Source organism: Toxotes jaculatrix, chromosome 22 (assembly GCF_017976425.1).
Source record: "Toxotes jaculatrix isolate fToxJac2 chromosome 22, fToxJac2.pri, whole genome shotgun sequence".
Classification (NCBI taxonomy): Eukaryota; Metazoa; Chordata; class Actinopteri; family Toxotidae; genus Toxotes; species Toxotes jaculatrix.
Genome location: NC_054415.1, coordinates 9,199,682 through 9,342,477, shown reverse-complemented (window position 1 = coordinate 9,342,477; position 142,796 = coordinate 9,199,682). Strand labels below are relative to the sequence as shown.

The 142,796-nt window shown below is 40.4% G+C and overlaps 8 protein-coding genes and 1 non-coding gene across 12 annotated transcripts in view; 3 read left to right on the top strand and 6 right to left on the bottom strand.

Moving 5' to 3' along the window:
- Positions 1–3,269, bottom strand: part of pus7l (pseudouridine synthase 7 like) — a 4,930-nt gene extending 1,661 nt beyond the window's left edge. Inside the window, exons 1-8 of one of the 2 annotated variants that reach the window (XM_041029790.1) lie at positions 3,196–3,269; positions 1,902–2,723; positions 1,609–1,768; positions 1,270–1,489; positions 928–1,026; positions 746–827; positions 291–456; positions 57–183 (exon numbers count right to left, since the gene is read on the bottom strand). In XM_041029790.1, the coding sequence (XP_040885724.1) occupies positions 57–183; positions 291–456; positions 746–827; positions 928–1,026; positions 1,270–1,489; positions 1,609–1,768; positions 1,902–2,691 (1,644 nt within the window). In that variant the 5' untranslated portion in view covers positions 2,692–2,723; positions 3,196–3,269. Of the gene's footprint in view, positions 1–56; positions 184–290; positions 457–745; positions 828–927; positions 1,027–1,269; positions 1,490–1,608; positions 1,769–1,901; positions 2,724–2,955; positions 3,152–3,195 lie in introns of those variants that run through there. The other variant, XM_041029789.1, reaches the window with a different exon arrangement.
- A 3,663-nt stretch (positions 3,270–6,932) lies between these two features.
- On the top strand, positions 6,933–12,142 carry LOC121175914 (tetraspanin-8-like). Its single transcript, XM_041029792.1, has 9 exons — positions 6,933–7,115; positions 8,445–8,510; positions 8,913–9,020; positions 9,151–9,225; positions 10,093–10,188; positions 10,705–10,797; positions 10,917–10,967; positions 11,139–11,222; positions 11,532–12,142. The coding sequence occupies exons 1-9, from the start codon at positions 7,056–7,058 to the stop codon at positions 11,664–11,666; spliced, it is 768 nt and encodes a 255-aa protein (XP_040885726.1). The 5' UTR covers positions 6,933–7,055; the 3' UTR covers positions 11,667–12,142.
- Positions 12,143–15,808: 3,666 nt separating this feature from the next.
- Positions 15,809–19,957, bottom strand: LOC121175915 (tetraspanin-8-like). The gene is made up of 9 exons (XM_041029793.1): positions 19,833–19,957; positions 18,984–19,049; positions 18,314–18,427; positions 18,056–18,130; positions 17,812–17,910; positions 16,568–16,654; positions 16,249–16,308; positions 16,041–16,124; positions 15,809–15,913 (listed from the first exon to the last, which is right to left on the bottom strand). Exons 1-9 carry the CDS (start codon positions 19,911–19,913, stop codon positions 15,809–15,811), a joined length of 771 nt encoding a protein of 256 aa, XP_040885727.1. The 5' UTR covers positions 19,914–19,957.
- Positions 19,958–20,730: 773 nt separating this feature from the next.
- LOC121175916 (ras-related protein Rab-19-like) lies at positions 20,731–27,043 on the top strand. Its single transcript, XM_041029794.1, has 4 exons — positions 20,731–21,648; positions 24,017–24,200; positions 24,740–24,843; positions 24,942–27,043. The coding sequence occupies exons 1-4, from the start codon at positions 21,454–21,456 to the stop codon at positions 25,122–25,124; spliced, it is 666 nt and encodes a 221-aa protein (XP_040885728.1). The 5' UTR covers positions 20,731–21,453; the 3' UTR covers positions 25,125–27,043.
- trnas-uga lies at positions 24,518–24,599 on the bottom strand. Its single transcript has one exon. It is a non-coding gene; the product is annotated as a tRNA-Ser (tRNA).
- lrrc17 (leucine rich repeat containing 17) lies at positions 26,997–49,827 on the bottom strand. The gene is made up of 5 exons (XM_041029791.1): positions 49,554–49,827; positions 39,155–39,533; positions 37,954–38,452; positions 30,434–30,589; positions 26,997–28,003 (listed from the first exon to the last, which is right to left on the bottom strand). The coding sequence occupies exons 2-5, from the start codon at positions 39,425–39,427 to the stop codon at positions 27,561–27,563; spliced, it is 1,371 nt and encodes a 456-aa protein (XP_040885725.1). The 5' UTR covers positions 39,428–39,533; positions 49,554–49,827; the 3' UTR covers positions 26,997–27,560.
- A 19,771-nt stretch (positions 49,828–69,598) lies between these two features.
- On the top strand, positions 69,599–112,275 carry ccdc146 (coiled-coil domain containing 146). The gene is made up of 23 exons (XM_041030229.1): positions 69,599–69,730; positions 70,723–70,907; positions 85,492–85,574; positions 86,614–86,829; positions 89,345–89,402; positions 91,235–91,317; positions 91,525–91,618; positions 91,744–91,817; positions 92,825–93,052; positions 93,212–93,301; positions 93,674–93,770; positions 95,100–95,192; positions 95,733–95,900; positions 96,401–96,489; positions 97,277–97,441; positions 97,642–97,717; positions 98,130–98,278; positions 98,536–98,764; positions 107,392–107,502; positions 107,643–107,780; positions 108,369–108,494; positions 110,109–110,231; positions 111,710–112,275. Coding segments are annotated over exons 1-23 (2,877 nt in total). The 5' UTR covers positions 69,599–69,729; the 3' UTR covers positions 111,911–112,275.
- Positions 71,110–81,350, bottom strand: fgl2a (fibrinogen-like 2a). The gene is made up of 5 exons (XM_041030230.1): positions 80,555–81,350; positions 79,644–79,848; positions 74,807–75,026; positions 73,239–73,409; positions 71,110–73,147 (listed from the first exon to the last, which is right to left on the bottom strand). Exons 1-5 carry the CDS (start codon positions 81,146–81,148, stop codon positions 72,832–72,834), a joined length of 1,506 nt encoding a protein of 501 aa, XP_040886164.1. The 5' UTR covers positions 81,149–81,350; the 3' UTR covers positions 71,110–72,831.
- Positions 112,276–114,135: 1,860 nt separating the features above from the next.
- On the bottom strand, positions 114,136–142,302 carry LOC121176069 (gamma-secretase activating protein). 3 transcript variants are annotated; one of them, XM_041030033.1, is made up of 34 exons: positions 141,992–142,302; positions 140,618–140,688; positions 139,649–139,705; positions 139,446–139,515; positions 139,122–139,169; positions 138,901–138,989; positions 138,362–138,431; positions 138,138–138,187; positions 137,758–137,868; positions 137,621–137,677; positions 137,470–137,516; positions 137,270–137,355; positions 137,143–137,145; positions 136,649–136,726; positions 136,424–136,510; positions 136,096–136,188; positions 135,688–135,856; positions 135,308–135,398; positions 134,182–134,251; positions 133,436–133,515; positions 132,547–132,627; positions 132,074–132,181; positions 131,751–131,806; positions 129,730–129,761; positions 127,527–127,588; positions 125,780–125,875; positions 122,132–122,202; positions 121,772–121,866; positions 120,967–121,086; positions 119,571–119,632; positions 116,950–117,054; positions 116,410–116,506; positions 116,130–116,169; positions 114,136–115,214 (listed from the first exon to the last, which is right to left on the bottom strand). In XM_041030033.1, exons 1-34 carry the CDS (start codon positions 142,077–142,079, stop codon positions 115,163–115,165), a joined length of 2,592 nt encoding a protein of 863 aa, XP_040885967.1. In that variant the 5' UTR covers positions 142,080–142,302; the 3' UTR covers positions 114,136–115,162. The 3 variants fall into 3 exon arrangements, with proteins under 3 accessions (XP_040885967.1, XP_040885964.1, XP_040885965.1); XM_041030030.1 differs by having other exon boundaries at positions 114,136–116,169; XM_041030031.1 differs by lacking the exon at positions 137,143–137,145 and having other exon boundaries at positions 114,136–116,169.
- Between the last annotated feature and the right edge of the window lie 494 nt (positions 142,303–142,796).

Here is a 142,796-nt window from a genome sequence, read left to right as displayed (position 1 = left end):
ATTACTTTTGTACATCCTGATGCAAATCTCCTTTTGCATTCTCGATCCTCTCTTACCTGTGCAGAGCTGCTTTCTCCACTGTCCTCCAGTTTGTTTTGCCCTTCCTGCATCCACACCAGGTCTCCTCGCCTGGCACTGTGGCCCAGAGTAGCCAGCCTGTGAGCAACCGCCTCGTTCCACACCCTGACAACCACAAACAGACCGATCAGTGAAATTAATATAATATATAAGTTAAACCTTGGAACTGCCAAACCAGTTACTGCAAATCAGTTATTTTTCCTGCAGCTGACCTGCTACAATAGGCGTGTGGGTAGAAGACTCTCATGCTGTGGGGCAGGCTGAGCCAGGCTTGGGCACAACCATTCGGACCTGTACCGTAGCGGTTCAGGGCCCGCAGCATCAGTCGCTCCCTGGCCTTGGACAATGGCATCAAAGCCAAAGACTCCTTAGCGTTATCTGATGTGGAGAAGCAGGAAATACAAAAAGTGAAACCTGTCATTAATTTGCTACTTTAGCAACACAACACAAATATGTTGGGGTTTTTTTTTAACGGAATCTGATGAATTTCAGCATATTCTTTAAAATGAATACAGGAACTGGGGTATTACTGTCATATTAACAGATGCTCATAGTTCCTACCAACTCACTATAAAAAGAAAAAGTTCTTTAACTTTCATATCATCTTTGGTCATTCTGGGGAAAAACAAAACCAAAAAAGTCAGCAAGTTTTTAACCCAGTTCTCACCAGTCTGGAGGAAGTGTCTCTTTGCCTGGCTCTGAGGATCATCACCTTCCTCTGGAGTGAAGAAGAGGCGCACGGCACTCACCTGACACACACAAGAACACACAGCGTGTCAGCAGCACGGGAACATGCAGTCTGAAAGGATACGATCATTTAATATCCAGCCCTGTATATGTAACACTCACCATGTCTTCTTTAAGTAAAGCCAGTCCCACTCTGTCAGACTGAACACTCTGTCCACTCCCAAACCTTTGTGGTCCATAGTAGTTGACAAAACCTGTGGCCTGTAACAACAATGAAGGTGAACGTGGCAGTATCTATACTGATACTGTTGATACTGTGGCCAGTTTAAATTGAGCAGCAGGAGTGAGACAAAAACAATAGTTCTGCACTGATATGTGTTTTACATTGAGACGATATTTATCCATTTTTTCAGGACAAGAGCAACAACATGCATGTGGTAACATGCCGTGTCGTAAGCATACACTGTGCTGAAAAATACAACAAAGAACAAAACTGAATAATACCTTGATATTCTCCACTGCTTCCTTTACAAGCGCTACCAGACGAGTGTTCCTGTCTGCACCAGAGGAGTGTGCGTCATTGGCCCCGTGTGGTCTCAGGTCGCGAACCACCAGGTCAAAGTGGTTCCCCTGCAGTTGTCCAAGCCTGAGAGGCTCATGGACAGAGCGGACGTGAGACAGACGCATCCCTCTCTTCTCAAACTCTGCTGTCTTCTCTTTAAGCCTGACAATACATGACATCAAATAAAAACGTTCAGATTTCTGGCATTAATTCCGATGCTTTAAAGAGGGAATACAAACAACACAAACACAACCAAATCCATGAAAGAAACGCAAAACTACCGTTGAGGTGAGACCTTCTTGACTACCATGGACTGGTAGGTGATGGCTCTCTTATCCTTGATCCCAGCGTAGGTGAAATCTGACGGCAGGACCCCAAGAGTCGCTGCCATGTAGCTGATGGCCTCCAGAGTCTCCAGGTTCTCCTTACGAAGGGTGAACGCTGAAACAGAGGGCACACACGCTTTTCTTGTGTTCTTTAAAAATATTTCAAGATATCAAGTGGTGTGTGACTTTGATGACGCATGTGTCAACTTGTGGGAGTCTTGAGAGAGGAAGTTTGTCCTACACCTTACCAGTGTAAACGTCTTCTTCCTTACGTTCCTCTGCGCTTCTCTTCTTCGGCCTCCCTCGCTCTCTCAACCTCACAGAGATCGCTGTTCTCCCCTGATCGCTGAAGCTTTTCGTCTCTACTAGTTTCCCAAACCTGCGGCTCAGGAAGTGGTGAACCGCCGCCCTGTGCTCCTTACTGTCATCAGGTCCAAATGTATAAGATGAGCCCCGCACTTTGGCATCTATGAACCTGAAGAAGTCCTCTGCTTCGTCCTCTGTGACCAGCTGGGAGAGCTCTCTGTAGTCTGGGTCCTCCCTCACCCTGATCTCAGGCTGGATGGTCACAGTCATGAGGAAAGGGAAGCGGTGTCTGACGGCCCGGTGGACGTTAGCTCTGTGGTGTTTGTCAGCGAAGGATCCCAAAGATAACTCCTGCTTTGTTGGCTTTTCATCTTTGAGAGTCAACACAAACTGCTCAAGCTCATCACTGACTGACTGACCTAAAATCACACCTAAATCAAAACTGCCTGGACTGGGCAGGGCAACATCTACCCCCCAGTAAGCTGAGGCATCTGTGTCAGGTGAGACAGAGGAGTGATTATTCTGCTTACATCGTGCAGAAGTCTCATTGTTTTTATCTGAGGAGGCACAGCCTGAGGTCTGTGGTGCTGCCGCTTTATTAACCAGCTGTCCATTAACGTCTATCTCAGTTACCACAAAGTCTTTGATAAAGTTTTTGATGCTTCCCCGAAAGCCTTCATGGCTGGATATGAAGCATGCAGGGACGTTCACAGCATCACAGTCCTGCTTCATGGCCACTTCATACAAACCCTGCAGGGCTTCCACTTGAAGCAGAAAGGGGACACAAATAAGATGTTGGGGGAAAAAAAACAAAGCAAATTTATCTATACAGCACAATTCATACACTTGAGGCCAATAGAGAGTGTAAACATAAGTACAAAATAAGAGACAATCATGGAGGGGATAAATTTAAGGCAATAAACACAACCATAGACGGCAGCAGAACATAACAAGGTTTTAAGCCTGCTCTTGAAGGTAGTCAGAGTTTAGACACACCTTAAAAAATAATGTCAGCATTCTTTTAAAGACGATATGTGCTTTATTTCTGCTTAAACATACAAAACAGTCCGTCTATTTACAGTAATATCCGTATCCTACACATTAGTCCTAACACGACTTTGATGACAAAGAGCTGTACCTGCTCTAACAAAGAAAGTAAAGCACACTGCTGTCTTTCACTGGGAATATAAGTGTGTTATTAAGGAATAATAACACATGTTAATTTACTCAACGAACCTGCATGTGGTATGTAAACCAGAAGCTTTTGACGTAAACACAACCACGCCGAAACAATTCAGGCTACTTCCGCACCATGTGACCATCATGTGACTTTTCTTAAAGGGGCCTATGGCTCGTTTGTGCAGCCCCTTGCCAGTTGTAGTAAACAACACCCCTTCTGTTACACTCACAGCTGTGCCCCGCAAAACAACAACACTGCAAGTAGGGACCAGGCTTCTGTTTGAAGTGACTGTCAATATTTCTGCGTGGAAAGGCAGTGAAACGACAACAAAGACTTACAAAACGCCCGCAAAGGGACACATAAGGAGAAGCAGCCTCAATGAGACGCAAAATGACCTAATGACCTTAAAGAAACACAAAGCAACCAGGAAAAAAAACACACAAACAAACAAACAAACCCTAAACAACCACAAGGAAACTCAAAAGAATAAACAATGAGACAAGAAAGGGTCACAGAGACGCAGCCACATCATTATTAATTGTTTTGACTTTTTTTTTAGTCGGGGTGTCTTTCTCCCTGGAGCAACAGCCACAAAGAATTGCAAAACTGTTGGGGAGGTTTTACATATCTGTGCCCAGGGGCCCCATTGTCTCCATAATCTGTCCATGCCTAAATTACTCTGAGATGAGGGGGCACGAAAAAGTGACATATATGTTAAACATGAGCAGTAGCAATAATAATCCTTAACAGTACTGTAATTGATAATGAAATTGAACTATTCCGTAGCCTATACTGTAGCCTACATTATTATTATTACTGGCTTTATTCAAAGAAGGCTCTAACCATAAAACATATCAACAACAAACAAAAGCCACTTCTTTATACCTTTGTTGCTTTTAAAAGTGATGATATTGCAGTTATTATGAAGGCTCGGTGTGTGTCATGATAAATTAGTAATGGAGAAATGCGATGGGTGGGGTGGTGGGGGTTGGTCAGTGAGCGGGGGCGTGCTTTACTGGCAGTGGGTTGTACACTAAATTTTATTGTGATTGTGGTGTAGTCTTTTCACAGTCTTCACAATCTTTAACACGTTTGTTACAAAGTCACACAAAAAGCAAAGCACATCCGCATTTCCTGGCCTTTGGTCTGACAAACTTTTCCCCCTAAAAAGGAATGAAAAGGACCATTCAATGTTAAAAAAAGAAACAAAGACTGATCTCTTGTCTGGGAGTTTTGAGCAACGGCTGAGGAATTTACTTTCTCAAAGATAAAAACTTCATATTAGACTGTGCTATTGCTCGGCTCTTGGGACTTCCTAAAAAGACCATAGGCCATCTGTAATGTAAAACAAAAAAAAAGGGAACAACAGCCAGAGTCTTGACTGGAACAAAAGAGAATCAGAGCACATTTCTCCAGAGAGATAGTCCCTTTCCTTGCTGTTGTTTGAAATCTAAGCTTCATTTCAAGCTTGTAGATCCAAGTTAGTTACGTAACATCCTGCAAACCTGCAAACTGTCTCCAGACTGCACAATGATTATATTTATTGTAATGTGTTTCTAATACCGGTGCTGTTGCTTTTGGCTCCCCTGAGCTGAAAGAATCTTGCCAGCAGTGGGGGAGGAAATACATCTGGTGAAAATTTTACAAACAAGTTTAAAGCAGAGAATGTCTGCTTCATACTCACACACGCACGCACACACACACACACACACACACACACACACACACACACACACACACACACACACACACACACACACACACACACACACACACACAATGTTTTTGTTGGTATTTCCTGACATGCCATGCTTCACTGATGGTGATGTAAGTACAGATTCATTTGACTGTTGAATAATTCCTCACAATGATTCAGAGTGAACACACAGCTGGAGTATCAGCAGGGCTAATGTGCCACACAGGAACCAAAGTATTCAAAAACAGTGGGAGCTGCTAACAAAACAAAATGCTTAGCAACTGGAAAAAGGAGGAGAGAGCTAGCCGGGCCTCTCCTTAAAGCTCATAATATCCACCTACCAGTGCTTTTAAAGCTCACGAAGTACATCTTGTTTGTTTAATCCATAAAAAAAAAACTGGCAGACGAAAGTGACAGCCTGAGTTCTGGATCATTCCAGTCCACTTCAACCCCTCATTTTTTCTGCATGTTCTTGTTAAATGGGTAATGTGTAAGAATTAGCAAACTGTCAAATTCATATTTGAAACAAAACAAGAAAGTTGGACTGTGCATCCCTATTGTATGAAACAAGGAAATCCCCCCCTCCCCGCCCCCCGCTGCCATAGTTGAACTGGCCATCAAGCATTCAAGGACAAATCCATAAAGTTTTTACTGGCTCTCTCTGTATACCTGTCATTCAGGATGTGCATGAGAGCGTGCTGTGTGCATGTTCCAGGTCTGGGCTCAATGGCCAAGTACAACAAAATTTCAACCCTCATCCTCACGTTGAGCTGACATTAGCCTGAATAAATCTAACCTCAGCACTACCAAACTTGCACGGACTGGGGAATAATGTAGTGGTTGCGGGAGAAGAGGATGAGCCACGAGAGTTGTTGCTTCGGCTGAATCAAATTGAGCAACATTCATCTCGAGAGAAAAGATGTGGTCAGAGCATCTCCCCCGTAAAGTAAATGGCTTTTGGCCCTTTCGTGTCATTCCACCCACAAACATCATCTGCGCCACAGAATTCCACATAGCATTGATGTTATACAGATGTGTGAGTCTGTTCCAGTGTACACGTGTGTGCCAAAGATTTTGTGGATGTGCGCTGATGGAGTTAACTAAAGCAATTAAAGGCATAGGGCACCCAGAAAGCTGTGTGTACAGTAAATTTGTGTTATAAATGTCTGCATGCTCTCCGGATGTATTTATGTTCTGTCAGGAAATGGTCCACTCTGCATCCATCTGTTTTAATAATTGAAACTGTATCAGGACATAACAATGTGAAAACAACATGTGCAGCCAGAGAGATGGGTTGATAGATAGATAGACAGATAGATAGACGGTGAGTGTTGTATATGTGTGTAGGACTCTGATGAAAGGTCATGCGATACAGCCTCTAACTAGATCTTTTATTTACCCAAGACAACAGCAGACAAAAAGCACTTTATGCAGGACTGAGCTGGAGGAAAGTTCTGTCATAGAAACATATTTGAGTTTGAGAGCTGTTTTCTTCGTGATTGGTTTCCATGGCAGTCTCTTCCTTCCTCTGGTCTTTCAGGCTTGGTTACCTACACTGTCAATCTCTTTATTAACTCTCTTCTCTGCCCTCCAGCCCGACACATACTATGAAGTCAGCACAAGAAACTAAGAAAGTGCGTCCAAATTGATCTTTTCTGGTTAATCTAAGAAAAAAAAAAACACTTGTGGGTCTGAGGTTTGCACATTCGTTCAGAGACAGATTGACTGGTCACATGGGTCCACTTTATCTGTCCCTTCTTGCATCTAGATATATGAGGAATGTGTCTGCTATGGATTCCTCAATAGCATGTCTTCTTCTCTGTCTGCGGTCTCCACAACTCATTCATCTCACTTTAATTGTATAAAGGTTTCAGGTGTGAGCACACTGAGAAGCTGATTTCAGGCTCCAGCCATTTTGTGTACATCTGTGCAAATGTGTCCCAAATGAAGTTAATTTCCCACACACAAGTTAATTTCGCACACTTCTCCGACTACACACACACACATTAACTCTCTGCCCAAAAAAAGGGGAGGGCCTTTCGCCAGCACAACGTGGGGCATCCTCCCTCTCTACATCTGTTCATAAATATCTATATAAAGACGTGAAGTTTCTCCAGGGCTCTCTCTCTCACTCTCTCTGCAGCACATGGACTTCTTCCATAGCAAAGCTGTAAAACTTTATTGAATCTACTCACCGCGAATTCAAGAGAATTCAACAAAATGGGGAAGGTGAACGTTTGTTTGAAACGGAGTTACATCACCGTGGCCACTTTGATCGGGGTAAGTGTTTTTCTTTGCCACGCTGAGAAAAAACATCATTGTAAAATTGAATAATAATGATAATGCTGATAATAATAATAATAAGCACCTGTCCGTAATTGCAGATGTCAAGACCATTCCCTTTATTATCAGATGCTAAAATCTGATATGTCACTCGAATTGTTCAATTCAGTTTCTTTCTGTGCAACTTTTTTTCTCCTTCCTACCTGTTGGCACTGCGGCCAAAGCTTTTTGGAAACGAAACTGGAGCTTGTTTTAAGAAAGTTTAACCGTTTTAAGTTGAAAAATCTGTTTGAGTAAACACTGGTTGGAGACGGTGGAAGTAAACCCCGTGTTGAGAGTAGGAAAATAATAATATATATATATATAATAAAGTAAAAGCTGTTGATGATGTTTTCACAGTATTACCCAAAAGCTTAGAAATTACGGTTATTTCCATTACTGATAAATCTAATGATTATTTTCAGTAATTCCTTGTTTTGTTTATTAAAGGTCAGTGAATAGTAAAAATAAATAAATAAGTAAATAAATCCCTTTGAGTTTCCCTAAAGAGCAAGCTGATGCCATCAAGTTGCTTCTTGTGTCTGATTAACAGAGAAAAAACTTAGAGGTACTTAGAGGTTAGATTTATTGATTATCAGAGTAGTGGCTGATGAATTTCTGTTTTGTTGTATTTGTATTCTTGGATTATCTGTTAACTCTGGCTTAGAAGGTAAAAACTCAACTAGAACAATAAAAGTGAAAGATCTGAATGTGTAGATCAAAGCCCACAGTGAAGTTTTTCATCTACTTTTTCTTCCTTTTCTTCTTCCTTATAATTTTTACACGGAGTGGATGGGAACTGGATTACACAACATGTGGTCTTGCTTGTTTGTGTGCTCTTCCAAGTATCTTTCATCTGTCACTGTTGTTCTGCGGGGCTGACGGTTGCCTCCCTGTTGTTTTGTTTTCATGTTGTGAATCCTGAATCCAGTTCTGTACATGCTGTGTGAGCAACATGCTCTTCTTCATGATTTGGCCCAGAGCTCTTTGGGCAGGTCTGTAACAGCTGAACAGAATAAATTGAATACGCAGTCTCCACAAAGGGACACGTTAGCTGGGTTACCAGTGCTACGTGGAAATGAATGAACTCATTTCTCAGTTTACTTATTTATTTCAATTTATCAACGATTACTCGATTAATCAGTCAGCTGACAGAAAACTGTTCATCAACAATGATGAGGAAAAATTCCAAACAAATACAAAGATCTGCTTTGACTGTGATGAGCATTTTTTGCAATTTTCATATGTTTTGAATGACAATAATGCCGTGTGTCACTGCTGTTTCAGATCATCAGTGCCCTTTTATTGGCAATCACTCTGTTTGGTCATGGAGTCTTTCACGAACAAGAAGAGGTAAAACCTTTCTATCTAGAAATCTATCTGTCTAAATCTCAAAGTCCAGTTGAAAGCCTGCTAGCTGCAACTAGTCAGCATTTGTGCTGTAAAAGTACTGGAAAAATACTGCTCTCTGTGCTGTAAAAGTGTTTTTTCTGCTGCTGTAACAGTGCAATTTCCCCATTGTGGGACTATTAAAGGTTTTATCTATCTATCTATCTATCTATCTATCTAAATGTTTGTCTCAACTGACCTGGACTTTTCTAGTGGTTCAGGTGTAGTCTTGGGAAAAAACTGCCAACACTGAATCACTGGAAACCATATGATTTACAGGCAGGAATTGGAACATGTCAGTGGGCATTGAACTGGGATTTTTTTTCAGTGGTCACCAAGCTGGTTCTCTGTTTGTTTTCTCCACAGATGCTCACAGGCATAATTGTCATGTATGTTATTGCCATTGTAACTCTACTCTTGGCCATCATTGGTGTGTTTGGTGCCTGCAAAAAGAAGAAGTGGGCTTTAATATCGGTGGGTAAAGAAATAAAACAAAAATTAGTTATCATTATTAGTAGTAGTAGTTGTCAACAGCTATAAGCATTTCCCATTACCTGTTCCCAGAATCTGATTTCTCATGCCTGTATATGTCTGTGTGTCTCAGTTTGCGGTTGGAATGATCCTGCTCAGTCTGTTCATGTTTCTATGTGAAGGTCGTGGACTGGCTATGAAACCTCAGGTACACAGTACAATTTTCTACCCACAAGGTGTTAAAGCGACAAACCTTACAGGCTAGTAAGTTGCATCAAAGCTGCCTTTCTGATTAAACTAATACAGAAACATTAACAGGAAAAGGCTTACTTCACACAGAGGTAAACAAAAGCAGGCTTTTCATTTCTAGCTGACAACATGGACTTTGTCAGCGAAAATGGCAACTTTTGCTGGCTGGTTTGATCAGCCACAGCAAGCTAGTGTAAGCAAATGTTAACATTACACAATTTGTGGACAGGTTGAAAACTCGAGCTGAGTTTTTTATGTTTCAAACTGGTTCATTTTGAAATAAAAAAAATACTGTAAAAGGGTCTAGAATGTGCAAATGGTGGCTAAATACATGATGCTTAAAGGATCAGTGTGTAGGACTTAGAGGGCTTTATTGGCAGAATACAATTACATTCTCATTTGTGTTGTAATCTGCAACCTCATCACTAGATGCCACTAAATCCTACGCTCTGGTTCTTGAATAACATGACACTAAAGCTCCATTTCCTGGTCATAAAGTGAGCATCTTCACCTAATGATCCATAGAACATGAAAATAAAGAAACAGCAGTGTCTGCTGTCTAACATAATGGATAGATTATTAGAATCAGAATCATGTTTATTGCAATGTAAGTGAAAGGGTTTCACATTACTAGGGATTTTTATAGGTTACTAGTGTCAGTAATTTTAATTTTAGTGAGAGGAGCAAATGTTGACAGCTTAAGTTCCTATAAAACCATAGACTAAATACATTTTGTGAGCACATTTATTGTTTTGTTTTTTTTTACTTAAAAATTACTAGGAAATCGTGCCTAATAATTTTAATATTACTTTGTTTTGTTGTGCAGATGGCTGAACAGCTGAAGCAGCAATACTTGCATATGGGACCGCTGAATAATACTAGTGAGGAATTTATTGACCGACTCGAAGAAGCACAGATGGAAGTAGGTAACAGTGGGCCTCATGCAACTAACTAGCAGTCACCATTAGGTTGAATGAGGGTGGAGTGGCGGAGTGGTTTCAAAACATCCGCCTATTTTCACAGGTAGTCTATCCCTCCTGCTGCTTAAAGTAATAGATTAATCCTGGGAGGCTACTGATGTAGTGCTTCTCTTCTCCTGAAAGTAACATCGGCAATTGTCCAACCAGTGAGAATTCAGTTGTAACAGTCGACCCGCTGACCGGGAGACTACAGCCCTAAAGTCTAGGGTGTTGTAGTAATCTTATCTACCAATAATAAAGGCACACACATGGGTCTCTTAGGGCCCTATTTTCCTAAAAGTGGATGCAAACACAAGTACAGCCTCCTGGCACAATCGCACAAGGATGTGACGAACAAACTTCTCAGTAGCACATTACTAGACTAGAGATTACTCTTAGGAGGAACCAGGAGGTGGAGTCAGGATTTGTTTTGCAGTTACAAGGTCTCTTTGTGTATTTATATTTTTCCTCTTTCTTAGTTTCAGTGTTGTGGACTGGATCGGGGCTATGTGGACTGGGCCAATGACATCCCATCATCTTGCATGTGCACCACGGAGTCCACTAATCCATGCGTGAGAGTGAAAGCTAGTCAATTTGTGTACTAAGCTTGCATAGCTAAAGACTCTCAATGTCACTGTAAGATCACCTGTGAGCAGATATTCAGCTAATGATTCATGTCTGTGTACTCTAGGTGGCAGTTAAAGACGGCACACACTTTGAGCGCATCATGGTTTATAATGAGGTAATAAGAATTTCATAATTATAATGTTTATTCATGCATTTACAGGTTGACATGTAAACTGTTAATTGTTGTGAAAACTGCTTTGCAAGTGTAATTGAGAAAAACTTAGCATGTATTCAGTGAAGATGCTGTATGAAAAGTTAGATTGATGGATCCACTTTTCTCTTTCAGTCATGCCTTCCATACTTGATCGAGGAAAACATAAGTGCTATAGATATTATGTTGGGCACGATGCTTGGAATCACATTGCTCTGGGTATGTACTGCCAGTCTGTATGTTTCTATCATGATTGAAACATACAAACTAACTTCACAATCACTTATTTGTTTATTAACCAGTGCTTTTCCAGCTCTCTCCACTTGGAGGAGCTGAGCTTAACTTAATTTCTCCTACAGCCTTAATATTACTGATGGCCGTGTAGTTGAATGGAATTCAGCCATGATCTATTTCTTGTCTTTTCTGCCCCCCTCAGTCTCTTTCTAAAATTGCAGCTCTATTCAAAACAGTGTATTAGCATAGTAAGAACTGGAAGTAAAGAACCATCTCTGTTTCACTGTCCTTTAGGTTGTGTCAGTAGTGTTGTGTATTCTCATCCTGTGTCAGCTGAATCAAAAGGAAGATACCCCTGCTGTGGTCTACAGCCCAGAAGCAAAAGCAGGCAACTACACTACTCTTACAGAGCCAGCAGAGTTCACCTGATTTCTTAGTTTTTCTTTTTGGCTGCTCTTTACACTGGTAAAGGTCATCATGTCAGCATAATTAGCTAAGTTAAGAAAAGCATTGCTAACAATGGAATTGGTACATGGTTACATGGTGTATTTACGATGTTTGATTGTATGAGAAGCTGCCCCCAAGATGTTTTTTGTCTCTTTAAACCTTGAATCCTTTATTCACTTTTATCATCCCTAAAGATATTTGTTTGTTTGTGTGTGTGTTACAATGCCAAAATTGTAAAATATAAAAATAAGAGTAAAAAAAATTCAGATGAGATGGTTAAAGAAAAAGTGGGTTTAAGGAAAAAAAGCACTGATGAAGCTATAACAGCAGAAACATGGATGTATTAAAGCTTTAACTAGATTTTTCTGTATCGTACTGTGCCAAATTGTATGTAAACTTTATTGTTTTTACAGTTTTTTAACTTTCTGGTGACATTTTAATTAAAGAAGTGACTGGAATACTTGGGTAGATGTATGTTCAATCCCTATTTATATTTTTATGTTGAAATTCATGTATCAGTATATATGTGAGTAACCCAACTGGCACCATATAACACAAACAATAAAAACAACCATGTTTATATTGATTCTTGAGACATTTCACTCAAAACCGCAACTCATGGTGGAGCTAGATTTTATGAATTATAGATACACCAGAACAAAATGATTTGATTTGATTTGATTTGATTTTATTTTATTTTATTTATATATGGGAGAAACTGGAGCACCCAGAGAAAACCCATAATGATGCCACAATATCACAGAAAGAAGTAAAGAAGCTACATTGCAGCTCTAAACTCCCCTCTGATCAACTGGTGCCACCACCATCACCCTCTTTCTTCTTTCCCTTGGCTTTGTACTTATCGGCCTTTTTGTTTTTTTTATATGGGAGAAACTGGAGCACCCAGAGAAAACCCATAATGATGCCACAATATCACAGAAAGAAGTAAAGAAGCTACAATGCAGCTCTAAACTCCCCTCTGATCAACTGGTGCCACCACCATCACCCTCTTTCTTCTTTCCCTTGGCTTTGTACTTATCGGCCTTTTTGTTTTTTTTATATGGGAGAAACTGGAGCACCCAGAGAAAACCCATAATGATGCCACAATATCACAGAAAGAAGTAAAGAAGCTACAATGCAGCTCTAAACTCCCCTCTGATCAACTCTGTCATCTTCTTTCTTCTTTTTCTTGGCTTTGTATTTATCGATCCTGTTTGTCAGCCTGTCACTCAGTTCGTAAATTCTTCTTCTCAGGACAGACCTTTGCTGACATTCTGCCTCCTGCTCTGATTTCATGGCTTTGGTTCTGTCCTCCAGATCTTCAAACTTTTGAAGCTCTTTGTGGAGGTCCAGAATTTCGTCGCGGAGAACAGAATTTTCCAGCTTAACTCTGTCAATATCAGATTGGATTTGATCATACTCACTTCTTAAAGCATTTTTTTGTGTGAGCTTATTGCTGAGCTGCTCGAATTCCTGTGTGAGGGCAACCTTCTTGTTTTCAATGGCATTCATCTTAACTTTGGTCTTTTCATATTTCTTGTGCCAAGATTTAGAATTTTCATATTGCTTTTTTAGTTCTTGTATTTTGCATTCCAGGTTGTCATTGAAGTCCAAATTGGCCTGTTTTTCGGCTTTTAATTCTGCATATTGGACCTTCATCTTTTCTGCATCTTCAAGCTTGTTGGTCAGTTCTTGAACTTGTTTTTGGAGATGAATGGTGCTTTGATGTAAGGCATAGTTCTCCTCCTGCTTTGCTCTGCATTTCTTTCTCAGGTGATCTTTCTGGGAGCTTTTCTGCTGCAGGTCTATAACTGTAGCCAGTAGTACATCATTTTGCTTCTTCAGGGCTTTCTCTTCTTTTATCACTAACCTGTATTCATCCTCCAATGTTTCACGATCCCGAAATTTCCTGTTGATCGCCACAATTTGGAGTTCTAGAACCTTATTGTTTGCTTTTAACCTTTGGACTTCTTTTTGGGCACACCTCAGTTTTTCCTCCAGGGTTGTTTGAGACTCAAGCTGAGCACGATACTTGTGCACAAGCTTTTCAAGGTATTTGGTTAAATCACTAGCTGCTTTAGCGTTAGCCTTTTGCTCTTCATATTTCTTTTGCAAGTCTTGGCAATTTGCAAGCTTACTCTTGAGCTCATCTATTTCGAGAGTCAAGATGCCATTGCGGTGTTCTATGGCTTCTGTTTCCATGCTTGCCACACAAAACTTGCAGAGAACACTTTGTTGGTCCTTTTCTTTGTTCTCTTGGAGGAGGCACTCCGTCAGCCCCTCAAACTCTTGGGGAATGGATGTTTGACAGTGGAACATTTTGTGGTCACTTCGTCGACGTCTCTATGTCGGGCAGTGTATGCTCTTGAAGCTAAATGCTGTCTTGTCTAACTTAATGCATGAGAAACACTTTTATATTTGATGTTCTCCTAGTGACATCACACTTTTGTCTTTGATGTTGTGGGCATAGATGATGCATGCATGATGTCACTTCCTGCAGCACACAACACACTGATGTCATAGATGACATCACATACTTGCCACCACTGACTGAAAAAAAAAAAAAACACAGAATGAATGACCTATGACCTTCCCCAACAGCTTTTTGGGGGAAGCTTAAACTTATACTAACTATAAGCATTTGGTACACTTCTGGGTAGTTTCATCTTTTAACAATGCATTTAATTTTACAGGTTGACCATGCTAATCTGCAAAGTACAATATTTCCCTCTAAGATATTGTGGAATGGAAATCTAAAGTAGATAAAAAATTAATTAAAATTAAAGCTAAGACATCAAAGGAACAAGAATCATAATGTTTATTTCTGCTATTTACAAAATATTACATAACATCATTCCATAAATTAAAAAAAACAACAACTGTATGACAAATAAAAATACCATACTTTCCAGAACATGTATGTTAGGCATTAACGGTTAAAGTGCACAGGTAGACATTGGATCTGCTGTTTCAGATGAAATTCATTTGACAATACATCAGTCAAGAAGACTGCATGCAGCTCATGCAGCAAGTCTTTTTTTTGGAGTGATGTGGGGTAAAGGCTTCTTCGGTGAGAGTGGCATCAGGTAGGACAGTACAATCTCTGTAAGAATATCGATGACACATTTTCCTACAGGAGCCTCTCACAGCCTGTCTGCAGTGGCCTTGCCAAAATTTCTCAGAACCTTGAAATTAAATTTGGGAGGCAAAAATAATTGAGGATGTCCTGGCATGTCTACTGAATGTGCAACCAAAGAGAATTCCCCTCTCCTCTCACATATCGTTTATTCACTACAGGTGCTTTAAGAAAAACTGAATGAAGTGATGGAAGTTTCAAATATACAATGTGCATAACAAGGCATCAAGACATTCTGGTATCCCAACAAGAGCTTTGACTCATTCTTTTGTCTAACCTGATTATTCACCCAAGAAAATACATTGCTCAATAATAAATAAATCATATTTCAATCAAAGCACTTTGTAAACAGTTTTAGAAAGATGCTACATAAGGGTTATTAATATCATTATTTGTTCAAAGATTATTGGTTGCTCTAGTGCTGAAAATTCAACGAGTGTGCTTAAGACAAGTACAAATATTTCAATATGTATTTTTAAAAGGTTGACAAACACAAATGTGTGCATGTGTTTGAGAATATCAGGTACAGTTTGAGAATGTCAGGTACAGTAGATGTGATTGGATTAATATCTACCTTTACAAAGCCTCACAGTTTGTGTGTCCACTGTGGACAGGATATTATCCAGATAAGACAACACTTACTGTAAATAACAAAATGCCAGAAAAACAGATATTCATTGAGAACAGAACCTTATACATGCCGAAAGGCATGTGAAAATGTGATGAATATTTAAGATTAGATTAGATTTCATTAAACTGCATTGTTTTTACAGCAGTAAGGCAAACAAAAAAAAATTGATCTATGCATGTAGAATACTTATCAACATCAGTCACATGCATTAACACTTACAAAATCATAATTTAACATATGTTGCTATAGCACAAAATAGCCAGGTTATGGTATACAGCTTAATGTGTTTACATGTGCAAATTTAAACAAGGTAATCTTGATAATAATTTGAAATATGTATTAAAACATACTAGGTTACTAGAAGGCACCAGGAACATATCTGTTTGATTGGAGAAGAGCCATGAACTCCTGTTTTCTTTTTATCTGGCCCATCAGCTTGATGCTCATCACAAGTAAAACCATCTGGGAATGGGGAATGGAAGGACAGATTAGATCGAGGTTGATAACTTAACATACCTGGTGACTGTCATCGTAAATTAAGGCACAAGTACACATTTTAAGGTGTTTAAAAAAAAAAAAAAAAACGTACCCAAAACACTCCACTTCCAAACTGTATACCCATCGCCAATGAGAACGCAAGTTTTAGTTCAGAAACATAAATCGGTAGGCAAGGCTGTGGTGGAAAAAGTAGTTACAATGTGAATGAGGCAATAATTGAGAGAAAATCTTAGTAGAATTTACTGGAAGAGTAACCCTCTTTATTATTATTATTATTTTAAAAAATAAAGATTTGTTACCTCTTGATAAACATACTGGTTCTTTGGAGCCCCAAGTGTGGCGCTACCCCGTAGTCGAATCTGGTGAGAAGTACAAAATCCCATTACATGATATGACAAAAATAAGGTTCATTCAATTCTGATGAAAGATGGTGGCAATGTTAATAATATGAGGACAAATTAACATCAAAATAAAAATTCAGTTCCTTTGGCAGCCCGGGTTTTAATTTTTTGGCCTTTGCTCCCATCAGTTATGAAGACATACTAAGACAGTGTGTGACTACAGGAACAGGAATACTGATGAGTCATCTTCACTGTTTATATAAAGGGAGATACTCACGCATTTTCCTGGATACTGACAGTTACAGGAGGCAGGAATGAAAGAGCCCCAGTCTTTGTAGCCTTCAATAAGACCACAGCACTCAAACTGAAGGTGACAGACACACACACACACAGACCCACACGGACCAAGTAAAAAAGCAAATCCCAACAAATAAACCAAAACAAAATACATTGCACAATACACCAACACCCAACCAACAAGCACATAAACATGTCTTCACCCATAAATGAGGTATCATTTTTTAAAAACCTTTAATTTGTACAAGTAATGATTATCCCACAATGGGGTTCGTTTTTAAGATGAGACACACCTGTTTGCCTGGCCACACCCTCAAGGCTTCATATACTGCAGGTGTGGATTCACTCAGGTTTGATCGCCACTTTAGTGTTGAGTGTGATGGCTGTGTGTGTGTGTCTGTGTTGGGGGTTACACGCTTTAGAAAAATCAAACAAATGTGTGTGGAAGTCTGGGTGTTTGTCTTCTTTGAGGAGCCTCCACAGTTTTTTCATTACCCGTTATTCCTCTGTCTTTTCGGGCAGCTTTTGATCTTAGAGCAAGTGTGAGAGCTGGCATCTTTCTGTCTCAGGTGGCCAAGACAAAGCCCCAGAACTTTCCCTAAGTTACCATTAGCACATGGAGGCAAGGACCTGAGGCTTGAGCAGCAATTTGTTTTCACGACTCAAATCTGAACACCCAGACATGATAAACATATTTTTAGATTCACTGTGGCTTACACTTTTTGAGGACATCATTATTTTCAATGTCCATCCAAAACACGTCTATAAATCTGCTCAGAAATCCCACAAAAATACACTCCACAAACTCCAAATCCTCACATTTTTAAGTCTTTGGTATCAAAGTACTCCAATGATAGTTGTCTGTACTTGCATGGGTTCAATGCAAACAGCAACTGCTAAAGGCTAATTTGGCATTTATAATGGTGCTAACTTGCCAAGACTTAATATATAAATAATGGGGCTCAATATGTGGGTCACAGTTAACTCACTGACTTGATGGCAACAACAGTGTACTTCCTGGTAAATCCCCCCCAGAGCATTGTGGGAATTGTAGCCCCAAAACTTTGAGCAGCATGACTATCCCCCAGATCAAAGTAAGAACAAAGAATAACAGAAGTGAGGAGCATTAGACTATCAAAAATAATTTAGTAAAATGTGGGTTGAATGTTTTGCAATGCCCATATATGCACAGTCAAGTAGAAAAAATAAACAGCTGCTGCTTACCTCTTCTTGAATACTATACAGCAGGGTCCTGTTGGCTTTGCTTGTTCCACTGAGTGGCATCATGGCCAGCAACTTGGACTCCTCACGCACTACACGTTTCTGAGGAGGGAGAAATCACCCTGAACACTCTTTGCATATGAGGTCATGCTTTGATTAAACCTGCTTTTTTTTAATGGCTGCAGTGTTAAATATTACACAATGTTAAAATCATATCAGAATTAAACAGAGTATTCAAGTACTGTACCTCATAAACATCTTGGTAGCTTAGTGCTGTTCTAACAATTATTGTTTGACTGGCTGCTGCCATCCCAGTTGCATACTGCACACACGCATAAATCAACAGTAAGTGAAAGAGAAGCATCATTTGCAGAAAGCACTGCTGAACACATATACACACTAGTAGTACACAGGTTTAAAATTAAATAATAATCATAAAATTCTAAGAATTGTAAGACTGTACATGCACACACAAAGGTGAGAAACACAGGGAGCAAGTTTTTACCAGAATCAAACACCATCTCTTTCCTTTACAGGCTCCAAACACGCCGAGCACTGAGAGAAGCAGACAACCGATCTCTATGACATACATTAACACCACAGACACACTGGACACCAGCTGAGGAGAAAAATAACATTAGTGTTAAAGGTGTTGATGTGAAATCTGTTTTTGGCAAATAAAACAATGATTGTTGATGGGGGTAACGAAGAAAAATCAGAAGATTAAAGGATCTGTCTGAGAAGTAAAACTCATCCGAGACATTCACTTACACTTAATATTCACATTATTTCGTTGTCACAGATGTATTGCTAGGACAGCATGGCTACAAAAGAGGTTAAAGGTCAGGGCCAGCTACAAAACGCCTGAAGATAATTCACTGTCCTGCCCAAGGACACTTCAACAGGCAAAGGCTTGTTGACATGAGGGCTTGAACTCAGCTCTTCCAGAGAACAGACAATAAAAAAAAAGGTCCTATTGAAGTATGTTCAGACAATATTGATGGAAGACCAAGTCAGCCCATGCATCGGCCCATGATTCTGCAGCTGGATAACCCAGCAACTCTTTTGCTCCTTTAAAATCTGACAAGACAAGGAGTTATTTCTGCCTCCACTGAATAATATTATCTGCTTTGAAAATTATTTCCAGTCAGAAGAACAAAAGAAGTCCGTCTTACTTTGCCAGTTTGTACGAGGTCTCTGTGCCACGCTATTGTCATTGTCAGCATGAAGAAGCACAGCGCCTTTGGAGAAAGAAATTAGATTAGATGTGAAAGTGTTTTAAAGCTATGCAGACAATGGTGGAAATAAATATAAGTATTTCTAAATTCTTATCCAGTCAGTAAATGTTTTTCAATCAGCCCCTGGAAAAAGGTAAAACCTCTAATGTTTCAGATCTGTGCTGCCCTGTGGTGAACTCGTACGTGTCACCTCTAAGGAGCAGCAGTTCACTTAAGTGCAAATGGAAGGCAGTGGCTCGCCATCCAGGATACCTTTACAGGGCTGCTGTGGTATCCCAACCAAAACGAGGCCTTGTCCTGTATGTGGCTCTAAACTCACAGCCCAGAAACACAAACACTAAATATTAACAATATAAGAATATTACAGATATTCTTTGGGTGGAGAGGTCAGAGTGGGTCGGAACAGGAGGATTATTCTTTGTATATGCAAATTAAAACCAGCCCTATGGCGTCTTTCTGTCGCAGCTACGGGTGATTTTTTTTCCCTCTCATCACTTACTTTGTGTATAACCTTTTAAATATTTTTGGCATAAAATGCGCTGCAGACACTGCAACGCTGGACATCTTTTTTGATGGAGATGACTCGCTGCAGCAGCATCTCTCTGAGAAAGACCTACAGCAGCCTACGGCACGAGTCTTGTTTGGGTTAATAAAAAGACTGATTGATGGTCAAGGTAAAACAACAGCAGCAATTCAAACATTTAATGAGGGAAAAACTGGCCATAAAAAGCGACCACATAGGCCGCTTGGATCAAATTGCATTCAAGAGCAGTGGAATGTACCTACCATATGCACAGCATTTGCAAAAATAAACGGCCTTTTCAGGGTCGTTTTATCCGCCACCACGACCACTGCGCTCCGCTGCATGCTGCCGCTTCTCTGCCAGGCTTTGAAACCACCTTTCACATACAGCAAATGTTACGGCTATTACAGACCTGTGATTTTAACGGTAAGGGCATCTGTGTATCCGCACCATCCGCACAGGACGTCACCGTGATGTACTGGATGAGGGGTCTGTGCCGCCTTCAGGTGCAGTCGGAAATACTGAAATCTGAGGGATTAGTGCACAGGAACCTCAGTTTTCTCATACAACCCATAATAGGAAGCTATTGTTAATGCTGTCTTCCTCATTTTATGCAGCTCAGAAAAACTTTTATAGTTTACATCAAAACATAATACATGTTTACATGATTCGTCTATTGGCAACAATGAATAATTAATTAATACAAGGCTCCTGTGAATGCCAATAAACAATAGGCTGTGCTTGGTGCTATGAATAAAATAACCCACTAATATATTTTAGCCCAGAACAGATTTACAATGTCATTCAACCACAAATGAAGCAGACACTATTTATTGTGTGTGGAAAATGACATCTCCAGGGTCATAGTAAATCAGTGAACATATTTTCATGTGTACAAGTCTTTTTTTTTTTTTTTTTTAACTTTTAACCAAAGGGAAATGTGACATCTGACATTAAATACACCCCTAAAATAGATTAATAAAACAGTTTTATTAAAAAACAAACAATGCACACATTGGTTTGCAGAGTTCCTGTCAAAATGACTGCATTTCCCAAGATCCAACTGTTGTAATGGGGCTGGGCTACATTCCTAGGACAGGTAGGGCGGGTTTCTATTGTTACCACAGGTGCTGTGAGGAGAGAGACACAGGAAGCTGAAAGTCAGTAAGAACAGCAAAGACTGATGAGCGAAGGACACAAAGAGAGAGAAGAGGAGAGAGAAGCCAGTGGGAAAAAAATTGACGTGTGAGAGAGCAGCAGGTGGATTGGACAGCAAAACTGGATTACAGACAAGCATTTTTTTAAATCCTATTTTTAAAGGAAGTTACTTTTTTTGTTCTTTGATAGACAGCTAACCATAACCTTTGCAGGCAGACAAAAAGGATGGGATGTGTATCCATGCTTTCTTTCGCTGCGGGTCAGAAAGTGGGTCAACACCTGAGAAGGAGCTGAAAGGAGCAGCACAACTGAGACAGTTTTGTCCTGCTGAAAGAGGGGAGAGACAGACTGAACTGGCTGGAGACACAAGACATAAAATGACAAATTATCAGGGAATTTTAGATCATATACATTTAGTTTGATAAATACTGGAGGGATACATGGATTGTCAGGTGGTTTCTAATTTGTGAACAGCATCAGTTTTACATCTTGACAGACAAACTTAAACTGGTTTTACAGGCTACATGTGGACTAATTCAAGTAAACTGATCCTACTGCTGGAAATCTAGTCTGGTGACTGAGAAGTGGAGTTCACGTCTTTCCTATGTCCCAGCATTTTAAGTTCTTATTCAACCATAAAGATAACCCAGCCAGTATATCTACAGTATAGGAAGGTTTGTTTCTTCAGTCCACAGAAAGAGACACACACTCCACTGCACCTCCACCATGCAGACCCCAGGACCTGAGCACGATGACTCTTTTGATTTCCTGTTTAAGATCATTTTGATTGGAGACTCTAATGTGGGGAAGACCTGTGTGGTTCAGAATTTCAAGTCAGGGATTTTCACAGAGAGACAGCAAAATACCATCGGGGTGGACTTCACTGTACGAACCGTGGACATCGAGGGGAAGAAAGTGAAGGTTAGTGCTGTGTGTGCAGTGGACACCCCTTCAGGGCATGCAAGTGTAGAGGTGGTCTTAAAAAAAAAAAATCAAGTTTAGAGCATCAACACCCCATCAAAACACCCATATGCAGACATTTCTGTGCAAGCAGCCATAGTGGGGGAGTACATTCAGAATTTCCGTGTCACGTGTAGATATAAATAGCTTTAACAATTCATGGATTATGAAACAACTGTCAAAACTGAGCCGACCAGCATGTGACTAAAGATTAAAGTAAAGGTGTGACATTAGAGATGGATAAAGAAAAACTGCAGTGAGTCAATAGAGCAAATGAGTGGCCTTAAAAAGCATTGAAATCAGTTGCATTAAAAAAAACCTTAGAAGGTATTAAAAAGTCTGAATGATAAAGGCAGTGAGGTTAGTTATAAAACATTTAAGAGGGATGTCAGGACATGTTACACACTTATAACCTAAACCTGTAGCAAGTAACTTTCACTACTGCGAGCTACAACTGCTAGGAAGCTCATTGTCTCGTAATGGGCAGTTGTTAAGTTTGGCAAAAACTAAAATGAACTTTAATGAATTAACCCCTTTTAAGTACACCTACAGGTTTTTCATCATACTTTAAGGCTCTGGCCTATATAACAGTGAAAAAGGTAATAAACTGCATTAGATGTGGTTTTAAAGGGTCTTGATAAGGTCTTAAATCTAACAGAGTGAACCCTGCAGGGCAGCCACATTATGCTCCAGTGATGCCTGCTACACGCCCTGATCCTTATCATGGTTGTTGTACAGTCAGCTGGTTCTGACAGTGACAGGCTACACTGCATGGCTGCAGCCACTGTGGTGGAGGAAAATTACAGTGTCTAAAAGGAGCAAGCACACAGGTCCAGTCACATATAGTTGATTTTTCTGGCTTTAGGAGTAAATGTCACTACAGTGAGGCGTCCTTTACTGACAGTGTCAGTTAGATTCAGTCCAAAACAAGTCAGACCAGCTGCTCACATGAAAAACCTGCCCTTCAGGTTTCTCTACTCCAGCTTTTGTATGGACAAAGATGAACCTGAAATGACTTCTCTGCAGCGTCATTAACTAGAAAAGGAACTAAATTTGGTTTTGGTTCCACATGCATCAAAAGTCAAATGGCTACCTGAGTGGTGTGAGAATCACATTTCCTATCATCACAAGTAAACCAATCACTCATGTGCAACACAGGCACAGTTTGTATCATTCTCCATATCATTGGGCTAATCTGTAGATTTGCCATAGCCAGGGGGGAAAGTATGGTCTGTTACACTCACATGTATCCACACCTTCAGCAACTGTATTGTTCTGCAGACAAGCCAGTTAGATGACTGGAAGATAAAAATGCATGGCATGCATTCTCCTCTTAACAAACATGTCACATGCAGGAGGTATTATTCAAACTATCTGCGTCATAAATCCTGAAGTCTTAAAGGTTATTAGAATAATAATGTCAAAGGATTCCACACCTGGTTTATGTAATAATGACCTAAGGATGAATTTAAGTTTTGATAACTGTTTTCCTTGTCTTTCCAGAGAGTCACTGACAGTGTTTGATAGTCTAAAAGCTTCTTAGATAAAATGAATCATGTGGGGGTTGTTAAGTTCAGGGTTCAAACAAAGACAAGCTCCTTTCACCTCTTCTCCAACTAACATTTCAGCCTGAGGCTGAACAAAATTGAGCCACCTGATATTAAAAGCAGTTCACTTTTGTATTTTTTGGCATCCTCTGCGATCAATAGCTATAGCTGTGCTGTACACAGCGTTCTTGAATTTATTTCTGTTGTAATGAACCTAAGTTCCTGTGAGTTCTTTTGTTTGTTTGGGTTTGATTACTGTTATGGTTACTGCTTCTAACAAACTACCGCTAAAACAAAAAAGCTGTTAAGCTGCATGGATGTTTAAGTCAAGGCGGCAAAGCAGAGAAGAGATTATTACCCGACAAAATCATTCAGTTCACTCAGTGTTTTTTGATTTACTTTAACAACTTACATAAAGAAGGAGTCTTTAAGCAGGAAAAAGCATCAAATAATAAAAGTGATAAAATCCACCCAAACCTTTAACACTGAAAACTGGGACTGAAAACAAATAGGCTGAGCTGTGGAGTGTGGATTGGTTGCTATGACAGCTGTTACCATACTAACATGGTCTGTCAGATGCTCAGGGAGTGTTCTGCAGAGGGAGACCAAGGAATCTGAGTGTGTGTGTGTGTGTGTGTATGTGCCTCTGTCATAGTCTATCCCTTGTCATTTAGTTGTTTGTGTACATGTGAGACATACATTCAGTCATGCAAGTCATCCACATGTTCAGGAGGATGTTAAAACTGATTCGTTGCTTTCACATTTATGCGTGCGTGGAACAGATGCAAGTGTGGGACACGGCAGGCCAGGAGAGGTTCCGTACGATCACCCAGAGCTACTACCGCAGCGCTCACGGCGCCATGATTGCCTATGACATCACACGACGCTCGACCTTTGACTCAGTGACCCACTGGATCAAGGAGGTGGAGCTGTATGGGGCAGCCAACGTGGTGCTGGTCCTCATAGGTGAGCGTGTGTGTTTGTGTATCTGTATGTGTGAAAGATTGTCATGTATTTAGTGTTCCCATTAAAATTCCCAACCTTTCCTGTGAATAGTGAGAGCAGCTGAAAAAAGGCAAGCATAATGTGCCTGTCTCTGTGAACAAATAATGTCTTCCTGGAACACACCAAGCTCCCGGGGGGTAGTTAGAGGTGATAATTTGAACCTAGGTGTGGGCTTTTAAATGCCTTTATCAACATATGTGGCACCTTTTGACAGCAAAGCTTCAGACACTGATATCACTTAAATCTATATTTCAAGCACCACCAGGAAATATACAGGACGCTGCGAGCAGGATTTGAACCTGCGCGGGGAATCCCCATTGGATTTCAAATCCAACGCCTTAACCACTCGGCCATCGCAGCTCTTTTCACCCTCAAATTGTTGCGTAGTAACAACACTCAACTATGGTGCTTACTAATATGTGTGGAAAGGACATCATACCTAACTTAGCATGTAAATGGTATTGTGTTTATATCTCTCAACTTTGATTGTCTCTGTCTAGGTAACAAATGTGACCTGGAGCAGGAACGTCAGGTTCAGTTTGTGGAAGCCTGCAATCTGGCAAAGGAGAAAGGCATACTAGCTGCTCTAGAAACATCAGCAAAGGTGATGAGCGTACTTACAAGTATAAAGCACAGAGGGGAAGTTTTGAAGTTGGTTAAAATTGTTATCTCAACTTCTTTATCTCCAACTCTTGTGTCTAGGAGAGTCAGAATGTGGAAGAAGCCTTCATGATGACGGCCAGAGAGCTGTTGCTTCGGAACGGCCTTAATGTCCAGCAGGGAGACGTGGAGAGCTCGCCTCGAGTTCTCCTCCGCGCCAACTCTCGGCCGGTCAACGGCGCCGTAGCTGCCTACACACCACCAGATAAGAAGTCATGCTGCTGATATAAGCTTCAGTGGGACAAGGAGGATAAAATGTGACAGCTGTCGGAAATTAAGAATAAGCAGATTAAGTTGTACTTTTAATCTTGAATGTTGGGGAAGAGAAATGAAAGAGGATACAAATATGGATGTGGAATGTGGCTGCCAAGGCCTCAAGAACAAAGAATGTTTCCATTGAGGAAGTTTCGACAACTGTTGGAAAGTATTGAAAAATCAGTTCAGTGTACTTTTCCGTGACTTACCTGACATGAAGACATTTAGAGAATGGGTCAGCTGGTGCTGCAAGGACGAGAAAGTCAAGGCTACAACCAGGCGTGTTTACCACTGAGACAATAAGAGACAGTGATGAGTGGCGATGGGTGTGATCAGTGTTGTGGTAAAGTTACAGTGAGCCAATCTCATTTATATCAACTATATCTGTACTTTCCTACACCAATTAATGTCATATATGCATAAAATGCTGTGGGATATATTTAAATTAGCACTAGCATAAATAATCAAAATAAAAAATAAGCATTCTCAACATCAGCCTCAACCATGTTGTCTTTAACACACCCCATTCAGTGGAATGAGAACACAAAGAATAACATCTGGTGTGTGTTTTCACATTGGAATTGTTGTTCTTCTTGGATTTTGTGCTGACTTCATGCCTTGCTACTCCACTGATAAGACTTTCAATCTGGGAAAGATCCAAATGACCTCTTATGTTACCTCTATGATGAGCTGTGATCCCCTGCTGCTGGATTAAAATGCCCTGGAGAACCTACTACAAACCAGAAGGCTGTGAATTATATATATTTTTTGTTTGTTTGACTTTTTTCCTGTGACAGTTGTATGAAGATGTCTTACGTTGTCACAAATCAAGTCTGTAATAGGCTGTGAACATGTTCTGATAAGTTCATGTGATGAAGCAGGGTGAAGTTTGACATTTCATGAGAAACAAAGGGTTCTGTAGGGGCTTTGATTGTGGGTGTCACATACAAATGGGTGAAAAATTAAGGGAGAAACCTCCACAAAGTGTCTTAGAAAGTCTCTTGAAATCTACGTGAAGGATTCTTCTAAAAGATATTCCCTCATTTTCTTGTATTGATGACTGTGGGCAGAATGTTACCAGTTAAAAATCTCCCCAACTAAGCCGAGATCTGGTGACTGTGAACACCACAGTATATGATTCACATCATGTTCATACTGATTAAACCATTCAGTGGCCTCTTGTCTGTGTGTAGGCGCCTGAGTTATGTTTCTCCACTCTTTTGTGCACACTGTCTTTTAAATTATCACCTGTTTGTATGAGAACTGGTTTGAGAAGGTTTGGGCTGTGGCTAATTGATGATAACTTTAAGGACGCCTTCCTCTAAATCATTGTGAACACTAGAGGGCACTGTGCTTTTACACATAACTTCATAACTGCAGGTTGGATGCCCCTTGCCTGAGACAATAAAGATCAACTTAAGTTAAAACATCTGTGACTGCATTAAGAAGCAATTCACTATGTTTACATGCGACCCAGTAAACAGGAAAAAGTCGAATCACCTCTTAGACTGAATTATGCCAAGAGCACTTCCTGCAAACACAACAGCCAAACTACAGTAACTGAGCTGACAAGGCGCCCATCCAGGATATAATCTTTGTGTGTTTAGTGCCAAGTTGGCAGGTCTTGTTTAAACACCGACCTGGAAGTCATGTAGCTGGACTTGTACTTTCTGACACTGAGACAACTAATCTGCCTTAATTTTCATTCATTTAGTCATGAGTGGAACAATCGTTATCCTTCCTCCATCGAGCAACTCAAAAATGACCAACCTTTGACAATAAAACTATTTTTTCCTCTTTAGTTTCAATCTTAATTTTAGTGACAAGAAGTTCTGCCAGGAGTTCTGTGCATCACTTAGTAGAACACCTTTTCAGAAAAAATAAACCCAATTTTATTCCAGAAAACAGGTAGACAAGATCATACATTAATACAAAAAAAGACCAAAAACAACTTTTTTTTTTTAAAGAAAAAAGTTTATCCTGAACTCAATATCAAAATTGCTGTAACTAAAAAAAGAAGAGAGCACCTGCAGTTCACTGTGTGGGAAATTCAGAGACATTTTTGTTGGGGTTATTACATCTGATAGAGACTGGATTGACAATGTTCTGCAAAAAAGATAAAATAAAAACTCAAACAGCATTCCCTAAACCTTTGTTTAAAGGTAAACTTAGTAATATGATATAATTAATAATCTAGTGTTAATGTTCCAAGATGGGTTCTGTTGTTATCCACACAAGATGAAAAAAAAAAATTGTACTTGTGCTCATCACATTTTTATTTGAACATCAAATCACTGAGTCTACCCCTAATAATCCCTTCTTCAGCCTGTCCACAGACCTCCCTTTGGCTTCTTCTGTAAATTTCCCACCATACTAAACCACATCAGTCATTGATCCACCTCAATTCTAACTCAGCCTGATGATCTCAAACCTGTTGGGCTTCTTCTCTTTCAGGGGCCGAGGCAGGCGCTCACCCTGCCCCTCCCCCGTCTCCCCCACTACCTCCTGTGCCTCATTGTCCGACCCTCCTTGTCCTCCCTGTCCCGTATCCATCCCTTCTGTTTGTTTATCCTTGGGACATTCCCCGTTGTAGGTCTTGACGTAATCCTCGACACGCCAGCCCCTGAACTCCTGCGGCTCGGAGCAGAACAGGCCAGTGTAAGAAACGCCGGGGTGGTGCTTTAGCCAGTAGATCAGGTAGTGAATGTTGTAGTCGCAGATCCAGGGGTTGTTGCCCAGAGAGAGCTTCCGTAGGAAGTAGAGGTCCTCCAGCACACCGTACTGGAAGTAATGAAGGCTGTTGTTGGACAGGTCGAGCTCACGGAGGTACAGTAGGCCTGCAAATGCAGCTGGGAAAAGAAGTAGAATAAAATGAGTCAGATCTCAATCTCATACTGCACTCTGAATACCACAAATATTCAGTCTCTTTTTCCTCCTTTTTTTGGTCTCCACCAACACCTGAGGGAAATAAATGTTTCTTTAGCCACTAAATGCTCCATTTTCTTCACAGGCTAGTTGCCAATTTTGCAAGCATACATTGGTTTTCAGTTTCTCTCCTTGACAACAGTGTATATTGAGTCGATCAACTCTCGATCAAATATAATTTTTTTTTAAAAAATGTATCAAATATTAAAAAATAAGGTGGATTTAATTGCACTGACATAATTTAGATAATAAGACATGATAATTATTTCCATCTGGCTCTTATACAGCTGTCCTTGTATGGATGTGAATTCACCTGGGCCTCAGGATCATTAAGATCTACCTAACTTGAGTTAAAAAGGTGACCGTTGACGTCCTTGAAAGGTTCCATATATTGCAAACAGTTTGTGTTTCTTAGTTTGCACATGCATGTGTGTGTGTGTGTTTGAGTGGGAGTAATGGGACACTGGAGACTGTTTCAAGCTGTCCACTAGCCTTGGGCCAAGCTTTGATCTTTACAGAGAGGAAGAGAGGAGGGGAAGGGAATGGGAGGAGGAGGAGGGAAGAGAGGAGGAGGAGGAGGAGAGTGTGCAGAACATATAGAGGTAGTCAAATATGGTGAGACACTGCTGAGATAGAGACATGACATGAGACATTATTTTTCCACTCTTGGACTCTGTGTCATAAAGTCAGCATTAGATAACGCCTGTTCACATTCTTGCCACTTTTCCTTCAGTAATACAATAAAATCTGACAACCAGCAGCCCTAAAGCTCATTCCTTCAGTAATTATATCTAATTTGTTAAATTCAGGGGAAAAAAGTTTTAAAGTGATAATTTTGTTACCGCTGGATAGAGCTGTTTCCCAGTGTTTAGAGTGTGTGCTAAGCTAAACTAACTGGCTGTGTCTCTGGCTTCATATTTACCATCCAGACCTGCGTGAAAGCAAAACAGCGTATTACCCAAAATAAAACTATTCCTTTAATGACCACAATTCCCTCAGCTAGTTAGTGTGACATGTCAGTTCTTCCATGATTGTTCTTTCCATCTGTTCCATCCTGATCTCACCATCCTTTGAGACTGCTGTCATTTTTTTTTTTTAATGCAATGAAGGCAAGCAAAGAGTCTAATCTCCAAGTATGTTAATCAGCACTCCCACCAAGACCACAGATCCATACAGCACAGCACACACTGAGGCTAATGCTTTAAACCCTGTCATTAATTTTTCCAGCTTTACTGTACATGCATTCTTTGATGTAAGACATAAACAGACAGAATGGCACGAACACATGAGCCCAGTCCTACTTAATTTACCACCCGACAGAGATGATAAATGAAGTCTTTACCCCCTGCCCCCCTGGCTTGCCCCGGTCTGGGCTGATCTTGCCTACAAGTCTCCAAAACAAATAAACACAATTTTAAAGTCTCAAGTCACCATAACAACAGATATCAGTGTTGCATAAGTCCCACTATTACCTACTTACTGTATGTGTTCTGTCGTTGTTGCTTCGCTTACAGTAACAAAAAGTAGACACAGGCAAGTAGGATCTTCTACAGGAAGAGTATTAAGAAATATTTTTCTGCAGTGTTTGGAGTCCCAGATGGGTGGAGTCCGCACATTGTGACAATTCCAAAAATGTCAAGTTATTAGTGACAGGAACGTGCACTAAATTGACCTTAAAATGTACTGTGCTTTCCTTTAACTATCTCACTGTTGTCCTGCCTGGAAAAACCACAACAACCTGGCACAAGAGCTGGCCAAAACCAACAATGAAAGACTGTTGCAAGAAACTACGCATCTACAGTATTAATATTAATCCAAGTGTGCCAGAGCCCCTGTGATGCCTTTTCATTTGTGTTTCTTTATCTTTCTGAAAAGCTTGTGAAAAGCATACATAAAAAACATCTTGAAAATGATTATAAACATTTTTTATTTTATTCCAAATGTGAACAAGATTAGAAGGAGCAACCATGATTGAGACCATATGTCACTGGCTATCACAAGCTCTCAAAGTAACACACAGAGTATTTTCAGTTTCCAAACTGTTTTTAATGCACTGGGGTAAGCAACAGTAGATTGTTTACACATGTTGCAGGGTAAAGGATTTCCCTCCTGGACAGGAAGACATGTGTGCAAACATCATTAGCCTGGATAGAGTAATGAGTCTGCACTTTTTTCTAGTGGTGCTCCTCTAATGCTGAGGCAGAATTAGTATTAATTAGTAATTAATTAGTATTAGAATCCCAAGATAAGAGGAAAAACTAACAAAATGTTATGTTTCTTTACTCCTATAATGTTGATCACTGCAGATGATCAGATATATGTGATGGTTATGGAGGGTGGGGCCATGGTCTTACCTGTGTCTATACGGTGCAGGCTGTTGCTGCTAAGGTTGAGCAGCTTGAGGTCTTTGGACAGCAGGAACTGTTTGGGCCTGAGATGTTTGATAATGTTACTGGACAGATCCATCTTCACTATGTCAGACGGCAGGTCAGATGGGATGTGATTCAAATCTGCAGAGGGAGAAAGACAGACAAACATAAAGCCTTCAACTGTGAAAGGAGCTGGCAGATAGAAAGAGGGTTGAGAGGAGAGAGAAAAAGCGTGGGAGAGAAAGCTTACTGTCGCTCAGAAGTGTAAAAGGCTAAACTTAATATTTGCCATAACAGAAGACAAGAGAGAACACTGTACACTGCAAGTATTTATATCCATACATAAATATAAAAGAACACAAAAAATAAAGATGCATTCATGTGTACCTGTTGATAGGTTTACAGGACTGAGGCAGATGTGCAGAACAAATGAAATCAGAACACAGAGAGCACAGCCCCAGGATCAGCAAGAGAGCTGGAAATCCAATCTGTCTGCATCTTTATACATTTTCAAGATGTTGTGTGGGTTGTGTGCAACATTTAACATTTTCAAGATGGAGTCGAGTGTGACAGCATGTACAACACTATTTCACTTCTGTGCCAGGGAGGAGTGTTTCCACTCTCTTCCAGTGTTCTAGGCCTCAAACACACACTCACATCCCTCCCCCACCCCCCGGTAAGAGTGTCTTTTAAAACTCTAATGTATGAAACAGTGATCCCCCACATATTCCCACTTCGACAGCAGATCCTCTCTGGAGTTTTAAATCAATGTCCCACACCGAAGCGTATTTCACAGTTGCTATATCATTCCTACAGTGCTGGGACAGTTAAAATCAAGATTTGTCAGTGCCAACACATTTTGTGCTTAAAAACTAAAAACAACAGAGCTGAAGCTTGAATCTTGATATGTGGAGCTTCTCTGCAAACAATAAATAGATCCAGATTCATGTTAAAACTGTTATTGCACAAGTTCTACTTTTGGGATTTTGGCTGTTGGATCAAAGCATTCTGAAGTCAAAACATTTTTATGGATTTTGAATTGGATTTGTGGTTCTCACAGTCACTTGTTTCACCTGTTAATGTCTGTGAAAAAAAAAAAAAGGTCACATCCGATGTACCCATCATGGTACAGTTTAGGTGTTCGCTGTGACCTGTATCATCCAAATGAACATGGGTGATTGTTTCTGAAGCGGTTTGCAAAGTAGATTAAAAATAAGTTTGCTTCAGTTATTTTCCTTTTTTTCATGACACTGTGTTTGATTATCAAATTAATGAATGAAGCATTCGTGCACGACTGTCACACCAGAGAATGGAAAATCCCCGTCAATGTACACAAATCAATGCATTAAATTTCGTGACTATTTCACAAACTGTCGTGACAGTGGGTGGTGCGATATGTGTATGGTTGACCAGTCATGTATACATGCATGTGGACTGGTTTCCTGCATGTATTTATTTACACAGACTGTATAATTTGCTCAGTACAATGCTTATGGACACTTTTATAGTGCAGATGTTGCAGTCTTTATGTGCACACTTTACTGCCACAGATGTTGTAGCCAGTTATCATAAAGGCATGTTGTCATAAATCATCACTGACTCTAAGAAATTTTGATTATATACACACACGCACAGGACATGCAATATACAGCATGCACACATGTAGCCAATACAGTGTAGTTGTACAAGTGTAATTATAATTACAAATGTAATTATTATTGTTCAGTGATGTGATGCAGTGATAGCTAATGAGTGTACAGCAGGTGCAGACATTTGCCTGCTGCAAAAGCAGTAACAGACCCATTAAGTTCCACATTACGAGCCATCAGTGCTCCACAGTGAGAAAATATTCTTCTGAGCAGTCTAACAGGAATCCCATCCTGCCTTAGGTGTACATGTGTCTGCAAGTTTGTCCAAGCTGATTTTCAGATTGGAAAAATGCTGGCACATTTCAACTGCAAACATCAAACTTAAATTCCCAGGCTCCCTTTTGAGAAATCAGACTTCAACCATTTAAGCCAAAAACAAAACTTCTCTATCCAAGAGGGACACATCTGTGGCCTTGTGTGTTTTACAGTCTAATGAGGATAATCTCCTACACTGTGTATTCAGCAGTGACAGTGGGTCTGGACCTAAGGGTTCAACAGTATTTTCCTCTGGGCAAGAAAGCAAGAAAAAGCTGAGCCAAAGATTGGAAAAGAGCTATTATCTTGTTTGTTATCTTGATTTGCTATTTTAAGCATTCATTCGCTCTTTTAGCATTGTTTCCTGGGGCTAATACTCTTAGGAAGTCGGGCATTTTATCAAGAGGCAGGGGTCTCTTGCAAATTTTAATTGAGCAAATCTTTTAGATAAAGTGTTAGGCTCTTTCCTAGCTGGATATAGAGACTTACAGAGAGAGCGAACATGTCAAGTGAAAGTCATTCCTTGATGACTGGGATTGGTCTTGGAGTTTTTTGCTGAATCTGTTGGAGTCATTACTTTGGTGCACATGTGAACACTGTTGATTTTTTTTTCTCTTTTGTGTCCTAAAAAATGCTTTGTGCTCCATTACAACCTGAAAAATCCAACTGCTTTGTCTGATTACAACTCAACTATAGATTTAACTTGGACCATCAGCTGTTCTGTGAGATTTCATCATTTATTCTTTGGAGTCTCATTTACAGCACCTGCTTTAAGTCACAGTGCCGGTCTGCATGTACTTACAGCAGCAATTTAGTCAGTTATTTGCCCAAACATCCCAGGGAGGTCTCATATAGGTAATGCATTAGTATAACACATGGGACATGCACTGCAGTAAATATGCAGCAGTATTTACATAGTTTAAACAGACAAAGCTAAGCTATTACCATGATTTAGTACTGTAGGTGTGCAGAACATTAATCAGGATATTTATCTGTATATCCCACAGCAGAGGGTATGGGTTAGCGCTACTGATGATGTATATAAACAAAAGTTACGAGCTAAGAAAAAGTCTGTTGCCTGGTTGTTTTTCCCTCTTTTCTTCACCACATATTCCACAAACTGTCTTGCAGAGGTGCTATTATTCTTCTCGTTTTTGCAAAAGGTGAAATATATAGCTGCATCTGCAAGATATATTTCTTTAGAACATTAATCCTGAATCTGTTTGGACCAGGTGGTGCAGTGTGTTTCACACTGTTTGGACAGTAGAAAGGGAAGCAGTTAATTTTTTTACAGTGCTGACATGATTGCTCTGGGGTCAACTGTGCGTAGTGCAGTGAATTTTGTGGTTTGGACCCACGCCCCAGCCTTGACAGGAGGAGTCATTTCTTAAAGTGTTTTCTTGACAATTTTAGGCACCAGATGTGCCGCATGGTAGCTTATAGGGAGCTGTGAATTTGTTAACATTTAATATTGGCCTCAGTTTATATTTTGATGCAAGGTCACTTGCACTTCAGTTGCTAAGCTGCATACATGAACCAAAACTTGAGGCATAATGGTTTCAGAGGAAGTGCAGTATATACAACATAGTTGCTTGTCTAACATGAGGATATATATGCAGTATTTGCTTTGGGAATAGAGGTTACAGTTTTCTCTTTTCTATCCTCGTCATCATCCTCATGCACAGGCTAAAACAAAAACCTGAACAGGGTTTTGGAATCTTTTCCAAGACAAGTGTAATAATCTATCAAGTTCCCATGTGTTTCTAGGTTCTGGATTTTGCATATGAGTTATGTTTGGGCTTTATGTAATATACATAACTCTCTGTCATCATTCTGGCAAAAGATAGGGAGGCAGCACTAAAGCCTTTTCTAAACATGCTGACATCTTTGTTTATATGATATCACTATTACAACGACCAGATTAGCATCAGTTGTCATGTACTCCCTTACACTGATAGTCTAGGGGGTTTAAGAAATGTTACATTAAAAAAAAACATAAGGTTTACTGCCTTACTGCTTTAACTCACAGTGACAGTGGATGAATATGGATCTGCAGCCAGCAGTCAGTTAGCAGCTTAACACAACGACTGGAAACAAACAACAAAGCAGAGACAGTAACTCACCATAAAACAGCAGCATGCTCTTTTACAAGACAAGGAGAATAAAAATAAGAATAACAAAACAAAAGTAAAGAAGAAGAATCAATCTTTTGTCATCCAAGCTATAGGCCTATCCATCCAAATAGTAATCATACAATATCATAACTGGTTTCAGTGGAAATTCTCAGTACCTCATGATCTGTTTTCAGATTGTTTCAGTAACATCTTCGTCTTAGCCTGAAAAACTTCTTTGGAAAAGTCTGCACTCAAAAATTAGTACAGTTCCCAGTGTAGACAGGATTCAAACTACTGCAGGAAAATTTCTTGGCGTCCGGCAGAGACTGCAGTGTAATCCCCCTGTTAGTAGAGAGTGATGTTTGATACAGTCCTCTTTTTCATTCATGCTCTCTACCTCCGCCTCTCTCTCAAATGACATTATGGAAGAGTCATTTTTTTCTGCTGACTAACTGTTCTCTTTCTGTGTGCTGGGGACGTCCAGGGAGAGTTTGACATATGCATGTGTGTGACTGGGAAGCTGCCAACACATCGTATACATGAGTCCCTTTTCAGCTGCCAACTCAAATGGCCTGAGGTTTATATGGAGGATTTGTGGTACTTCTGAAACCTATGATTTCTTGACCTTATGAGCACAGTCTCAAAGGCAAAGTCTAGAACTAGGCCAAAACTATACCACCCGATAGATGGGTCTCTGAGCAATATCATGAGATGTGTGCAAAAAAATAAAAAAAAAAACTGGAATGACTGAAAGCTCATAGAGAGATCAACGTGACATGATAACTCATGCTGCCTATTGACACACATATAAAAAGATGGAGTCCATTGTAAAGTGGGGACTTAAACAGAAGTAACTGCAGGCATATTTTGAAATTACCACAGAGTAACTTTAAACTCCAAGTCCCATCCTTGAGAGACACAGCCTCAAGAACTCACATATTAGCCCTGACCACTCTGTATAGCACTGATCTCCAGTGAGCATGATGTGGAGCCTGAAATCTGCTGTGGTTCACCTCAGAGAAACAGTCTTCAAACCAGAGGGAGGGAGACTGGGGAGAAAAACGGTGACAAAGAGATCAACAAGAGGAAAATATAGGGTTCATAGACCTAGAGATCAGAGAATGTTTCCACTCTGTTTTGGGTTTTCTATTTCTTGCTGCCTGCTTGCTTTTCAGTCCTGTGCTAAAGAAAACTGTGTTCCACATTCTCCCAAAACTCATGTTAACCCTCTCCACAATTTCTTTCCACATAGTCTTTGTATTTTAAGAACATTGTCATTTTAATATTTAATTTCTGAATCTGACTGAAGTTAACTAAGTTCAATTAAAGCTGTCAGCAGCTATATTATATGACATGTTTCTGTGCAAGGCTGAATAACCAACCAGGCAAAATGTACACCTGAAATGGGACCCCAGGCCAAGAGGGGCCCCAGAAAGCCCTTTGTTTAGTATATGTCCATTGGTTTTGGTAATTTGATTCATTGCAGATCTGTTTGGGTATTTGCACCGCTCTAAGGTGACCCATGGAGTTGACTTACAAACAAACCAAAAGCGATGTTTACATTCAGTGTTTCCTGTATATTCCCTTGGGGTTTAACAAATGTGTTGTATGCATTTTTCTTTCCACATAAAACATTTATGAAACAAATTTTTTGATCATTTAATCTCTTCCTTGTTTGCTTGCTAACAGTCTTCTTCTTCATGGCCTTTGTTGGTGTGTTACGTTTGTTGACACACTACCAACTGTTAAGGGCAGGAACCCACTTATAAGAACATTACTTAACGGATGGAGAATTGATGTACTATGGATCATGGAGAGAACTATGACGCTCTGATTTTCTTAAGCAACTCCACATAATCTGAGGGGAACCTGAGAAATATCTAATACGATTTAACTTAAAGATGGTAATATTTGTTTGATTGTTATATTGTACTAGTTGACCCAAAGTGTTTAGGCCACACAGCATCTGTGAATGTTTAGATCATTGAACTGGCAAAAGAGGGTAGAGAAAAAATAACGTGTAATTATCTAATCTACCTGACATTAGATTTCACTGTGACTGACAGCTAATACAACCAATGCAGCTAATGAAACCATTACTCCTGGAATCCAGCACAGTGAAAACAAAATGAAAGGATGCCAATCCCCAACTGGTATCAGCTTACAGAAAAACTACATGGGCGTCCTTGCAAATCAAAAAGCACAGAAACCATGCAATGAATGTAATGCACAACATCTGCAGTATATTAACAGCAGCAACATTCACACATATTGCTTTCATGGCGGGGCATGGTTTAGAATGAGGCAGGATGGAGACAGTTATTCCCGGGCTTAAAAAAAGAAAAAGAAGAAATGATGGGGAGAGATGGATGGGAGAATCAGCCTTTGAGAAAAACAGAACGACCTTATAGTGGCTCAGATAAAGAATCGATTCAGAAGTCCTACTGTAGAAAAAAATAATTAGGAAAATATGTGAAAAGCTTCCTCCAGCATTTACACATCACAGACGCTGCTTTGTGTGGCTTTGGCTTGTCAGTTCTCTGTGAAGGATTTCTCTCTCTGAAGGGCATTAGCTCTCCATTTATAGATGCATTCAATTGTTCATTTAAATCTGGGAGCTCACTTGGTCTGAATCATGGACATCAAGACAGTTTTTCAGTTCAGTGTGTTGACAGTGGATGCTATTTGGGCGTCATAGGAGTCGTGTTTTAGTGCTTTGAAGAGAACAGAGAAAAGGGGTTCAATGGACATGGAGAGGAGGATGAACGGAAGATGAGAGTAAAAATTAAATATAAAGAAGCTGCATAAAAGTAACCAAGAACTATCTGTCTGCACTTATTCAGAAACAGCCATTTCTGCCTCTTTGAAAAGCGACAGTGAAACTAAATTTTTATGGTGCTCTGAAGAAGTTATAGCCACTATGATAGCTGCCTCAAAGTGGCATTTTTACACAGAGAGAACCAGATGTGAAAACTGGAGGAGCTAAAAGAAAGCCGGAGAAGCACTCGCCTTCCTTTCTCTCCTCCCTTTATTTTGGCAGATGCCTGCCTGTTTCAATCTTTTCTGCAGCTTTCTGCCCCCGCTGACTCAGTGATAAAACCAAAAACACAAACAGATTGCAATGCCTTTGGTTATTCCTGGCCTCTAAAATCTCTTGGAAAACACGAATCTGCAGAAAATTAAAGAATGTATGATTCTAATTAGAATACAATACAACACAAGAGAGATGGTGCTGTATTTGCAAAAATCAGACAAGTGCTGAACACCGCGACAGACCACACAAGAATGCAAAGGCACCAAAATGCCTGAAGAGGGTTCATCCTCTGGTAACCATGAATGTCTGTACAAACTTTCGTCTTGTAGTTTTTGAGATATTTTGGTCTTGACCAGAGTGGTAGACCAACTGGCACTGCCATCCATGGAGCCATGCTAGTGGCAAGTACCTACCTAAAGAGTACCTACTGCCTTAACTGTCTGCTTCTCTCACCTTTGTTGCTGCAGTCCAGCAGAGGTTTGGGGAACATGTAGGTGTGGCATATGGACGTAACCTCTGACTTCACTTTGATTGGTGGAGGCCTCGGTCGCCCCCCTTCTCCGCCCCCCGGCCTCCTGTCCACCTGGTTGTCATCCTCACACAACGAGTCCACGTTCAGCTTCTTTAGCTTCTGGCCCATTAGTAAAAGAGGCTCTGCACACTTGGCGTAGTTGCCCAGGTTGCGGTTGCTAGGCACCTGCAGCTTCCTGACCAGGCTGTCCAATGAGCAGTGGCAGCTCCAGGGGTTGTCATAGAGACGGAGGTAGGTGAGGCGGGGCAGAGGGAGCAGGATCTCCTCAGAGGCTGTTTTCAGTCTGTTGTGCTGGAGAAGCAGAGTGGTGAGCTGGGAGAGGCCACTGAACGCACCGTCCTCCACCATGGAGATGTCGTTCTGCTGGAGGTCCAGGCTCTTCAGCTGGGTGAACTGGGAGAACATGTTGTCCCTCAAAACCTAAAAGGAGACATTTTTACACTGTTGGTTTAGCAACAATAAAGCTGAAATTTGCTAAAATGCTTGATAGAACTGAGGGACCTTTTCTCTATGCATTCATCACTGCAAGCAACACCTATTACAATACACAGGGTCATTTCACCCATTGTTAATATAAAAGTTTGGATATATTCAGCTTTAGATAAGAAATGCAGGTTATCCTAAAAATAAAACAAAATCCACTTCGTTCATTCTTTCCCTCACTAATCATTTATTCAACAACCCAACTCTTTGAACCTGAATGAGTGAAAGTAGGGCTTTATTATACACATTTTTCACCGATTTGATCAGTGTTTATAGCTCATTCGTCCTCCTTTATTACTTTGCTGGCAAAGCATTCGGTTTTGTGCCTCTCAACACCTGTGACACACATCCTGTGTGCTAACTCATGCAGAAACCTACCCACACACATGTAGCAGAAAAGTCTGTCTTTGATCTCAGAACAAAATAAATGGAGCACAGGTGGCCATGGTAATCAGCGAGCTGGCTGGGTTTAACCTCAGAGTAGGAAGCTTGAGACATTAACTGTTATGTAAAACTCGACTAGACATTCTCAGAATCTGTTAATTATTGTTTGTTGTGCCTTGTATCTGACTGCAGCAGGTGGGCTGTGTCTTGTTCCTTTGTATTTGCACTGTGCAAGCCCAAACTATCCATATGTACCTGAATCTTATTTCGTGCCAGCAGCAGGTGGTGAATATCTTTGGGCCAGTCCTGCATCACAGTGGTCAGCTGCCTGTCTTGACAGTCCAGGTACTTCTCTCCTGCCTCCATGTATTCCTTACACTCCTGAGTTTGACGCCTCATGACCCCCGCCCTGCCTCTGCCTCGTACACCGCCCCTGGTGCCCCTCTCCAAGACCCCTGACCGAGGGCCTCTCCGGGACTCAGCTAACTGGAGGAACAGCAAGAGGAGGAGGGCGGCGAAGAGACGCATGATGGGAGATGTGAGAAGAGGAAGGGAGGCCTCTCTGTAATCAGGTCAACCTTGGAAGACTGTTGTCGGATGATTGGTGTGACAAGACACGGGAGGCCAGTCACAGCTGTGTGTATGAAGATAAAAACAAAGTGAGGAGAGAGAGGGAGGTGAATTCTCACAGGTCTTCACTGGCCAGTTCACACAAGCTGACTGACATATAAGGGATTAAAATGAGCACAGCACTGTCCAGCAACACAAAAAATAGGAGGGGGCAAAACTATTTTAACTTTATGCAAATGAGTTTTGTGTGTGATAGAAAGTTAAAGGGTAAACAAACAATCATATATGTCAGAAACAGACATGATGCACCCATAAAATGAAAGAAATAATACAGTGAAACAAAAAAGAAGGGAAAGAAGTAGTGTTTTACATTTTTTAAAAATGACACACCAAAATCGTTTACGTCACAAATGCAATAAAATACACCAGGATTTGTCCTGGTGGCACATCGAGACCTGCTGACAGCTTAAACGGTAACGCTGCACATGTTGAAAGAATTAGTGGAGAGGTAGACTGAGAGGAAAATGGGGAGAGAGGGAGAGGAAACAGGAAAAGGGGTTAGAAGGAAAGAAAGAGAGACAGTTGTTACATGTTAACATCTTAAGGGTTAAAATGTGGTGGTAGTAAAGTCCTGTTTTCTTCCTGCGATGCACAATGAGTGGTTTCTACTGTCAGCTAAACAGATGTGAATGTTCTCTCTTCCTGTCTCAACACCATCTTTCTAAACATGTCCATCCACTCTGCCTTTCTGTCTCCTAATCTGATTAGACGTTCCACCTCTTTGTCTCCTTTTCCCCTCTCCCTATCTTGCTGATTCCATCGCTCCCTGCTTTCCTTACTGATTATTTATTCTCAAACATCCTTCCACTTTCAGGATGTTTACATGTGCATGTTTATGGGCGCTTGTGCGTTCTATAGACTGTATGTGAGTTGGTTTAATATGTTTCAGCATATAACTCATAGAAAAAAAGTAGATCTGAAATCCATGTATTCACATATGAAATACTGTATCTAACATTTAAGATTTCCTCGATCCTTGTGTGCTTGAATTTACACTTGTTCTGACGTGACAACCACCACTTTGGTTAAGATATGGTTAAAGTTTATAGGCGTGTGCCGGACTATTCCTGACCAAGAAACAGTGTGGCACATAACCTCCTATAAAACGTCAAATTATGGCTTTCCACTCTGTAGTGAGACTGCAGAGCCAGCCTAGCTGTTTCCCCTATTTCTGGTCTTTCTGCTACAATAACAGGCTACTGGTTGTAGCCCTACAGCCTCTATCTATTGCTGTAAAATCACTATCTAGCTATTCTTTCCTGACTTAAAGCCTTTGCATCTTTTTCTCTCTGTTTCTTGCAGCTAATCTGTCCTGCCATTTGTACTGCCAAACTGTGAAACTATCATCAGCCACAAATATGAAGACTGGAAATATTAATATTTATAGCATATTAATGATGGGGATTGTCATTGTTTGCCACACAGCCACTTGTTCTGGACTCCCTGCTCCTGCTGATTATGTGAATATGTGTGTGTGTGTGTGGTTGCGTGTGCACACTGAATGGTAAAATAAGTGAGTCATGGGTCCCTTGTGGCAAATAGGCAAGGCCCACAGGTCTGCCAAGAAACACTGCACACACATACAAACGCACACAGACACACAGGGAGACACACATGTGCACACAGACTCATTCCAACTGTACCAAACCGCAGCCCCCTTACAGTCTCCCGGTCTCTCACACAGTGGAACAAGCCTGTCAATGCAGATGTTGTAGTTCAGTTGTGAAAAACAGACTGGACATGTTAGCGAGATACAGACAGAAACAGCTGAGAATGTATCTTTCCAGTCCATCGAGCGCTCTTCAACCGTCCCAACAATCAATGGTCTCAATTGAAACAAACATGAATGTTCGATTTCCTTCAGCGCAGTAAAACACTTCTAGTGAGCTGTTACTCCAAATCCAACAGAAACCGATTGAACTGGTCTTTTCAGCCAGTCAGCTGTCAGTGTGTGTATTTATTACGTCTGTCTTTCTTCTTCCTCTATTTCCATACGAGAATACCTTTATAGATTTGTGTGTGTTTGTCTGGTCATATGTTTGGATAATGTAGGTCAGCTGCAAACACATGTTCTTGCACCTGCGTTGCATGATCGTGCAGCTGATGAGAGAAATGTTTCTACACAAGGTGAGACTCGCGCCAGGCCAAACAGCAGAAGAGACCAGACTGAAGTGGAAAGCATGGGGAGGCGTCTTGAGTTGACCCAGACACATCCCCTCAGGCTAAGTCATTTGGTCTGCTACAGGTGGATGGTATACACTACTGTGATCCAGCTGTACCTGTGGTCGTGTCCAGCTCAGTGGGTAAAGCAGGGAATGAATATTGCTGGAACTATAGATACATCTTAGAGCAAACACGCTCTCCAGTGCAGCATAGCCACATCCTCAAAAATACACATACTGTAGAAAGTATTAGGGATGTACGGGTAACAAATGAAAGGGAAAAACCAGCAGTGTCCACAACGTGACCACTGCAAACCTCCAGAGCAGCTGCAGTACTCTCCAGCATAGATTTTCCAAGTTTTCTGGAACTCTGCTGGAGGATGAACATTATTCATCCAAAGACATTTCCTCATGTGGTGTTTCAATTATTGTCTAGGGGAACGCTGTTCAACATGCTGTCTCACTCATAGGTGTTCAGATGGATTGAGATTTGGTGACTGTGAAGCACAGCAAACTCTATAACTTCTTTTTTTTAGATAATGATATAAAGGACAATATAAAACAAAGGGCATTTCATTTTCTTTCTGAATTAAGTCATATAACTGACAAAGCCTGTAATGTAGATTAATGCGAGTTATTGTATTTTGTGGTGCATGAAGGGATCTGGACTGGTTGTGTTTCTCTACACATTTGTTCCCCTTCTAAAAGGCTAAGTAAATAAAGGATGACTAATCACTGTACTTTCTAAAAAATTAAAACTTACAGCTCCTTTTCAGGTTTTGCGTCAAACCTCAAATTGTGGTACTGTCATGACTAGCCCCTAAGGGGGCTGTTCTTTGAACCCTTTTGTGTTGTTTGGATCTCTTTTGTGGACATTTGGACCTTTTCAGATTCTTGTTTAGTTTGTTAAGTTTTGTTCACTGTTCCTGTTTGAAATCATGGCCCTTGTGTATCTTGTCTTGTTCTACTTCCTGTCTTTGTCTTGTTTCCCTCCTTTTGTGATTGTCTGCCCCGCCCTAATTGGTTTCACCTGTTGCCCATTGTCTGGTGTATTTAAGTCTCGTTATCTCTGTGTTCTTGTCAGTTTGTCTGTGTTCCATGCCCGAGTCTGTTTCCTTGCCTGAGTGTGTTTCATCCCCGTGATCGTTCCCGTACCTGTGTCTTGCATTTTTTCCCCACCTCATTGACTTACCTTGGTTTCCTTTCGTTTGGTTTGGTCTCTCAGTATTTTTCTCCTGCGTGGATGATTTTTGGTTGTTGGCCCTGGACACTTCCAGTGATTTTTGGTTCATTAAAACACTTTAAGTTACTCCTAGCCTGTCTTGAGGGTTTTTTGCGTTTGGGTCCTAGTCCTTGCTCCCCATCCTAACAGGCAGAAGCTGTAACCTGCCTTCAAACCAGTTGGACCAGCACTGATGCTGCTCATATCTTTTCCACATCACAGCTGTTCAGCAGGAAAAGTTCAGCCCTTCTTAGAAAACTACAGCCATGGTCAGCTTGCAGTATCTCAACACACATTCCAGCTGTGAGCATAACAAACCCACTCAAGCCAAACCCATCCCTGTGGTTCACCTCATGCCCATTTGAGCTCAAATTAGCCCTTCCAGTCTAGTATTATTTCCCACCCCAGCTCCCTCTGGTCAGTTTATACCAACCCAAGGCTGTCTCAAAGAAAAACTGTCTCCCTCTTTCTGTAAACATCCAGCAGAAATCTTAGTATTTCAGTCAGATATTTCCTTAGAGGCATTGCTCTAAATACCATGCAGACTGTTTTTGCTGCCATGGTCATCTGCCCTGGACCAGAATAAAAGTTTGGTCTGGACATGAAATATGAAAGCATCATGTTTATCATTTTGAACCGTGGAAAAACAAGGTTGTGTTGAGAGTCCAAGGCTTTTTGGGGACAAAAAAAGGTAGTAGGTCCCCAGAAGAGGAATGCATGTCCATGATAAATGTTAGGAAACCACTGATGTAAAGGATTGCACTTAATTATGCTTAATTTTACATGATTGTCAAATTTCACATTCCTCTTGGGTCAGTTTAAGTTGGTTTTAGTTATTTTTTGTTTGTTTCTTGGCCATGGTCGCAGCAGGGCCCTAGGGAGGAGAATGTTGGTTGGCTGGTCCCCTATTTTGTTCCAGACTGAAATATCTCAGCAACTATTGGATGGATTTCCATGAAATTCAGTACAAACACCCATTTCCCCCTTCATAATGATTTCTAAAAACATTGGTGATCCCTTAATTTTTCATCTAGTGCCATCATAAGCTAACATGCTGAACTAAGATGGTGAACATATCAAACATATGATCCCATCAGTTATGTTTTAGCCCTCTATGTGTGGCTGACAGTTTTGTTCACAGTTTGTTCACAGTTTAACGAAGGTCCTGCATACTAACAAGAGTGCAGTTTAAATGCCTCAGGGTCACCCTATTAACAGTAATGTTTTCTGGTTTTTATATTGGGTGCTAATTATTGGGCATTTTATTTTTTAACATTCCCAGCTCAGTTTTCAATACTTTCACATTTCAACCGTATTAGGTAGATTTTTTTTTTTTTTTTTTTTTACAAGGAGACCACAATCAGACTGCACTGCCAGCAAATCCTTGAGAGAAATGTAATAGTGAGAGTATGATTATGTCACCAGTTGTGATAGAGCTCCAGTTACCAGTGTGCACCGAACAGACACTCATTGTGTCTGAAGCTGCTGAGTAAATGGAAAAATGATTATTTGGTTATTTGCGTTAAATCTTCCAAATGGCTTTTCAAACCAAAACAATTTACTGAGTCAGTCTTTTAGACAAGTAAAGGATAGTGAGTGCTCAGCACCAGTGCGCTCTCAATCAAAACAAACCACTGACTAAATGCTTAAGTCTGTGTGGAATTTGTTTTTGGGAACTGTGTGAAGGGAGTGAACTCACCTCCAATATCACATCTCCCTGCTGCACCAGCTTTAGTATGCCTTTATCTGGAAATTAAAACACTCCATTTTCATTCTTTTGATCTTCCTGCTCCTTCCCCAATGTTGTAATTTGATGAAAGTGAGAGATCACCTGAAATACACTAAAGTGATTCAGAGACTGCATATACAGTAGCACACCACATAGATTATCATAATATAATTCAGGCTAGTGAGTGTTGCTTGATAAAGAGGAATGTATAATTTAACCAGGTGGTTTGGCAAGAGTTCAGTGGAGACATTAGCCAGGAAGTTATACCACTCTGCGAAAGAACCAGAGGTCAAAGTGCAAATGTATGAACGAAGCAGCAGAAACCTCCACATAACACACACACACACACACACACATGTGGACATATATACAAACACACACCAATGCTATAGTTGCTAAAACAGGGTCAGTGAATGGAGATAAAACACACAGAGGAGACATGCTGACCCAGGCTATGTGTCTGTGTTTGTTTTCTTAACTGTCTGTGGGTTCAAATGGGTCATTTGGTCTCGGCAGACCGGAGGAAATACAGACCTGTTGGCCTCTAACATCATCCCATACCACCTACGTCAGGAAGAGGGGGGGTGGGAGAAGAAGAGGCACTGACTGTGTTTAAGAGAAATACAGATGGAGGAAGCTTACAAATTTGAAAACCATTTCCAAATAATGTTTCAGAGAAAAGAAACCGTGGTGAGAAAGTGAAAGACAGAATGGAACCGAAAACCAGGTTCAAGACAAGATTAATGTCAGAAGTTGAAGTTGCACAAGGCAGAAATTATCATAATGTCATTGTCAGCGAAAGGGAAATTCCTCCTGGCAAAGAGGGGAGACGGATTTGTTTGGTTTCAGGTGACAGTGCTCTGCTTCTGTCAATCCAGGAACTCACAAGAATACATAGGAAATTCTCTCAGCAACTGAGGAAAAGCAGTAGGCCTTTCAGATGCAAGTTTGTGGGTCAAAATACAGAATCACTTTCAGTTTTATGCAAATTCCAGTCATAAAAAAAATCTAACATATTTAATGTAAAGGTTTTGGCTCTGACAGGTGCAAGGCTCAATCCGGTGGAACCCAATGAAACCCCTGTTTTTATTTTTCCCACCACTGCAGGGACATTACATAACTAGGCTAAAATATATATTCCTGGCTCATCATATACACACCAACATGAAGAAAAGCCAGGTAAAAGGTGCTGCACGCTAGCTGTAAAAATCTTATCTATACTTATCTTTGTCACCACCCCTCACCCGCAAAGCCATTGATGCTGCACAGTCTCTACCTGCACTAACGTACCACAGAGGCTCTTCATGCTCCAATAACACTGGACAGCCCACTGGGGATGGAAAGAGTTCAGACCCCCAGAGGAAACAGTGCAGAAACACAAGGGACACTGTGTTACAGAGAGAAACTGAGAAACAAGCAGGGGAGGCTGCAAAAACAAGAGCGAGCCATTTCTCCTTAGCTACAAATAGAAAAATGTTTTTAAAACAATCAGCTTCCATCCAAGTTGGATGCACAGATATGTGAAAAGAAGCAGGCAGAAAGTCAGTCGGTCAGTCAGGCAGTTAATTACAGAGAAAAACAGAGAGATGATTGGAGAGTTGAAACAAAGCAAGAGCTTATAGGTGTGTTTTCAGGAAAAAAAAAAATAATTCTCTGCCAGTGAGCCTCCCAGAAAGCTGACCTTACTTTGTTTCCTTTGGGCTGAGTTTCCTTTGTGTGCATGTGTGTGTGCCCAAAGGTCTGTGGCTTGTTACCATGTGACAGCCCCACCACTCAGCTAAGAGACAAAGAGGGATATAAGGAAAGAATGACGATACAGACCTATGAGAATGTAAAGAGAAGAGGAGGGAAAAAAGGTCCACAAACCACAAACCCAAAATCCTAAACCAGAGGACGAGACAGTGACAGACACAGACATATACTGTGTATGTAGAGAGCAAGTGAGGGAGGGAACCCTTACACATCCTCAAAAGCCTAACTGAAACCAGACAAGCTCATTTCTGCAGAAGAGGAGAGGCGAGAGGAACAGAAAAAAGAAGTGGAGAGACAGAAAATTACACTTTCAGACAAGGTCAGAGGTGGTGAACTCACAAAAACAAACATCTGAAAGAGGATATTTGATGGAAAGTAGCCAAACTGTGAGCCTTTGTGTGTGTTCCTTCATAGTATACCCACATGAAATCTATTTTCACCCATTCTCCAAACACAGAGTCCAAACATAACCACAAGAATAGCAACTGCATGCCTTGAAAAAGGTCATTGTCTCATGCATATGAGCCTGCACGTCCATGCAACTCCTATGTGCACGTTTAGGGATGGAAATCAAGAACCAGTCCCGGCTGAGAAACCAAATTTTCCGAACCACAGGAATCACATACCTCCAAACTTATCAATTCCTTTAAATTGTTGCCAATATGTTTTTTCTGACAGTTGTGCATTTTAAAACAATGACGTCAAACAGCATGTACACTGCTGGAAACCTGTATTGGAGTCATGGCAGAGAGGAAGAAATGGCCCAAAGCGTGACTTCAGTTCAGAAAGAGAGATAACGACAGAGCTAGCTGTAATGTCTGTAAAATGGTAATTTCAAGTAACAGTGGAAACATCACCATGGTTAGCAGGCATTGTTGGGGTCTCCCCTTGTTTCTTGGCTGCATCTAATCATTTACTGAAACTGTATTATAAAACATTAAACACAGGATTTCTGAAGAGTTGAAACATATCAGGTTTATAAATTCTGGGAAAGTCCAATGAAGAGCTGAGGAAAGGATTTATTTTACAGTTATGCAATATTCTAATGTGTTTAGTTATCTAATCCGGTGTTTCCCGCACAGAGACAGCCCAGGTCTTATTAACGGCAAAACATATCTGGCAACCCATTTAACATTTTTTATTTTATTTTATTTTTTTTCCATTTGAGAGAACAACACCATCCACAATCGATTAAGTCCCTCTACCCCTCCTGTACCTGTTCCTTCTGCTATCGAGAGAAGGATCTACTGACAATCACACACGCTTTGCAGAGCAACACAGAAAGAGAGGTTCTCTGGGGGGTTCTATTTGTGGACACCACTACAAATAGAATCTAATTCTGTGGGAAAAATTGTATTCTATTACTTTCTATTTTTCTTTTCTCAAGAACCCCTAAGTGTCTGTAGACAGCTTCATTAAAATCAAGGAGTTAAAAGACTGGTATGAGATGTTTAACAGAGCTCAAACACACACACACAATCTCACACAATGTCTTCCCCTGCCAGTTAGCTATGTTGACTGGTTTGGATTGGCGCCAGACACATCTGCACTTTAAACACACACATAGAATTCTTGCTTCCTCTCACTACGAAGTGTTCCACTTAAACTTAACTGCAGCAAGCTGAAACAGCAGAAATCTAAGGAAAAGGGTCTCTCACACTTTGTGATCATAGTAAACTTGCAAGTCAGGCTTTTTCTCCCCCCACCCCTTTTTTAAGTTCGAGAGTGAAACCACACGACGCTCCGCTCTGCACTACATGAGGCTGGAATTTTACTAAAACTTACACAGGAGCATGTAACCCCCAGTGTAGATGCACATATAACTGCACACACACACATATGGACATCTAAACAACCAGCAAGTATATTGCACATACAGCTGTATGGTAAACTGTGCAGAAGCCCTGCTGTCTTTTTGAGTATTTTGTAATCTTACCCTAAAATTTTTGGAAATCTGCAGAAGATCTCTCTGAAAATCTCAAAACCTCACAGCAAACACTAAATTCCCCCCAATCTTAGTTCATTCTTAGCAACAAAGAACAGGCTAAGTGCTCAATGAACATGAGTCATTAGCTGGGCATGGTTATCCGGAGTTTCTTACAGTGCAAAGAGGGTCCAAGTGGGTAAATTAACCCCTCACTGTGGCAGAAGTGCTCATCTTAGCTCCATCCATTGAGCTACACAGGAATGCCTAATCATGGCAGTGATCAGTGCGTTTATGTTAGGATGCATGGGAGCACGAGCCAGCTACATGACAAAAGCATTAAGGAAGCATTTAAAATTAGCAGCTAACTGCAGCTAAATAAAGGTTAATGTGAGGGTGCAATGATCCATCATAAACTTGGCACATGTTGAGCAACTCCAAATCGGAGTTTCATTGTAGGAAAAGAGTTTACTTCAGCAAGTTCTCAAATACAGAGCTGGAACAAGACGCACCTTAAATGTAATGAATACACAAATTCATTGCTTGTTTGGCGGTTTTCTTTTTATTTTGTATTCATTACTTTTTTTTTTTTTTTTTTGAAGAACCAAAAACTACAATCCAACACCAATATTGGCTGCTGGGAAAACATGCTTCCTGTCCCAAGTTCTGTCCATTCATATCTTCATATGTTTGAGTCCCATCGTGCTTGTGCAGACATCTAAGCTGCAGATACTTTAATCAATGTCTGATACTGGACACATGTTCTAATGTTGTGTTGCTGCAGTTTACCTTTAAATGACTTATCATAAAACACATAGTAAGTTTTCAGCATGACTACATTGCATTCATTCTTTGTCTATGAATTCACTATCAGTGCCTACAATGTCTAAGGAACAAAGGAATAGCCTAAGAAAAGGGAAAAGTCACACTTCTAGTAAAAACCTCAAAAAAGGTTAAAATAGAGGCCGAAATAATATTTTTTATTACATATTGTGCAACCTAATAATCCCTTCACATCAAGATTAAAATAATATGCTGTGGGTTCTTTTTTCTTAGCCTTCAGTGAATCAGATTTTATCACCAAGAACTAAACTCAAGTGCCAAACTGTACTTGCCAAAAAATCTTCTAACACTTTGAGTGTCAGGAAGGTTTGGGGGTTTGCTGTCGCTATCAGCTGCAGAATCTTTTGGAGACAGACAAAGCTGTTGGTTCAATATAAAGGTTTCAGTCCTACCTGTGCAGGGAGAGAATCTGGCTCGGGCTCGTCCACTTGGACCTGCAGATCTCCAGTTGGTCCCGCGTCCCCGGCTCCTAATCCTGTCATGAGCGCTGCATCCAAGCCAAGAAAATCCTGCCTGGCTGCCTGTAAACTTAGAGCCTGGAGTGAGGGACGGACGACTGGCTGCTTCTCCAGTCTCTCTCTCTCTCTCTCTCTCTCACTCTGTCTGTTCTGAGTGATTGACTACTGCCTTATACAAGCTCTCTCTCTCTCTCTTTCTCTCTCCCTTTCTCTCTCACTCGCTCCCTTGCTTTTCACCACTCAGCTGGATCGAGACAGAGAGAAAGCCTGTGAGCAAAAGCAAAACTGATTCTCAAAGGACCCACACGGCTGTGTCTGGTTTAGCGTTACACACACATACACACGTGTAGGAGGGCTGCAACCTTGCACTGGTCCCCCTCTATTAACCAAAAGGACTTTCTCTAGGATATGCTGGCAATTCGGCCTGACGGACTGAGAGAGCATATGGGTGGCACAGAGGTAAAACACTCACTGACCGTTGCAAACGCCCATGTGCCACCCATGTGGTTTTCTTTGGTGTCATGCTCCCAGCTCAGGGAAGAGCCTTGAGGATTTAAATTTAAGCAGGTTTGTTCCAAAATAGCCCGGCTCCACTTCCAACATCTGCCTTTGATCGCTGCCTCACTGGAAAATCTCTCCTTTGTTATTAGGCTTTGGAAGATGTTACCACACATGGTACGGCAACACTTGTGGTTTCACAAGGTTTCTGGATATAGCTGGCCACCCATCATTTGTAATGCATCGATTTACAGTTGTGCAAATACTTTTATTGTCTTTTATTTCTGTCCTGATACTTTTTAGCAATGCTAGCAGTGTGGCTCTAGAGATGACACTATCTTTCAGTTAGTCAGTCAGTCCACAACTTTGGCCCAGACTAAAATATCTCCACAGCTGTTGGATAAACTGCCATTAACATTTGTACAGACTTTCACGGCCCCCCCACAGAATGAATGGAAAACCTTTTATAGTTTATCATGTTCACTATCCTCGCTTCATCCTTTGAAAGTCTTGATTTAGATAGGTGCCAGTGAGGCTAATACTGCCGCACACATAGATTTTTTTGGTTGATCACAAAGAACTGATCTTCCAGTTTTTCATTTAGCCATTCTATTATGTAAGAGAGGTTTTCAAAGACTTATTTATATCTGTTTGTGCAGCTTCACTTCTTTGACATCTCTGTGATTAATAGGCTGCAGCTGCCGTGTGTCTTTTCGGAGGTGAATACTGTGTAATTATTTTGCAATGCAGTACGTGTGTATATTTACTTATGAGGCAGCGAAGATTCCCACAGTGGCTGGACATTCTTTACCACTTGTTACTAACATGAACCAGTTTGCCTCTCTGACACAAAACAGCTCCCACAGGAATAGTTTTGTCTACTAGTAAGGGGCATTCTGTGTAATTTTATGGTGCCAGAAGACAGTAATCCCGATAATCAACAAACTGCTGCCTGCTCTGTCTTTCTCTTCTCTCCTCTCCTCTTCTCTCGTCTTCCCTGGATCAACACTGAGAGAAACAGCTCCATATTAGGACCACTATTCTGCACTGTATTAAATGGATTGTTTACTGCCAAACACTTCAAACAGCTTGAGGGCACTTAGACCAGTGCAACTGTTTTCAGTAAGCAGGAGGAGATGGGATGGAGACCTGGGGAGTTTTTCTGCAAGGGCTATAAAACAGCCAACCTGTCTGTTTAGCAGCAGACAGTGGACATACAGTAGTCCCCCCACAAACATGCATGCACCTACTTTACACAGGTACACATACATCTGCAAAAGCATGCATGCATGTGCAGGATGTGTGTGTCTGTTCATGCCCAGGGATGAGAAGGGCCATTTGTGTGCCAGGCCAGCTGTGGTGCCAGTGGGGAGATGAATGATGTGAACCTTCTTAAAGTGCTTCAAGTACATTCTTTAAACCAAGTTGACTTTTGAACCTAATGCATCCTTTTAAGACATTTTTATTGCCTCTGTTTACTCGGGTAAGGCAGTTTCTAGCCATGTTTATGCTTGTGTCCTTAAAATATCCAATATCTATACTAAATAACATCAAACCAATACAAAACAGAAAAGCTTATATTATCCATAACAAGTCGCTACAGGTTGCTGCATTGAAATGAATGAAAACTAGTGACTTCCTGGGAGGTCGGAAATTCATTTAAATGCAATTATAATTTATTCTAATTGTATGCTTTAGAGACTGGTTGGCAGTTATGCAATGTCCAAAAGAGCCTGCCCTCTAATTAGGTTAAAGCTGCATTTCCTCCACTTCTAGCCTTCACCACAGGGGGAAATGTGTTGTGAATGGTGGCTGCTGTGTCCCGAGAGTAAGAGAACAACTCCCTAAATCATGTTATACAAACTGCACACGTCTTCGTTCCTCGTTAGTATCCTTCGTTAGTATCTCTTCCACAGCTGTTAAGGCGGATAAAACGAGAGAGGACAGGTGTGTGTGCAAAGCAAGCATGTAGATTTGGCATCAGAAGTGACACACAATGAAGCAGGAATTCTTCCTCTTCAACTTGAAAGGGGTTGACATGGTCAGAAAATAAATTAATTCCTGCAGGTTGAAATCTTATTAAGTTTCATTGTCACAGACTTAATTCTAAGTTATAATGTTGAGTTTGTGTATTTACCAAAAAACATATCTTTCCAGCACCACATTACATTATTTTGATTGATGTTCAATCAAAATAATCAAAAATCCAGTACCTTTTTCTGCCCTCAGCAGAGTGTGAAAGCTACCTTAACCTTAACCCAACAAGCTCCTCCATTCTGGCAGTAAAGGCAGCCTGCATGTAGTCTGAGAGGCAAAACACAGTAAAAAGATCATCCACTTGCTGCTGCCAATAAAACTTATTGGCATAAGTGCACTTTAACAACTGAAGGTGATGTAGATGAGATTAACAAACTTTTTTATCAATGCAGAGCTTTCTCATTTGTTTCTAAAAGCACAGTTTGTGTTGTTTGTCCTTGTATGTCTGTTTAGTGTGTGCGTGTGTGTCTTTGCCAGGGCAGAACATGGGGACTTCACTTTTCCCGCCAATTCTGCTGCACAGCTGATTCAAATCCTGTCATCAGCCCACCCACCTCCTGAATGCATATAAGGCCGATTCTTCAACACACACGCTTTGGCAGTTTGTCCTGCCTCCCTCATGTTAGCTATGATTTTGAGAAAGTGCCTTATTTGTGGAAGAGTCCACTTTGTATTAGTTTGGAGCCCCACATAATTTCTCCTGTGTGTTAGACCAAACCCAGTGCTTTTGATTCACCTGTCTGTTGATTTTGCCACTGCCACAAGCCTGATCTGCCTTTGTTTGAAAGATATTAAGTCTGAGTGAACTGCATTCTAGCCTCAGTGTTCTGTCTCTGCATCTGGGTCCAGTGTCTGTAGTGGAGTTACAATTAGAAAGCCAAGTGGAAGAACATGGTTTGCATTGTTCTAAACCCACTATTTAATTTGTGAAATACATGTTTAGTCAACTAAGTCTGCTCCTATCCATCTGCCGTGTCTCTTCTTTTCCTTGCCTGTGTCTGTCTGGCCTTGTTTCTCGATGTCTGCCTGACTCCCTTTGCATCTCTTTCTCTCTCAGTCAGTGTCCCATGCCTCTCTACCGGGCCACAATCCATGACAGACTGGAAACAACATCGGAACAACACATGTACACACAAACACAGACGTACGGACTATTTAGACAAACCAGATGACCCCATATCTCCATCTGCTATGACTATAAACTTAAATCCCATTTCATCAAAGCACCATACACTGGATCCCTCCCATTAAAGTCTGCAGCATTAATCCAGTCCATGCTCTACAGGTTATTGCTCACTTCAAAAACAACAAGTATTAATCACTCTTTACATCAGGAAATCATCTTCTTTTCCTTTCTTTATTTTCTCAGTCTTTTTCCTCTCATTCTAACATTTTCTCACTCTTTATCTATCTCATCTTCTGTCTTGCTGTGTGTGTGTGTCCTTTCCCCCCTCTTTCCACTTCTTGGGTGATTTATTTGTTTTACATAATTTATTTCTCTTACACTCCCTCTCTCCCTTCCCTCTCTCTTTGTTATTTTCTTCTCTGCTTCCCTGAAGCAGAAGAAGGAGCAATAAAGGACAGTGGAAGAATGAAATAGAAGCTCATCACCTGACTGTGTCACAGTCTGTCAGCCTGAGTGTCATGTTGCCCTGTGTGCAAACACAATCAATGAATGGTCTCTGTATCCTCATCCTCATATCTGCAGGATCAATTATGTTGTTGTTTTTTTTTTTTTTTTTTACACTATCACTAGGTGTCATGGTGTATCATAGCATATCACAACAAGGAGCTACAAAGACAAATGAGGGTTGTGTCTAGAAAGAATAAGTACAAAGAGACATTAAAACAAATTTATATAGGTCTCAAAGAAAGATAATTACACATCTGCCTGTCGTTCAATGTGCTGTGATGAACAGAAAATGACTTAACTGTATTTATGTGTTTGGAGTAATAACAGCCATTAATCCAGGCAAACAGAAGGGTTGGAAGGGAGATTGTTTGGACACATTTTTATCATCTGCCGCTGCCACAGTTTGTCATCCTGAGTGCCATAACAGATTAATGAACCCCACCACAATGTACTGTAGGTCATCTTTCTGTTGTGCAACACACTGGATTTTTTTTATTTTACTAAGCCAGACAATTCCAGGGAACTACAAAGAGAAAAAATGGTATTTTAAGATAGACGATGTGCCTTATAATGCTAGAATACGTGTTTCTAAAAGCTACTGTATATGCAATTCAATCCATTATTGTATTGCAGGAGTTCACACAAATCAGTGTCAGAATCCATTAAACCCCTGTATTGTATCAGATAGACGCAACTTAATAAGCAGAAGAATTGAAAGCTGTCAAGTCAACCATTTTATCACTGTGCTCTCTCTTGTCCCACATGACCATCTCCTGTTTCAGAGTTATCACCATTACTGCAGTGCTCCTCTCCCTAATGTGATAAAATAACAATCCAGAGAGAAAATGTCTTATCTGTCTCCATGTGCAGAGAGATTCTTCTTGCTCATGACCCAAAGTGTAAAATTATGCCAAAGGAAAACAAGCGAATATTACAGCTACAGCTTTGGAGAGTACTGGGGATAGAGGGGATTAAATGCTTGTAAACATTACCCCCAGAATTTTTAGCCACTGCCCAGCTTTACTGAGCTCTGCAGTTTTTGAACAATAACCACAATGTCAGCATTTTTTCCATCATCCTGATTTTCAAAATTGACCTCCAGGACTTGAACCAAAAACCTATAGGTGTAGCCGTGTAGCCCTTGGCAGACCAGACAAAAGCTTACATTAAAGTCATGTTAGTCCAGGAGCTACATGGCTGTTCCCCCTATGAAGAGTGCACTGCAAGGTCACAAGGACAAGCTATCCAGCACCGGAAATTTCCCCTGCCAAGCAAACATTAGCTGAAGGAAGCACAGTGTCTTCGGTGCCTGAAAGAAAATAGAGATATGTTCATGTAAAACTCATTTGCACAGAAAGTTTGGCTGCTTCTATGACTTTGTGTTGAGCTCACAAGTCTGCAGGAACTTGCTTTAAGCAGAGACATCCAGATATAGAGTTTGTAACTTGGTGGGATGTGTAATTATTTTGAGCATTAGGTGATCAGCTTTCAAATACCTCTGTGATAGAAAGTTGCTAAACAAAGTAAAATCAAGGAAACTGATAAAATGGTTACATTTGCTGCAGTATGATGTTGTTACTGCATCTTTTCCCCATTAATGATGAGGGCTGATCAACAAGGAATACAGAGACTACAAATCATATTTAAATACAATCATTATTAATTGCAAATGTGTTCTAACTAGAAACAATCTGTAGTTATTATCCCATTTCTTCTATGTTTTATTTTTGTGAGTTTAATAATGTAAAAATAAGAACAAAATGCTTGTATTGGCTGTGTCCAATTATTTAATAATCCTTATAAAGAAGAACTAGAGTTTTTCTTTAATCTAATTTTCTGAAGATAAATGACTTTGTCTTTTAGGTATTAAGGCCAGTTGCTTAATTGTTTAAAGATGCTGAAAGAATTTGCAGTGTTGTTGTTTAACGTAACTACAGCACACTATAGTTTTAATTAGTAGAAGTGTAGCAAACTTTACACTTTTGTTATTTGCTGTGGCTTTGTATTAACTAGTCCCCCACAACCTAAACCACCACCACCAACCATCATTTGTCCCTAAAGTGGAAAGAGAAGAAGTAAGAGTAATATCTTGGCAGTTTCTTCCAAGCGTAATTGCTTTGACTGAGGAATCTTTACCCCCTCTGCTCAGCAAAGGATGATGTGTTCTTTAGGCACTGGAGTCTGTGTGGAGAATATCAAGAGTAGACTGGACTACATTAGATCCGAACAACGTTCCAATACCTCAGGTTTTTTATCATCACACAACCCATACAGAGTCAGATTAGACTAAATTTATCTAAAATTAGTTTAATTCTGTATGTGTACAGAATGGTATTTGTCACCTACTGGCTGAACCTAAGTGTTGCTAAAGTATTCAGTGTCCAGGGAAATAAGCAGACCTTGGCTGTCTCTAACTGTAGCCATGAGCTGCAAGAGACACGCAAGAGTATTCAGTGCATACAGATGTGTTCTCTGGCTCCGAATTGTCTTACGTTTTAGTTGAAATTGTTTCAGTCACCTTAAGGATCCTAAACTTGCAATAGCCTGAGATCCATCATTAATGGTTCCAGTGTTTCCACCCTTTTTCAGATGTAATGGTCCTGCCCATAACAGGAATCGACTATGATGTGGAAACCCTGGACTTGGCCCTTTCAAAGAGTAAATTAAATTTACTTTAAAAAAGAAAAAAATTTTAAGGAAAAAAAAAAAAAAAAAAAAAAAAAAGAGTCCCTTGACAAAACAGACATCCAGAGTTCTCTGGAAGTCAGTTTTCAATCCCAAACACAACAATCAAACTCAGTGGAGAGTCTTCATGAGTGAGCGACCAGTAAGGGATCGGGACTTATTTGCTATCATAGTGACTCTCGGAGGTTGGTCCAGTGACCTGGAGAATGGTAATGGCATCTGATGGGGATCATTTTTACTTTTATGAAACTCTATCAATGCAACAGAAGTGCCTGGTAACAAAGAATAAGCCAGAAAGTGGGTAACCCAGTCACACTCCCAGAGAAATCCATCTTTAAACTGCAAAAAGACACTGCAAAAAGACACCAGGCTCAGTGTCTCCTAATGTCTTTTGCAGGTTTATGATGACTGCTGGCTTTGTAAGCAAAATGTTTTACCACCGTTTAACTGCATGTTTCTTTAATTGGATCTTTTATAGAGTCCCTTGTTTTTGACTGCAATCTGTGACTTTAATAGGACAACAACGCCATAAACCTCAACCGCTAATAGGTAGTGTGGTGTGTCACAGTGCTCTGATGCTGTGCCATTCTGTGGGTCATTTATTACTGTCACCAGCTGTTTATAACAGCTGTCACACAATAGTCCACCAACATATACACACATGCATGTTTTAGACGTTTTATAACAATGATGAGGACCTTTCCCTTACTGTTACCAAGTAGCTTTAGCTGCCCAACCTTAACCATATCTTGAATAAAAGGAGTGTAGTTGCATGCGTGGATATTGCTGGGATATTTATTAATAAAAAAAAAAGTTGGCATTGATCACTAAAAATAGTCTTTGAACGAAATCGTCCAATATCAATATTCTGTTTGGCAAGTGGGTACTTTTCAGGGCACTATGCTGGTAAAAAACTAACCCTGCAGAAGCCATAAAAGGAGGCTGTTTATGTGATTTTACAGTCTACAAATCATTCATCACTGTCGTAAATAGAAGCTTGGAACAACTTTATTTTTAATAATCAAGTACTTGCAATAACTCGGAGCTGACTGTGAAGCAAATGTTGTTACACTGACAGTTGGTGTGAGGGTAAAGAAACAGCCAATGTTACTATGACATCCCCCCCAGCAGGTGAGGTGAAAAGAATCTGGAAGATACTTCAGGAAGGACTGTGCTAGAGGAGAGCCCCCCTCACCTGGGCCAGATTAGGTCATCTAACCTGATCTAATGCTGCTGTCCTCCTTTATAGCACTCACTGAGCTTCACGAACATCCAATTCAGCGAGTCCTTGGGATCTTGAATCCTGCTCAATTCAAAGTTCGCATCACCCAGTTTTTCCTGCATCTTCAGTTTGAACATTTCCCTGCCAAGCTAGATGCCATTCCTTAAATCCTCCAAAGTGGATTGGCCTGTTTTTTGTGGCTTTTCTCTTTCAAGCTGTTTTGGGTTTTCAACCTCCTGAACCTCACAGGTCTGGTTTTTCTTACATGGCTGCCAGACTGTGCTGGGGTTTGTTTCTGTGAACTCATTTTCTCCTAATTAAATGCAGTGACAAGAAGTGTGTGTCTGTGTGTGTGTTTGTGTGTGTGGAACTAACGGTCACAATGCACAGCCATTGCTATGGTAACATGGTGATTGTGACAATATGGAGAGGATGTTTAGCAAACATTATCAAACAACAAAGATTTTATCTGGTTACCAGACACGACAGCATGACTGGTTTTGTTTTCACCTTGTGAGTCTGGAGTCACCTACTGTCACAGGGACCACCACAGAGGTGGGTTTGAATACTTTGTCAGGTGTTTACATGTCTGTCTTTCTGAGGACAGATTTTGTCACTGTGATAGTGTCACAACGGTTTTGTGACTGTAAGATGCAGTCATGAAACTTTACATGTGTGTAGTTGTGATCAAAATGAAGGCTGAGTTTGAAGATGGGCGTGGTCCCAGAAAGGGGGTCGGAAGTAGGGAAGGGGCCATTGGCTACCCCCAATTTACACCCCTGGCCCACAATCATATTCAACCATGGGTCACTGTAGCCCAGTTTCAAGGTTATCATTCCTGTAATTCCACTCTAAGAAAACAGGTTAAACTAGAGACCATCTTATGAATGAACCACACGGCAAAGTCCCATCTTTCATGTTGTGAGTTCCATTGCATCATACACGCCAAGTTGGCCGGTGGGATCCTATTGCAAGATGGTCTTTAATTTTTTGTTGCTTTCAACCAGGAGAGCAGGTAGATCCTCTTGGGTAATTCTCTCAGATTTTCACTTGAGAGGCTGCAGCTGGAACAGAAAACATCTGTCCTGGCAGCTGCACACACAGCTGGCTGTCTGCAAAAGCAGAATAGGTAGCTGCAAGGTGAGGGCAAGGTGAAATAGGCTGACCAAAAAACAAGAAAGTTTTACAGAGAATATTAGATATGATCTGTGGATGATTGGAACTTGTGTTTTCTCCTGCTTAGGCCACCTGTTATAGCTCAATAAAAAAGAAAGATGGTTGATAGCTTGTTAATAGTTCTGTCACATTCACTTTGATCAGTATTCTGTCACATTCGAGCACAGATTTAATGTCTTTAAGGAATAGTGTGCGCTGGGCTTATTGGATGATTATTGCCAACATTGTCTCTCACAGCTGCTGTATGATGTGAAACGTCTTCTGTTTTAATTTAAGCATTTCCTGTAGTCACCGTACCATAGCAGGTAGCCTGTGTGGGTAACTAACACACCAGGAATTAACTGCACTTGATCCTGATTTTCCTCACACTGTTAATCATCTTTAGTATAGCTGGCCTTCTCGTGCATCCTGAGTTCCATCAATCCCATCGTCTTTATAAACCATTTTTCTTATCTTCTTTCTTCGCACCACCCTGTTTTTCTCATTTACTCTTTTTTCTCTCTTCTTCTCTTCTTTCAGACCTATCTAGTCTAGTGTTTAGTGTAAATAAATACACAAAAACATAACTACACACTCATATGCCACAAGGCCTTTTGATAGTTGTTTATCTTTAAACAAAAGCATAGTGTATCTAACAAATCTCCCTGTTTCATGATGACTAAAAACCTTCCTCTCAGTGCTGTCTTCAGTAGTGGGTCCAAAGCTTAGTGATTTATGGTGCACTCATGTTGTGCACGAGTGTTTGTGTGTTGGAAATACGTCAATAGTTTGTCTTAAGATGATTTACCAGGAAAGCTGGGTTCTCATTTGAACATCTGCTTTCCAGCACTGATTAGCTACAGTGTGACAATGACATCTATACAGCATGTGTACAGTATATATGAATGTGTGTGTGTGTGCATTGTCGACCCTGAAGAGGCTTCTGCTTTGCGGTTTGCCGCCTGCAGGAACATTCAGCTTTTTTCATTTTTTTATAGTCATCTGAATATATGACCTTGGGCTGTGGGAACACATGCAGGGCGTCTTTGGTCTAGGTGATTGGTCAAAGGTTGCAGTGTCAGTGTCACAAGTTTCCGTGCATGGTGAGATCAGTACAAAGAGAAACACACAGAGACAGCTCTACAGCAGAGGACTGAACAAGGAATCTACAATTGATCTTGTTTTGCAAGCATGATTTTTTTTTCATCATGATTTAACAAAGAGGTTATTGTCCCATCATTTGGTGTGCAGTCCTGTGTTTCCAAAAAAAATATGAATATCTAATGAGTAAAAGAGGGTGAAGGCCTCACAATGACAATCATACACACTTTACAGACCCAACCAATTTTGTGAGGCCGCAACCCAAAACATCAGTGAACTGAACCTTTTCTATTAAGTCCACAATTTGAAAATACAAGCCAAAAAAAATGTAGAGAGACCTCAATAAAAGTTCCTGTAAATGAAAAGCTGGACCCTCCAAAGGGTTTTTGTCTTTTCAGAAGATCTGCACTGCAATGAAAAAACTGTTTTCCACAGAACACAGAATCTGGCTCCATAGTCTCAAGAATCTGTTGTTCCAAACCCGTGTCCTCTTAAGGATTTTAATCAAACTTCAAGCCTTGCTATATTTAGTTTGCGAAAACAGAGAAACACACACATGTGCGCACAGTAAAATTTTATAACCTCTGGAATTCTAATCACAAAGAAAGGTCTTTAGTTGTATAAACTGTCTGCATCTGCCACAGTAAAGAAGTGGAAGAGGGACTTTGTTCATGGATGTGTAATTCAATTTTAGAACTCTAAGACACAAATTACAGATGTAATAAGATTATAGTTTTGCCCTTAAGAGACCTTTTTAGTTTAGCTCCACAGGGTGTGGGGTGACAGCTGTGTAAAGGCACAAGCTAGGATAAAATGGACAAAAGGTGTTTCACCAGTTAGTACTAACAAGCAAAACAAAGGAAAGGAGGGTGATAGAAGGTATAACACATTAAAAATCTGTATATATTTTATTTACACTGGGAAGTTTTACATCAAAAAAGCATTGACATTCATTTTTGGCTGATCTAAATCATGTCATATCCTGTGCTAATTGTGTATTCGAAGTAAAGCATTACGTATTCTTATGCGTGGTGTATTGCAGATGCCCATTACATGCTCAAACACTAGCCAGCATACCACACCGCTGAGTGAGGGTTCAAAGGTCACTAAAGAAAAGCCTGTAGTTGACCCCACAGCGACTTATCTTCACCATGATCTCAGCATCTGCTCCTCTTCACTCACCTTTACTGAGCGCATGTGTTAACTTGTTGACTAACTCCTAAAATGGGTGTGTTATTAGCTACATTTTCAAACATGTTGCTGCCTTTAACACTATTCTGCCTCTTTAACTGCTGCTGGTCGTCGCCTCATCTGGTCCAGAGGCAGGTCTGGTCTGTGCCTCTGTTCTCCTTTTTTCATCACAGAGGTTTTAAGACCTCACTAAAATGGCCACTGAATGGTGGAGTCTGGATGATTTGGGAATGCATGTAAATGCATGAGGACTGGGTCACTGTGGGGGGGCTGTTTCCAGCTGTAGACTGTAATGGCTGCACTGAGACAGACAGGCAGTGAGTCATGACCTCTTTCCGCAAAATGGTCTCTGAACAGACACACAGGCATGTATAATGTTCTTTTGTTTGCCTGCTCTTCTGTTTTTTTCTCTTACTTAACTGGATGGGGGCTGTTCAAGAGAATCATATTGTGTCTTTCGTGGATTTAGAATATTCAAAGGAGCTTAATTGTCCTTTGAAGGTCAGGCATTTGCATCATTGTAGTTGCATATTTCCTCCCTCCACCTCAATCGGAGCTCTCTACTCTCTAATTTTGGTTTTGGGGTATAGGCTACTCCCTGAGGACCAAAAGGGTACTCTCCGTACTACACAGAAACATTTCCAGTCTGTCTCTGACCACAGACAGGAAAAACACAAGCACACAAATAAGTTGTGGATATAGCATAACTTGCAATAAAAATGAAATGTGCCTTCTTCAAGATGGCACCATGGCCAACCATGGAAAATTAAAGTTCCTTTCTGTGGTTTGTGCAAAAGAGAAAATGCAAGAAAGAAAAGAGACAGTTTGAGGTTTGTTTGGTTTTTTTTGGTTTTTTTTTGGTTTTGTTTTGTTTAATGAATTGAATTTGGCTGAATGTTAGAGAAAAGGGTTTCTGGTTCAGTGCAGAAAGTCAAAAAGTGGATGCTTTGTACTGGTTTATGTTAGCCTCAAGATGTGATGTGTGTGATGTTCTATTTCTATTTTTTTCCATGAAAATTATTTCATACACTTTATAATAATCATGTGAGGGTATAGTGGTTTAAAGTACAAAAATATAGTGATGAGACTGTAGTTTTAAATGTAGGCTGTGGCCTTTTTTGCACAGATCAAACATATATGTTACAAGTAGCACCCTTGTTTTAAAGTTGCTATATAATGAATTTTTTTTTTCACAGCAAAAACAGTCACATGGTCATATTTATGTGAAAGGGGTCACTCTTAGTGACGAACCCACAAATATTAATTGCCGACCTCTCAGCTCTACAGAGCATTTTAGCATCTTTCAGCTCACTGTTTTTGTTTTCAATCCTAAAACTTTGATGTTTGTGTTCACTGTCACTGCTCTCATTGTTTTCAACAAAAAACTATGATAATCCCTTCTTTGCATCAAATGACAGACAGGCACAGTTAGCTACTAACTAACTAACTAACTAACAAAGGAGCTGGTATAGACCAAAACAGAGCTAACAGGAAAGTGATTATTGGATTTAACATTTATTAGCTGGCCAGAAACACAACTCCAAATGATAGTTAATGTGCCTCTTCAGCTGCTGGATGCGCAAGTAGGCCCTTTGGTAACACAATCACCATATCAAGCTCATAAGGTGATAATATTAAATGCTGTGTTTTGTGTGGCCACAAATCAGTTATTGATGGTTTAGGTTCTAGAAATCAGTACGTGATGTTTCTTGGTCCAGTAAAAATATAAGGGATAATTAATGCTGCTCTACTGAAAAACCTCACATTGAACCATATGATTTCATTTAATAGGAGCTATTACGGTATCATTGTGTGGCCACTGCCCTCAACACACATACACATATTTCCAAAACAGTGAACACTAGTTTTCCAATAGGAATCATCAGACAACATGGGTTTATAATGAGCCTCATGTAGGCACTCCAGGAATATGAAATGCCTAATTTTTCCCACAGAGATTTTGCTATTATCATTTATTAGTGGTGACGAGTGACAATGTTTACCAGATGTGGTGTTTGTGTGCGTGCGTGTGTGCATGTGTGCGTGCGTGCGTGTGTGTGTGTGTGAAAGAGAGAAATCGAAAGAACCAGTGATTCAGGATGAGAAAAGGTGGCATGTTGAAAGACGCTGAGAAGACAGAAGAAGAGAGAAATGTAAGACAAAAAAGACAACATATGGTAGAAATAGATCTAAAATAGAAGCAGAAGAAGAAAATACAACAGAAAAAGAGTGAGATGATTTGTTTCCTGGATGTTCTGTATTTCTAACCATCTTAACCAGAGAGGGCAGCGTTTGCAAGGATGTGGCTGTCTGTGGATGAAAGGGAAGGAAGCCAGGCGGCTCTGGAGGAGCCCTCCCTGGATCTGTGGGGAGACACAGAAACACACAGACACAAACACACACACACAGACTCACATACTCACAAAGCGAACATGTATGTAAATGAGAGGCTATCCTCTAGATCTGGAGAACAGATGAAGCTAATTGTTTCCATCCTTCTCAACGGGCCATGTGCAGCGCTCACAGAAATCAGATTACACTATACAGACACACATCATAGGACATTCTCTTCTTTTTTCTTTTTCTTTCTTTTCTTTGTTTCTTTCCTTCTATTTACATTTATATTCACATTTATACATTTTTCTTTATTAATTTAGTTTCTTTATTTATTTCTGTGTTTCCTTCTTTCTCCTCTCCGCAGACATTCCAGTGTTACCCATAAAAGAGGTTAATACCCTCGAGGAGGGGTCAGCTACAGATGTTTCGTAGGTGATTAAATCTCTCCTGACGTGATGAAACATGCACGGCACTTTCCAATAACTTTCTTCTTTCCATTGTATTGTCTTTTATTTCCTCTGTTGTATTGCAGGTAAAGATATGAAAAGGCAGAGACTTACATGCAGAGGTGGAAGTATTCAGATCCTCTACTTAAGTGGTACAAGTACAGAGATAAATTTGAAGGGTTGAGAAATTTTTAATGGAAAGAAGAAAAATCTAAGAAATTAGTATTAATTTTGGGACTTTTCTGTAGTCATTGGCTTTGGATCAATCAGTGGTGCACTGGATATGTTTTTGTTAAGCCAAAGGCCTTGGGACAACTGGTTTCAATATTTGACAGGACATATTATTCAAAAAACTTTATGTTTTTATATAATCCGAAAAGTATAAATGTCAAACAACTGTTGTAGAGAAAAGATCGCAATATTTGCAACTGAAATGTAGCAGAAAAGAAATGGAAACACAGTACAGTACTTAGTAAATGTACAAGGTTTGCACCACAATGCAAGGGAAGTAAATCTTCTCTGGCAACAGGGTCACCTTGATTTAACTCTGGCAAAGTCTAAAAACCAGACTAAAAGATGTTTATGTAATTTGAGTCTGTCTCCGTGAGAGTCAAGTCAAACTGACTCATCACCTGTGACAGAAAAGACGACCTGACCCAGTCAGTTTATTTGGATTCAACATTGAGACTCTCTCCATAAGTGTGACCTGTGTGACCTGTTTGTGGTGCTCTAATTTCCAGCAATCCCTGACCATGAAATCTATGCAGTTTTGTGGAAAGCAGTAAAATAGATACAGGACTATCTCTCCTTTCCTCAGTGGAAACAGGAAGGTGGTGGTAATTTCGCCCTAATCCCCCTGGACATTTGCAGGGTGTCCTTGGATAAATTCCACTTCAGAGGTCATGGAGGGTCACACACCTGTAATCAATTTACTCGCTATGACACAAGCAAGGATTAACAAATGTATCTTAATCTACAAACAGTCTGTCTCTCTGTTATTCTCTCTGTTTGCTGCAGTATTATCTGCCATAAAGACTTTTGGGATGAAATCCACTTTCTTTGCCACTCATGGTTCTACTTTGTTTTACTGGTTACAATCCAGAATCATGCATGTGAACAAAGACAGTGATTCAGTAGGTTCCAGCAAACTATAATCAGACTAGGCGTTTCAGGTGAAAATCATTAACTCAAGTTGATTCAGTCTTTCATTTAGCACTTACAGTTAGGCTGGCATTTTTTTTTCCCTCCCCAAATTATTTGTAATTATCTCTTTAAAGATCTTTTTCCCCATTTAATTTTTTTCCCAGGCATTAACATTTATATAAACTGAGTACAAACACAGTCATTGTTTCAAGTGTCAAAAGTCAGGATAAACTTAATTATCTCAGAGAGAGAAATTTGTTTGGCAGCAGAAGCATCCATTTTGGAGACACAATAGAAATCCAAAACACAAAATTGCTGATGTTTAAAACACACTGTAAAGATAATAGGAACAATCTACAACTGTAAAGTGCATCAGTAAAGTGGCCCTCGGGCTAAAAGTGCATAATAAAACCTAATTGCAGCTGAAAAAGCTGAAGTAAGCATCCACTTCCTTTCAGGTTATACCTATATACATATCCATGTGGCAGTTGGCAATTTGTTTCATTTTATTGGACATCAGCCTGGTGCAAAGGCTAGCCACAGATCATTAGTGACTTATTATATGAGCAGCACCACATGTACCTCCCTCAGAAGTGCATGAGGCCTTGTGGGGATCAGGCTGCAGCTCTGTAAAATAACAACAGAGACCACATCAAAGTAATGAAGAAGAGAAGAGGCCTCTTAAATGGTCAGGTCTCCACATTAGGACAAATACACTTAAAACTGATACCACAGTGTTCACTTAGTTCATAAACAAGTTCTTTAATACAGTTTTATCAATATTTACGTACTTTTTGACCCACATTGTATGTTAAAGTCACATTTCTTATAGGATACCACTATAGACTGCAAGAACAGCATAAAAATCACCATATAATTAATATATTTAGATTTGTCTCATACCCTCACTCATAGACTTCCTGAATGAGGGAAGGTATGAAAACATTACTTCACTCCAGAGGCCCACGCCGGCAAACCTCAACAATCAAAGGTTTCAAATATCTAACGTCAGACGAAGAATTTGACCCTGAAAATGTATTTTTACAAAAACACACACACACACCATATTTACACCAGGTGTTTTCATATTTCTGAAGAGGAATATTCTTAAACTCATCCTTAACTCATCTAAAAAAAAATAAAAAAGTTACAAAAAATCTAACAAGTTATAAGCATGACTGACTCACATTTTTAGGATATTTTGATAGTTCTTGATGCCAAAGAAACAAATGTCACAACCTATATGATTTTATTTATCTTATTCACTGGGTTCAAGCTTGTGGCCCATCCACAAGATTCTGTGACTTTGGATCCCAATGCCTGAAACATTTATCACTGCCAAATATATTGAATGCAGACAACTTTTGTTCAAGTTTTTGATGGGTTAGACACTTTTCAAAGATCTGCATTTATTCCAACTGAGTCAAGATATCTTTACAAAAAAATGTGCACAGCTGTTACGGGCTCACACACATGGCTTTAGTTGTCATTTCTTGGAGACTTGGATACTGAAAACACAGACACGGCTGTCCACTGCATATGATTCTTGTTTTTTGTCTAAGAGAACCATGTACAGTGGTGAGTCAGAGGAGTTCAAGCTGGTGGGGGTCTTACAGTTGCTTTCCAGAATAAGAGTCCTTAGGGGGTCTCCAGTATGCCCGTTGACACACTGTGGAACAATGCCATGGATTCTCCACAGAGATCCTGCAGAGGCTCTGAACAATGACATCAGACTCACAGTTTGCCAAAAGCACTTCTCAGTTTCTCAGTGATTTATGTTTTAGGTAGTCCACTAAACTCTGATAATATTTATACAGAATGAAAACTCAGCAGAATGAAATCTGGCCCAACAATGAGGAGTCTGATAAAGCTTCATGTTTCCATCCCTCTAGTGAAATTAACAGTAATCATAACATGTCATGTTGTTTCATCTGTTGTCACAGCCCATTCTATCTTTGAATATAAGGTAAAGATCTTTCAAAGACACACATTTTATTATAGAAGTGCACAGATGATTCATTTGAGCATCCATAAAGGCTTGCTTCAAGGTTTTAAGAGACTTTAAACATCTGTTTATAAACTGTCTCCAGACGGTTTGTCTGAAGGACAAAGTCTTTGACGAGAGAAATTCTAACAGCAGATTACGTGTATGGAAAAATAACACTGCTCATTGTGAGTGTGTGTCTGTGTATGTTTGTGTGTTAATTAGCACATTTAAAACGGTCTCCCAACACCCAACCACACATGAAAGATTGGAACCTGGAGGTGAAGGGGGGTTGTAAAATTACCCCCAAACCCCAAGTTGCGTTTGTTGTGACTACAATACAGCAGTAAAACTGAGATCTGGACACTGCACCCTGGGAGCACTGTAACTTTTTCCAAAGGTCTGGTTTATGCTGGGGCAAGTGAGCAACCAAACTGTGTGTATGCGCAGGACATGCACATACACACACACACACAGACACACAATGTGAAACCTGTGGTTGCTCTGGATATATATCTATAAGATCTATAAATCAGTTCATAGTCAGGGTAAAATAAAAAACATAAATCTCAATAATTTGATTTTGACCACTGACATCCACATGCCCATTGACTGTACATATAGTCTAATTTCAGCCCTGCTGTCCTGGTTATCCAACAGGGATCATCAGCATCTGTTATAGATTGTTAAACTTCACAGCAGTTACTGTGAACTGTGGCAAAAAAAATAAAAAAATCCAACTCGTGAATCACAAAAACCAGCAATTGTGGTTGGATTGACGGGAAGACATGGTGAAAATGAGAAACTTATAACACATAGTCATAAGAGTTTACCAGTATGACTGAGATGAAAGAGTAAAGTAACATATGGGGACTATTGAAAGGTACAGTCAGTGCATTTTCTCAAAGGAAGACTCAGCAAGAAATAGTAACCTGAAGCACTTAATTTTAACTTTCAGCATCCTTCTATTATTCCCACATACTTTTGTAAGTCTGAGCTGGGCTCCCGAAATAGCTATAAAACTGGGGCTTATGTTTTATTTAGCCAAAAATGGAAATACTAGGGGCATATCAGGGGCATATTTTCACCAGAAAATAAACACATGATTCAGAAGTTAGCAAATCCAGAGTGTTGGAGAGGATTCAGGGTTAATTTGGAAACCTGGCCAAAAACAATAATATCAAAATGCTGGGTGATTACTTCAAATTTAACAAGGGCTGGTAAAATTAGGTCTACATCATTAACAGGTTTAATTAGAGAGCCAGTTTAAGAAGTCAAATTAGTTCTTACATTCCCCTTCATCTCCCCCCTCTTTCATTCATAATGGCTAATGATGGAAAAACAGCAAGAAATTTGGATCTCAGAAGTTTACCATTATTATGTTGTGAGTGAAGGCTGATGTCGTCTCCCTGGTTTCACAAATTTCTTAGTCTGTAATGAAGGTCAAGCTAAACTTTTTTAACTACAGTTACTGGAAAAATCATTCAGCCATTTCAGCTGTTGACTTTGTGAGCAGACATACTATATCTCCTCTGCCAATCAACCAAATTGCAAAGGAATGTGCTGTGTTGTCTTTGTCTGATGTGTGTTGTCAAAGCTTTTGAGTATGAATTTACACGCCTCTCGTCTTAACAGCATAGTAAACTCACATACCTTTACAATATGGTTTTGTGAATTTTTGTAGACTAGAGTTAAGTAACACTGAAAAGAGCCTTTGAAGAGGAGGGTTATTTGTGTGACAGCCAGTAAACCCAAGGTAAATCAGGAACATACCTAGGAGGAAAACACAGGCTAAAACTGTCTCCCACAATTCATCACTGACATTGACTCAAGGCTGGCCATACCATGAAGGAGAGGGGGTTAAAGGTGCTTCTTGCATGGTGCACCCTGCATTTTTTTTAGGAGTTATGTCAATGTCCACCTTTACTAATTTACTTTGATGGAACAACCTAAGAGGATCTCTGTCCCTTTCATACAAATTGTAGGCACACACACGTTGGTATGCACACACATTACACTGCTGAGATAACACATCCCTGCAGCTGTTGCAGGTGATGAGTAATAGGCCTTGCCAGCCCTCCCAGAGTGGAGTGCACTGTGGAAAAGAAGCTAGCAGGAAGAGAAAAGCGGCATTGCATCATCACCATCGCTTTCACCTTGGATTCAGGTCAGCTGAATCCAGTTTCATTTCAGTGCTTTCATTGCTCAGTCATTCATTGAGTTCAGCCAGCTGGCCTTTGAGGCTGCTCCTAGTGGCCAATGCATGACATGTGTTCATTGCGTGGCTGGAATCAACATTAAATTACTATTTACCGCCATCTGCTGGGCAATCACTGCAAGTGTAAGATTACATTATGGATTGAATGAGTAGACTTTTTTAAATCTTTTTCACATTTTAATATAATCCACTTGCAACTTTAAGGAGCAAATGATAAATATAGCTTACATATAAACCACCAATGTGAAGTGATGTGATAAGAGATTTCACCTAACGTTATTGGGGACGTCCTGCGTTGTTGCCGTAGTTACCACAACACTCACCATTCAACTAACCGGAGAGAGAAACCTGTGATTGGGTTTTACTTACATGGGCTGTAATTAAACTGTTCACGGTGTATGGCCTTGTAGTTTAATGGGACAAAGGGACGGAGTCTTGAAGAAAACTGAAGACACTCAAAAGTAAGAGTTTTGCAGACATGTTTGTTTCTTTGTTTAGCAAACATCAACATAGATATAAAGCTAACTCACCTTACTTGTAGCTAACTCCTTAGCTTTTTTTTATAGGTTTGAAGTTGGCAAAGCGTAATGTTTTCGTGGTTTTAGCACACACCACATTCATGTAGAGAACTTTTGTACTAAAAATAGGGTGTTTGTTTTGCCAAGAATACGCCTGAGGAACTACATCCTTATTTTACGTGTGTAATCATTAAAGCTCAATCGCTTCATTTTCACCGTCGAATATCTTACAATAACCGTCGCAATAACTAATTTTTCAAAAGAACATTCTTTTTTCCCTTTAATTTTTAAAATGCCCTAAAGAAATTGGTTTATATGGACACAAAACCAAAATATATCTTGATTTTGATTTCCGCCAGCCAAAGACTTCCGACTTGACTCCTTCAGCATAAAAGCGCTATGTTTATATATTTAAATGATTCTACCTCTGTTCTTTGCCTTTGCTCAGTGAAATTGTTATTATTAACATTATTTACTCGTTATTAGTTTTAAAGAAAAAAGACTACAAATCCACAAAGTCAGCTGTAAATGTTAAAACTCTACCAGTACTCTATAGTACCAGTGTGCCCTTGCTAATGGAAGTATTGGACGTCTGGCCTTCAAACTTAAACCACAAACCTTTAGAACTGATTTGTTTCTTGAGCAAAATGTGGTGACAAGTGCTTCAGGCAGTTGTGTAATATTATTCACAGCAAATTACCCTGTGACCTTTTCACTGAATTACATTTTTGGAGTCACACACCTCTGGGGAAATTACAGAGAGAGTATGTATATCTTAAGAAATCCATCCCACATAGCTTGTTGATGTTTGTGTTGTATATTTCCACCATGCATCCTGTTTCATAAGTGCATTGCTCTTACTACCTTTGCTGTATCCCTTCTTCCAATTATGTGCCTGTCTGTGTGTACCTATCAATAAATTGGTGGGTCCTTAGTGAGTCTATGTGAGCAGCAGGCTGGCAGGCCTCCCAGTAGAGGAAAAGTGGAGGAGGAGGAGGAGGAGAGAGCAGAGGAGGACCCCCCTCTATTGGCCCTTGCACCTGATGCTTCGCTCCCAGAAGAGCAGCCCTCTGCCAGTACTGATATTTCTGCTAGTCCTGCTTTCCAGTGCCTAGATGAGGTAAGACCCATAAATGTTGTTCAGTTGTTAAATCATCATATTTTGCAGTAATGGCATTTTGAAGGTTTCATAGGGTAGTTTCATAGTGTACCAGGGATCTAATTCGTCTATTTACGAACAACCAGTGTTAGTGTAGCTACAATGTTTACCATAAAAATTAAAATGTTTAAACAGAAGTGAATACTACTAAGGTCATCGCTTGGACGAGAACAAAACTTTTTTATTAACTTGATCTTCACATACAGTAAACAGACATTAAAGTCAAAGGCCCACAGTTGGATCATTTATCCTCTGTGAAGTTAATATGAACTCATTCTTTTATTGAGTTGCTTTATTGAATCAACACTTCATTAACCCATTTATAATGGGCATGCAGCACCTCATCCCTCCATTTTCACAGGCGTCAAATAGCTCTAGATTCTAGACGTCAGACACCTCAGAATTTCTTTTTGTAGATACTCATGCTAAACTTGTATACATTTTTGTATACATTCATTGATTCAGCATTTCAAATACAGAAGAGACTTTGAATGTAGGCTTCAATATGATTTAAAACTGCCAAACACTGCAATGTACACAGCCATGGAGTTAGGACTTTATTCATTTTTTGATATAAAAAGTGCATATCTTTTGGCATGACAGTTGAATATGAATGATAGAAAAGATCAATATTATACACACACACAAAGCTCCAAATACACACATATTTACTATGAATGGTTACAATAACGCACAGTCTTTACCACTGCTCAAATGTCAACAACCATGAGACTTTGTATTGTGTGACCTATGTATTATATAAAAGCTACCATAACCTCACAAAATAAAATAAATACTGTACACGTCCTTAAAGTGAAACATTTCTTTCCCCATCCTTCCCATTCACAGTGTATATAAAATGGATTAAACAATGCTATACAGTTTTCTAACATTAGGCAGCAGTATTGTACAAGTGGTGAATCAGGGAGGACTTTTTTTTTCTTTTAACAGATGAAAACTGGCATATGGCATTAAGAGATGCGCAGTAGTTCAGTCTGGGTGCAACAATTTGGGCAGCTTTATCCTGCAGCAGTGTCCTGCTCTGTGGCTGCTGTCAAGTAGAATTTACTAAAGCATCCATTATGCAGAATGTGCTTGGGGAAGACCCAGTAGAAATTTATCACAGGCTAAATATTTATACTGGGATGTTTTATATTCTATTGAATGATAATACATTAGAAAAGTGTCTCAGTGTAAATAAATAAACGACACAGAAGCTAGTGCTGCCTAAAGAGTACTGTGTGTGATTGCCTGTGGGGTTTTTTTTTTTTTTTTTTTTATAACAGTTTGACACTCAAAACTGTATCATCAGCTCTCATATACCTCACTTGAGTGGCTGCTGTTAATTATGAAACCATTTGGAGTAGAGAAAAATGATAGCTCATTAGTTTTTACTACTACTGTGTGCTGTGTCCTGGCTGGGTTTATAGTGGGAGGCAGCAGGACAGAAAGTAGAGAAATGTCAGAGAAAAAGTGAAAAATCTCTCATGGTAACCCTCTGTATAATATTATGGCCCCTGTAGGCGGCTGTCCTTTATACTGCATGTGTGAATTTTTTTATTACTCCATCATCGTTCATAGTCCATTGTCCTTTATTATTATTATTTTAATCCAACATTTTGAAGCCCGCACTCACTATAGTAGAAAAAAGTAATAGCACAGTTAAATTTTTTTCACAATTATTTTGTTATTACTGCATTCAAACTTCTATAGGGCTATAGGGCTTGTAGTCTTTTTCAGTGTACACGTATGCATGTGTAAATGTGTGCAAATGCATGACTATGTTCATGTGTATGAGATTCTGAGTCTACTTGTTCTTCCATTTTCTTTGTCTTTGTTTGTGTTTGTCCATCTGACTCTACTCATGAATATTTTACCTGTCCTTTTAAGGAGCATAGTTCTTGGGCCGCATCATCATCTTGACAGTTTTGAAGGCCTGCCTGTAGTTGGTAGGGTAGTACTCTGTCGACATGTTGTGCCATGTGCCCCAGAAGATCCCGTTCCTGACTCCTTTGTACCTCTTGTGGTAGTACTTCCCGTTGAGGTTGGCGGACATGCAGGCATCAAACCACCAGCCGGAGCTGTAGTAGGCGCCGCAGTTTCCGGAGGGGTACATGTCATTGTCGCGGTCAGGCGTGGAGAAGAACTTCTGGTCATGGTTGAAGTGCTTATTGAAACTGATGGCGTTCCCAGCAGTCCCACTACAATGACACAACATTATATGTTAGCTGTTGTCCTCCTCAAAAAATATTTGATCACAAATACATGCATGCACAGAATCTAATACTGTACCTGTATCCACTGACAGACAGCCGGTAGCGTAGAAACTCGTTGGCCACGTAGAACTCATCGTACTTTGCATATTCCCGGACACCCTCAAAATCCTCCAGCTCGATGCGCAGGATCATGTCTTTGGCTTTTGTCAGTAAGTGGATATGGTCATTGCCCAGCCAGAACTCACCTCTGCAGGAGAGTAGGCGGTAGAGGAAGGAGGGGATTGAACAGAAGAAAAGAGGGATTGGTTATAAACAAGCTCATAAGCCTGTACACTTGATTGGAAGGTGGATACAGTTACTCAGACTGAATGTACCTATCGCCACAGGGGAGATGCAAGAGGTGAGAAGTGTGATAGTAAAAGAAGACTAATAGGAGACATTATTCTTTCAGTGGGAGGTAATACTAGATCTGCAGGGGAGGTAACCATGTTTATTTCCCATATAAAACTCATTCCTACAGAAGCAGAGACTAGAAGAGAGAGAATGAGCTGAATTTTGAACCAGGTTATAGTAGATGCTTCCATGCATTTTCACTTACACCTATTTTCAAATTTTAACTTTTTAAATCATTAATTTCAGTCTACAGGTTTATGATCTGTTAAATGAGATCAATTCTGCTGTGGTGATATAAGTTTCTTTTTTGCTTTGCACATGATAATCAATCAGTGATAGTGAGAACAGGTGGTGAACAAACAGTGATAGTGAGAACAGGTGTGCCTCATTAGGCCCTCTGAAGAGAGAGTGACTGGGTGCTCTCAATTTGTGGGAGAAGGGGTAGAACTGTTCTGTAGCAAATTAGTTTCTGTTAAACTTGGTGCACTCATGGGTGTACATGGCTGCCTAGAAATAAGTTTTAGTTGTCAGATGTTACATAGAAATCTTGAATTTATGGTTTGTTCATTATTCTGTATTCTTTGAAAGCTTTGGGTTTGTTTAGCACAGCCCCATGATTACCTGAGGAGATGGTAGGTTCCAGCTAGGAGGAGTTATCAGGCCAGTCACTTGCATTTGCTAAGGTTTGGCAGTTTGCTGTGAAGCCATGCGCTGTCCATTTTATTTTCCTCTCTTATTTTAAGTTTTAAGGGCTTTTTGTTGAACTTCCTGGGGTTTTCTTTTGTTTCACTGTCATTGTGCCACACAACATCAGCTGCTTTTTGTATGGGGTAGCACAATGCAAGAAAGTCTATGATTTTGTCACAATTACTTTCCACCCTCTTTTACCCATGTGCTATCTGAGCCTCTTATCCTATGTACCCTATGTACCGATGGCAGAGAACTTGTGATTTGTCAATCCACAAATCCCCCAAACTTTATAGTATATTATTAAACATTATATCCACCATAAAAATACAATTTTAAAGAGATTTTACAGAATTGCCAAAATTGTAATTCCTAGTCTGAATCAAGGGTCTAAAGATAGAGGGTGTCTAATTTTGAAGGCCTTAGTGGAAAATGTTCTTTGATTTCGGGTTCTATAAATAAAATTGACTTGACCACAGGTATTGGTTCTAATAGATATTGTCTCCTGTGCTAGACATAAGTAAAAACCTATAACATTTTTAACATTTTAACCTTGGAGGTTACCTGAGGTTGCCGAAGCCTTTCTTATACTCGACCCAGGTGCGGTTGAAGCTGACAGACCCATTGAGTCTTTGCTGTATCACAGTCCAGCCACCTCCAAAGGACTCCATGTCACAGAAGACCTCAAATGTCCCATTGCGGGGATCAGGGGTCACACGATAAACCCCGTTCTTCCTCGTCTCCAGCACATTGTAGTCTGAACAGTCCCGAGGGGCTAAGATGACTGTTGGGGAACAGGGAGAAAGAGAAAAGAAGAGAGGATAGTTTTAGGGGGATGTTACAGGATAACATTCAATAATCTTTTCACTTTGCTTTGGCATTTTTCTCTGCCTAACCAAGAGACTGTGATAGAAACAGTCCCTGAGGCTGGGAAAGACTGAAGAAAGGAAAAGGGATCTCTTTTGCTACTGTTCCCAATGACTTGACAAAACATTTCCTTGTATGAATCAAACTAAATTTGAGGTCATGAAGCATTAAATATTTGTATAACGCAACACTGCCTATCAGTAATCATTTCAGTACATCGCAGTCTATTCTTTTGTTTCTCAGCACAGTGTCCCATATCTGAAAATCATATCAAGACTCAGAGGACTCCAACATGAAAGAAAGCGAGTGAAAGGACAAAGTCCACTCTCAGAGGATAGAAGTCAGTGACCCTTACTTGTGCTGCACCACAGGCTCATTTCTTACAACCTCCGCTGCTTTCTGGGATCTCTTCCATCGTTCCTCTTTATACCTTCCCACTTATTCCTCTACCTCTTGCTCCTGTCCCCCGTGCTGCACTGCAGGGCACTGACCCAACCCGAAACCAATGTCCAAAAGCCCCTGTCAGTTAGCATTTGGGAACTGAAAGGAACAGACTTGTCAAAACGTGGGAAAGTGTAAAACTGGATTAGAGGGCGTACCCCCTCCCTGCACATTCAGCACCTGGGGGCCTAAATCATCCTGACACTGGGCAGGCAGCATGTGGACCTCTCCTGAGTTTGTTTGACACTCTCCATTGCTGATACGGTTTTTTCATACTGTTAAATCTGTTTAGTGGTTTAGTAGATTATGATAGCGTAAAGGAGATGGGGTGGGGGGGCGTACAGAGTACATAGGGCCAAACATCAGGTTTCTTGACCGAATAGTGTTTGTGTTCAAACCGTTCAAGTGTTCGGTTGCTTTGACTCTATAACCATCTACTGCATTTTGCTGTCACATTACACAAAACACTTAAGGTGCAAAATGGATGCAGATGGTAGATCACTCCATATGGAAAGCAGTCTGGGAGTCGAGTGTGAGGTTGAAATGTATCCTTGTCACGTTAACAGCTCTGTCTGTACTTGGCAAGTACTGACCTGTAAATTCTTTCAGTGTCTCCTTCACTTTAAGTGTCTAAGTGTAGTTTCTCCACTGCACATCTCTCTCTCCTCATTTGTCCCCATCTGTCTGACCGGACTGCCAGTGTCCCTAGACAGACAAGAGCCACCTCATCTTGCCACCTCTGGCACTGCGCCTGACCTAAATAACTCTAATATCAGACACTTACTGATGCCCAAATGACTGTTAACTGATTGGTCGTCTGACTTTTGAGGTGGCTTAGTCGAAGTGGCTAGCCGATGGCTTTGCCTTCCTCCTTGCTTATTAACTTCCATAACACCATAAGTGTTGGCCTGCTCTTAAAAGCTAATCATTTCAATGAGAGATTGACTGGCATGCTTTTATAGATGACGTCTTGAGCAGGTCACTGCTTGAATACCACACTGCTTGTCTGACTCTAGACAAACAGATGATTGGCATGAAAGGAGGACAATAGTGTTATCAGGGAAGTAGCCCTCATGTAAGATTAGCACCTGTAATGGAAGGAAATGTGTATCCAAACTAATAGTATATTATTTCGCCCACAAAAACAGCTTAAACGGAATAATGCTGTTAGTTTTGAAGATGAAAATATTATCAAAAAGCAACACCCTTCCTTTAGGAAGTTGAGATACCACATTGCAGATAAAAGCAGTTCCTGACAATGTAGCAGACTAGGCAACCATTCTCTTTGTACACAATTGAGTTAATGTAGCTGAACAGTAACATGAATAGCTGTCCATTCACCTCAAGGCCCCAATACGTCTTGCAGGAGTGAAAGTGAAGATTAGTTCTTGCAGCAGGGATTGGCATTGGCAAAGACAGTGAAATAAATGCTTACAGCACTGTGAGCTGTGAATGATAAAAGCATCTTGAGAAATTATTAGTTGTGCTTAATGGTAAAATTGCAATCTCATACTGGCCTAAAATATATTATTATATGCTGGTGTTTTAATAGCTACATGCTCTTCATCAGCCTTTGTAGTTTTTAGCTTGGAACAAAATACTTTGGTCAAAGGGATGAAAAATTAGAAAAATGTATTTGTATCCTTAGATGCCTTTTCCAAACCCACTGAGTGTCAATGCTGTTTGAACTGTAGCTTAATGAGCTGTACTTGTGTGGCTGGTTTCTAAATCCCTGCTCATGTGTGAGTAGTTAACATTTGCTTGCCAATGATCCATCACCACAGCTCCTAGAGCTAGATATAAACACACATCTGTCTTGTAACATCTCCTAAAAGTGTTATGTCCTCTTGCCTGTCTTGCTTTGGATGAAAACAGAATTTAAATTTGGTTTGTGCAAATCTGTATTTAACAGTTATTTAATGATTTTAGCGACAGTTTGGCAGCTGGATAGTTTATTAAGGAGACGGGGGAACCATTTAGCCATGAATTGCTTCACTAAGCACTTTTGACATTGTGATAAACAACCGGAAAACAAAATTTCTCACTCAAGGCCTTTTTCACTTTGTACTATAAATGGCAAGTAGGGGGACATATTTATTCAGCATCTGGTATTAGTTTTTAAAGATGAAGAATTAAGAGAATTCATTGTGTGCTAAAATGAAACTGAATTAGAATCACTATACAAGGAAAAAGATTTCTCTTTTTAATGTTTTTGATTAAGAATAATCACTTGAGGAAAACAACAATTACAGTATTGTTTATACCCATGTTGTGAAACTACAGAGGTCTTACCATTAGACTTTGGTTTATTTCCATGGCAACAACAGCTGTCTCATGTCTACTTCTTTTTGGATTCACTTCAGGCACTATCAGACATGATTTCCTAACTCGCAGCAGAATAATTTGCCAGTTCTTGAGCTTAACATAACAGATTGATGTACAAAGACAAGTGTTACTGACCGTGTGTGGCATCCGTGACTAATGTTGGGAAAGCTGCCTACATTACTTTTTGTGTTGTTGGCAAGAGATAATGAGAGGTAGTTGTTTTCTGCCGGAACGAGCACTCAAGAGCATGACCTCAAGAGCAAGAGAGAGGGGTAGGGGGAGAGGAAGAGGAAAGGCACCGGGAAAGGGGATTAAAGAGAGCAGGAGACAGGGAAAGTTAGGACAAGAAAAGATAAATGAAAAATAGCACGCAACAGGGGAGAAAAGAAACGAAATGGAGAGAAGTACCGATGTGCTAAGGATAAATGTATGAGGAACTGAAGGAGACTTTGAAGGAGACAGAGGCAAGTTTAGGGGAGAAAAAACACAGAAGTGAGAAAGCTAGAATTCCCTTCACACCACTGTCCCAGCTAATCTACTTAGAAATAAGCTCACATCTGTTTTCCGCATAAAAGCCCCAATATAGTGTCACATTCACTTGTGCAGTATCAGGATATTATTCATTTTCATTCTGAAAAGTGGTCTGCATTTCAGCTGCACCCTCATCCAAATAGGCTTTTACATCAATGTGAAGTGGAATGTCTGCTTATAATTGTGCTTAACTAGTTTGCAACCCCAGCTGATAGGTTTCCTCACAGTCTCCATTATGAGATTACATTCCCTTGTAAGCTTAGTTTTTAAATGCTCATAGTATGTACCTCTATAGGCGCCAAGTATCTGTCTGTCTCTCTCTTTTCTCCCTCTCCCCTTTTGTGAGTTTCTGCATATGGAGAGTAGAAGTGGAATGTCAGGGCACTTGAATTAGTTATATAAGAGGTAATTTGAATTCTTACTTTGACCCCAGTTGTCATATTGCTTCACTCATCTACAGTGTGACCTCAGCCTTAAGCTATTTTGCTGTGTTAATTTTTGCTATGGCTACAGTGAGTGGACAGGCTCTACATGGGAAGCTTTTGTAAGCATGGTACCCTTAAAAAGGGATGGAAAATTCCTTTTCTCATGAGTATACAAATCTCCTCAAAATACATAATGTTATTCTTATTGGTAATGGAGAAGGCATGTTGCAACAAACCATTTAGTGTTATCGAGAAGGTCATTGTCAAGCCTGGAAGATTTCATTTCCCATTTCCCCAAAAGACGGGCCTCACTGGGTGAAGGTGACCACCCAGAGTTGGGTTGTGTGTAGTCATTACAAGTTGCCATGTCCTCTTAGGCATGACTGGATAGATCCCACGCCAGAAAATTCACCTCACAGCAACCCAAAACCACTGGATGTGTTTGGTGTGTGCCGAATTTTCATTACCATAACAACATCTGTGGTGAATTTGTGGGAATAGAAAAGAATAGAGAACAGGCATCTTGATCATGCTCAGAGAGGTTATAAAAAAATGCATGAGAGGAAGAGAGGAGAGACATCTTTGAAATCGCAACAATAGAACAGAATAGAATATAACACAATAGAAAATGCAAGGCGAGGGATTTTCAGTCATAAGAGAATACATATATAGTAAATAGCAGAGAAGATGGAGGGGGCTTTCAAAGGACAAGGTAAAACAGAATAGAAAAAATAATGTGAGAAAAGATCTGGAGCATTTAAAAAACAAAATAAAGAATTCCACTAAACTAATCTTATTAAAAGCAGGCTTACACTGAGGGGCATTCTGTACTGGACACTGGCTGGTGCAGGTGGAACTGAGCTTGTTCACCACTCCAGTGATGTTCTCCACCCGTCTGTCCACCATTGCCTGCACGTTGTCCATGTTGAGCAGGTTGAGCCCCTCCATACGACCCTGCAGAGCCGAGATCTGGCTCCTGGCGTTGCGCAGGCTGGCTGACATCCTATTCAGCTTCACCTGGGAAGAGCCAGAGCAGGGGAGGGAGGGAGGGGAGGAAATTATTTCTGTGCACCGAATACAAAGCAGGTGGATTACTGAAGTCACCACTCTCCTTCATTGTTTTACCAGCCAATTTGGGTTTTAGAATAGAAATGAATCTGCGTGATGGTTGGCAGTCTGCCAAAGTGGCTGTGAGAGTCAACAAGCTTACCAGACAGAGCAAAATTTACTGCCATTTGGCTGGTGTCTAAGGCTGATTTCCCCACCCTGTTTACAGTACCAGGAATTTTCCCTGGTGGATTGATGCCAGGTAGGACTTTGCAGGTCTTTTAACATTTGGTCAGTTTACATTCCAGCTGGGTACATTTGACTGGCCATATGTAGGTGACTTTGTACTTGGATTACTTATAAAACACATTTTAGTTTGTTTAGGTCAGTGTCACTAAAATGTTCCCAAGGCTCAAAATGATACTGGCTTTCAGGGTGTTTACATGGTTTTGATGGAAATTAAAAAAAAAAAAAAAAAGAACGGGTGCTGTTCCACTATTGCATAATTTGTGCAGACCTTTAAATTATGTTTACAGAATGTGTGCTGATAAGGACATTTTTTTTTTTCCATATGACAGCTAACAAAGTATTGCTGCACTGAACCAGAAGTGCATTTCTAAATTTAAATAAAAGTGGGGTTTTTTTTCCCTCTTAGTGAGACTGAACTGTCTCTTACCTGCATCTCCAGCATAGTGCTTGGGCTTGGTGTAATTTTCCCAAAAACAGAACCTTGTCCTAGTCCAGTAGTGTCCACAGTAGTTCCAGGGACCATCCCATCTCCCCTTTCCACTTGGCTAGACCCTGCTTGCACTTGTCCTGTCAGGTCCAGTCTCACTTCTTCCCCAGCATCCCTCTGTCCTTGGTCAGCTTGCTGATGTCCTAAAGCTCCACTGTCTCGTGCCCCACGGCACTCCTGGCACCCGCTCCTCAGCTTGTTCACAACCTCCTTCAGGCTCTGCAGCTCCTTCATTGTCTTCTCCAGCAGCCTGAACTGCTTGGGCAGCTGGATGGTGAGGGGAGGTAAGGTGAGCTGGTATGGGCAGTCCTCCCCCTCCTCTGCCCCGGTCCCAGAGCTCCCACATTGACCCGAGGGTCTAAGTTTCATGGGGCAGGAGGAGGGGGTACTAGATTCAGATTCCGAAGTATAAGATCCTCTAGCATCCCATCTCTGGTGTGAGTTGATGGGGAAGTCCGCTGCCCGGCTGGTGCGCGGCACCAGGGTGGCTGTAAGCAAAAGACTGGCATAAACGCAAAGCGCAATTGTCCTCATTTTTCTGCGTGAGATTTGTGAAAGAGAAATAAGTCTGTGTAAAGTGAAAGTGTCAGCAACTGCCTCTGATATGAACTGTGCGAGTGTGAGTGCAGTAGAGTGCGTGCAGCTGTAGATTGTAAGTATAGGAGTATGTGAATGTGTGTCCAGTATCCTATTGGTTTAAGAGTGTGTATGAGTGCTGCCTGCAGGAGGGAGAGAGTGCAGGGGAACTGCCGCTGCCTCAGATAGCTGTGTCATTAATATCAGGACGAGTGAGGGAGGGAGGGAGGGAGAGAGAGGGAGAGTGCTGAGTTACAGAGGATGGGAGGGGCAGCATTATTGCGTAATGCAAAACACCATATCAGCAGCACAGTGAAAAACCACAGAGATGCAGACAGATTATGGGACGGGGGGCAGAAAGAGGGGCAAGGAAGGAGAGAGAGGGAGAGAAAGAGGCAGAGAGGGAGGTGAAGAGAAAAACGGTGGATCCTTTGCCTGCAGTCAGTGAATGGGGCCGTCCTGCCTCACTCTGAAGTCAGCTCATTTCCCTGAAGAGTGAAACAACTCAGTGCACAGGAACCATCCGCTCACCTAACGTTAGTTGTAACGTTGTCTTTATGATTTCAGATTATTCCACAAATTTAAAGACCTCATCTTGATCCCCTTCATATTCCAAAGCCTTACTGAAAACACTGGCTCACCCCAACCAGTCACCCTTCATGTCCAAATTAAGGTCAGGTGGGCACAAGTAATGTTGCTAGCGGAAACAATAGAAAGTTTGTTTCAGTTACCACAAACAACTTGTTTTTCCTGGATTTGTAAGGCTTGCTCAGGATGTTTCAGATTAAGCATGAGATTCATCAGAGATTTATGAATCAGTTTTCCCTGAATACCGAGTTCTTGCTGAGACCGTGTCCTGATCTGATTCAAATTTTCTGAGAAAATACACCTGCAGAGTGCACACTTCACACTACATTAAAATGAATAAAGCCAATCCAATTTAAATAAGATATGCTCTGATGGCTAAGTAGTGCTTCATTAAGAAAATGTAGCACACATCACAGCCTATATTTAATGGTCTCCTATATAGTATTTTTTTTTTTTTTTTTTTTTTTTAAGCTGCAGTGTCCTGTTTTGTTGAATATCGATGGAGATACGTGTGTCAGCCTGGAGCTTTTCCTGACAGTGCTTTCCTGTGTTGTGTCAGGGAAGTTTAAACGGCCTGTTTTCATCTCTAGCATGAGCAAACTATGGAAATTCCTAAACAGTTTTGCACAAACATGCTGTGATGTCACCAGTGATGGATTTATGAACTGCTTTACGTTATTTGTTTAGCTATTAAATGAAGCGAACACATAATGAAGTTTTTATTAATTAACAATAAACAACGCACTTGTTTTTGTACATAACAGTGATGTGGTGATGTGGTCATTTCTGGTGGTTTTTAGATTGACATAACTAAAATTGCACTCATTCTCTCCCACAAACATTATTCATACTGTAGGATAATTCATGGAGCATCTTATAGAAATGATTAAGCAATGAAAGTTATTAAAACAAAATATTCTGCAGAGTTGTCAGATCTAGCGTCACTTCACCCAGCGACTCTTTCAGTCTGGATGTTACCCTACTTGGAGTCTTGTTATAAACTTCTTGTAGTTTCATTAACTTGGCACTGACTATGTGTTTGTGGGCCATGGCTATTGTTTCAGTGCATTATGCGATTCATAACCACGGGTCGTGTAATTGCTTTTTTTTTTTTTTTCCTTGAGGCGTGAGCTGTCTTGTGCACATCATATTTCTACAGAAGTGACACAGTTTCAGTAATTGATTTCATTTCCAGAAGTGACTCTCAGCCCTGATGGAGGAACGCTCCAGAAAGGAAAATATTACAGCACTAAAACTTCTAACAAAGTGATTCAATCTGGCTGTAGGCTCAACCCCAAATCAAACAGTCAAAATGAGGACATGAAGGTAGAGATACACACAGAGAAAGATGGTTCTCTCCACCACAAAGTGGAATGCAGTGCTGTGCCTCGTGGTGATGGTGATTATTTTTCTCCCTGAGGGTGCAGAGTATTAAAGCCCACAGCTTCTTTTTGTTACACACTTCACATACCTGCTCCGCCACACACTCATATTACTGGAAGTTCTTCAGATCACATGCTTGCTTGCCAAGTTGTGCATGTGTGTGTGCGGATGGGTGATGGAGTAAACAGACAGGTATGCGGGTCCATGTGTCTGCATAAATATCTTCCAGTGATTGTCTTTATCTCACTTCAAAGATGCTCTGCCACATGTGAGCCTCATGCAGCCACCCTGCAAAAGCCTCCAATACTCTATACTGCTAAAGATAATTCCTGGCACCACAATCCAGAGAGGCTGCCTGAAACCGCTTCAGGCTGCTTCTCTCAGATAAATAAATGCCCAGTGTATGGCTAGGATGTCTGTCGCATCACTGGTGTGCCATGTGTGCTGCTGAAAACAACAACAACATAAAAACTGACTGCTTAAAATGTGATTTAACCTCAAATTCTGTTTTAAATTGCTATTTTTGTGTCAGTGCTATGATTACACATGTTCCTGTAATTTGCTGTTTTTTTTTAAGACAATATTAGATTACATGACTTAAGTCACTGTTAAAGAGATCAAGACCAGATGACTTGCTGAACATTTCAAGATGTAGGGGTGAGAGATCTGACTTCTTCAAATGTTTTAACGGATCATGTAATACTAGTCAGGTGTTTTTCTTGTAGTGATGTTGCCTTGGGTGACTGCTAATGCAAGGTGACTGGAAAAACATGAGAATAAATCATATTAACAGGAGCCCTAATCTTCATCACTCACAACATTTGTATCTCTATCCTCTAGCCCTTGGAACGTGGTCTTGCACTCATGAGTGCCTTTGACAGTAGCCAGATAAACAATATAATGGAATGAATCTAAAAACATAATCGGCTATCCCTAATGTTTGAAGTCGGGGGGATATCAGTCTGTGTGTGTGTATATAAATAAAGCATTTGTGTGTGTGTGTGTGTGTGTGTGTGTGTGTGTGTGTGTGTGTGTGTGTGTGTGTGTGTGTGTGTGTGTGTGTGTGTGTGTGTGTGTGTGTGTGTGTGTCTGTGTTCATTGCTGTTAGATTACCTGCAACAGTCTGACCTGAGATATCCTCAGTCCTGCAGCTCTTTGATACAGACAAGGCTATCCCTCATTACTCCTCACTCTACCAACCTGGCTCTGAAGATAAGAGGGGAACAACACCTGTCCTCTGTTTCTATCACTGTTACACACACACAGAAAGAACTACCTCACCACAGAGAGAAATTTCACAACAACTCTTATAGATAATTTTCCCTTTTTGCAAAACTTTTGACCTGATATCTCTTTCTTTGTTTTGGTTGGTTTTTGCCAAGGTTTCACAACTGTGATCTATCTTTTATCAACTTTTTAATGGTACCTTTGCTATCTTTTTTTTTAATCTCATGAATTGTTGTTACTTCTCATTATATATATGGGCTTTTTCCAATAATCTTTCCTCTCCCTTTGAGATTGCAGATAGTTGGAGGTTTGTGCTTTTTATGCAGTTCATGATAAGATGTTCTGATACTGTGATGAAGGTTTATTCAGCCCAACTTGGGTTAAATCCCTTTTACAGACTTTGTTTGTTGTGGTTGATCAGGCTTTATGCTGGTGAGACCAGAAAGATATGAAAGAGCTTTCTTTTCTTTTTCTTTTTTCTTTTTTTTTTCTTTTTTACAGTAACTGAAATTTAAGCATATAACAGCAAAAACAAAGCAGTTTTTGTCAAAAGTTTTGACTATTATGAAATCCGAGAGTCTTTTGGAGCCTCTATTGATTTAGTTTTCAACTTCTGGAATTTAATTTTATCACTAAACAATATTACACAAAACTGCTTACTGGTCAGAAACATATCTGGTTCCAAGCAATAGTGCCCTATTGCATATTCTATCTGGAAAAAAAAAACAGCAACAAGAGATTTCCACAGAATCTGATATTCTGTTAATATCTTAGTTTTCATGCAGGCAGCTCTTGGTCAGATCAAAGACTCTGAGATAGTGAAAGCTGAGCTGGCACACACCTGAGCAGGAAAATTTGTAGCCGACTTAGCTGAATGATGCCAAACATTTCAGAGCTGCTGTAAGGTTCAGATGTGGATGATTGACACAGGGGAAATTTGTACACCTCAGCCACCAGTCATCTGCTGAATCATCAGTGCTAACTATGTATGTTTGGAAATGTTCATTACACACTCAGGGTCAATATAGACCATATTATCTATTATATTGGTACTACCTTCCATGTTCATATTATTGGTAAGATTTCTGTTTTGTGTTCCTCAGCTGTTGTCACTGGGCAAGATCGGCCAGACCAAAGCAGCCAAACTGAAAGCCAGCTACAGGCTCCTGCATGACACACTGAAGCGGTATGTTTCCCCTTTATTTATTCGTTTGTTTGTTTGTTTGGAAGCACTATCTGACTGCAAAGGTGCAGTACAGCACAGTAGAGAAATAACTGCAGATGCATCAGACCTGTGTTCAGGCCAGAATGCACCCAACTGAAGTGTCCTTGAAAAAGACTTTGACTCCTTATCAGAGCTACTGTAGTTGTCCTACTCTTATACATGGAAATAGCATCTGTGACATTAGCCACTGGCTTCTGAAGAGACATTTTGAAACCTGGATTAGATTTATTTCTCTCTCACTTAGTGGAGCCAAAAATCAAATAATTTTGGCAAAGACGTGGAAGCAAACGTGTAGCTGAGGCACCGTGAGCAGGGTACAACCACTGCGACTGACCGTAATAGGCTGAGATAGCTATCAAAGACATGCCCCAAAGCATGCTTCTTTTTAAGATTTATTAAATCCTCAATTGAACAAGGATTCTCCAAATTACTACCATGGCACATAATATAAGGAGTGAAATGAACTTTTGAGACCCCAATTTCTTGTGAAAACAAGGGGAAAAATCTTAATGTGCACATAAAATGTAATTGGCTCAGTACTCCAAAGTCTATCGTGAAAATCAGCAGCAGTGTTTACACACATATTGTACCACAAGTTTTGTGGGGGAAAAAAGTTAGGCTGTTGAGATTTTTTTTGTAGTTACATACTGTGTAAAATAAAGTTTTCATGGCTTTATCTTATATTTATTGACGAGTTTTCTTGAGAGAAGAAAATTGATTGTGAGTTAAATATAACATGAAAAACTCTATACTGCATTGCAGTGGTAAGACAAGAGAATTAATTCTCACTATTACTTGAAAGCAGGTAGAAAAAAATGATCTAAAATTGAGATAGCATTTAAATTTTCAATTGAAAAGAAAGGACTGAGCAGCAGTCCACTTGTTATCCAACTTATTTTCATGACCTTACTTAGGCAGTGAATTACATGTAAATGTAACCATCGGTTACTATGTAGTATTTTGTATACTGCATACTTAATCACTGTTTACTGTCTAACAGTACCCAGGAATCTGAGATCCAGCATTTGGGAGAGGCAAAGAGGTGTCGTGCTGAGCTGGAGAGGCTGCAGGCTGAGGTGGAGAGAACAGAGGAGCAGAGCACCTCTGAGGAGCCTGAAAGTGAGGTCAACGAACTGAGGCAACAGCTCCTCCAGGCATACAATGAACTGAAAGCTTCTGAGGACAGAGAGTACAAGACACAACGGCAACTGAAGTGGTGAGCTGTGTGTATATATATGCATACACACACAGCACACACATTATTATTGCAATCACTCGTACAACAGGTTTCATTTTCAGTCAGATATCGAATCAGATGCCAAATAAATCAAATGAAGAGGACATTTAATTCAAACTTGACACAAACTCCTCTCGAATTCGGCTGTAGCTTTGTCTGTTTTGCAAACACGCGGCACTGACAGTTATCCAAGAGACAGGGGGGAGTAAGGACAGAACACAGAAGTGAAACTGGAGTGGCAAAGAGAGAAGCTGTGTACAGTAGGAGAGCGTACGCATGCATGGACATGTGCACGCACACACAGATACACACACAAAGACTGAGTCACAGTTAAGTAACTAGGGACCAGACACTGAGCTACATGAGGCAGCTTTTTTGCAAGTTTTTATTGATTTTAGAGGGAGGTGAAGGTGAGAGTCCAAGACACTCAAGCACACACATTGGTCTTTCTATTGTTGTGAGGACACTCACTGACATAATGCCTTTCATAGCTCCTTACCAGCACAACTAAATGCCTGACCCCAGCCTAAACTCTAATTCTTTTTTTTAAATTATTTTAAATTTTTTCAGTATTTCTGCTTTATTTGGTAGAGACAGGAAAAGCAGTTGGGAGAGAGGGAATGACAAGTAGCAAAGGGCCCAGACTCGATTAAAAACCTGGGCCATGCTCTATCAGGTGAGCTACCGGCAAACCTTCACTCTGACTCTAACCAGAACACTTAAACCAAGTCTTAATCCTTAAACAGCCCTTTAAAGTTGTGAGGACTGGCCAGAATGTGCTCACAATGATGGTTTCAAACTAAAGTTTGTCCACACAGCCATAGAAAGACATGTGTACACACACAAGGATGGGGTAAAAGTTGATGTACACAGTTAATAAGACAAATACCAGTTTCAAGTGGATTTTTATGTTTGCTGTGCACGTGTGAATGTGTTTACTTGCTGAGCTCTCTGTCCTGGTTAGTGTTTTGACCTCAGTCCTGTAGCTGTTTATGCTTTCCTTTCGTTCTCATGAGTCTCTTTTCTCATCACAGCCAATTTTCCTGTATTCTGGTGCAGGTTTCTCTTTTCCTTCCCCCAACTCACTCAGCACCACTGCCAGTGTGTCCAAAGGGTCGAACACACCCACAGAAATGGAAAATAATGCACTCACTCGAGTATCTCTCTCCTCTCTGTGCACAAACTCAACATTTCTAGGGCCAAAGGGAGTTCACTGGAAGATTGCTAAGCAACATGGTAACATACACCGGTGGTTCCCAGAATGTTTGAGTATGAAGAAATTAAAGAGAAGTTGTAAAGTTCCAAATCAAATGAAAGTCTGTAAAATAGTTATTTTGACTAATAATTTTGTTTTAACTGTTAATCGGCTTACAGATAAATCCTACAAAGTCACAAGAACAAAGAAAAATAAGCAAATTCCTAATACTCACTATTCGCTCAGCAGTGTAATCACCTTTTAAGCAGATTTCTCCTCTTGTCTCTCCTGCATTACATTTGACCCTGGATAGCCTGAGCAGTATTAAACCACTCACATCACATACACTCACCACTGTACTGCAAAGATATGATCTGTAGGATCCTGTGATTTTTAGTCCAGAGCGCACACGGAGGCAGAGAGTTGTATGCCCAGCGGTAATTGAAATATTAAATGAAAACACTTACAGAGCATTCTCTGAAGATGCAGTAATAGACAGTATTAGATACTGAGTGTGCATATTATTTGTGACGGCTACTGGTAGTGAGCTCTCTTGTCCTCTCGTCATCACAGTTTCTTCTCTTCTTTCTGCCCTTTCTTTCACCCTCTCCATCCAGCCTAATCTCTTCCCGTCTTCCTGGCTTCTTTTTCTTTTTCCGTTCTTTCTCCCGTCTCCCTCTCTTGTCCACATGGCTAGCGGTCTGCATATGACAAGCAGATGCTCACCATGCAAATATGCCTTTTTAAAATCTTTGCGTCCTTTATCTTAAGCCAAACAGATACACAGGAATTCAGCACTTTTTCCACTCACATATTTTAGCATTCGTGCACTTTTCTCTATGTATCAGTTAATATCCAATATATCAACTTGTCAGGAAGATTAATATCATTTACTTAGTCTACAGCTGCACGTTTCGCTGTGTGCTATTGTAAGGTTTTTCACAGTGACAGAGTGAATTATTTCATAGAAACTCTAATCAACTGCTCAAAAACCTTATGCCACAGGGAAATGAAAAATTCATACAAATTATGGTTCTATATGCACATGAACTGTGTTGGCTACTTTGTGCTTGTGTATGAGAAAGTTAGTCTGTATATATTGCAGATCAGTGTATTTTTAATGTAGGTTCCTCTCAATCCATTTCTCTTTTTGTTCACCCAGGAACTGAAACATATCATGTCTTTGATTTTGTTTCCTTTTTCGCATTTTCCCCTCCTCATCCCCTCACCTCCTCTTACCTTACCTTACCTTACCTTACCTTACCTCACCTCACCTCACCTCACCTCACCTCTATACAGTCTCTGGGAAGAGAAGCAGTATCTTGAGAAAGAGAATGAGATTCAGCGGAAACCTGCTGTAAGTTCATCATTGCACCATCCAGGTCTAGTTTCAGAGATGTGGATTACTCCTGCAACAGCAGTCTTCAGAGAGGATGAATATGAGTTTTACTTTAAGCCTCCATCCAGGCTTAATCCCTCCATATGAAGACTTGCCACTGGCTCTTTTTAGGGCCATTTAAAGCAGTGTGAAGCTGAAACATTTTATATTCCACTCTCCCATTCAGACACAAGGATGGCATACACATTGAATACGTTTTTATCCTTGTTACAGATGGAGAGAGGTTTTTAACTTTTGTCGAAGCAGGCAAATCAACTTAGTAATGGCTGGTAATCATACACCATGCACAATTATATAAATGTTTAAATGCAATGTAATAATGCTCACACTGTACTGTATTATAATATGCAGGATACTCTTCATGTTGTACTAAAAGGAACAAATTTACAGTTGAAATAAGAACATTTATTCACTCACAAATTTTAGTAGAATCCCCGTATCTGCTTGATGCTGTGTGAGTTCTACACTGCAGTACTCTATATCGTGCTGTAGGGCATATTAATACTGTATTACACTTATTATTCAGTCTGTCAGACGTCTACCACGATGTAGTGCACTTCGAGCATTTCCTACACTTGGACATGAGCATGAAAATCTACCGTAGCTGTGAAATCATCAGCACAAACAATCAGCAATTGTGTTGAAGACAATCTGATCACAAGGGCAAGAATATAAACATAAGACCCTTAGGGCAGCGTCAAGGAGAACGGCATTCACAGTTCTCCAGTCATTAAACTTCATCAACATTCTGTTGCAGATGCCAGTTACTGTTTAATTACTGATTGCGAAAACAAAACATTCTTTACAAATGTGCTAGAACTCAGCTTTCATGCCTCTGGCTGGGATAATTTTCATATCATTCAAAAAGCACCATGTCCAAGAGTCACAGAGGCTCATGGGTAATATTTAATGTCCCAAACAAGTGACATTTAACAGACTAAACAAGGGGTTTAAAAAAAATATATATCAAAAAATCCACATGAATAGACATCATCAGAGCCTTAGTGTATTCTGACTGAGTGTATCTGTGAAAGGGCCTTTTGTGAGTCCCTCTCCCATTGTTATTGAAACAATGTGTGCCATATTGGACCAGCAGCATTAAGTGTGATATTAACTCTAATGAAACACTCAAAGGCTCCCATGAGGCATTTGCATTCTTCTCTCTCTGTCACACACACACAAACACACACATACTTGTCAAACATGATTAATAAACTGTGTTTCATCACTGAGGACTCACATACATTTCCAATTGTTTTGTTGTATGTATATAGCAGATAAAAACCACAAACTAGCTTTAAAGTGCATGGCATTTATCGAGTTGAATTGATAACAGCTGGTTTAGTTGCAGTTGATCACTTTAATGGCCATATTTGCAAAGTTAACTGCAACAACCCCAAATATCAAACATATCTTTGTTGCGCTGAAAATTACGAAAACTAAAACTACTTACAGCACCGCAAAGTCGTTCTACCTCTGAAAATGAAGCTTGACTTTGGCTTCATAATGTTATGATAACATCTAAATCTGAATCTGAGTCAAGTTTGAAGTAGTTTCATTTGTGAGAGAACCTGCTGTGAATTTTTATATTTTTCATGAACTTCACTAGGGCTTAAACAACACAGGCGGTTAAAGAACTTTTAAAAAAGCAAACTGCAAAACAAAGGCTGTTGGAACTGACTCTGGGAGTTAGGATTAGACACTATGAAATGAAGGGGAAAAAAACACAATGGTCTTTTGGCTGTGCTGCCTGAGTGATCTAATGTTCATACTGTTGCTGGGTCCTCCAGGAGCTGGAGAGCAGAACAAAAGCCTTGCAGGACAAATATGAGGATCTGAGGAAAGAGGTGACCCAGAGACACCTGGAAGTCAGGTATTACATTACTCAGCTGTTAACCTCTATTTATCCAGTTGGTGTGAAGGTTTCCAAGTCATCGTGTTTCTTTATATCTTTTCATTTCTTTTTGCTTTTGTTTCAGCTGTAGAAGCACTACTGCTGAATCTTTTAAAAGCAGTTAATCACAGTTTTCTAGAAGATAAATGATGTTTTCTTTGTATCTTGCTCACACTCCCTGTATAGAAGTCTGATGGAAGATGTGGAAACCCATGAAACTCAGATACTGAAAGAACAGAAAGAGCTTGAGGAGCAGTGGGAGATCATAGAGCTCAAAGAGGTCTGTGTGTGTGTGTGTGTGTTAGCATGTGTGCGAGAAGCATAGCTTACAGCACACCATCAATAAAATAACAACTCATCTGCTTTCTTACACTTGTGCGCGCATGTGTCTGTGTGTGTTGTAAGGCTGAGAAGGCCCGGCTCATCAGTGTACCTGACCAGGTTTTAGAGAAGATTGAAAGGAAACGCTCTAAGAGGGAGTAAGTACCTTTCACCCTGTAATATTCTTTATCGGGGAAGAGCAGGAAAGTTAATGCTTCAAACACCAGGAATAAAAATGAGCAAATTTGCTGAGAGAACACTAAGAAGAAAATAGAATAGTAGAAACACCTTTTAAAAATTAAAGTCACTCCCTGTGATTGTACAATCCCTCTGTCATTTGGATTAAACCATTGCCTTCTTCCCTTCCTCTTGATCTCGTATACATGAAAGAAATGGATTTAACTGGATTAATTTTGAGTTATTATCCTGTAGTTTTAAGAGTGTGTGCTCCTAATGATTTATTCTCATTGTAAACCTTGGACCGGATGTGGAACAGGAAAACAAACACAGAATCTGTGCAGAATTTCAAGCTAAACATTACTTTTTTATTATATTTTCTATGCAAAATATATAATTTTCCACCTTCTCCTTTTTTTTTTTTCCAACGTATATTTCCAGCCACACTCCTTTTGATGAACAGTAGACTTTGCATCTGAAAGACAAATTTTAGTCCAAATACTGAAGTGAAAAATAAGGTACTGTTTACTGCGACAGTCAAATTATTTTCAAGAATTTGATGGTGGAAATCCCTCCCATTTGATAAAAATGACAACCACATGCATCAGCAGGCATCATTAATTTCATATTTAAGTGCAGCTGCAGTCAGAAGCCCCTTAATCATCAGCGAATAGTTCCACTTGCAGCCTCAGTGCAGTCTCTCTTTATGTTTATTTCAAATTAATATTTGGCTTGCAAGTAATGCTCTCTATGAGTCGTGAGCTATGACTTGTAATCTGAAATTCACAAAGCTGAGTGGTACTGGGGGGGGCGGTGTAAAAGATGGATGCACATGCTGTTATTTCATATGATATGCACTCTTACAGGGCAAGTGTGGAGTAATGAGAGAATACTTTTATGGTAGCAGTAAACATGGTGTTATATTTCTTTCAGTGTGTGTTCTTTGTATGTTTAAGATGTTTCTTTGTTTCCCATTCAAACACATTAGCGCTGCAATGAAGAAGACAGAAGCACTAAACACAGAGATTTCAGAAATGAGGCAGCAAGTGAAGGAGGTGGACGAGCATAACCGCTCCCTCAGGATGAAGAAGAGGGAGGTGATGCAGCAGCTGGAGGCTCTCCAGGCCCAAGTAGAGGCCAGTCAAACAGAGTGCAGGCAGCTGCTGAAAGAACAGGAGGTCAGCAGGGAGGAGGAGGCTGAATTCATTGGAAACGGGTACAGATCTCTTAATATAGTTAACACATCATACTTTTGAAAGGAAAAAAAGTGCTTTAATTACATAATATGTTAAAATGGAAATACAATATTTGCTTTGAGTTGGGAGAGAGGCTCTTGCTCTGTGTTTTCGCACGTCAGTGTGTTTTTCATCACCAGAGGTATCCTGGAAATGAAGCTGCAGAACACCATGTGCGACAGAAAGCACCTGTACGAGAGCCAATCTGTGCAGCTCAGGGAGAAAAATAGGTACAGAATGATGTTAAACTGAGCTCTATCACACATGCAAATGAGTCTCCACATGTCCATAACACAGTGTGTGTAGGGGCTTTTGCACTTACACCTGTACCCCTAAAATATACAGTAAATATTCATTGTTTTGAGAGACATTATGCTTGAGGTTTTGATCGCCAACAGCTGTTAGCCTGTTCAGTTTGCTGCCGTACTCTTTGCTTTTTCTTTGTGAGTGCATGTTTGTTATAGTTTAAGCATTTAAAAGACTTCATATTTGATAAGAATTGACGTACTAAATAGTATATGAAGAGCCACATTTGGAAAGTGTAGGAGGTATAGCCTTATCACGCTGATAAATATTTAAAAGGTGCCTGTGTTTTTCCTCAGGCAGATACAAGCCCTCAAGAGGATGGAGTATGCGTTGACCATGGCCAATGAGCAGCTAGAACACATGCAGTCTGCCTTTGATGAGTTACAGGCACAGGTGACCTTTGGATTGTTATTTTCACTTTCCACAGAAGAAACATCTGCCTAAATTTGAACCAGCTAGTAGTGTTAATGAGTGGTCTTAGTTTTTTGCATCTGGAGGATGCAGTTCCTGGAAATACGTTTAAATAGTATAAAACTACTTTGTGTACATGTAACACCTAATTGCTGCTCAAAAACATTCAGATTTGACCAGTAAACCTCACGTCAAACATGTACTCCTACTATGGTTTTACTGGTGTGGTCAATGGGTTTGGCAAGTTATCCAGGCTTTAACACAGAAGTACAAAAATTTTGTGCGTGAGTGACGCAGTGCCAGTAACAAGCACATTAAGTCGTTAAACTGCATCACACCAGAAGCATTTTGTAATTCGTGAGCTTCCTGTAATTTTACTGATGTTCACAGTTTTTAAAGAGAGCGTGTCATGGGAAATGCATCAGCACATCTCACAAGCACATAACAATATGAAAGGAAATCATTATGACACATCGGGGAATTCACACATAGGAAAAAATTTAAAACGAAGCGCTTGGATAATAGGATTCATTCATTCACTAATCTGCCAATCAGTAATCACATAAAAAAAAATAGAAACATAAACATAAATTTGACCGTCAAGACTGATTAGACAAGGACTCCACAGTCCTGGGGCTTCACCACATAAATCTGTCACATTCAAATCAAACAGGATGTGATTGATGGGTTTAATATTTACACAGTATTGTGCTCCAAACTTTACACAGCACATGGGCTAATAATGATTAGTAGTAAATGTTTCAAGTATGTATCTGAAATATAATTGTATTGCATTGTCTTTTTAAGACCCTTAAACCTACTGATGTAGTTCTATTCTTCTTCCAGAGACTCACAGTTTTTGAATATGGAGCAGCATAGCACATACTACTGAACATGAGGCCTCGCAACCCTGCAGAGAGGGGCAATCCCAACGCCTGAAGGCATTCATTTTTTATAAGTTTCACTGAACACTTTCAGTGTCACCGGATCCAAAGACTATCAGATCCAAGGCCTCAGGGAAACTCCGATATATAGTGTTAATTATTTTGCAGTCAATGTTTAATGTGGGATTGAATATGCACTGACTGAATTTGATATGAAGACTGGTAATGTTTATACTGGATCCTCATGGTCTTTCCATCCTTGCTATGTAAATTCTAAAGGAGTACAATCAGGAAAACAACTGATAATGTATTTTACAGTCCCTATGTAAAACTGAGGGGGGACTACAGTAGATGTCAGATCTCCTTGCACACCGAAAATCCGAATAGACTTTTAATCAAAACTTTATTTTCTGACTTGAATTTCCAGTTAGATGCTGTTCCCAAACGAGAGGCCAGTATTCAGCAGAGGACAGAGCTTCAGAAAGAGGTGGATGCTCTTAAAGTCAGCTTTGAAAAACAGGTGGGAACAATGTGTGTGGGTGGACACAATATAATTAGCAACTGCAAAATGTAATGCAGTATCCCTCTAACAAGTCTATCTTTGAGAATCCTGTAATTCTTTTTTGAAACTGTGAAAGCAAAGCGTTGAATCAACTATATCTTAGTTTTAATATGTGTCTAGTTTTAATATATGTTCATATAACCTTACTCAGTTCTTGTCACTTGTTCCTGAAGTTTTATGTTTTAAGTTCTTTTGATATTTGTCATTTTTTTAGTGTCTTTATCCTGAAGACAAAACGCGATTTCCTGTTGCATAATTTTCTCATCCTGCGGCATGTCACATAGTTATACAGAACTTTAACAACCCCTCTGGGGAAAATCCTGCACTTTGCACAGAAAAAGTTTGAGTAAGTCTAAAGTCTATCCATCGTCCTTGTATTCAGAGACTTTTAGTCCCCTTTACTGTCTCATTCTGCTGTCAGTAACTTCTCAATTTCATCCAAATAGAGTCATGAGATTTTCAAAATGAGAACAGCCTTACATTTTTTTTCCCAACCAGCTATTGATGGCTGAGGAGGAGAGCCAGAAGAAGCAGCAATATGGGATGATTCAGGAGCTGCTGAGGGAGTCAAACCACCTCAGAGAAGAACTCCACAACCTCAGATGTCTGACACAGATCAAAGCCGAGGAGAGGGGCCAGAAGCACCGTGAACTGCTTAGGGCTGAGGTGCAACACAAAACACACTCAAAGTACACATACTGTGAGGTACATGCAAACAGGGGTGAAGTTGCACACAAAGAAAGCTCTATTTGAATCAAGTTTTGATGTCCTAATTAGTGCATTTGATGACATATGCAGACAAAAGCATATTTGTCACATAAACTGAAAAAAAAAGTAGTTCTGCCAAAAAATGTCCCCCTTCTCTTCAGTTAGGCTGAAATTACTCTCCAGGAGTTTCTTCCTTTCTAATAAAGTAGCTACTTTTTCCCCATAAAAACATTCTAATACATAATTACATGCAATTACAGATTCACAGAGCTTCCTACCTGATTAGTAAGCCATGAAAACCCAAGTCAACAATGATCAGCTCCAGAGTACATCAGTAAATTCAGAAAACTGTACTCTCACAAATACAATTGAAGATTGATGTTTGAGTATACACACACACACACAAACACGTAAACACACCCACTCAGAAGTTTTACCTGTGTAACTCTTGTCCACAGCAACTGAACCAGCTCATCCAGGATGAGCTGCGAGAAAAAGACCTGATCCTCATGGACCACAAGAAGCTGAATACTATGCTACAGCGCAGGTGTCACTGTTGTTTTTCTCTTCTGTTTTCTTCGCCAGCCACCTTTCATTACATGCAAAGGTGTGTGTGGTGAGAAGAGGATTTTGATTTTACAGAGAAGCTGCTGAGCTGTTAATAGGTGGCATTAGGGGAAGTATAATAACATCCTTCTCTGTCACTGTCATTCTCTCTTTGTGTCTTTGTGTCTTACGCCTACTCTTATTTTTCTTTCTTTTTGTATAATGTAATTGTATATACAGTGACAGGAATGGTCAACTAGTACCTGTACATTATATTCACAGTCTGAGCCATCCGTGTGGGCAGCAAATCAAAATCCTATACACAGTGTATTGATGTAAGCAGCTCCTCAACTGATAATTGATTCCCTGTTTGTTTTTTGGCTCCTGTGATCTGTGAAACAGCTGGGATCACAATTAATTCAGACATCTGTACATGTTGTCTGGGTAGGAAACCATAACTTACTAATTGGTCATACTTCAGTGTTCAGACTTAGACTAATGCATCTGGCACCACCCACCACAGCAACAGCAGACTCATACAGCACACTCAGTTAGGTCATGACCACAGACCACAGTCGGATGCGGCTGCACTTGACACAGAGTCACCCTGCCGCCCCCCCAAAACAGACAGGCTGGATGATAATTAAATATTGTGTATCCCATAGTACCTAGCAACATGCTAAACAAAGTTAATAAAGCCAATGTTTTGTAAATGTTTTCTTAATGATAGCCAGACTTTGTAATACAGATCAAGCACTTCATTGCTCATCAGTGATTTTCCTCCTCAGAATATTACAGTATTCTAAACTGTGTGACATGATTATGGAAGAGAAGAATAAGTACATCAAGCTGAAGCAGATTGCCTCACAGACCATCACAGAGCTGACGGAGCAGGTTAAGCTCCTGGAAAACGAGACAGAGATCCAACGCACCATTGTCGTCAACAAGGACAGGTGTGTGTATATGTTTTGGAAAGGGAGGGTTTAGGGTTGTCTATGCAAACTGCTACTGTACTAATGCAGAAAAGAAGGCCTACACATCCATAAAGAAACACAGTAAAAGTCTGCCTTTGTAAACCAGTGCATTTGTTGGTAATTACCACTGAAACTATATCTGTATCTCTTTTATTCTGTATTATGTGTCTCCATTTCAGATCACTCACAAAGGCTCGTATGAAGCTCTCTAATAGCTCCAAAATGAGGGACAAGTTGCGCAATGACATCTCCAAGGTCAGAGACGACATCAGTCAAAGCACGCCATAAGCCAGTATCACAAATTCAATAGTTCAAAAAAAAGAGATTAAATATGTTACAAAGAGTAATATGATTCAGAGTTGAACAGAGATATGGAGTCAGAACTGCTGATGAGCTGTTGAACTCGGAGGTTCTAGCAGGGCCCTTAAACCTTGTTTTAGACAGCTGTAGAGTTAAGCACCCAGCTTCCTCTTTGTTTATAATTGTGTGTTTCATAAGACACACAAGACACACACACACATTTCAGATTGGTGTCACATTTTGGTGTCTACTGTATAAGCCATTGTCTAGCACTATCAAGTAGAAGCAGTTCATTGTATTTACAAGTGTAAACATGCATCAGAACAGTTTTTCTTTTTGGTTGTTTATTTTACCTAACACCTTCCAGGTTGCATGGAAGCACCGTCAGATCAGTCAGCAGAGCGAGGACAACAAACTGGAGTTGATGAAACTCTCACAAATGATCAACCTGCAGGAGCAGACGCTTCTGGAAATGAACAAGAATCACGAGACTGCCATACAGCGCCGCAATTTTCTGTAGGTTACAAATCTGACATTTACACTATTTTGCTTGAATTCAAGAAGAGGCTCTAAACTATGATATTTGTGCCTCATGGTGTGTGTGGGTGTGTGGGTGGGTGTGTGGGTGGGTGTGGGGTGGGTGTGGGGTGGGTGTGGTGTGTGTGTGTGTGTGTGTGTGTGTGTGTGTGTGTGTGTGTGTGTGTGTGTGTGTGTGTGTGTGTGTGTGTGTGTGTGTGTGTGTGTGTGTGTGTGTGTGTGTGTGTCACCTACAGTGGCATTCAGCTCCTGGAGCATGAGGAGGTGTTGTTCAACTACTATGAGAAGGTGAACATCCAAGAGGCGGCCATCACTAAGGGCAACATGGCGCTGGAAACAATGGAGAAGGAGATGAGAGACTTGCAGTTAGCCATTTGTGAGGAGAAGAGACAGATAGACCTGATAAAGAAGGAGGTGCCCCTCGAGAGGAAGCTTGAGGGAGAGATCACCATGTTGCAGATAGAGGTAGGAAAATCATTAACCTACACACTCCTGCACATCCTCGCGTAGCTCTACGCTGACAAAACATCAACAGACAAAATCCCACCAAACTTTAAGAATTGCAAACCAGACTAATTAGTGGAAAAACTGTGGGTGGAAAGATTTATGTCTACTTATGAGGATGAGTAATAGACATGTTTAGTAGAAATTGTTCATTAAAAACTTTACTGTTGTGTAAACAGTTTCCTGGTGACAGTGCCCTAACACTCACTTCTCTTTTCTCAGTATCTTCTTTCACTTCTTTGGAACAAGAAATGAACACTTACTTTCTTTTTTAAAAAGTTTTTGATGAACTAGCATCTGCCATTAATAGATCCTGCTGCCTAGTTCCCAGAAGTTACAGCAAAGGTGCACTATAATCCTAAACAGCTTTGTGCTTTTTATTTTTTACAAGGGTTAGGGTTAGTGACTGCACCAGGTATATTATTGTCTTGAATGAGCATTGCAGACAGGCGCTTGTGTTGCTGTTGTTTTCTGTAGCGCCACTACAGTTTCCCTAGAGTGGCTTTTCTAATGTAGACACTAATTTGCACAGATTGGGCCAATAATATACCGCCGTCCACATTTCCCCAATGTCCAGTCTCAGCATGACTACATCAGCATGTGCTTTAGCCCCTTGGCGTCAAAATCCTGTCTGCAAGCAGTTAGACCCGCCAATTAGAGCTTCCTGGTGTGATCAGATGATACAGTTTGCATTGAAAAGACAGATTGTGTGTGTCTGCAAAATTTTCCTTGGAAACTTCTGATAAATTCTGCGTCTGTGTTTGTATGCATGTCAGTGTCTGCAAGCCAGAGATTTTATCCAATAGTGCCTCAGGCCATTGTCCAGTGAGGTGTGTGTCAAACAATTATTTCAGACATTTAATGTGATTTATATGATGTCAGTGGAGAATCCTCATAGGATCTTAGGAAACAGATGATGGCGAATGCCTGTGAATTGAATGTGTCCAGACTATTGTTCGTCTTCTTCAAGTTAGGGGAACTCCTTTAAAAAGAAAAGTTAAGTGCAAGCTTTAGAAGACGATGCTCAGATTCACTTAGAGCACCACTAATAAGCAGGTCTTTGTTTGTAAATACTTTCAAAGCTTCATCTTATAATGACTGTTGAATGCTTCGGTAAATATACCATGTAGGAGGGCATTCTTTTTAATCTAATGATGAGACTCACTATTCATTTTTCACTTTGCTTATAGTTTTTTTTTTCTTTTTGGTTCATATACCATTACTGTAAGTCTGTAAGCTGACTTTGATCACTCATCAAAAGCAGTCAGTTCATACTCTCGTTTTCAGAGCCGATACCCTCCCTTCGTGTTGTTGTTGAGGTGAACTTTCTGTAGTCGAACATCCTCAGAAGTCTGAACAGAGACAGAAACCGTATTTTTGCTCCCTAAGCTCTACACACACAGACATGCAGAAAGAAGATAAAACCAAGAGGGACAAACCACAAACAAGCACACACTGCACAAGTTTCACAGAAACAGACTGAGACACACATGAATAAATAACACCAAAACACAAACATTTTCAAGCAACTCTGCAATGCATAGAGAATGACAGACACGTAGAAGAAGAGAGATTTTAGAGAGGCTTACAAACACACACACACACACGCACACACACACTGAGTTTCCCTGCCAGTGGCTGTATCGTGGGATTGGGTGTGTTGCTGCTCTGGATCAGAGTGACTGGTTTTGACTGCTGGACCAGACTTCTCTCATCTGAGTCTTGTGCTCTTTTGGATGAACGCAGTGTTGGAACAGACTTCACCGTGTGGTGTTCTTTTGAAAAACGCCCCTTTCCCTTTTCTCCATCTGTTTGCTCCTTCTGCTGTTTATCATTTTGGTACAATGGGCCCTTTTGGTGCAATCTTTTTCTGTCACTCTTATTTCCTATTGTTTTGCTCATCATTAGTTTCTTTCCTCCTTTCCTCCTCGCCTTTGTCTGAGCATCCCTCCTTTCATTGTTCCCGTGAGGCATCCTTGAGGTTTTTGTTTCACACTGTGTAACTTTATCTACCTATCCTTCCTTCTCACCGTATTTTTTTACCAGTCTTTCTCCCTCTGCTTCTTTCCCCCTCTGACTGACCTTTCATTTGGCAGTACATACAGTAGATTCCTGTTCTTCCTTCTACTTTTTTTTGTTGGTCAACTTTGCTCCAGACTGGACTGTCTCAACAGCTATGGTGTGAATTACCGTGAGCTTTGGTCCAGAGATTCATGTTCCCCTCAGTATGAATTCTGTTTCTTTAACTTTACATGTCTAAAACTAATAACATTCCCATCAACCTCAGCTGTACTTGTACGTGTTTACGTCTAATTAGCAAATGTTAAGATGCTAACACACTAAACTCAGATGGAGAACATTGGCAAACATTAAACCTGCTAAATATCAGCAGGTTAGCATTGTCACTGTGAGCATGTTTGCATTTAGCTCAAAGCACTTCTGTGCCTGAGTATGGCTTCACAGCTGCAGGTGTGACTATAGACTCTTTGTCTTGTTTGGATCCACATGCAACTACTGGAAGTTTCTAACAATTAACACTTAAATCCCTGATGAGTGTATCGGTGCATCTGTCATTTCATCCATCCAGTCATTCCATATCTCTCCCTCCCCTCTGTGTGTAAATAGCAAATCATTTTCTAAATCGCTGTTTTCCTTTTATGCAGCTGCCTAACTCCCCTGGGTACAAAAAGTGAATCACGGGGGTCTCTCCTATTGCAGGAGGTTTGCCAGCTCAATTCATTCTCACTGCAAATTCATTCTCTATGTGAATTCAATCTCCATGCAACAGCCTTGCTGTTGATTTATCATATATATTGTGTATTTGTATTCATCTGTGACCAGCTTATCTGTTCATTGCAGACAGACCCCCCCCCTCCCTCTCATTGATGGGAAATTTTGACAAAGATAGATCGGGCCATCTGTGAGACTATTGAAGTTCAATATACTCTGAGGCTTTCATTTGCACTGAGGAATTTTAATTGCTGCGAAATAAACAGAGGTGGTTGTTGGATTCTGAATTTACAACTCGTTTATGAGTTGCCGGCACAGTGACATCTCAAACACACACACACACAGGTACACAGGCATCTGTGCACACACAGAAATCAGTGAAGTTGTGATGATACCCTTGCAGCAGCATCTGAAAATTGTTGAACAGTCCTCTGATGACTAGCTAGACTTCTGATATAGTCACGCGCAATATCACAGATACAAACAGAAATATATTTATAGAACATACACACAGTCAATCATGGAGTGAGATTTATAACAGGGTGGGGCTGATGACATCCTGCTCCATCCCTACGGTGGTGAGTCACGTTGCTCGTATGTCCGTCTCTTAAATCTTTGTCCAACATGTGTGGAGCTTATTACCATGGGGGAAAACCCATCATGTATCGTGTCTTGATAAACAGCGGGTGTGTGAAAATGTGGAAGTGTGTGCTGTGAAGTGAGAAATACAGGCACATAGAAACAAAAACTGGAGTTTTCTGTCCTTTAATTGGGGTTGTAAGTATTACCACCTAAATTACATATCTGTCCAGTCAGTGGCCTGTTTCAGTTTCAGGATTGTTAGGCAGAAGGAAGTCCAGCCCATAGAGAGGTCCACATCATCTATGACTAGTTTCCATATTTCGATGCATCTCTTGATATTGTCAAGTAGAGTGTGGGTCTGTTTTTCCAAAAGCAGTATTCTTAAATATTATAGCATTTCAGAACGTATTTAAATTAGACTGACGTGGGCCATAACTTCAAATACACAATTACTGATTACTTTTCAGGTTTTGCATGCCCTGGCGCCTGGCTGTCTTTCTTTTCCTGTCTTGTGAGCCTTGATGTTGCCTCTGTGGGCAGGAGCCTTGCCTTATAACTATTCCTGTATCTCAGTTCAGAGACTGAAGCGCGAGGGCTTTTGTTGTCTGAGGCTTCAAGGCAGTGGAGTGATTTGTCTGAGGAGTTCAGGTCAGCAGAGTCAGCATCATCTTTCACATCTCTCCTAAAATCAAACACGTAGTACTTACCATAACATCTTTTATACCTCTTAAACTTGAATCACTTCTTATCCCAGTTGCCTTATCTGACGTTGTGTTTGCAGTGTCTACCTTTATTAAGTTGTCTTTTTATTTGTGTGAATGGTTGTGTGACGTGAAGTGTTTGTGAGGTTGTGAACGACTGTTATTCCATCTTTGCACCTTCAAAATCCACTCCTACTCTCCAGACCAAGGTTATGACTTCACTTTGACTTTACCACTGTAATTCAGTTAAACTAATATCGTGTGCTTCTAATATTATTATGTAGAATTCAAGTTAAAAATGTATATTTTCATATCTAATTATAATGGAGTCCTCATTTGGGACTTAGGAAAGCTTCATCTCACCTCCTTTGCTCACATGCTCTCCTAATTAACCTTACATAACCTTATTATGATTAGGATTTTACTGCAGTTATTCTCCTGACCTTTCTGCTTTGCTGATCTGTCCCTTTGTCTTTTATGTCTTTTAATTGTGAGTCCCTTTCTAACCCATTTTTTTGGAAGTGTATAAATAAGGTCATTATTTATCTTTATTATTACTCTGTTAAATACAGTGTGCCATCTATTATGTGGCTTTTAAAGCCTTCATGTTAACTGCGAACTGAGCTGAAATTATGTAAATTACATGCAAATTGCATTCTGCGTGGATGCTGTCATATGTACAATGGTTTAGAGCATTTCATGAGCCAAGAAAGCAGCTATTCTTTGTGACTGTCAGATGAAGAAAACAGAAGCAGGCAGGCAGAACAGGGACACTGACACAGAGACAGATGAATACAAAGAGAAAGACAAACAGCGCATATGAACAGAGGGAGGAGGACGGGTATAAAAATGTTAAGTGTGAGGGCAACACAGAGGAAGAAAAGACTGATTAAAGAGCGGAGAGGAGAGAGGGAGAGTGACAGATGCGCTGTATCCCCATCCATCATGTAGTGTTTAAATGACTTAGGGTGTTTACGCACGAGGGTGGAACACACATCAATCAGAATCAAAAGTTAGGACTGGGCACACACTTAGCTGAGTGCAGATTCTGACGTCTGAAAAAGTTCATCTTCATTTATAGCTCTGAAGTGTATTAAAACATCTTCGATGCAGTGAACAACCATTTTTCACTGACATTACATAATATATCTGTGAGATTCCTGAACTGTCTCAGTTTAACTCTAACAAGTGTTTGTTTTGGTCAAAGTTGTCATTACCAAACAGTAGAAACCCCCCCACATTATTGTTTGTGTAGACCCTGGTTAGCCCAGCTTAGTTTAACTTTCAGTTTAACTTTCAGAATAGAAATAAATATTTAACAACACTGTGGGTCCCTCCAAATATTGAATGCTGTTAGTGGTACATTACCAGAGCTATGTTGGTTATTCAGGGCTATGACATGCTCCGGTCACTGCCATGAGAAATGTCCACCCAGGAGCTTGAAGCTTTCCACAGATATGTCCAAAAGATGTTTAATCCGCTTTTGAAAAATGGAAAAAATATGAACAACAGCTGTGGTATCATTTTAGTTTATATTCCCTTGCATAGAAGGTGCAGAGAATTCAAAATTCTGTTCACGTTTAATTTGAGGAGTCACTGTCATGTTTTATAGTTTGGTGACCTTCATTTGCATGAAATGGGAACATTTTGCCTGCTTTGTTGCTCAATTTAGGTTCTGAAATTACCTTACTGTGCATTCAGCACCTCGCACCATGAACCAGGTTTTGTTGTCAAAGTCACATTGTCTGTGCAAACTGCAGATAACCCTGCTCCCTGTCGGTCAGCCCCAATTCCTGTTTCTTCAGCATCTCTTGTCTTTCTAATTCTGTCTTTCTTGTCTGCTTTCACATCCGATCCCTCGCTCCTTTTCTCACTCTGCGCTTCCTGCTGTCTTTCCTTTGCTCTTCTTCACTTTATCTTCCCCTGTCTGTCAGTCTTTCATCTGCCTCTGCTCTGCTCTCATCTCTGTCTCAGCTGCTCACTGTCAGTGTTTCTGCCTCTCAACTTTTTCGTTGCATCTTGAGCATCTGTAACTTTAGCCTAACAAACGCCTCGGTTAATCACGTGACAGCCATACCATTAAGTTTAAACTGGAGTCACATGACGTTGAGGGAGAAGCATCTTTTTAGCAGGCTGAACATCTTAGTCGGTTTTAATCAGACTCGCTGTCTGTTTGAAGGGAGGCTTCATTAATCTCTTCCATGAAGGGAGAGAAAATGGGAATCATCACTTTGTTCCACGCTGTCTTTCAAGTCTGACACACACACACTCACACACACACACTAGATACAGGCTCGTAAACATACGCAGGTGCCTGTACATGCGCACACTATATGGTCGAATGGAGGGAAGCTGCTGTTTCATAAGCCAGGTCATGTCAGGTCAGGTTGTCTGTGTACAACATCTCTCTCTCCACACCCTGTTTTTCTCTCTTTCTGCTGTCTATCCAATCACCTCTTCCGCCGATCTCCCCAGGCATCTATTCATATTTTCTCATGTTTTTCCTCTCTTTTGTCATCTGATCTGTGTTTTTTCCTTTTCTATTTTCTGCTTACGTCCCTTTTATGATCCCTGTCATGGCTCCTTGATCATCTCAGCTTCATATATTTTTATACAGACTACCTTTATTCTGCTGTAATGGGGCCATTGGGCATTTGCATTAACGTCCCTGTTGAGATACAGGAGCTACTTTAATTGCTCATTTCCATCTACAGTCCCTGCACCCAACTTCTTATTTACCCTTTTCTCCATAATCTACATTAAATACTGAATATTAGGAAAACCTCTTTTTTTTATGAAATAGACTGATTCCAGGTGTAGCTCTGACCCCATATTTGTACTCTTTTAATTAAATTATGTTTGGCTAATTAATCATTTAGTCTTTAAAATATCAGGAAGTTTACCTTGGTGTTTGGTGCTATTTGAAGACTTCAAGAGTCTTTCTTTTTTTTAAACTTCTCGCTTCGAACAAAGCAAAACCCGAATTTATTCAGGTAACCTCTCAAGTTTCTTTTAATTTCCCCTCTAAGTACCTTTAGTACCTCATTCCACACTGTGCACAGTATTACATATTTATGTAGTATTATATTCTGTATCCGTCAACTCTTCATTGAAGATGTATGAGCCGTTTACAATGCATTTGGGCTGCACCCTTCTGAAAGATGGAAATACATGTCTTGTATCTCAATTTATACACATTTCCCCAAAATTGAGTCTGACATATTTGGGCTCTCCACTAGAATTTTAACTGGAATTCTTTGTGTTTGAACAAAACCTGGACAAACAACATACGTTTGTACTGACTGTTCGTCTCAGTTGACAATGATATAAAACACAGAAAATCAGAAGATGCAAAACAGTTGAAGCTGGAACCACTGTAAAGTTTGGCATTTTTTTGCTTGATAGATTAGTTGAAAGGCGCCCTGTGAACAATCAGACACGTCTGTTTACATTCAGTGTTACTCACCATACCACACTGTGTGTATTCTTGAGGTCTAACAAATGTGTTGAATGTATTTTCCTCAAAAAACATTTCCAAAGTATTTTGAAACCTGTATTGTTCCCAGCCATGTTTACTAGCTTGCAGTTTTCTTCTTCTCTGCCTTCTCTGGCACATTGCTGCATTTGTTGAAGCGTCACCACCACATGTAGATTAGTGGAAAAGTGTGAAACCATTGGAAGGGTTGTTTATTGCATTGCCCGTGTGCACATGTATGTATATGAGCGTCTTTGTGCACTCGATCAGACGAACGAAACGAGGACCCTCTCATTAAAAGACTGGTGCATTGCTCTGTTAGAGGTCGTTCCACAGGCAATCTTTAATGTTTTAGATGTTCATTTTCTGTTGTTCATCTAAACTGTTGATCAATAAATCATGTTAGTCCTACATTTTTTTTTTTTTTTTTGCTTGAGCAACACTCTAAACCTCTCACTCACTAATTGCAGCCACAGCATTTCAGGATATCAGTGCCAGCTAAAGGCGTGAATCCAAAATGCCTGCATCCTCTCACTTAATTTTAATGTCTTCTCTTGTCCTGCCTGTCTTTTGTCTCTCCTCTGTCTTTTAACTCGTCTTCTTTGTGCTTTCTTGTGTATGCTCACCTCCCCTCCTTGCTGCTGTCTTAAGGGATTTTTTTAAAAAACTGCACCTCAGAGAGATCCTGTGGCGTTTTAAATTTTGGTTTCTCTTATCACACATTCCCAGTGACTTGTTACCTAGCGGGGAGTAGCTCCTATATGTGCGCTACATTTAGCTGAGAAATGTCTTAAGTGGAGGTTTCTTTAAATCCCCAGTGAAATAAGTATCTTAAATGCCTGGAGGACAAGGCACTTGAAACGCAGACAGTCGCAGACTAATTCTAGATTCCTTGCTTTTATACTTTCATGTTGTTTATTTATTCATTTGTGTGAAATGATGTCTGTATAATTTTCATTACTAGACAGCAATGGCAGCAACTTGATGAGTACTGTTTGGCCTGTATGAACAATATGCATATATTACATATCTCTGTTTGTGTAAGTGGGTTTATTTATCGTCTAGTCTTGTATCTGTTTCTAATTCACTCCATCTCTAAGCTTTCAGAAGCCAGAGACAAGACAGTTGAATGTCTGAATCGAACGCTTGATTACAAAGAGCTAAAGGGCAAAGACCCGTCAACTGTAGAACTGGTCAAGAAGATCGAGCAGGTACCCAACAACACTGCAATGTTATTTTTTTTTTTACTTTATTTTTTGATCACAAAACTCAAACAGTTTCTTATGAGGATTTTAAAAACTGTATGTGTTGCAAGACCAGAATCATTGTGTCTCTGTGTGTGCACATGTAGCTCGAGATGAAACTCGCCGAAGTTGAGAGACAGTTGCTGGAAAAAGAGCTGCTCGTGGACCAGGTGACCCGGCTTTCACAGCCGCTCAGCCAGCAGGCTGAGAACTGCCAACAGGACAGGCTCTCTCTGGGAAAGAAGGTAGACAACAAGATCCACTTGCACACAGACAGAGATAAAGCTTAGCTCTTATACACACAAACCAGATAATACAGACACAAACACAAGCTCCCACACAACAGAATACACACTCAGATTAATGCACATACAGATACATTCATTATATCCTTCATCTGTTTGTTTACAGTCGAGTGTTTTACCTCTCTTTGTGTCTCTCTCGCGAACACACTCACACGTTGTTTGAGGAGCATGTGCGGCCCATGTGAGGAGCATGCAGAGTGAGCATTTAGGAGTTCACCGAGCATTACGACTTCCTCGAACTCACGCTTGCTCTGGCTCTGTATTCCTCTCTCTCTCTTTCTTTCACAAACTATAAATAACCTTAACAAAAGCCTGTGCAACAAGGCTCATTACAAGTAACGGCCTGCGGAAGCTTGTCACAATAGCATGAACAAAGATGAATTTGATTTGAAGTTCAAACAAAACAATTAAGTTCAAAGGTCAACCTACAGTGTTAGTGGTTGGGAGAATATACAAATGAATGTAGAATCAATGTGAGATTCATCTAATCAGTGTGTGTGTGTTTGTGTGTGTGTTGTCTACCTCCAGCTGAACAATCTCCGAACTCATATAATCAACACCAACCGTCGACTGATGGCCATTTCTGCTGAACTTTCCATGAAGCAAGCTGCTGCTTTGTCTCAACAACAAGAGATCAAAGAGAAAGAGCTCCAGGTCAGACGTGGTCACGGTCACACAAACCACACACCCACAGCAATGTGACTCTGGAGTCTAAAGTGTCATCTTAGTAGCAGAATCCCCTCAGTCTCCCACTGTCTTTCCAATTTATTCCTGCCACTCTCCACTGACCGTGATCGAAGAGACGTGTCTCAAAAATATTTTCTCTCTGTGTCCCCTCTTTCACCTCGAACTCGTTTATTTTGCTTATTTGCACAGTAAAATAAATCAAGAGTTAAACACAGATACACCAAATAATATTCAATAATAATTTTCATGAATGAGAGTAACATAAACTGGCGGGTTCATAAAAACAAAGCAGTGGTAATATAAGACAACAAGAAACTATACAAGAAAAACTAAATGAAAACACAGTAAATGAAACCATCAGGATTTATGTTTAGTGTTGGTGCTAAGTATTCACAGCCACCACTGGGCTTCATCTCCCCTCATCATTTATTCATATTTCAGCCGCTGAAAAAAGTGAAAAGAGGTTGCCAAGTTATGCTGGACCAGAAACATCTATGGCAGTTAGCAGTTAGGCTGTTAGTAACCTCTGTAACCATAGCGACCAGAAAGAGCTCTACTGTTTACTGTTGACATTTGAGCCGCATGTCCTAAAATATAAACTCACCTGGCTTTCTGCCCTTACCTGTCTTCGAAAGAAAAACACTGATTGCAGTAAGTTCCTCTCTGTAACTGTTGGTTTTGTAACACACAGTCTTGTAGCTAAGTGTGTAACATTTTGTTTACATACAGCTAGTAACTGTGTGTATTTTATTCTGCTAAGCTAAAGCCATCTCTCCATAGCCATGCTATTGTACTATGTTCAGCTTTCAAGCCTGTAATGTTCGCTGTAACCTTCTGTTTCCCGTCTTGCATCTGTAAACGGTAAAACTGGTCTAACTGCCACGAGGGGACAGTGGAAACAAGCTGTAAACACAACACTGACATATTATCACCTTATAAACTTGTCATGGCTAACGTATTAGCAAACAGGTGCCACCTCAGTCATGTAAGTGCTGTTTTCACACCACGTCTAGCTTTGGTTTGGTCTCCTACTAACTATGGACCTATTTAAGCTACATTTTCATCCAAATGCTAAGAGGAGATGCTTAACAAGTCATTTTACTTCTTTAATTGACATCTGCCATTAACTAGCACTACCAACCACTCACATTATCACTAATTATTTCGTAGAATTCCGATTTTTAGAATAATCGTCCACAATGGATTTTAAGGGCTTTAAGGAAGGCAGAAAGCCATCGGCTGAACCGTCTGAGAAACAAATTTTAAGATTCTAACTGCTTCCTGTCTCGATAAAAAATTAAACTAATAAAAATGAGAGGATTTCCCACGTGCCTTGTAAATGTTTCGAGAAATGTGTGTTAATAACCTGAAGAGCCCCTGCAGCTGATGTATGCCTGCAGCGCGCCACAGACACAACCACAAGTAGAAAATGCAGAGACATAGCTATGCCCAAATTCTGACACTAATGCGACCATCTGTTTTCGGGCGCCGTTAGAATTGAATCAAGCCTGGAGAGTGCAGAGTGGACGAAGTGATAGGAATACAAAGTGAATGTTTCTTGCACTTCCCCTGTGTCTCCAGATGGACAGGTGCCAGCAGCGGCTGGAGCAGGGCCTACCACCCTGCCCTGAGATAGAGGAGGAGTGGAGGAGGATGCTCCGGGACAAGAAGAGGAGGCAGAGGGACAAAGAGGAGAGAGAACGGGTAAAAGAAACACACAGACACATACAAAGATCACTGGTTCGGGAAGTGATTAAAGCACTGAGGGGCGAGAAAAGAATATAGAGTGACAAAGAAAAAAGGAATGGCGTGGTGAACGCGAACCAGGGCAGGAATCGATCACGATTCTGGGGGACAAAAGGGGCTGCTGTGTACCTGAAAATGCACAGGCAGAGAAAAGCGAGAAACTGTCCACTCACTCACAGAGATTAGACAGGAACGGGAGTCGTTTTCACCACGTGCACAAACACTGGACGAGAAGGGCAGACGGGCTGACAAACAGAAGTAGAGGCTGTCTACACAAGAAACCAGTCCAGCTGTCCGCAGCCTGACAGTTGTTAAATTGATCTGTATCTTCTCATGATGCTGATTTATTTCTGCTTTTAGCCCCCGGGCCCAAAAAACTCACCATAACACCCTGCATGCACAGTTCACAGTGCCAAACCCTGAAATAGGAAGACACGGGCAGAAACTGAAACACGAATGTGCGTCCGATGGAAGGATTTAAGCTTTTCTCCCCTCTTACTATGAATCATACATTTTAAGTTTTGTCATAAAATATAAATGTGTTTTTTGAGTCTGATGAAAGGAATATGTGTTTTCCTGTGTATTTAATGACAGTGGCAGTTCCTGCTGTTTTTTTTTTGTTTTTTTTTAAGCACTCAGAGCCTCCTTGTTTTTGTGTGCACTCCTTAGATCACATGCCAGCGGATAAACTGTTCATATGCATGAGAAAATCGCCATCTCTTTGAAGTCTCTGTGAGATTTAGGCACAGTTCATTTACATGCTGTTGTGGGGTGAAAGTCAAAGAGAGGACTGTAGCGTCATGAGGATGTGCGCACGTTGGAATTTCTTTTTTCTTTTTTTCCGCCTCAGCAGGAGTCCACAGTGGTTACAAACTGATCCATCAGCCACATTGGGCTCAGCCACTGTCAGTTTTCTAACAACCACATTTTCATTTTATTAAAGCAGGAAAACAATTTTCTAACCACACTTAACGTATAACAGCAATTAATTTTTCTACAGCATGTGTAAAAATTGTTAGGTTGGTGTGGTTAACGTGTTTCAAATAATTAGTCCAAACAGACCACTAATGTAAGAAAACTGAATTTAATTAATTATCCTATCGGTATTATTTTACTCCAAAAGCCAAAACCCTGCAGAGCATCTCTATAATCACCAGTCTCTCTCATGTTTATTTTCATTTATGGAAGTTAATATGGAAAAAAAAAAAAAAAAACATAGCTCAAACTTTAATCAGCCTTGAACTCACTGAGCTCCACTCTTCATCGGTGCCCTTGCATTTGTCTTGAGATATTTTAAAAAATGCAGAATTAATTATTCCATTTTCATGATTAAAATTCAGGACAATTTAATTTAAACTATTTAGTTCAAGGTCATGCAGGCTTACATCAAATATTAAAACTGCCTCTGGTGTGTGTGTGTGTGTGTGTGTGTGCAGCTGGCTGAAGAAGATGAGTGGAACCAGTTGCCTAATGGAGAGTACACCACAGCTGAAAACCGCCCCAACACGTACATCCCCCAGAACAACCTGCTCCCTCTGCCCAAACCCTACGGAGCCCAGGCCCCTTTCAAACCCTCCCAGTCAGGAGCCAACATGAGATACATCCGCAAGCCCACACTCAAACCCTTAGAGATATAGGAAGCAACATATGTGCGCATTAAGGGTGCTGTATATTCATGAAGTTGTGGGTGTTGGTTTGGATTGATTTTTTTAAAATCAGCATCCTCTCATTTCACATCAGGGTCTTTCAGAGACATTTAATCTTTGCTTGAGGACTCAGCAGAAACCCAAACAAATGAGAATGAAATAATGTCAGTTTCTTGTGCATTTTTCAGTGATTTGGCTCATTCCTATCACACTTTTATTGATCTCTCTGCTCTCACGCTCCTTCCTCCTCCACTTCTCCTGCTTCCGTGTATGTTTTTGTTCTAACTGTCCAGCATACCACTGCTGTTTTGTCGTTTGTGTGTACTTTTGTGGACTGCATCTGGTTGTAATTTTGTTTCCTGTTTTTTTTTTTTTTTTTTTTTTTTTTTTTTTTTTTTTTAACATTTATTGGCAAGAGCTTGTTTACACTCAGCTTGCAGTAACACTTAGTATCGTAGGAGAGTGGAAGGGAAGAATGAAATTTGTGTTTCTTTTTACATCATGTCCTCAATTAAAAAAAAGTTTTATTTATTTATTTATTTCTCTTCTCAGCAACACATCATTTCTCTTAATATAAAAAATTCACTTCACATAATTCTACATGTTCTTCAGTCTTGTTGCCGTTTCATCCCTCGCACTTGTAATCTCGCAGCTGATGAATAAATTGCAATGGGCTTAAGCTCTAAGCTGGGCTAAGAGTGCCTGCTTAATATCTGAAATGATAAATATAAATATGGAGGGGAAGATCAGGCGGTGAAAGAGCACAGAGAATAACAAAGAGAGAGGGGAATTTAAATGAAGAGGAATGAGAGACAGTCGGAAAAGGCAGCAGGGGGGAGTCGAGGGGGAAAAAAAAGTGGCGCTCTAAATGGGGTGGAGAGTTCAGGGCTGGTTACCAGAGACTGAAAACAAAGTCACCAGCCTCTGAAGCTTCTGCAGATTTACTGCAAGTCGTTCCCTCTGCTGATCTCAGCTTGGGGTAAAAGTTTCTGTGTCAGTGACAGTGTTTTGCAGCTTGTAGGCACATGTGTCCCGATAGAATTATCAAGTGGTGTAAGCGATTATGTACTAGAATTATTATCACAATAACCAGTGAGGTACCAGCTACAATAGGCTGACTCCACAGTACATAAACACTGCAGCTGAAATGGTTAAATAAAAGTAATGAATAAACTGTTGACTTTAGTTAAAAGTAACATAAATGGCTGAAGTAGTCTCTAAAGGGTAATGGATAAACAGTTGAAACAGTTTGCTAAACATAGCTAATGGATAAACAGTTAAATGTAATGACTAAATGGCAGAACCAAGTAGTTTTGAGTAAAGAATTAAAACATTAAATGGTTAGGATGGATAAACATATCAAATGGTTAGCTAAATGTAATGGAAAATAGTTGAAATAATAATCTAAAAGTAATGCATTAAAGGTTAAAATAGCTTGCAATGACTAAACAGTGTCAAAACTAATGGATAAACGGTGGCAGTTTATGTGATGTGTGCATGATGATCCATTGCAGGCTGATGGTGAGAGCCGTCAGATTAACGTAGCCCCCCCATTTGTGCTTATTAGCCAGCTACATAACACTGACTGCATAACAAAGTGTGGAGGAGGCAGTCGAGTGGGGAATGAATGAGGCATTTGTTCACATTTAAAAGGTGGAATTCCCCTGAAAGCAAATGTTTTGCAGCAAACTGTACCGAGCTGCTGTTGCTCAAGGTTTAAAGAAAAAAAAAAGTGGGTGGGTGTTGTAATACAAGCATGTAAAAAAGCATAATGGGTGTGTGCCTTCGCTAAATGTGACTCAGCGTGTGTGATGACTGATGCTCAGATTTTTTTTCCTGAGTTCACTGGAACTCTGCTGACTCTGTCCAAAGCAGTCGAATATTCACGAGAACACGTGAGCTCACTTCCTCCTCTGCAGAGCCTTTCGCGCTACAAACTATTGGACTGCGAGTTCAGATCGTTTCCTAATTTATCTCAAGGCTCCTCAGTGCAATTAGCACTTTTTCAGGGTTCAAAGGAAATTCAGTGGAAACAGTGAGCCAAGGCCTAACTGTTGCCAAGGCTTCTCTGTGCACCATGTCCTTCAAAAATTAATAAAGTAAGCAACATTTTAGTTAAATAGAACTTTTCAAAACCTAGGATACAAAAGAACATAAGCTTAAAAGAACAAAAGATGAGTTAAAAAAAAAAAAAACATTACACTAGACGTATTATGTATTATGCATGAAAAAAATCTCTTTATTCACATTTCATCTTACAAAGCTTTTTTGTGTAAACATAAGAAACATGAGCGGCACAGAAATCCCTTTTTTCTTTCACAGGAATGTTACGTAATTTCTCAAATCAAAGCACAACACGAGATGTAAATAATCTCTGGTATTTGGTCTCAGATGATTAACACACACCACACACATGCGCTGCCACCAGAGAATTTCTCCACTTACAGTAAGAGCTCACTCACGATTGAGGGCACTCGGTCATGTAATTTGAACCAGACGTTTGAGCACGTCTGTATAGACCGAGTGATGTCTTTTCTTTTTTTTTCTTTTAGTTCTTTTTGCCTTATTAACCCTGTAATATCTTGTTTGATTTTCTGGTTTGCAAAGCGTGCTCTGATTGATTTTGCAGTGCGCTACATAAATAAAGTTACTGTAAAGTAACTGAAGTCTGCTGTTTTCCCCTCATGTATTATGTATAGTGTATTAATTATTAAGTAGAGCTGGGTATCAGTACTTTTTTTGCCAGTGAATGTAGCACAGAGTACCAAACTGTCAAATAGTGAAAGCTGGGCACCAAATCTCTGCTCGATTCATAAACTTGTTTGCTTATTTTAAATATAGTGTAACACTTGCCAAAATAGAGAAGAGTCATAACTGGACATACTATAACAACTGACTGGGTCAGTACTGCCAACATTAGCCACCACAAGCCCCTGGTCATATCAGACCTTGTAAGGAGTGTATTGAAGAAAGCAAGGGTGTGTTTTACTGCTTATGAAGATTTATCTTCGTTAGCCAGAGCTGTTATGCAGTTACTTTGAGAAACATATTTATATTTCTCAAAGTAAGGGAACACTAGCTTCAAACATTTTAAATGATATCCGGCCCTTATTGTCCATACAACAGCCTGCAACAAATCATGAATTTCCTAAATATTTCAGACATCTTAATGAAATCAGGTTTTAGTGGCTTTTGTTGAATCCACGTCTTAGCTCGAAATCCTTCGAGTTCATCTGCCACTCTTCACGTAATCTCTTCATTTAGATTTGGTATGAAGTAATAATCGGTGTATTTCCTGCAAAGAGTCCATGTTAATTTCTACATTTTACATTTTACAAAAAGGGCCACTTACCCTCCCTGTGTTATACCTGAGCCACTTTCTAAGATTGCAAAGATTCTGTATAACTTGAAATCAGATTTAATGCATAGCAGCCACTGATGGACCACATCAGGCTACTCTGTCTGCAAAGCTTTTGTCAGTATGTAATCTAGTTGATGGTGTGCAGCAGCGTTAGAGGAAGCACAGGAGGATAAACAAGCGTGTTTGATTTATAAATACTGCTTGGAAAATTTGACATCGCCGTTCATAAATTGTATGAGAGAAGGTGGAGAAGTTGAGGAGGTGCTGGAGAGAACTGGTGCTGCTATAGAAATTGAGTTCATATAAATAGCTGCCCGCAGTTATTGATTTTCAATAAATATTTGAAAAGTATGTTTCCTGAAATTGAATTCACCTAAGATCTAACTGTGTTCCCTATTGTGTTATAATTTTTTGGTCCTGTTCATACTGTCCCTCCCACACCTCAGGATTTACTAAAAATAAAAAAATAAAAAAATAAAAAAAGACAGGGCTGCCTCCTGTTCTCAGCTCCATCTTTCCTCTCTGGGCCGTTCCTCTCCATCCATCTATCCCCCCGCCCCACCCTAATTTGTCATCAACCAGCGAGAGCTTGTTTATGAGCGCTCTGCCTTTCAATCTTTCCATTCATCTCTCACTTCTGGCCCTCCATCATCCATCCATCCATTACGTATCCTCAAGGCCCAGTCAATGATGACTGTGCTCTCAAACGCATTTTCCCCCTCATCTGTTTCTCCGCACATCCATCCATCCGCCGCCCCCATCCGCCCCTCCGCCTTCCTCCACATTCTTCATTTTTCCTCAAAGCCCAGCAGTATTAGTGTCTGTTTCAGAGCCGTCTCCTCCACAAACCTGGCATCCACGTTCTCCTGCTCCTCAAACGGGTTCAGAGCTGGAACACAGGAGGAAGAGTTAGAGAAAGAGCTACAGCTTATTATGGAGGATACAACACCAGATACAAACACACACACTTCCTTCCTTCTTTCCTTGCTTCATGATGGAGACTGCTGCATTTTGACCAAGCATGCGCACAGAATACACACATTCTGTCTTAATCCACCAAAGGCCTCTGTATCTAAATCAGGGAGGATATAAACACACACACACACACACACACACACACACACACTACCTTGTTCCTCAATATCAGAGAGTGTTTTTGCCAGGTATGTAAGAGGCAGAAACTCAGGTCTGAAGCCGGGCTTGTCTCTGCCAGTGAATGCAAATCCCTGAGGAGGAAGGAAAAACACAAAAACACAACTGTGGATTCTGCCTGGGTTTTTTTTTTTTTTTACCGACATACACACAGACCTGGCTGCAGGTTTTAGATTTTTGGGGGCTTACATATTCTCATCTGACATTGCACAAGATGCCACTGGTTCTCCACGCTAGTCTGCTGAAAGCCAAGTTGCTGACAGGAAGTGCCCGATAGCATCATGAAGTGGGGAGATGCTATGTTAGCTGCACAGCTGGGATCACTGTTATCAACAGATTTAATAAAAGAGGCCAAGGAGGACCATTTTTCTGGAGTTGTAACATTGCAGGAAAAAAGGAGTTAAGGATTTTAGGGCTTTTAGTTCCAAAGTGTTCAGCCTGCAGTGTATTCAGTGTGTCTATCCGAGAGAGAGTGTGCGTCTCTCTGCAGCTTGTGTGACGCACTGTGCCGCGTTACCTTGTTTCTGTTGCGTTTCTCCAGCAGAGTCCTGACATAATCTCTGGAGATTGATGCTGAACTGACAGGATGATCCCACATATGGTAGATCCTCTGCTCCATAGGCTACACACACACACACACACATAACAGAGTTTACATTTTAGGCATGTAGCTCATCTTGTCATAATAAAAAAAAAAAGTCATCCCTGGAGCATGTGAACATCTGCGCCTTTCTATTTTGCCAACTGGAACTCAGAACCATTATTGTAGAGTTGACTGTTAATGAGGGATTCCGGAGAAGTTGTATTTTTCAGTGTTGTGAAATGCACACAACAGTAATAAATAAATCCCAAGCAAAGAGAGACCAGTGGTGTGACTGACGGGAAGAAAGAATGCAGCTTTTCCTCAAGGCTGCTTTCTGTCCAGCTTCAAACAACCTGCCAAGGTGATGTAGAGCTGCTGAATGACTTCAAGGAATTGTGTTTATATCAGATGTGAGAAGAAACAAGTTGAGAAAAGCAGAACCAGCTACTTACATAAGGATTAAAGCTCCTCAGCCCATTAATAAGTATACTTTTACACTGAAAAACCAGGGCTAAAGACACGATTAACATACATGCAGCTTTTTGAAATTATGATTATTAGTAAATGAGTAGGTGTGTTCCCAGCCCAGAATCTGTCACATCCAGCTCGAGTCAGGTCCCTTTTGTCTGTTTCCCTTGATACCAGTTTAGTTAGTTTCCTGTTTTACTTTGAAATCACTAACCCCCTTGTCTCTTTTGTACATTCACTTCCTGTCCTCCTTTGTTTCCCGCCTTGGTGATTACCTGTCCCGCCCCTAATGTGTTGCACCTGTGTCTAATTGTCTTCCCGCCTCCTAGTGTATTTAAGTCTTGTTCTCCCCTTTGATCGTCTTTGTCTGTAGAGTCTGGGGTTCCAGCATTTGTTCCTTGTGTTGCTCCTAGTGTGTTCTGAGCTGCTTTGTTCTCCTTGCGGTTTTTGCCCCCTCCTTTCTTTTTTTGCCCCACGATCTTGATACCTCTGCCTGATTTTGAACTGCCTACCTGTGTGCTGGCCTTGTTTGAATTAAAGACCAGCTTTTGCCTCCTACTCCTGTGTACTGGAGTTGTGCATTTGAGTTCCTTTCTGAGCTCTCCCCCTGACAGAATCAACAGAAAATTGTTTTTTAAAAAATGGAATTGCCAGATCATTTTACCTCTTCTGGTTTGTAGAAGGGATTCAAATAAACCAATCTTAGAGGGAAGACTCACTGTCTGGTTGAGCTCACAACCTGACATATGCAACATGTGATGAGGGGTCGAACAAACATAACTTTGCTTTCAAGGGCTAAAAGCTCAGGGGGAAAAAAAAGGAAGGGACCTTGTAGTAATAACTTGTTAAACTTTCAAAGTAATTTGCAATGTGAATGTGATCGGCATCTAAAAAACTTTAAACCTCTTCTTCCACTCCACATCTGAACTGAGTTGCACCAGCTATTTGTAAATCCATGAGTCCAAATTTGTGAGATAAGTGCTTAGTTTTTGGTAACTACGCACACGTTTCAAACTATGTGATTCACTAATTCAGTTTGTACCAGAGAACATAAGAAGTATCTCAGCTCATACATAATAAATAATAAGAACTAGTTTGTGTGTTGCAACCTGTTTTAATTTGCTGACGCTGAAATCCCCACTTAGAAAACATTAACATTATTGTATAAGTACTGTAGAAGGCTTAAACCTATGAAGAGCTAATGGAACCAGCTCCTGATCACCTGTGTGTCTGTTACTGCACAAATCTGAAATATAACATGAAGGTTTGTTGGGAATCCATGTGAGCTCAACACATTAATAATCAGAATTATGGGGATACATGGTAGAAATCTCCGAAAGTGGGCAAACATTTCCTGTTTTCTATCTCTATGGGAGTGTGCGTGTGTGTGTGTGTGTGTGTTGTACCTGCTAAATCTCTCCTGCCTGCCAAACTCACCCAACAAAGGTCTGACAGGCAGGAAACAGAACAGAGACACTAAACACTCGACATTCCTCTGATCACAGTGCGGACGGAACACACACACACACACACACACATACACGCACGCACGCACGCACACAAACACACACACACACCGCTACAAAAGAAATATACTGTACCCACATGGGAACACGTGGAAGTTACACAAGAGTCACACATAGACTAAGCAGACAACTACATACACAACCCCCTCCCCAACACACACACACACACACACACACACTTACCATCCAGTTACACAAGTGCTAAATTGTGATTGGCTTGAGGGGGGCTTGAGGGAGATGAGACCTAAAATAACTTCAAACTCTTAATTGGACCAGAATGGGAAGTTTGGGGGAAGAACCATTCGAGAAAAGATCAAAACTTCCCCCTCACTCACAGACAGGAGGATAATAGCCGCATGCATTGTTTTACTGCTTCTACCATCCAGGCTGAGAAATTCACTCCGGTCAGGGACTGGTACATTTCATCCCTGTCCTCCAGGTTTGTTCACCCGACATGTCATCATCTGGATGGCTGTTAACATGCTGTAAAATCTACCTAGTCCTCCTCCTGCGTAGAAACTATGTTTGGCCACACACAAACACACGCAGAAGCGGAAGTACCTCAGGGAGTCTCTTAAGTATGCTGAACTTGAGTCTCTCGTTGGCGTCACTGTTGTCCAGATCTGAACACAAAGAGGGAAGGGAAAAGACATGAGATGTGGTGCTAATTACTCCTCTGAAGACAAAACACTTTGGAAGGAAACAAGGGACTTAAGAAGTCACTCATTCTGTTTTCGAGAAGGATTATAGGTGGAGTAAATGTAAATACATTCATCGAAATCCCAGATTATATAGTCATCAGGCAATCAAGAGGGAGTAAGGCAGGCAGTGCTTAAGCTAAAAATAAAAGCAACATCTCTCCTTACAGCTCAGAACAGCTATATATATATATACATATATATATACATATATATATATAAGGAGGAGGAGATGGTTCTTCAGCTCTCTTTCTCTGTAAAAGTCACCACATGCCAATTAATTGATTAATCCCTGTGGAGAACTGACGCATGAACCGTCTCACTTCAAAGTCATGAAACTGCCTTTTCTTTCACTTTGAAGTTTGAGACCATTTGGACTCCATCCTTTAAATAATCTTTGTTCTGTTCGTGAGAAAGACCCATCTAAACTGCAACAAGATCAAGAGCATTGAGGAAGGCCAGATATTTTGACTCTGTTCACTTCAGTGCCAAGACACAGCCCTTGGCCTTTGAACAGTGTCCTTTCCATGCTATGAAATACACACCAAGACATACAGAGGACACATTATCAGTGTCTTTCAGTGAGGCAGTGAATCCCCGTGGTAGCTGACCTTTATCTCTGACCTCTCAAAGAGCAGTGTTGCGTATGCTCATGCTAACAGCTCTATGGTGTGAACAGCATTCATGAAATGAATAAATAAGATATTTTAAGATAAATAGAAAATCATATGAACTATCCATTCATCCATCCATCTATTATCTGTACCACTTATCCTCTTATGGGTCACGGAGGGAGCTGGAGTCTCAAATGAAGGAGTTATTTTAAACATAAAAGCCATTATTCAGGTTTTAAAGTCATTTTTTATTTCATGATTTGTTGCTTTTTATATTGTTTACATTATGGATTCATTCCACTATTAATTTCATGGCCTCACTTTTATTTTATGTCCTATTTATCTTTTTTTTATGGAGACTTTCAGGCTCCATATTAGAGCTGTTTGCATCTGTTTCTCTCAGTTACTGTCCTGTGGGTTTCTGGGTTTTTTGGGGGGGCATTTCAGAAAGTAGTTCACAAGAAGTGTGGTACAGCTCAGCCACCTGTGTGATTGTAGCAATGCTAAAAAAAAAAAAAATGACATACAGCCACATTAGCAGCCCCATACTGCTGTCTTACATGTACATGATTATATTTTTCTTATAAAACCTTTCACATACGCAAAGAAACACTTTTGTGTGTGTTTGCTTTTGTGTTTGTGTACCTGTCATGAGCCGAGACAGGAAGGTTTCAGTGAGCTGCAGGAAACCGTGATCAATGTACTGCAGGAAGGTCTGATGAGGGAGGCAACGCACAGCAAACACTGCTAAAAGGGTGTGATAGCCTAGAGAGAGAAAGAAGGAAGGAAGAGGAAGAAGAAGTAGTAGAAGAAGAAGAAGAAGAAATAAGTATCAGCATTTAATGTTCCTGAAAACCACAAAGGAAAAGTAGAACAAGACAAACAGTGTTATATGCACCAAACACAAAGCTGAGCTATGGGAATTTCATTAGTTAAAATAAAAAGCCACTTACTGTGACACCTGACTGTACGACATCTGACAGCAACAAGTCATTTCTTTTCTCAGTGTTTATGTACAGTTTGGGGAGAGGACTCAGTGAGCCTGCTGTCTTACAGCTTCACACTCACACTTACACCTGCAGCCTCAGCGATCAGTGGGTGCTGCCTTGCTTCAGGGCATTTCTCATTTCCGTTCTCGCTCCCTGACAGTTTAGGATTCTAACTCGCAAACTTTTACTCATAGGCGAGTAAAATCATGGGATTGTGTAACGGGGTGGGGGGTGTTAATACCGCAAACACTGGAAAATGAATTCAAATTATTGAAAATGTATTCATACTCTGCTTTACCCATGTCTGCGCTATGCTAATGTTTAACATATTTTTGGTTACATTAGCGTAGAAGAGAGTGGGTCTGTTGTCTCCCAGTGCAAACACGCATTGTTATTCAGGGCGAGACAGAGACAGACTGGATAATCACAACTCAAAGTGTAAATGTGTGTGTGGATTTTACCAGGTGGGAGTGGCAAGCAAAGACCCCTCGTGGCTTCCAGGATCCGAAACATGAAGTGAAACACGGACCATTCGGCTGGACTGCCCTGCTGTGCCCTGGAACACACACACACATACACACAAGCATGTACAGAAAAATTCAGACAGCAATGTTACATAACGTGAGCGCACACGTGAAGAGGGGTTCTCCACAATTTGCACATGTGGACACACACACACACACAGCGGGGAGTGATGGGGGTCTGGAGCACACATGCGTGAAGATGAACACACACATTCTGTCAGCGCTTTACACTTTACATTACATTAGTCAGAAGCATGACTAAAGGAAAACACGCACCAAAGATGGAGGGCTACTCACAGGCACAAAACACGAGGGCCGAGTTTGTACTTCAGCCAGACTGACTCCAGCATGTGTCTGATGAGCTCCAGCTAAACACACACACACACACACACACATGTAAGTGCTTAGGGAAGGAGATGCTTGATTAGATTCAAATGAAATATTTTTTTCATCATGCAGCATGAGTCAGAGGCCTGGAAATTTTGCACTACACAAGCATCTTCTCTGAAAACATGCAATTTAGATATTATATGTGTGTATATATATATTTTTTTTGCTATAGCAACATTTTCTTCATGGTACACTTGTACACACACAATGTACACTTGTTCTATGATCAGTTTCCTCACTTCCCTCTTTTTTTCCCTACTTCCCATTTTCATTTCCACTGAACAAGCACGACGCAGTAGGAACACTTGTCTGAGCACACGCGCGTTCGCCCACATCATTTCACCACACATCTGAGAGCATCAGGGATCATTCGAATGCACTCGACTCGTCCGAAGCGTGCCTGCTGTGTGCCTGAAAGGCACACTCCCTCTTTCCACCAGTGACCTCTCTCTCTCTCTCTCTCTCTCATCTCCTGTAGAATAACAGGAAAGACGATCTGCCTCGTTCACGTCCTGTACGCCAGTGAGAAACCCTCCAGTGACCTCTGGGTGGGAATTTCAATTAGCTTCATTTATGTAACACACTCGCCCAAAAATAAAAGACGTGTTGGAGACGAATGTGATAATAAGCTCCTCTGGGTTTATTCTTTTATTTTTCACTCCTGCACAGATGTGATGTTTTTTTCACTTTTTACACATCCCTTATTCAGTTAATTAAAATTTTTTTGCATACTGCCTGTGCTATGTTGACTGTCAACAAGAGTGGGAATGTATTTCACCAAATTATCAAGTCACACTTCAATCCGTGGTGACTGAACTCCTGATCCTGTCAGAGGTGGTGACAGGTTGAAAATGATATTATTAAACTATATTATTATTATTATTGTTAATGGAGTTATTTGTTGTTCATTTCATTCTTTTCATTTCTTTAAATTTATTTTTCTCTGTTTTCCTTTCCCCCTTTTCTTTATTATTTCATTTGTTTTATTCATGTTTACTAATATTAATCTTATTTTTTTTTGGGTGGCAGTTCTTCTCCTCAATATTATGTGAGTAATGAGGGGAGCTGGAGCCAGTGAAAATAGTATTCACTCTTCCGTGTGTGATCATTTGACCCCGAAGAGACCGGTGTGCAGTCAATATGTTCTAATCTTGTTTTTAATCAGGTGGTCACAATAAATCAATACAGGCTGTGTAACTTTGCACTTTAACTTTTGTAATTTAACAAAGCAGTGTGCCTTGATTTATTTATTTATTTTTGGGGGGTGGGTCCATTCCTCCTCATGTGGACAGTGATTTATTCATTTAGAAGTAATACTACAAAAACAGTTCCTCCACTGCTCTGTTAATGGTGTAAAATAAATTATTCAAAGTTTAATTTCTTTCTTGTCGAACTAACGTGTCTCCTGTTCGTCGCTGATGTAATCCTGGTCCCCGACAATCAGTAAATAAGATCAAAATGTGTAGCGGAGATGTTTTTGTGGTGAAGAAAAAGTCAAACAAAAGGCAAACAAGCGATTTAAAGCCACAGACTCATACGCAGTAATCCCTGTGTGGTTTTCTATTAGAATAAAATCTAGAATCAGCGATTTGTCTTAATGAACCTCGGCTCGACAAAGAGACTGGATTTGCTCAGTGAGGGTCCCCTGCTGAAAAAAAAAAAAAGTTTAATAACCTTGGGTGTAGAATAACTTTGCAGCTGCATAATTAAAAATATTCAAGTGTATTTCAGTTCATTGCATTACTTTAATATGTATTCCTGCTTTTACTAATTCATATTCAGCTATTAAAGGGCTGTATCATAGTTGTCTGTAGCAACAGGGATGATAAATAAATAAATATGACAATAATGGACTGTGGAGCTGTAATCTATCACAGCAGAAGTTCCCCAGCCCTTAAAAGTTGTAATCTTTTTCACCCCCAACTTCTCCTCCGTGTCAACACATTAGTCTCAATAAGCACCGACAAGAGGGGGAGATGTTCTTTATTTGTGGTGGGGAAGTCATCTCTCTTTGAAACACTATCACCAGGAGTTTCTAAAGTATGAGTCAGCTTGATGTGAGTTCCCGTCGCACGGCTGGTGAATCAGTCGCCCCTGAAGGCTTTTTCTGATGGGCTTTTGTGTGAGTATGTTTTAATAAGTCCGTCTCCCAGGATGAGAAACTTTTTCACTCTCGCTGAGTGGAATAAATTTTATAATGGCCGCGTTTACCTGTTGCAGGGCAATGCCAGAAATGATTACAGACACGCCCATTTCTGCTACTTTCACTTTGAGTCTGAAGGCGCAGGTTAAGACTCATGAGCCCGTTGTACCGAGCCGAGCCATCGACCGATCCACCTGCGAGCGGGGAGGATTTCTTTGGTCTTTTTTTCCCTCTGTCATTTGCAATTTCATAAAGTCCCAAAACGCTGCGCATCCTGCTTTCTATTCAATTCCAGCCTTACCCTTGGACTGATTTAATACTGTTGTGTTGATATATGCTGCATGTCTGCTTTCAGTGGCTCCTAGCTGTGAAGGGATTTACCTCCCAGGAATACTAAAGACTGACTTTACAGAGCCGAGTGCCTCTATAGGGTACTGAGACACACTTGGTTATGCAGATCCCACCTGCCTCTCTGTGGGTGGATACCAAGGGCGCAGGTTTCGTTTTGAAGTGTGTATACACATTCATATACATGTGCATTTAAATAGATTTAAATCAATCTAGGAATATAATTAAATTGTTTTTCGTGCTTTTTATAGAAATGGTGGTGTAAAAAAAAACAAAAAAATCCTCTAAAGCTGATTCATGTAAAACATTCAGTATATGTGTTAGATCCCAAGAATGCACACAAAGTATTTTGGTGATTAATTCTGAATGTAAACAGAAGCTATGTTGATAAAAAAAAAGAAACTCTTCGTAGAGCAGCTTTAAACTTTTTGCTCTGGGAGCTAACTAAAGGTGACATGAGTTTTTTCAACATTTTCATGAGCTCTTTCCTTCTTTCATCTGGGTTATAGTGGCTGGACAGTCAGAGCACAATGTTTAGAGAGATTTTAGAAGAAGAAAATCAACCCCAAACTAAAAATAGTGAGTAAGGCAAAAACAGGATTTTGAAAAGCTCCCCCTGCTCGCAAGTCCCCAGTTGCAGTTGACCCCTTGATGGATACACAAAGCTAAAAAAAAAAAAAAAAAAGAGAAAGTCACTGAGGATACGTGTCTTAACCAAAGAATATTTGATATTTGTTTCAGAGGACTGAAACAGCGACCTGATGGCTTTCCAGCAACCTCTCTAAACTAAAGAGCACACATCCATCTGTGAGCTCTGTCAAACCATTTAGTTAAAGTGGAAAACTCGCTGCCTTCTCCGCTGAGCGATCCTCACTCTGAGTGCCACTTAACCTTCCCAGAAACAGAGTAAGGGCAAATATTAAATAAATAAAACTTTAAGAGCTATGCACCTTTTTTTAAAAAAAAATTGGGTTCAAAGGGATACAAAGAGCTCCTGGACCTCTCTTTATCTCTGACCAACACACACACACACACACACACACTCACACACAAAGTGTACAAACCAGTTTGGCCACATAGCAGACAACCAGTGAGTCAATCTTCTTCTTCCCCAGTCGAGGCAGGTGTCTGTTGAGATGCTCCCGAAGCTTGTCAACTGTCTGCAATGCAAAAAACACACGCTGATTATTTCCTGTGCATGCACTCTATGTGTGTGTGAGTGCGTGTGTGGCTGAGAGTAACACTTTGTGTTTATGCATTTTAAGCATACTCTGCTGTGTGCTCAGCGAGGTCAAATTGAGTTCACCTCGACTTTTCCCTCGACTACAGTGTCCCAAAAATTGATTTAACCAGAGAGGTGAGGAGAGGAGAGGAGAGGAGAGGAGAGGAGAGGCCTGTGGATGTGAGAGGTGGAAAAGTACAGAAGATGAGTGAAGGTCTACAAACAGCGTAAAGTTGACAGAATGACCTGATATCCTTCTGGGATAAGGAGGAAATGAGAAGGAGAAAGAAGAAAGGAAGGAGGGAAGGTAGAGAGCAGAAAAAAAGGAGTTAAAGGAAAGAAGAGGAAAGAGAGGAAGGGGGTAAAAGAAAGATGGAAGAAGTGATGGAGGGAATGACGAGAGAAAGACAGGAGGAGAGGCTCTTTCTAAGAATAGCAGAGAGACGGCTCGCATCTGAACTGAACTCCATTAAACTGAAGCTATCTGCTCTTTAAAAACTATGCTGAGTGCAGGGAAAACTGCAGGATATGAAATTGTCCATCAAACTGCGTACAGTAAAAAAAAAAAAAAAGAGCAGCAGGACAGGGACCTTAAGATACCCCTTTTTTTTTTTTTTTTCAAAGTGTCGACTCATCTGAAGCGTAACAGGAGCTTCACCTTAAAAGATGACTATGGAGGGAAATAATCGGCTGTCAGCGTTTCACAGCGGATCTTTAGTGGTCTGTATATCAGCCCACGCCACAGGACGAATCCACCTCCAGGAGCTTTTCAAATGTTATATATCAACAATCTGAGAAACTCTCACACCCACTTTCTCTTTACTGGGCTTCATCTACTTCTACTACACGCATCGTATCTCAAAAGCTACTGATAAACAATCCAGGCTGTGGCTGATGTGTTTGATTCTTTTCTATTCTGCTCCTGCTCTTTGATTTTGAGTGTCAGGATGTTAACTGCTGTCTTCCTGTGAAACCTGAAGCACTTTTTCCGCTTTTGAAATATCTGCATGTTTTGTCACAACTGACTCAGCGACTGATCCTTTTAGCTGAGGGATTCATTTGGCTGACAGCATTTTACAAGTGACGCTGTTCAAGGCTTTAAAGAGGATGCAGGTGCAAACTAAAATCCTTTACTTTAAATCAGAGGATTGTGATGCTATATAATGGACAGTATGCAGATTTTGTTACCTCTGGAAAGAACCAGGCTAATTTTTCCCTCGTTTATATATATGGTGGCCGACCTCCGCTAAATACTGCATTTATTATACAGACTTCCCACCAGATTTTTGAACCTGGCTGCAGGAATTTGCTCCGATTCGGCCAGAAGACCAGTCGAATTCTTCAGCACAAAACTATGAAAATCATTTCCTCATGTGCATAAAGTCACTGCCCTGTCAAAACAGGAAGTGGCCTTCCCCAAAAATTTACCACAAAGTTGGAAGGACACTGTTATCTAAAATGTCCCTGTATGCTGTTCCCTAACAATCTAAGGGGCTAAGCCCAGACCATCAAAAACCTTTGTGTGTGTGTGTGTGTTTGTGTGACTGCATTGCAGCTGAATGACTGGTTTCGGCTTCAGTCTTTCTCACCAGGCCTATGAGCAACCTCTGTTGATGGTCCTCCTCCTGGAAAAGTGGCACCAGCTTCTTATCTAGAAGAGAGAGAGAGAGAGAGAGAGAGAGAGAGAATGCACATAAAAGAGACGTATGAAGAAACCACTGATGCTGCATCTATGCTAAAGCGAAGACTACAGGTAGCCTCAGGTGTGTCAGTGAGGTAATATCATTAAACAGGCCATCAGCAGAAATGGAAGAAACCAAAAACTCTTGACTTGTTTATGACTTTATTAAAAAAAAAGAAGAAGAAGAAGAAGAAGACCGAATCTAAGACATTAATAGATTCTGTTGGGGGTGTGTTTCCACTTCAAAAATACATCCAAAAGCTTGGGGGTTTAGACGCTGCGATCTGGCTATGTGTGTGTGTGAGAGAGTGTGTATGCACGCTGCAGTTGTTTTATGTCAGTCACACAAAAGTGGACCACGCTCCAGCTTGCGTTACTGTGGATGAATTATTCCACACTTGCATACACAAACACACACCATCTTTTGATCACTTTTTCACACATGCAAGAGGCTGGCTTTTTGATGTTACGGAGTAATATGTTACAGATATAAATAGCGCTTGCAGGGCACAGCTAACTGACAGGCTGCGTTTCCAGATTCGCTGTACGCCTGTTAGCAGTTCAAAGTTATCAGCTGTTTTAAATTTAAATATTTTAGACATTTAGCTGATGGTCTTGTTCCAAACGAGCAGGTTCAGCGTCTTTGACTTTGCACCAACTGGACACACAGCTACACACACGGCTACACAAGCTCTTCACGTTCATTTGCCCAAGATGATCTCACAAACCAACCGCAGTGCCGCTTTAGTAATCTATTACCAGAAAATGAACAGATGACTATTTTTAAAATGGATAATTTATCTGGGAAAATTATTTTTTAGTTGCAGCTACTCAAACATGAGGATTTTCTCCTTTTTCTCTTTGAGAAGGAGGTTATGTTTTCACCTATGTCTCTTTGTTGGTTTGTTTGTCAGAGAGATTATGCAAAATGTACTGAAACGATTTGCACCGAAGTTGGTGGAGGCATGGGGCATGGGTCAGGAAAGAACCTATTACATTTGGGGGCAGCTGCGGATCATTTACTACAAATTTGAATTTTTTTCTCTGAAGTCTGGTGTATGACATTGGCCTTGGCGAAGGTCTGTGCTTGACTGAGTGCCCTTTAGTTTCAAATAGAATCTCCCTGGTTTTGCATCAATGCTCAGACAAAACAAGCCACTTGAATACAGGAGGCTCTTGGAAATTGTCTTTTCACTATTTTCAGACACTCTATAGACCAAACATTTAATGAAAAAATACATGTAAAATAATCTTAACCTACAGCCCTAAACCAAATCTCTACACCTGATGGAGGAATCAGCACCTTTGCTGCAAAAATGGTGGTTTTAAAATGGCCGTTTTATTTGTTTTCCTTTTAACATAGGAGCAAAACCCATTGGTCTCCTAGTACTACCCCTGTGAGTCATGTGATAGCACACCACATCACACACACATATTATGAAATCAGTGAGGCAGCTTCTTACTTGACTGCTATCATCTCCGCATCACGGTTGGTGCAGGGAAAGGGATCAAAATGCAGCGAGTGTGTGTTTTACAAGTGAACCTGATGCAGGCTGTGGGTGTATGAGATCATCATGTTCACTAAGTGAGGTAGGGGAAGGTCCCGTGTTGTGGCTGACACAAAACAGCTGCACCAGAGTCATGAGAGAGAGAGACAGACATAAAAAGAGGGAGTGAGAGGGGAAGGAAGTACCTAACTCCCCACTGTTATATAATTGTAGCATTCTTCACCTCTCCTCCTCTTTATTATTGTCCTTTTTCTTTCTTTTTTCATACCCCCCCCCCTTTCTCTCTTTCCTCCTCCCTCCCCTCTCCGCCACTTTTGTTTTTTTTCCTCAGCCTCTCCCTCCAAGATAAATTAGTGTGGTGGTTCGGTTCAGCTGAATTCTCCAGTGGGCATGAAGAATGCGACCTCAGAAGAACACACAAACGCACAAACCCCAACACTTTTGCACACAGTTTTGAGTCGCATTATAAGCCAAGGTTTTGTTACTTATGACATTCACGCTTCTTGTGTTCGTCCGTGTGTACCTGTGCATCTGTGTGTGCTGCATCTACGGATTTATGTTCATCTGTGTACGTGTATGTTCAGTGTGCTTGTGTCATCTTACCCAGACACCACGTGTCCACCATGGATAGAACTCTACAAAATAAGAAGAAAAGCTTTGTGTGAAAACAATCCCTCCAGCCAGCATTATAATAAGAGTCTTACTTTTTTATGCTGTGAGGCCGAGGCAGTATAACGCCACACTGCTGCAGTCGGCAGCAAAAAAATATCACAACTATAAAAGCAAAAAGTTTGTAAGCAGGTGCTGGAGTTTGGCCTGGGGGAAGAGAAGCTAATTATGAAACGAAAGGCTGCTGGTTTGATCCCTGGCACAAACAGGACAGAGCTGTTTTCGATTCACAGCAGGTTTACATCAGTGGTGCCCGTCAACTGATCATGAACTGCTGAGGGGCTGTAGTTAATAATCAAATTTTTAAAGTATTTTAATTGAAAGTGTGTGTTTTGTATTCAAACGGTGACATGGCAGCTGGCTACAGAAGGGTTCAAGCAGCTCATTCATGCCAGTAAAAAGACTGGGAACTGAGTTTTGTGTAATTTTAAAGATTTTAGGACTTTGAAGAGTCTGTGAATTCAAAGTGGAATAGAGTCTGTTTCAAAGAGAGAAAAGCACCAACACCAGCTCAAGTAACTAATCCGTGACATTTACATGGTGAGCAGATGGAGAACAGACCTTCCTCTTCTTTGTAGTCAGTGTTTTCTAGAGTTACTTACATTGAATTTGGTTAGAGCAACCAAACCATCAACAATCCTGGTCCACATTTATATTTGTGCTGCCTTTGAGAACAGTGTGTAGAGGCATATTTATCAAGGCTCATAGCAGATCATTAACATTTTGTTTAGGTTCAAGACAGCACAAAAATCTACATATTTTCTGGAGAAATCAGGGAGTTTTACTAATCTGTCTTTTTAAACTATGAACTCATAAACACTTTTAAACTTTCTTCACATCTTTCCCTTGTGTCATTCTATTTTGTGTTCCTGATTTATTTTGAAAGCACTAAGCTCCTGTCTTGTTCCACTTGTTCACTTCCTGAATTGAGTGTTTCCCTCCTGTGTGATTACCTGCTCCACCCTAATGTGTTGCACCTGTGTCTAATTGTCTTCCCGCCCCTTAGAATACTTAAGTTGTGTCTTCCCCTTTGTCTCTTGCCAGATCATCTTGGTTCCTCATGTCAAGCATTCCGGCCATTTTGCTCTTGTGTTGTTCCCTAGTGTGCACTGACCGTGTGTTTTTCCTTTGTGATTTTTCTGAGTTTTGCCTCGTCTTTTGTGCTTCACTCAGTTGGTTTTTTTTTTGAGTCATGCACTTGACTCTTTTGTCTGAGCCTGGTCTGATACACAACTGAAAATAGTCCCCAACAAAATCACCATTTCCTCCTATTGGAGTAAAGTTCCTTTTAAAAACTACAGTACATATTTTAGGAAATAATTTAGCTAAAAAAAAAAAAAAAAAGACCTACAGACATTTTTCAAGAGCTCAGAGCCAGAGCCAGTGCCACAGAGGAGAAGTAAAGTAGTGGCCACCAGAGAAAAGTAAAATTGTTTGTTTTGGTCTTTTCATGGGATTTACTGACAATAACAAAACAATAGAATCACACCAGCTATGTCCTTTAAAGATGGATGAATCTCAGAGTAATTCACAGTCAGTTTTCTCTACTACTGTTTTAGGAATCAGTGTCATTTGCAAGGATGAAGTTGTGTAGCAGCTCTGCAGCTGATGTCACTTCAAAAGCGTTCAGATTGAATGTGTTGCCAGACCTAATTTTGACAACCAAATATAAGCTGATTGGTCCCAACAGGGCAATCAGCTTTTATTTTTGAGAACTAGAGCACCATGCTGAACTGTATCTCAACCTTTACAAAAGACTGAACCCGTAGTGTTGCAGGCCTTTCCAGGTTTAGAACGATGATATCATTGCGCTCATTAGAGCAATCTGTGTAATTCTTCTAAACTCTGGGACACAGTGCCGAGGTGCAGTCATGCCTTCTCTCCCTCCAGTTTCAGGACTGTGTGTGTGTCTGTGGCACTTTTCTTAACAAAGCTCCAGTGGGAGGCAGACCTACTTCTTTGTGTTCTCCTCCATGTGATTCATGTGGCTGGATGGTCGCCTCTCGGACCTCTGAAACAAGCAAAAGCATCATGGGAGGGCTGAAAATATGCTCCAATTGTTTGGCAAAAACTGCCAACATAGAACACACACAGAGAGAGAGACACACACACATTTTCTCATCTCTTACATAAATTAATTGGCATTTTCAAACAATTACCAATGATTAATTTGACCTGTAATCTAGAAATGATGATTCAGTGGTGTTTTGTATTAATGCATAAACATAAAAGGTTTTCATTGGAGCGGACACACACAAACAAACACACACACACTCACCAGTGTGTCCCAGTCGGCCTGTATGTGTGAGGTTCTGTATCTGGGGTTGGGAACGGCATCCAGATATTTTGTCCTCTCAGTGTTCCACTGCAGCTCGGTCCAGAAACCCTGGAGACACGCACACACATTCAAACAAACAACACCACCAAAGTGACAAAGCAAGGACATTGCTGCAAAACAACTGAGAATAATTGCACACAATCAGACCCAGTATATATAAAATCACACTGTTTAACATCCCAGTGCCTTTTTAATGCAGTTGGCTATAGTAATGTGTATAATATAATATGTAAAGCACACATTTAATCACCACACTACAGTTTTATTAACTGCTTCTGGAAATAGGACAGGAAAGGGAGCAGCAAGAAGACTCTGTGCTGTGATGATAAATACAACAGTTATTGTTAAACTACTACTGATAAGCACTTTAAGTGTATTAAAAGTGTTTTAAAAATTGAAGAACAGGTTGTTACCTTCCCTTTTAACACGGACTCAATATGCAGCTCAGTGGTGCACAACACACTGGGGATCGTCAACAGACACGCTGGTACCTCCTACAACACAGAAAGACAGACTGAAGTGTGTGTGTGTGTGTGTACTATTTAAGAAGTAAATGGAGCTGCAAGTGTGTCCTCTTTGCATTCACATCTATACTTATTCATACTTTATGCATGTGCAACTGTATAGACAGGTAACAAATTAAAGGAGAAACCTGAATAAATGAGTGGAGGAACATAACAAATGCAGACACACAGATGCACTGCATGGTGCAATTCCACAGTTAACATCCCATCATGCTCTGTGGCATGTATAAAAATGCTGAGCAGGAGCAGTTGATCCTGATTTTGTATCAGCATGACAAGAGGAAAAGATCTAAGTCACCCTGAAAGCGGGTTCAGTGTTGGGGCACAGATGGCAGGAGCTTCAGTCACAGAGACTGTAAAACTGTCTAGTGTTTCAACAGCGACAGTGACTGAAGTGGCATCTGCATTGAGATCTATGGGAAAGACGTCAGTAAACAGGGTCGCACATTTGAGGACCTTGATGCTTGTGCATTAATGCGATATGTAAGGAAAAACAGAAGAGCTGCTCTTCTTCATGTGAATGAGAATGTCAATGCGGGACTTGATCAGACTGTTGTGCTGTGGGGAGCATTTTAATGACATAGTTTGTATCCACTTAACCCCTTAGAGGGAAGAGTTACTGCAAATCAATACATATGCATAAGTTGTTCTGAGTGATCGCATTTATCCTACGATGAAACATTTCTATCCTGAAGGGACGGGTCTCCAGGCAAGTCCAGAGACTTGCAGAATCAATGGCAAGGTGCGTCTGTGTGTACAGTATAAGTGTGTGTGGTACCTTCATGTCGAATACAGAGGAGTAAGGCAGGACTTTATCCAGGCTGAGAGACTTCTCATAGCTTATTCTGTATAAAGACGCTGTGTGTGAGAAACAGACAGACAGTCAGAGACACACTTACATAGAACAGTGAGGACATAGGCGCCCGAACCATTATCACTGATATATTAGTGAGAGCTGGTAACAAATGTCTCATTAATTAGGTCAACACTGTTGTCCTCACAGACTGTACAGTAACACCTGAATTAAAATGACCTCCCTATCTAAGAGCAAGTTAAAGTAGTTACTGCAGCAGCAATGAAATGCTAATTTATGGAGCGACATGCAGCTCTAACATCTAATGTGATCATCTACTCTCTGGGTGATGACTGTTTTCCTAAATATGAAATTAATATCGTGTACCGTTCTTGAGTTATTTTATTTAACAGAATGCCAGACCGACACGCTGGGACCTACAAATGTGTTGTTGTGTGTCTGCTAGAACCATATTTGCACTGCTCCGTGCAAGGTCCCAAAATAACCGAATCTATTTCCTAACACTTCAGACCCGTGTGGGATGCCTGGCACAAGTCTGCAAGAAGAAATTTAAGAGCCAAACAGAGTTGATAAAGGAATTCAGCTTTGTGTAGACGAGATGTAAGCAGCCTAGTAACCTCAAAGAGAAGGAGACATAAAAAGGCAAAAGAGGAGCTGGACTCTGGAAAAGGAAAAGAAGGGAGACTCGGCGTGCTTCAGCTGCCACTGACCTAGAATGAACTCCTGGATCTGATCGAAGGAGTCGAAGGCGTTCACGTTGTCGCACAGCCACTCAATAATCTAGTGGCATGATAGAAACACACAGGGGACAAGTGTCACAGAGAAAGGAGCTCAGACTTAGGTCACAATCATTAATGCAATCACACATAGTGTAATCTGGACAAATTACACTGAAAAATTACCTTGACTTTAAAGTTCAACATTTTGGGAAATATTTGCTTTTTTTGCTGAGAGTTAGATGAGAAGATCAAAATGATCCCATGGCTGTAGACTGATATCTCGTTTGATAACTCTAATGACCTCTCGTTCCTGTCAAAGACAGACCCTGCAATCTTCCAGCGACAGTGGAGCAGAGTGAAAACTCATTGCATTCATGCATTTCTCTGCTGTTTGAAGAAATATGTCTTTGCCCTGAGTCCATTTTAGTACAGAAACATTAAACACAACAATTACCATTACAAGGAGAGGAACAAAAAGAAGTAAAAGTAGGAGTGGAAGGACTTAGTTTGCACAGCATTCTTTTAAAGTTACAAAATGCTGTGAACAAAGAGAAAAATGATAACAGCCAAGCACCTTTATTAAAGCCACAGCTTTTTGTGCTGCTGGCCCCATTAACAGAGTCTGCAAAGAACACAAAAGTTATGTGTGGTGTCCAATTTCCCAGAGCTACCTGCGCTAATGAAGCTGGTGACTCATTTAACCTCTAAAGAAAGAATTTATTACAATCTATCAGAGCAGCTGGAACATCTTAATTTGGGTGTACTTTTTCTAGAGACTGTGCCCAAACAAAATATCTGTCCCTCTCTCTCTGTCTGTGCTTGACTCTGTTTGAGCTCCATCCACTTGTCTTCTCTATGGTCCTGTTTTATTTCATCCTCTTATCTTTCTTTCCTTCACTGTCTCCTTCCCTCCATCTGCTCTCTTCCAACTCAAGGTTGACACCTACAGAATTTGCACAGAAGTGCAGAAAAGCTGCCTCTCTACCGTCTACATCTATTTTCCATCAGCTAAAAATGCCTGACAGGGACAGGAACGTGGGCATTTTAATATAAATAGCTGAACTCTTTAAATTTCAATATTTTTTCCTCCCAACTCCTTTCCTCGCTTCATCTGTACCTTCAGCTCCAGGTTTGGGTCGTTTCCCATGTAAACCAGCAGGCAGTGGAGGGCGGCCAGGTGCTGAGGGTCAGCCTTACTGCTGGGACACCTTGAACAGAGGAGACATTTAACAAATTTACCTTTTCACAACATATACATATAAAAAACTGACAAACACAGAGGCAGATGGGCAGGCAGACAGCCAACAGCCAGGGACTGTGCAGTGATGTGTGTGCTGTTTTTTTTTAAAAAGTGCTTACCTATATTCTCCTATGCTCCCAGGTGCCTCCTCTATATATATAAAATGCCACCTAAATTATAAGCCTAAATATATATCTATATATCTATATCTATATCTATATTTGGGTTTTTAACCAAAGGTTATGAATCATGCTCACCTAGAAGCCGTGTCTGAGCGCAGTATCTGCAGCAGATAGGCACGGCTAAGCTCGGCAGTGTGGATCTTCCCACTGGCCAGGTCCAGCAGACTACCACAAGGCTCCTCCTCTGCATGCAACACTGTGAGGTTGGCTGACTGACACTGCAGGCCCAAGTCCACATCAGGACCTGAAGGTTGTTGGGGACAGAGAATAAGATGTGGATTTAAACTGGAGGACTACCTTCTCTTTCTAAGTATAAATGCCAATGAAAGCTCTACATTTGTATATGTTCAGTGTTTAAAAAATAATTTCAAGAAAAAAAAAAGCATGAGGATGTACTGAAGCAGAGATGAGAAAAGATCAAACTGTTACACACACAGCCATCGCTCAGCTTGTGTGCGATTTGCACAAAAACCCTTGTCTTACCAGACAGGAAGAGGGAGTGGCAGAGCATCTCCTGCTGCCTGGTGTTGATACAGTGGAGGAAATAATCCTGCAGATACACCAGGATGTAGTAACCTACATACAAAAATAACACAGCATCACTGTCAGGGTGTATGTTATGCTGGTATGCAGTATGCACACCAGGCATTTATTAGGCTGCATGAAGATACACACACTCTTTTTGTATTTGTTTTCTGTTCTGAGTGCAAAGGTACAGTAGAAAACAACAGAACAAAGCCACACACATAGTTGAATTTATTGGGATTATGAAATGTGTGTGTGTATTACATTTATGTGTGTACACACTGACCTATGGGGATGAAGAGTGGATGGAGCTGTGTGGTTTTCTGCTGCGACTGCTCACCGCCCAGAGATACTCTGAACGTCTTTCTGCAGTCTGCAGAAAGTGAGAAAACTGTTTCCATGTGCTCAGGGTAAAAATGTAAAAGTAACATAGCAAAGGAGACAGAGAACAGAAAGAGAAATTAGGTAGTGTCCATTCTTTTGTCCAGACAATAGTAGACAGAATACAAACCTTTGTGAACTAAAACCATTGTGTATATCAGTTCCTGTTTGTCTTTAAGAGGTTGGCTGTAGCAAACACACATGCTTCCTGAAAACAAACCACAGGGCAGAGCAGTTATGGATCCACACAGCAGGTGTCTTTATTACCAGATCACAGACATCCATGACAATATTCAGGATAATCAATGCAAAATTAATCATTTTAATACCCAATGTCAAAACTTTTTAAACGTGCGTCAGTCATTGAGAAAACAGGAATTATGGAGCTTTTGTTTTTGATTGAGAAATCACAAATTCAATCACAATTTTAATCAATGAATCAAACTCATACAATCTTTATAATGTCACTGTAATTGTAAATTACAAAATGCCTAGAGCCTTGATTTTCTCATTTCTGCTGGCGGATCTCTGATTAGGTTTTCCATTGTTATGTTGTACAATTATGCTGCATCACTGTGCACTAAAAATATGTGATATAGTTTCTGATTTGTTACAGGAACTTACTTTCTGGTTTTCCCAAAGAGAAATAAAAAGCACACATGAACATATTAGTTGTCATCACTCGTGTAACATGAGAGAATACATGTGTGAAAGCACATTATTCATGCAAGGATATGTGTGAATGTGTTACCGATTCTGTTTGTGAACACTTCCATTCTAACAAGCTCCTGTTCTGGTCTCTCCATGTGATAATGGTCAAAGCCCAGGTTTACAAACCTGTTGGCCACACACACGTACACAGAGCTCTAAGTTAAGTGGATTTTAGTTAAAGATATACATACACATATAAATGTAATATTCTAAAACTACAGTAGCAGTTGTTGCCCTTACTTGAAGGTGCGGAAAGGATTAGCAGGCAGCTCTAACGGCAGCTCCATCTGTTGGTAAGGTAAAGCAGGAGAATGGTGTGTTACTATCAAGTGAAAGCACAAATAAAAAAGGAAAAAAAATGTTATTTATTTATAAGACAGAGTTAACTTACCACAGTTTCGCGGTTATGGTTAGGGTAAAACTGAATACATCGCAGCAGGAAGTTGTCCTGGAAAAGACACATATTTGTTTGATTAACATGTAAGATGTGGGGTACGAGTTGTTTGGGTACGTGTGTGTCTGTGTTACCTTGTGTGCGAGATAGTAGAGTCTTTGTGCGTGTCCGTCCCACTGGACCCAAATTAAATCCTCAACTAGTCTCTCCACAGTTTTGGGCAAACGATCAGGATTCGCCATCACCTGGTTCACACAGTATAGTTTATATAGACTGAGAATAATTTCGGAACAATATATTCTTTGCACTGGGTTATGTAAACACATTCCAACTGTTTTACTTATTAACTGCTGCATGTGTGGACTCCTGCAAGGAATTTATACCTTTGAAAAATGCACAAACCTACCAGCCAGAACCAGCCAGAAAAACTCTCCATGCAGTTTATAGTTTAGCTGGGAACTATCCACAGACACTTCCTGTGCAGGCAGGCAGTGTGGTGAATGTAGTAACTTACCACCCTATAACCCTCCTGTTTGGTGAGCAGAACATGGTACAGATCCACATCTGAAACACACAGAAGGATAACTAAATCTAACTACAGCTACTGTGTGTCCGATGTAATGTTTCTCCTAAGAATTGAGAGATTATTCCTCTCTGTTTCTTTGTTTTATTTCTTGACAGCTTGAAAAATACAGACTAGATTGACAGACTGACAAGCACAAGTGTACACAAACTCACATCCATCTTCTGTCAGCAGGAGCAGGTGGCTCTCCAGCACTGATCTCCTGTCGGCTTCTTCGTGGAGGAACTAGGCAAAGCAACAGGGAAACAGAGTGGTTCATAAAACAAAGCAGACAGAGACATCAGTTTGCTGATTTTTATATTTTAATATAGTCCTAAATCAGTCTTGGCATGTTTTAAAATGTGTGGTTTGGCAACAAATAGTGGGGAGCACAAATCTTACAGCCAGAGTAGCTAAATAACACAGACATTTATAATATTTATAATATTCCTCTGTTTATGAAATGACATAATTTAAAAAGAGAAATAAAAAAGATGAAGTGAGTGAGAGAAAGTGATAGAATAGTGACTACAGGCCAGTGTACTTCCAGCAAGCTTATAAAACAAATAGTATATGGTGCTTCTTCACTCCATAACTGCAACATCAGCTCGTGGCTGCAGTAAAACCTGCACGAAAGTGGCCAAGACAACACACACACACACACACACACACACACACACACACACACTCTCTCTCTCTCTCTCTCTCTCTCTACCTGTACTTTGACCCTGCAGTCAACTGCCTTCAGGACTTTAGTGTTGTTGATGGGATGGATCTCAATCAGGAGGGTTAGACACTTGGATACTACAAAGATCAGACACAATTATAGCCAAGACTGAAAATAGCATGTGTGGATTTAAGACAACTTTAAGAAGCTGAAAAGGTTAATGTCACAGTCTGTAAATGAAACTGAGAGAAAGAAATCTTGGGTGTTACTTGGTCTGAGGCGCTCGTCTCCTCTGGTGTTTTGTGCCAAGCTGACAGCTGAGAGGGGAAAAACAGCAAAAAGTGAGGTGTGATGTGGCTTAATACACACACACATTTTCCACAGAGACCATAATGGTTTCATTAAATCTGTTTTTCTTTAATAACGATTTGTGTCCCTGGTCTTATTCATGTTGCGAGACAGTAATGTTGTATGTATACTCCTGAACTGCTCTGTAGACACTGACACTTAAACTTGATTTTGGGCCAAGAGCACAGGACTGTTAACAATGTCTATTACTGATAATTCATTATCTGTACATTACAGCGACTCACCCAGCAGCGTCTCCTCTTTGTTCAGGGAACAGCTGCTGACACACACCTTCTTGTCAAATGAGTACAGGAGCTGTTGGGGAGAACGCAAACACGGCCACATGGGGATGGGCGAGCAGACATATTGCTGTACTCGCACAAAAGCAAAATCTGCAGCACTGAAGGGAAGGAGACATTTCACACACACACACACACATACACAATACCTTGTTCTGTTTGGTGTTTGAGTCGTACTTCCCAATCCTGGTGGTCCCTGTTGCTCCCTTTAAGAACAAAACAGACTAGAGTGAAATCCTGTAGTTTACGTCATGTGTCATTAAGTCAGTCAAACCACACAGATGAATAAACACAGCCTGTGCTGACCAGAAGACCCACTTTCCCTCTGGTATCTTTGACCACACTGACATGTAGAACAGCACGCTTGACCTCTTCATTACTTTGGCTGACCTTGCTGATTATCCTGACTAGACCTGCCTCGCTTCAAACCAGCGATTCACCACATTTTTTTTCATCAGAAAACTTAAAATAAAATCAAGTCAACTCTGAAACCCAAGGCACAGCTAGGCACGCATAAAACTGTAAACCTTGCACTAAAAAAGAGATTATTTTCTCTTTGCAGGCTGCACAGTGTCTTTAACCTCCTAAACCCACAGACTCTTTGGCGGGTCGATCATTAAAAATTTATGTCGTGCAGAGAGGCACGGTTCAACACACAGAACTTTATTTTAAATTCTAGTAAGAATCTCAAGGTTTCCATAAAAACCAGATATGTCGAGCAGAACTGTAGATGACTGTACAATAGAATACAGAAGTTCTCATTTGATGGCGTCCATTTGAAGAAGAAAGGCGCAGACATAGAAAATGGCATCTGTGATTTGAATATTTCACTTTGTATAGCCTCAGTGAAGGATGGTAAATAAGCATATACAGAGTGGGTCTCAAGCAGAGTGCATATAATGCACATATAATGTTTATGTGGGAGCGTCACATTCACAGCATGTTACACTGAGTATATCCAAGTTCAAAGGACATTATGATGGTGAAATGAAAAACATGCCCAGCATTTTGCTCATTATGTGTTATGAAACACAGATTGTAACACAACTAAATTGGAAAGAGCACAGGATTAACATGATTTAGGATAATGACACTCAGAAACACACTTATGCACTTACCTTCCAGGAGTAAAGGATGCCCCCATCTCTCTCAATATTCAGGATACGAGTGTCCACTGCACCAGAGTATTCTGCACACACAGCACCATTATTACGAACCCATCCCTCCTAAACAACCGTCTGCTCATGCTGAAGATACGAAGTTTGATGCTGAATGAAAAAATTGTGTGTTTCCACTAGAGCTGTGTTGAAAAAATCGATTCTCAGATTCTGAATCGATTCTCATTTTATTTTCTAAAGATCGATTCGTACGTGCAAATATCGATTTTTTAAATACATTCCCCCACGGTGAACTTTAACCCCACTAGTCCCGTCATCCAATTCACGCATGCGTGCATGGTGTGAAGCTATCCAAACAGTGAACATGGGGTCGGATCGTAAACGCAACGTTAGCCAAGCATTGGCTTTGAAAACGCCAGAAAGGGTCAAAGCTTCTGTCTGGCACCATTTTGGGTTCAAAAACGACAAGGACAGAGATGAATGAAAACAGCTACTCAGGTCATGTCAGAAGAAAAGTCCCCAACAGTTTACATGTTCGCACTTTAAAGGCAATTGAATGTCATACACTTAGAGCCCTGGATCTGCTGGATCTGGTAATTCTGCCCCACAGCATTGTTTTTGGCATTAATATGTTGCATAACTACACAGTCATGTAATTCAGATAACAGCTTAAAAAATGTTTTTAATAACACTTACCCGAATCAAGATCGAATCGAATTGAATTGTGATAATCGATTCTGAATCTTGAGAATCGGAATCGAATCGATTCTTGAAATTTGAATCGATACCCAGCCCTAGTTTCCACTGTGTAATAACCCTCTGTTACATGTAAAAAAGTACCCAGGTGTGTGGATGAATCATTTGGCAAGAATTTGCAGCTTAGTGTTATAAGTCTACTAGGTCTACTCAAAATACCAAATGTTTATTTTTTATGTTGTGATATCATTTCCTCAGATGCTGAGATGATGAACTCCAGATATTTTATTTATTAAATTATTATATATATATATATATATATATATATGTATATATTGCTTCTTCTTTAGGAGGTTTATGAAGGCGTGCAAACTTATTTAAAGTGAATGACTAATGCTTCGTACAGAAATGTATTTCGAGAAATGTGAAGAGTAAACAGCCCCACTTAGTGTTCCACACGAAAAACACCTTTTATAACACAGAAGTTCAGATTTTTCCGCTTTTGAAGCTAAAGCAAAAGATACTCTCTTTCTTTTCAATGATTATAATGCAATTTAGAACTCAAATGTATACAAAAAAAGTATAATACAGGTAAAATCGCGCTAAATTCAATAAGAACAGTGACTTGAAGCACGTTAACAGAAGGAAAGTGACACTGCGGACACCTGAACGCCTCACCTTTCACCCTGCAGACAGACGCCTCTTTCCTGAGGATATCACACACCACATCATTGTGCAAGTCAAACTTTTGCTTTAACTTCAGCATGTGTCCTTGGTTTTCAGCCCAAAATCCTGTTTTAGAAAATACCCCGAAATGTGTTTCGCTGAGAAGAGGCGGCACCTTGCAGCTGCTGTCTGTTCAGGCTTCGCATCATGTGACCGAAAGTCTGTACATGTTTAGTTGTTCTTGGCCTCATGTAAAAGTGAAAGCCAGCAGAACACCTATGGTTTACTTCAAAAACTTGTTTTTACTGACATGCGGAAATGTGAGGTTGTCCCCACTGTTAGCTCCACCCTCCACAGGGATCACACAGCCGGGAAATTCACTGCAATAGGCCAAGGAAAGCATCAGTCCAGCCGGGGGTTTGGAATCTCTCACCGCCCCGCTGAATGGTTTCACCATCCAGGCTCAGTCAGGCACTTCACAGTGAGGTGTCATGGCTCTGATGTCACACCTTTAAATGGTTCCTTAATTTATTAAACTGGAAACCTGTTCCTATGTTTTAAAAAACATGAATATGTGCAGAAAAGGGAAATCAGTTTCAAGATGCCCACAGACCGTATACTCATAACATGCCACAATATTAGAGAAAAAGCATACAGGGCAAAGTGAAGCTACCCATGTCAGTTGCAAACAGTCTTGGCTGTCCTCCTAGACAGCTTCTTTTTGTTTTACCAAGCAGGTAAACATCTACATTGTATTTTTCGATCAAGATGATTTTGACCCCTGTGTCAGTTAACCTTTTTGATGTGTTATAACACA

What these genes read in the sequence shown, in the direction of transcription:
- LOC121175914 (XM_041029792.1), top strand. Translation starts at nt 7,056, where the DNA reads ATGGGGAAGGTGAACGTTTGTTTGAAACGGAGTTACATCACCGTGGCC. An exon ending in CGGAGTCCACTAATCCATGC is followed by an intron (nt 10,798 to 10,916) that starts GTGAGAGTGAAA and finishes TGTGTACTCTAG; the next exon opens with GTGGCAGTTAAAGACGGCAC. An exon ending in GCATCATGGTTTATAATGAG is followed by an intron (nt 10,968 to 11,138) that starts GTAATAAGAATT and finishes TTTCTCTTTCAG; the next exon opens with TCATGCCTTCCATACTTGAT.
- LOC121175915 (XM_041029793.1), bottom strand. Translation starts at nt 19,913, where the DNA reads ATGCAGCGGAGCGCAGTGGTCGTGGTGGCGGATAAAACGACCCTGAAA. An exon ending in GCTACCAAGATGTTTATGAG is followed by an intron (nt 17,911 to 18,055) that starts GTACAGTACTTG and finishes CTCCCTCCTCAG; the next exon opens with AAACGTGTAGTGCGTGAGGA. An exon ending in TTGGAAGTGGAGTGTTTTGG is followed by an intron (nt 15,914 to 16,040) that starts GTACGTTTTTTT and finishes CCCCATTCCCAG; the next exon opens with ATGGTTTTACTTGTGATGAG.
- LOC121175916 (XM_041029794.1), top strand. Translation starts at nt 21,454, where the DNA reads ATGCAGACCCCAGGACCTGAGCACGATGACTCTTTTGATTTCCTGTTT. An exon ending in TCGAGGGGAAGAAAGTGAAG is followed by an intron (nt 21,649 to 24,016) that starts GTTAGTGCTGTG and finishes TGCGTGGAACAG; the next exon opens with ATGCAAGTGTGGGACACGGC. An exon ending in CTCTAGAAACATCAGCAAAG is followed by an intron (nt 24,844 to 24,941) that starts GTGATGAGCGTA and finishes TCTTGTGTCTAG; the next exon opens with GAGAGTCAGAATGTGGAAGA.
- lrrc17 (XM_041029791.1), bottom strand. Translation starts at nt 39,427, where the DNA reads ATGCGTCTCTTCGCCGCCCTCCTCCTCTTGCTGTTCCTCCAGTTAGCT. An exon ending in TGGCACGAAATAAGATTCAG is followed by an intron (nt 38,453 to 39,154) that starts GTACATATGGAT and finishes GTCTCCTTTTAG; the next exon opens with GTTTTGAGGGACAACATGTT. An exon ending in CCTGCACCGTATAGACACAG is followed by an intron (nt 28,004 to 30,433) that starts GTAAGACCATGG and finishes TTCTTTTCCCAG; the next exon opens with CTGCATTTGCAGGCCTACTG.
- ccdc146 (XM_041030229.1), top strand. An exon ending in ATACAGCGCCGCAATTTTCT is followed by an intron (nt 98,279 to 98,535) that starts GTAGGTTACAAA and finishes TGTCACCTACAG; the next exon opens with TGGCATTCAGCTCCTGGAGC. An exon ending in ACAAAGAGGAGAGAGAACGG is followed by an intron (nt 110,232 to 111,709) that starts GTAAAAGAAACA and finishes GTGTGTGTGCAG; the next exon opens with CTGGCTGAAGAAGATGAGTG.
- fgl2a (XM_041030230.1), bottom strand. Translation starts at nt 81,148, where the DNA reads ATGAGGACAATTGCGCTTTGCGTTTATGCCAGTCTTTTGCTTACAGCC. An exon ending in GCACTATGCTGGAGATGCAG is followed by an intron (nt 79,849 to 80,554) that starts GTAAGAGACAGT and finishes GGCTCTTCCCAG; the next exon opens with GTGAAGCTGAATAGGATGTC. An exon ending in CTGTCTGTCAGTGGATACAG is followed by an intron (nt 73,148 to 73,238) that starts GTACAGTATTAG and finishes GTGTCATTGTAG; the next exon opens with TGGGACTGCTGGGAACGCCA.
- LOC121176069 (XM_041030030.1), bottom strand. Translation starts at nt 142,079, where the DNA reads ATGCTGAAGTTAAAGCAAAAGTTTGACTTGCACAATGATGTGGTGTGT. An exon ending in ACCATAACCGCGAAACTGTG is followed by an intron (nt 137,517 to 137,620) that starts GTAAGTTAACTC and finishes CCTTACCAACAG; the next exon opens with ATGGAGCTGCCGTTAGAGCT. An exon ending in CCACTCCCTCTTCCTGTCTG is followed by an intron (nt 135,857 to 136,095) that starts GTAAGACAAGGG and finishes AACAACCTTCAG; the next exon opens with GTCCTGATGTGGACTTGGGC.